Source organism: Apodemus sylvaticus, chromosome 2 (genome assembly GCF_947179515.1).
Source record: "Apodemus sylvaticus chromosome 2, mApoSyl1.1, whole genome shotgun sequence".
Taxonomy (NCBI): domain Eukaryota; kingdom Metazoa; phylum Chordata; class Mammalia; order Rodentia; family Muridae; genus Apodemus; species Apodemus sylvaticus.
This window is the reverse complement of record NC_067473.1, coordinates 53572342-53716520: the sequence shown is the minus strand read 5'-3', so window position 1 is coordinate 53716520 and position 144179 is coordinate 53572342. Positions and strand designations below refer to the sequence as shown.

The 144179-nt window shown below is 43.2% G+C and overlaps 2 protein-coding genes and 1 pseudogene across 5 annotated transcripts; 2 read left to right on the top strand and 1 right to left on the bottom strand.

Annotated features, from left to right (window-relative positions):
* Positions 1–33130: 33130 nt before the first annotated feature.
* Positions 33131–111429, top strand: Tnpo3 (transportin 3). Its single transcript, XM_052173350.1, is given in 24 exon segments — positions 33131–33590; positions 59541–59741; positions 60744–60762; positions 60765–60816; positions 63513–63669; positions 69025–69168; positions 72279–72454; positions 73414–73552; positions 76154–76300; positions 78385–78492; positions 80152–80243; positions 82142–82281; positions 85048–85239; positions 85657–85748; positions 87787–87863; positions 89211–89271; positions 90611–90751; positions 91964–92080; positions 94008–94102; positions 96040–96196; positions 96396–96563; positions 99420–99532; positions 109663–109760; positions 111332–111429. Coding segments are annotated over 23 exon segments (2769 nt in total). The 5' UTR covers positions 33131–33470; the 3' UTR covers positions 109724–109760; positions 111332–111429.
* Positions 111430–112102: 673 nt separating this feature from the next.
* Irf5 (interferon regulatory factor 5) lies at positions 112103–127752 on the bottom strand. 4 transcript variants are annotated; one of them, XM_052173351.1, is made up of 9 exons: positions 127655–127752; positions 122232–122437; positions 119368–119557; positions 118962–119020; positions 118468–118501; positions 118019–118276; positions 117413–117805; positions 117205–117344; positions 112103–116988 (listed from the first exon to the last, which is right to left on the bottom strand). In XM_052173351.1, the coding sequence occupies exons 1-9, from the start codon at positions 127710–127712 to the stop codon at positions 116743–116745; spliced, it is 1584 nt and encodes a 527-aa protein (XP_052029311.1). In that variant the 5' UTR covers positions 127713–127752; the 3' UTR covers positions 112103–116742. The 4 variants fall into 4 exon arrangements, with proteins under 4 accessions (XP_052029311.1, XP_052029312.1, XP_052029314.1 ...); XM_052173352.1 differs by having other exon boundaries at positions 117205–117323; positions 127655–127751; XM_052173354.1 differs by lacking the exon at positions 127655–127752 and adding an exon at positions 127559–127649.
* An 11124-nt stretch (positions 127753–138876) lies between these two features.
* On the top strand, positions 138877–139318 carry LOC127677374 (peptidyl-prolyl cis-trans isomerase A-like; annotated as a pseudogene).
* The last annotated feature ends 4861 nt before the right edge of the window (positions 139319–144179 follow it).

The following is a 144179-nucleotide window of genomic DNA, read 5'->3' as shown; positions in this document are numbered from 1 at the left end:
CACCACAATTTAATCCATTGATGCCAGCTTTCTTACTCTGATCCTAGCATCTTTACTAACCAAGGCAATATACTTTCCTCTACCTATGCAACCTGTCAAAGCTACTTAAGATTCCCATTCCTATTCTCTCTTTAACTATTGCTCTCCTATCTTGCACTCAATCTTGTCAGAAGTTTGTTATTAGATTTAAGACAGACAGAATTCCCAAAGGCCTGACAGCTTCTCCCAGGAGGTCTCAGAAAGATGGACACCACCACAGGATGCTGCCTGAAAGAGTGCAGTGGACAAAACTGGATACCTTGCGTCAAATGACTTAGGTAAACAAAGGTGAGCCATTTCTCATGTCATGGGTATCCATTCCACAGAGAAAAGCCCTGCATCTTCTGTGCTTGAAAGCCAGACTGACAGCCAAAGCCGCCATGGAGACCGGAGACCACAAAGAACTGCTGGCTACTGGAATCTGTCATTCTTTAATAATATAACTGCTAAGTTATTGTTTATTCCTCAGACTTCTGACTACATTGACAGCTAGACAGTTATCTCCTTACCTAAACTCTGTTTCCATTAAATGCTTCATATTTCCTCTTCTTGCTCTGTCACTGTCCTAACATCTGCGTTCCTATAGATTTCTCTAATAATAAATATTCCACTATATGATCCAACCTTCGATTCTATTCCTTCTGATTCACAAAGGCTCATCTTAAAGACTGTTCATGTGGTTAACTCATGCTGTTATCTCTTTAATAAACTTGTTAGCTACAGGAAACCTACCCAGATCTACTGCTCATGGACCAAATAGGCTCCATCCAGATAAGTACATCTGCCCAAGTTCCCACTTAACCTTTCCAAAGGGTGGGATTCCTCTGGGTTTCAATTATACATCTAAAAAAATTTCCTTTCTCCCAAACGTACTTAGTCTTATTCCCTACCTGTACTAATGTGTTCCAACATCTTGTTAAGTCCAGGCCCTTGCCATATCCAGGACAGCTCCAGAGAAGCAACCTTCAGATGCTCCAATCTCCTTTCAGCTTCTGTAGACACAGACAGCTTCTACTGGACCTGTTCTCCTGACCTATCCTCAAATGGCTCTACAAACCCTGGACAGCAAGGAAGCAACGAGTCCTCCTGAGACTGGACAATCACCCCCCATACCCCTTTCTCTAGGTTCCCCAGAGACACGCTGCCAGGTGCGTGTGGTCCCTCAGGGGCAGAGGTGCCCAGGCAAGAGCCTGCCTGGACACCTTCCCCCACGCCTCCAAACCACACTCCCCTAACCCCTTATCCTCCCCTTTTTAAGCCCCCACAGGGTTTTTTCAAGATTTATTTTTATTAAGCTGGGCATGGTGGCAATCCCAGCTTCTTGGGAGGCAGAGGCAGGAGGACTTCTGAGTTCAAGGACAGCCTGGTCTACAGAGTGAATTTCAGGACAGCCAGGGCTATACAGCGAAACCCTGTCTCAAAAAAAAAAAAAAAAAAAAAAAAAAAAAACCAAAATCCAAAAAACCAAAAAACCAAAAAACCAAAAAAAAAAAAAAAAAAAAAGACAGACAGAAAGAAAGAAAGAAAAGAAAAGAAAAGAGAAAAGAAAAGAAAAGAAAAAGAAAAAGAAAAATCTTATGGTATTAAACAAGATTTCAGCCGGGCAGTGGTGGGCATGCCTTTAATCCCAGCACTTGGAGGCAGAGGCAGGCGGATTTCTGAGTTCAAGGCCAGTCTGGTCTACAGAGTGAGTTCCAGGACAGCCAGGGCGACACAGAGTAACTCTGTCTTGAAAAAAACAACCAAAAAAAAAAAAAAAAAAAAAAAAAAACATGTCATGGACGGTCCCAGCCTGGAGCTTTCAGATCTGTGGGGGAAACTTTTGGATCTCAGGAGAGAAACAGGTTTGGCGGGATGACAGACAGAAACAACCACACACAGAGGCGGTTTGAATCTGAATGTATTTAGGAGCTCTAAAGCAAGGATTTTTATACATAAAGAGTTGGTATTACCATTTCAAAAGATGCATCTAATAAATCAGGCACAATTATCATAACCATTTGGTACAAGGAAATGCAAAATCAACCAGGTACAATGTTTCTCATGTAACAGATACAGAGGATCAATTTACAGATGCCATCAAACTTTCTAATTAGAATACAGAGTCACTTACAGACTTATAGAAGTTTACAGAAAACCTTCAAAGAGTTTGAAATTTCTTATACCCCCTGGGTCTTAACAAATTTTTGTGAGAAATCCTTATCTAACATTTAGCTTCTACCTTGTAAAAAAACTTCCTGACTTAATGCTTTCCGTACCAGAGTGCCAAAGCCACCCTCATCCACATACACACAGCCATATAAACCTGCATGTGGCTGGAAGGTTGTAATTATGTAAATGACTGTGAGGAAAAGCGTTACAATTCTTAAAAGGGAGCTTGCAGTCAGTGAGTCGACTTCAAAGAACAGATTATTGGCCAGGCCATAGGAATCCCCGTGAAGAGAGAAAAGGAGGAAATCCAGAGCAAACTGCTTCTTGAGAACTATGGGCCCATCTTAATTTGCTTGGTTTTTCTTGCTCCCATCTACTAAGAAGGAGGAGAGTTTAGGAAATTGCCAAGTGAGATTTTCAGCTTCTGAAGAGGGTGTTCCGCAAAGTCCCAGGAGACATTTCTCGCCTTAGTCTGTAAAATTTTGTTTTACAGATTTCACTGGGGCCACTGAGGCAAAACAAAACAAAACAAAAAAACCCCAAGATTTCTTAATATATTAAAATATTATCAACAAATATGATACATTTAATAAGTTGGACTTTATCAAAATTAAAAATCTTTTTGTGGGGAGTGAGATGGGGTTTCTCTGTGTAGCACTGGCTGGCCTGGAACTTGCTAATTCAACCTTAAGGACAGACTTGTAGCTGGATTTTTATTTATGTGTATTTTGAACATTTGATATGTTTCTTAATTGTTCTCCGTCTTATTTCCTGAGGCAGGATCTCTTTTTAAGCATTTCATTTCTACGTTATACATATAGGTGTTTGACTGAGTGTGCATATGTACATGCAGTGTCCAAGAAGACCAGAAGAAAGTGAAGTTATAGTTGGTCTCAAGCTGTCATGTAGATGCTGAGAATTGAACCCAGGTTCTATGGAAGGGCAGTTGGTGCTCTTAATGGCTGAGCTATATCTCCAGTTCTGAGATAAGGCCTTACCTTTATAAGGCCGGGGCTCACAGAGTCAGCTAGTCTAGACAGCATGCATGCCCAAGGGTTCTGCTCTGTCTGCCTCTGCCACTCTGGGATTACACTGGCAGGCTTTTATGTCAGTTCTGAGAATCAATGCAAATCTAGCCTTCACATTCACAAGGCAAGCACTTTATCTTAATTTTTTAAATCAATCAACTGTGTGTGTGTGTGTGTGTGTGTGTGTGTTTACACTCACACAGTGCTCAGAGGACAACTGGCAATTGGTCCTTTCTTTGTCCCATGTTGGTTCTGGAAGTGAAGTCAGGTCTGTCATGCATGGCAGCACACGCCCCTACCCACTGAAGCGTAGTTTAGTAGTCAGTTAAAGTTTGCACTGGCTTTAAACTTGTGTCACCACCAAACTTGAGCCACACTGCTAGGATTCCAGTGCCAAATTTTTCAACTGTCCATTAACTTTTTCAGGCTCAGATTTCCCCATCTGTAAAATGGGCATTATAATAATGCTTGCCTCCTAGGGTTGCTGTGATAACTAGATGAGGTTAAAAGGGCTGGAAGTATAGCTTAATGATATGGTGCTAGCCCAGATATGTGAGATGCTGAGTCCAACCAATTGTTAAGACTCTCTGGAGAGAGGATGTGAGAAGCATCTACCCTCTTTCGCTTAAAGTCCCAGTGACAAATTGAAGCATGATTCCACCAAAGTTTATTCTAAGGAATCAGTGGTTTATTGGGAATCCTTACAGGGCATAGGTTTGGGGTTACTGACTGGGGTGTAGCTGCTCCTTCCGTCCCCCAACAGGCCATACTTGAAAAGCCTTTACCTAAAGGGAGGGCTTCCCTACAGCCACATAGATGGAAACCTTGCCCCATAGTCTTTCTGGCCTACACAGTATCAGCTCCTCCCAGAGGCCATCTGCAATTAAGGCAGAGTTTCATATAATAATAGACTGTAGGCTCGGGGATGTAAATAGTCACCAAGTCCAACTGGCAAATCCTATTACAAGGGGACACAACTGAAATCCCCAAGACAGTGGTGGTTTTTGGGCCAGGAGGACAGTCAGACACACACACACACACACACACACACACACACATCAGGGGTACAGAGAAGATCAACTGATTAATTAGATCGGCTCCTGTGGCATAGGGATGTGCTGTTATTTATTCTTGGAGCAAGAATGAGAGTTTGCCAAAAATCAGGCAAGTAGCTATTTTGTGTGTAAGCTTTGGGGCTGTTCTGGAAATAGCTCCAAAGTCTCCTCTTTGTAGAAGGACCCATTGCTGCTGGCCCTTTCACCCTTCTACTGCACTGTGATTTTTTTCCTTTGCTGAATATTTCTTTCTGTGGCACCTATGGATACTAAGGACTTGACCAGGCTGTTGGTAAGAGGAGATTCAAAAGGTATGCAGGGCAAGATTAGTTACATGGAACTGAGATATGCTGAGTCTTTGAACATTTGTTAAGTGAGCCCCAGTATCTTAGTGCCTGAGTGCTCTTCCTGGCCACTGTCTGGTCACAAGTTGGTCAACTCACTTCTCCACAAATCAACAGCATGCTTGGAAGCTTAGAAATGGAGTTCAAAGCTTAACACTTCAAATAAACTACTGGACTTCAGGGATAGAAGAATTTAAAAATAAAAGGATGTCATGAATATCAGTTTGGATCAGGTTTGGCATTATTTCTTTCTCCCCCCACACCCAGACAGGGTTTCTCTGTGTAGCCCTGGCTGTCCTGGAACTTACTCTGTAGCCCAGGCTGGCCTCGAACTCAGAAATCCGCCTGCCTCTGCCTCCCAAGTGCTGGGATTAAAGGCGTGCGCCACCACCCAGCTTTTTTTTTTTTTTTAAGATTTATTTATTATATGTAAGTACACCATAGCTGTCTCCAGACACATCAGATCTCATTATGGATGGTTGTGAGCCACCATGTGGTTGCTGGGATTTGAACTCAGGACCTTCGGAAGAGCAGTTGGTGCTCTTAACCACTGAGCCATCTCTCCAGCCCCCCCCCTCCAGGTTTGGCATTAACAAGAAACTCATAAAAACCCCTATAAAAATCTGAAGTGGGACTGGAGAGATGGCTCAGCAGTTAAGAGCTCTGATTGCTCTTCTGAAGGTCCTGAGTTCAAATTCCAGCAACCACATGGTGGCTCACAACCATCTGTAATAAGATCTGATGCCTTCTTCTGGAGTGTCTGAAGAGAGCAACAGTGTACTTACATATAACAAATAAGTAAATCTTTTTAAAAAAAAGTCTGAAGTGTGTTGCTTTCTCTTATCAAATTCTCAAAGCAGGCAGTCCTGAGCTAACTGGACACCGAATGCGGAGCAGGAACACCACCTGTTTCTCCAGCAAGGCTGTGGATTCATTCCTAGTTTGTATTGGCTAAGCGAAACAGTAGTGATGAGGTTAGTCCATTCTTACTGTCACAGGCAGTGGGTGACTGCAGGGAAACAGTATTTGTTGGTCATGGCAGGGCCGCTGCGCACAGGAACTCACAGTGGCTGTGACTATATGCATGGGATCTGCACAAGATCAAGCCAGACAAAATCCCAGCATGGGTGGGGAGAGGCTCCTGAAGACCACTGCTAGAGAGGAAGTGTTGGCAATAGACTGCTACTGGGGGAGGGTGGGGGAGGGAGAATTCATTCTCTTTAGAGATATGTGGCTCACAACCATCTGTAATGGGATCCGATGCCCTCTTCTGGTCTGTCTGAAGACAGTATACAGAGAACTCAGAGCCTGCCTATCTTAGCTGACTTTCTATTGCTGTGATAGAACACCATGCCCGAAACCAAGTGGGGAGGAAAGGATTGGCTTAGCTTACATCCCCTGGATCAAAGGACATTGAGGGAAGCAGGAATTTGGAGGCAGGAACAGAACTAGAAATGTTGCTTGCTTAATGCCGTGCTCTCTATAGTTCGCCCAACTTGCTTTCCTCTACAGCCCAGGAGTGGCACCACCCACAGTGAGCCTTCCACATCAACCATTAATCAAAATGCTCCCACAGGCTTTATTGGCCAATCTGATAATGGCATCTTCTCACTTAGGTTCCTCTCGCCAGACGACTCTAACTTCTATCAAGTTGACAAAACACAAGAAACGGAACAGCAGGAGCTCCTGGGAGCCCCTGCCAGTGGTCCTGTACCCTGCGCACACAGACTGGACAAATTGGAGGTCAAGGGTTTTGTGGCTGAGTTGGTGTCCCGGTTCCCCCGTCGGAAGTCTTGCCTGGTTTCAGGACATGGCCGTTTCGGGCTCCATAGCCCCCACTGCTGGGGGTCTCAGCTAGGGCCACCCACGTCGATTCCTGGTGTTTCCACTGTCTAGGGTTTCTAGTTGTCCCAGAAATGCCCCACCCACCCAATTCCAGTTGTCTATCCCAGTACTCTCTCCCTCCATCCTCTCTGGACCTGCTCCCTCCTGCTCCCAACCCCCCTCCAGTCCCCTCCCACCTCACCCCACCACCACGATGTCTATTCGATTTCCTCTTCTCAGTGAGATTCATGCTCTGCCCCCCCCCCCCCCAGCCCTCCTTGTTACTTAGCTTCTTTGTATCTGTGGTTTGCAGCGTGGTTATCTTTTACTTTAAGACTAGTATCCATCTACAAGTGAGTATGCACTGTGTTTGTCTTTCAGGGTCTGGGATACCTCACTCAGGATGATCTTTTCAAGTTCCATCCATTTGCCTGCAAAATATCATTGTTTTTAATCGCTGAGTAATACTCCATTGTGTACACATTTTATTTATCCATTCTTCAGTTGAATTTTTCCCCCTGAGACAGAGCTTCACTGTGTAGCCCTGGATGTCCTGGAACTAACTCTGTAGACGAGGCTGGCTTCAAGCTCACAGAGATCCACCTGCTTCTGCCTTTCTTTCTTTCTTTCTTTCTTTCTTTCTTTCTTTCTTTCTTTCTTTCTTTCTTTCTTCTTTTATTTATTTATTTATTTATTTATTTATTTATTTATTTGGTTTTTTGGATTTGGCTTTTTCTTCAAGACAGGGTTTCTCTGTATAGCCCTGGCTGTCCTGGAAGTCACTCTGTAGACCAGGTTGGCCTCGAACTCAGAAATCTGCCTGCCTCTGCTTCCCAGAGTGCTGGGATTACAGGCGTGCGCCACCACCACCTGGCTGCCTCTGCCTTTCAAGTGCTGGAAATTAAAGGCATGTGCCACCACCACCTGGCTCAGTTGAATTATTTTTATTAAAACTTATTTTATGTGTATGGGTGTTTTGACTGCATCTGTCTATTTGTGTACCATATGCATTCAGTGCTCATGGAAGCCAAAAGAGGGCGTTGGTCACCCTGGACTGGTGTTTCAAGTTGTTAGTTGGTGCACTTAATCAGCAAGTTTGCTCTCTCTCTCTCTCTCTCTCTCTCTCTCTCTCTCTCTCCAGTCCCTTGATGTTTCTCTTCATTTAAGACTGAAAAGATAATAGTCTCTTTCTAGAGGTTGGGGGTCAGGTAATTGCAGGTCTTGGAGATGGCATCAAAGGTGGCCTGACCCCCGACCTCTGGAAAGAGACTGTTCACCAAGTCTCCTTATCAGGAATCCACTGATCATCTTGTGAAAATCCACACCAGAGTCTCTGTTCAGAGGATCCAGGCTCCAGCTGTGGCTACCACATAGGGGTTTTTATACAAAAAAAAAAATGAATTAAGTATGTTTTTAAAAAAAGACTGAAAATATGACTATCAGATAAAATTTGGTGGGACTCTTCCTACCCAAGTTCACACGTGTGTTTATTATAGCTGTAGATGTCGTTCTGCTATAGAAACCTCCATTCCTAGTGCGTGTGTGTGTGTGTGTGTGTGTGTGTGTGTGTGTGGTTGTTGTTGTTGTGGTTGTTTGAGACAGTAGCCCTGGCTGTCCCGGATCTCACTCTAGACTTCCTGAGTGCTGGGATTGCAGACATGCACCACCACTGCTGGGCTCAACTCAGGATCTTTCTTTACTGGTAGCTGCCATGCTTCCTTCCCAGGAGCAAAGGAGCAGGTATGCCAGTCATCTTTTTTAAATCTTTTCTTTTAAACAATTTTATTTTTTAATTTTATTTATATGAGTACACTGTAGCTGTCTTCAGACACACCAGAAGAGGGCATCCGATCCTATTACAGATGGTTGTGAGCCACCATGTGATTGCTGGGAACTCAGGACTTCTGGAAGAGCAGTTAGTGCTCTTAACTGCTGAGCCATCTCTCCTGCCAGATATCTTTTTTTTAGGATTTATTTTTATTTAGGTGTGAGAGTGCTTTTTTTGCACGAATGCATGTGCACCATACGTGCCTTGGAGGTCAGAAAAGGGCACCCATCCCTCAGAATTGCAGTTACAGATGCTTGGGAGCTGCTATTGCTGGGAACTGACGGTGGTGGTGCACGCCTGTAATCCCAGCACTCTGGGAGGCAGAGGCAGGCAGATTTCTGAGTTTGAGGCCAGCCCGGTCTACAGAGTGAGTTCCAGGACAGCCAGGGCTATACAGAGAAACCCTGTCTTGAAAAAACCAAATCCAAAAACCAACCAACCAAACAAACAAACAAAGCTCTCTTGGCTGGAGTGGTGGCTCACACCTGTATTCCCAGTACTGGGGAGACTAACACTGAAAACTCACCAAGTTCTAGGTCCTTCTGGGTGACACATGAATTTCAGGGCAGGCCCTTCTATGAGGTAAGACACTTTGTTTCAAAAAATAAGCTGAGGGGCTGTAGTGATGGCTCCGAGGTTAACAGCACTGGCTGCTTTTCTAGAGGACCCAGGGTGGTAGGCAGAGGTAAGCTCATTAGCAGGGCCACACACAAACGCTCAGCACTCTCTGGACCGGAAGACCTAGGTTCAATTCTCAGCACCCACATGGTAGCTCTATTTGTAAATCAAGTTCCAGTTAATTTGAAGCCCTCTTCTGGCATCTGTGGGTACTGCACACATGTGGTAAACAGACATACATGGAGACAAAATGCCTCTACATATAAAATAAAATAAAAATAACCTAAAAAATGAATAGAATACAGAAAGTTTCTGTACACTGTTGTAGATATTTCCACCTATATCCTAGTAGTTAGAATTTAGGCTGTTTTGTTATAAGGGATGTTGGGAAATGTAGTCTTTATGTTTAACCATATGCTAACTAGTCTATTAATGTGCTATATTAGAACATTGCAACTCCAACCACAAGATCATAGGAAATTAACACAGCAAGACCAATGTCTTTCTTTTTAGATTTATTTATTAGTATATCTAAGTACACTGTAGATGTCTTCAGACAACCAGAAGAGGGCATCAGATCTCATTATGGATGGTTGTGAGCCACCATGTGGTTGCTGGGATTTGAACTCAGGACCTTTGGAAGAGCAATCAGTGCTCTTAACCACTAAGCCATCTCTCCAGACCCAAGATCAATGTTTTAATTAGAACATAATGAAAAAGACTACTTTTAGATTATATTGATAATAAAGATATCTGAAGAAAAACAAATCTATTTGCCAAAAGGAACACTGCTTAGCCTGGATTGTTGGAAAGAGACACTTATAGGAAAGAGGCAGGCATGGTCAAGATCCATCCACATGCTATCCAAGATGAAAGGAAGTCTCCATCCTTGATCCTGGCAAAGCTGTTTGTCACATAAGGTGGGAAGTCCAGGGTCTGCAGCCAGGCCCTGTGGCTACATTGTCTCTCATTGTGTGATAGTATGGACTGCCGTAGACTCATGTGTTTGAATACCTGGGATTCCCTTGAAAAAGTGGCACTAATAGAAGGTGTGGCTTTGTTGGAGAAAGTGTATCACTGTGGGAGAGGGGGGTTTGGCTGTTGTTTCTTTTCTTTCTTTTAGATTTACTTATTGTTATATGTAAGTACATTGTAGCCGTCTTCAGACACAGCAGAAGAGGGCATCAGATCTCATTAAGGATGGTTGTGAGCCACCATGTGGTTGCTGGGATTTGAACTCAAGACCTCGGGAAGAACAGTCAGTGCTCTTAACCGCTGAGCTATCTCACTAGCCCAGGGTTGGGGGGGGGGGGGAGGTTACATGCTCAAACTATACCCAACGTGGAACACAGTCTCCTTCTGCTGCCTTCAGATCAACCTGTAGAACTCTCTGCTCTGTCTGCAGACTCTGTCTGCAGACTGTCTGCCTGCATGCTCCCATACATCTCGCCTTGACAGTAATGGACTGAACCTCTGAAACTGTAAGCTAGCCACAAGTGAAATGGTTTACTTTACAAGAAGACTTGCTGAGGTCTTGATGTCTTTTGTTTTTTGTTTTGTTTTGTTTTGAGGCAGGGTTTCTCTGTGTAGCCCTGTATGTCCTGGAACTCACTCTGTAGACCAGGCTGGCCTCAAACTCAGAAATCCATCTGCCTCTGCCTCCCATGTGCTGGGATTAAAGATGTGCACCACCACTGCCTGGCTGATGATGTCTTTTCAAAGTAGTGAAACCCTAACTAATGTACCCTGTCTGGGTAGCCTCGGCTAGACAGCCTCTTACCCAGGTTAGTCACTTCACTGGCCTCCTCTGTTGCTTTCCTGATCTCTTTGTCAGCCAGCCTTTCATTCCGGGGCGATAGACCAACAGGGAAGAAAGTATAGCTGAGGGGGATGGCTCTTCCCTGAGGCCAGTCCTATTGTCCCAGTCAGAGAGTCTGCAGCCCGAGGTTGCCCTCAGGGTCCTACTCTGGTTCAGGTGAGTATGCCCTTCCCCTGGGGATTGCAATAGATAGGCCTTTGTCCTTCAGAGCACAAGTTCTGGTCCTGGGTAGTGGCAACTGTTCCGAGGGAGTGTCTCTTATCTTCATTAGCTGGCGGTTGGCTTGGGGAACAAGCTGAGAAGACTTTAGCCTTGGCTACATTTCGCTGTATTGTAATTCTTCAAGAACATGCAGAAGACAGTGTGAGAGGCCTGAAGATAAGTTTTGCTTCTGCCAAACTAATTTTCTGAACACACACACACACACACACACAGAGGAAGTGCTGGAGATCAAACCCCGGGGCTCAGGTGTGCTAGGCAGACAGGCAAGCACTCCACAAATGGGCGGCACCCCCAGTTTCTGAAGCAGCTCACCTATAAGAGGACCTAGTAGAGCACTTCCTTTGCCTTGCAGTTTGGTGCTCTTAGAGAAGCTGCTTCCTCTGGTTGGTCATGATTTGGTGACGGCACTGAGCATGCAGAGCTGAACATAAAGCAATGCAATGGTGGCCCTCAGAGCCCTTCCTTGCCTGTAACCTCTGACCCCAAATGTTGGGTTTGGCTTAGTGTGGCTGTCTGTTTTTTGAGACATAGCATTACTCTGTAGCTCAGGCAGGGCTAGAACTCATTTAGTAGCCCATGTTGGCTTCAAGCTCACAGAAATCCCCCTGCCCCAGCCTCCCGCATGTTCAGACTGTGTGTGTGTGTGTGTGTGTGTGTGTGTCTGTGGTATATCTGTGATTGCATGTGTTTGCACATGTCTGCATGAACATGTGAAGGTAATTTCCTCAATCGTTCTTCACCTTATTTTTCAAGATAGGGTCTTTCTCTGAGCTTGGAGCCCAGTGATTTATTCAATGGGCTGGCTGTGTGCTCCATGAACCTGTCCATAGCCCACCTCTTCCCCTCCCCCCAGCCCTCACCAGAGTTACAGAATGCACCACAATGCCCAGCTTTATATGTGGGCTGGAAATCCGAACTTCAGTCCTTGTGTTTGTGTGGCAGGTACTTGCCTCTAAAATGTTTCATTCAGCAGAACACTCTGTGCCTGCCCAGTGTCTGATAAAGAGTTTGCAGTGTTTGAAGGGCATTTGAAGCACATTTTAATCCCTTGGGGGGGGGCTTTCAAGTTCTATGCAATGTACTCTTTTCCCATTGTGAAAATAACTGTTTAAAGATTATAAACAGAATTCATACTTGTAGAACTAAAATACACACATAGGAAAATAGCAAGAAGACACACCCCCACAGTCCTCCTAAATCCAATTACTCAGAGGCAATCACTATGAACACATGGGTGTGCTCTGTGTAGCTAGCAATATTTGTTAAGATGCGCAAGTTAACGAGGGGGACAGAACTGGAATTATCAGAACACAACTGGGCAAGCCCAGCACTCCTCTGTGTGTAGTAGTATCTAAATATAGTTTCTTTCTGTGGGAAAGAAAGGTAACATATATGTATGTATGTATGTGCTAAATTGTCTAAATAGTGAAGAATGTCTAAACCTCACTCTATTTATCTTAGTGTTACTGATAAATCACTAAGAAAACTTCAACGCAGGGGTACCCAGATGCAGCAGGTCCCTGGGGTGCCATGTGCTATTGACATTAAAGATGGGCGACTAGGAAAGTCGGTATGTCTCATATAATGAAGCCACCTCGCCTTAGTGGTGGTATGCCACTAAGAGGTTGTCTTTCTCTCAGTCTGAAATCATCACTCCTTAAAGGAAACCAGTACTTCTAGGGTCTGCATTTCTCTCTCTGCATTCCTCTTGAAGAACAACATACAATTCTTGTTGCACAACTGTAATATGCAGTAATATACATGAAAATACAGTAATGTTGACACTAAAAAGTGTTAACATTTCTTAGTCCTAAGGGTTTATTATTTTGTTTTTGTTCCTGTTTTTGCTTTTTGTTTTTCGAGACAGGGTTTCTTTGTGTAGCCCTGGCTGTCCTGGAACTCACTCTGTAGACCAGGCTGGCCTCAAACTCAGAAATCTGCCTGCCTCTGCCTCCCAAGTGCTGGGATTAAAGGCGTGCACCACCACTGCCTGGCAGTCCTAAGGATTTTAACACATCTACAGATTCCTGTAAGAACCTCCCCAAACAGCTGGGCAGTGGTAGCATACACTTTTAATACCAGCACTTGGGAGGCAGAGGCAGGCAGATCTCTATGTTCAAGGCCAGCCTGGTCCATAGACTGAGTTATAGGACAGACAGGGCTACATACAAAAAAACAAAAACAAAACAAAAAAACTATCTTGAGAAACAGAAAAACAATAAAAAAAGAATCTTTCCTGTCATAGTGTAAAACACCTCACCTTCATAAGCCAGAGAGTAGATAGAGGGAGCCAGTAGCTGGCAACCCTGTTTGGGTTGTGTTATACACACTTCCCCTTTCTAATAATCCTTTTACCTGTGTGTACAATGCAAGTGTGCCTCTCTGGGGACAATGTGCCTAACAATGGCGGAGCCCTGCCTGCATCGGGCTACACATATTTCCCCTCTGAACGATACTGTATGCTTCTCTACGACACATGGGAACCATTGTTAGGGAGTCTCCCTTCACATACATTCCTACTACACCCAGCTCTGAAGACTAGAAAGGCTTGTCTGGCCTGAACTGATTTGGCGTGCAAGCTCAGTAAGGCAAAGCTGTGTCTTCAACGTGAATTTTTAGGAAAGACTCCCCTACTTGCCCTTCTCCTGCCTTTGCATACTGGGAAAACGAATGCTAAAGTCAGACTATTAAGGGACCGGCGTGAATAGCAGAGACATTACTATATAATCTACTCTATCAGTCAGAACAAAGAGCCACCTTCATTGCAACCCATAGTAACCAAGGTTATCCTTTTCTTGAAACCCATAAGAGGGGGCTGGAGTGATGGCTCAGCAGTTAAGAGCACTGACTGCACTTCCAAAAAGGTCCTGAGTTCAAATCCCAGCAACCACATGGTGGCTCAAATCACCCCAGAGGAGATCTGATGCCTTTCTCTGGGGTGTCTGAAGACAGCTACAGTGTACTTACATATAATAAATAAATAAATCTTAAAAAAAAAAAAGAAACACATAAAAGGAAGACCTAAACAATAGTTAGGTCCTTGTGTCACCCACTGTTTTTTGAGACAGGGTTGTAGGCAGGCCTGGCTATCCGGGAACTCACTCTGTAGACAAGGCCGGCCTCAATCTGCCTGCCTCTGCTTCCCAAGTGCTGGGACTAAGGGAGTGTGCCACCACTGCCCGGCCTCAGAAAACACTTTCTTTTCTGTCTTACTGCTAAAGATTTCCTTCATGGCTTTCGGCTCCTTCTGTTCTGATGTCTATAGCTGACAGTCTGCAGAACTAGTTGGTGTGGCCAGAGAGTCATTAGCATACAGCTGGGCCCCTCCTTCGCCTGACCCCTGAGCAGAAGAGGTCACACAGGTGATGCAGATGGATGGCAGGACTCAGGTCCTGGGGGAAAGTGGTGGCCTTAGACCCATGCTCTTCCCCAGCTGCTGCACCCAAGGCAAAAACAGTGACAGAGGCAGGAGAGGCAGGTGCCCTGTTCAGCCACTCCCCTCCCCAGTCTACGGCTTTGCAGCTGCTTGAGATTTCCAAACCTTGCCCCCACGCCCCTGTCTCTTCCTTTCCATGTCTCCTGCTTTTTTCATTTACTCTTACAGGAACCTAAAGGAATTTTGCTAGGTCTTGCCTGTGGATTGTTTCTGAAACAGAACATAACTGCGGCTATCTGAATTTTAAATGTTTTCCTCCCGGATTGATTCTTGTTTTCTTTTACTTTCACATGTGTCTAAGTTACAGATGTCTAGCTCTGACGTCCAGACATGAAGAACACAATTTATTGCTTGTTCCGGGGCTTTGCTTGAGTGGTTTCCAAGCTTGCCTACCGATGATTAAAAGGGAGAAAAAAAAATTAAAGGTGTGAAAACCAGATGTTTATCCAGCCAGGAAATAGATTGCCTCCCCAAATGGGGATCTACTTCTGTCCTATCCTCTGTCGTCGACTGCTTCTCCTGACATTAAAACTTCTGTTGTCTGCCAATTAGTGGGCATGGGCTAGACAATTAAGTCATGAGGGCATCTTCTAATAAACAACTCTCATGACAGGATAACTAGATTGTGGAACTGAGAAAATTAGACTCTTTCCAAAGCAAGACAAATCTACGTATTATTCAGGTCAAGGCGTGGATGACGTGCTGGTTTAAACGAGAATGGCCCCAGAGGCTCCTATAGCTGCATGGTTAGTTTCCAGTTGATCGACTGTATTATTAGGAGGTGTGGCCTTGTTGGAGTTGATGTGACTTTGCTGGAGGAAGTGTGTCACTGGGGATGGGCTTTGAGGGTTCAAAAGTTCGAATCAGGCCCAACTCCTCTCCTTCTCCTTTCCATCACCTTCTCCCTCTCCCTCTCCCATCCCCTCCCACCTCTCTTTCTCTCTCTCTCTCTTTTCCAGTGTCCTGCCTGTCTGCTTCCCTCTACAGTGATAATGAACTCAGCCTCTGAAACTGTAAGCCAGCCCCAATTAAATGCTTTCTTTCTTTCTTTTTTTTTTTTTTCTCTTTTTTTGGTTTTTCTAGACAGGGTTTCTCTGTGTAGCCCTGTCTGTCCTGGAACTCACTCTGTAGACCAGGCTGGCCTCGGACTCAGAAATCCACCTGCCTCTGCCTCTGCCTCTGCCTTCCAAGTGCTGGGATCAAAGTGCCACCATGCCCAGCTAAATGCTTTCTTCTTTTTTTTTTGGATTTGGTTTTTTCGAGACAGGGTTTCTCTGTATAGCCCTGGCTGTCCTGGGGCTCACTCTGTAGACCAGAGTGGCCTCGAACTCAGAAATCCACCTGCCTCTGCCTCCCAGAGTGCTGGGATTACAGGCACCGCCCGGCTTTAAATGCTTTCTTTTATAAGAGCTGCCTTGGTCATGGTGTGTCTTCATAGCAAAAGATAAGTAACAGAGATATATAGATAATATAAATGATTTTTAATCTTCCTTTCTGTGGCTTTTAAAACATCTATTACTAAATTGGGGGGGTGCTCACATTCCCTGACTAATATAATCTCTAAGGGTTCAGGGACCCTTTCTTCTCTATAATACAAATTGACATAACTCACTGTACTGGCTGGTTTTGTGTGTCAGCTTGACACAGGCTGGAAATATCACAAAGAAAGGAGCTTCAGTTGGGGAAATGCCTCCATGAGATCCAGCTGTGGGGCATTTTCTCAATTAGTGATCAAGTGGAGACGGCCCCTTGTGGGTGGTGTCATCCCTGGGCTGGTGCTCTTGGGTTCTATAAGAGAGCAGGCTGAGCAAGCCAGGGGAAGCAAGCCAGTAAGGAACATCCCTCCATGGCCTCTGCATCAGCTCCTGCTTCCAAACCCTGCTTGAGTTCCAGTCCTGACTTCCTTTTGCGATGAACAGCAATGCAGAAGTGTAAGCTGAATAAACCCTTTCCTCCCCAACTTGCTTCTTGGTCATGATGTTTGTGCAGGAATAGAAACCCTGACTAAGACACTCACCCTGTCTAATTTGGGAAGAATTTTCTTTACTTATGAAACATAGATTTTTCCTTCTCCTGCTTCCTACCCAAACTCTACAGAAACAGGCGTCTTAGATCACGGACGGTCCTTCCTCCACTTGCCTGATGGGGAAATGGCATGCCAGGACCTCAACGTTTTCTATGTTGGGTGTATTAAGTCACCACTCCAAAGTATAGACACGGCCCCCAATTCTCCTCCAGGCAGTAACTCACTGTGTCAGCAACTTTCACAGGAGGCTTGCTGAGGTCCATTCTCTGACCAGAGGGTGGCTAGAGGCCACTGCACTCACCCAGGAATGAGAAAGAGCTGGAAAGAGAACATAGTTATGAAGGGACTCAGGCCTAAGAGTAAAGGTAGCCTTGCATGATGTCTGTCTAGCTTGAAATTGGAGATGTTCTACATCTCAAGGAAGGCTGCCCCAGGAATCTGCTTCCTCCTTCCAAGGAAGGAATCAGATCAGGAAACTTCTATTTTCTCCCCTCCTTTGTAAGTTAGCATGGGAAAGTTGCATTCAGTTCTACCAGTAACCCTCCCTCATCCCCTGCCAGCAATGATGATCAGGGTAGAAACTGACAAAAGGTTAACCCCCAACAATATTTTATTGTGACACTTTCTGGCTCTAATACAAACTGGGGGGGGGAGGGAGCAGATAAAAATAGCATCAAAATGGTAGCCTTGACTATATTACTATCTTTTAATTAGAATTTTTTCTGTAAAAGATAAAATGGTATGAAATCCCATACACACAGTGTTCATGGCCTTCTGTGAGGATACCTGCATCTATCAAGGAACCAGAGAAGCCCCAAAGCAATGGGGCTGACCCAGAGATTGTGAATGATCTATTCCTGAGAGGCCCAATTGTTTTTTTTTTTTTTTAAGATTTATTTATTATTATATGTAAGTACACTGAAGCTGTCTTCCGACACACCAGAAGAGGGCGTCAGATTCCATTATGGATGGTTGTGAGCCACCATGTGGTTGCTGGGATTTGAACTCAGGAACTTCAGAAGAGCAGTCAGTGCTCTTACCCACTGAGCCATCTCATCAGCCCCCTCAATTGGTTTTTAGGGTTAATCCCATACCACCTTCCTCTGATGGGTCATGAAACCCAAAGCTAAGAATGATAGCAGATAGTATTTGAGGGTCATAGTAGAGAAGCCCCATTTTCTGTCACCTGACTACCTAATGTTTCCACACCCGCTATGGGATCTCTCCTTAGGCTATTCAGTGCCTTCAGTCTCAGCTTAGATGGACATCACACAGTGCTTTTGGTCTCTTTCCTCTTAGGCCTGAGTTCCTCTGTAAAGTCTGTCCTGTCCTCTTTTCGGTTGTAGCATTCCTGGGTGAGTGCAGTGGCTTTTGACCACCCTGTGACTGTTGAGTGATCTCCCCTCAGTGAGCCTCTTGTGAAAGGCACTGACTTGTGTTGAGCTGCTACCTGAATGAGAAGTTGTACTTAGGAGTGAGGGCTTATTGTAGCCATCATAAGAAAAGCAGATGTCCAGTCAGGTAAGTCAAAGGTAAAAGCCTTTGGTCAGTATGATTAAGGAGTATAATGAAACTGATAAACCTGTCAAGTTGCGTGGGGAGTTGTTTATGTAATATTTTCTCATCCCGTTTATCACTTGTATAAAAGAGGGCTATTGATTTGTTTGAGTTAATTTTACTCCACTTAGCTGAAGGAGTTTATCGGCTGTAGGATTTCTCTGGTTAATTTTTCATACCAATTTCTCTTATGAACACTGATGCAAAAATACTCAGTAAAATACTCACAAACAGAATCCAGGAACACATCAAAAACATCATCCACCATAATTAAGTAGGATTCATCTCAGAGATACAGGGATGGTTCAATACACAAAAATCCATCAATGTAATCTACCATATAAACAAACCGAAAGAAGAAAAACAGCAAGACCTTCTTATTAGATTCTGTAAAAGCCTTTGACAAAAATCCAACACTCCTTCATATTAAAAGTCTCAGAGCCATCAGGGATAAAAGATGCATACTTTAACATAACAAAGGCAACATATAGCAAGCCAATAGCTAACATTAAATTAGAGAAAAACTGAAAGCAATTCCACGAAAAGCAGAGACAAGACAAGGCTGGCCACTCCCTATCTCAATATGGTACTTGAAATTCTAGCTAGAGCAATAAGACAAGAAAAGGAGATAAAGGGGATACAAATTGGAAAGAAGTCAAAGTATCGATATTTGTAGAGGATATGTTAGTATACATAAGTGACCCCAAAATTAACCAGAGAACTCCTACAGCTGATAAACTCCTTCAGCTAAGTGGCTGGATAAAAAATTAACTCAAAACAAATCAATCGCTCTCTTTTATATAAATGATAAATAGGATGAGAATATTACAGAAACAACTCACTCCCCACACAACTTGACACAAACTAGACCCATCTGGGAAGAAAGAAATTCAGTTGAGCAAACACCTCCATCAGATTAGCCATGGGCAAGTCTGTGGGGCATCTTCTTAATTAATGATTGATGTAAGAGGGCCTAGTGCATTGTGGGTAGAACCACCCCTGGGCAGGTTTTCCTGGGTTGTATAAGAAAGCAAGTTGAGCAATCAATGGCGAAAAGCCAATACAAAGCATTCCTCCATGATCTCTGCTTCAGTTCCTGGTCTGACTTCCTTCAGTGACAGACTGATTGAATTGAGATACATTAGCTGTCTTACTAAGAGTTCTATTGTGGCGAAACACCATGACCAAAAGCAAGTGGGGGTGGGGGGGGGGAAGCGAGGGGGTGGGGAGGGAGAAAATGGTTTCTTCAGCTTATACTTCCAGATCATAGCCCATCACTGGGGGAAATGAGGACAGGAACTCAAGCAGGGCAGGAACCTGGAGGCAGCAGCTGATGCAGAGGCTGTGGAGAGGAGCTGCTCACTGGCTTGCTCCTCATGACTTGCTTGCTCAGTCTGCTTTCTTATAGAACCCAGGACCACCTGCCCAGGGGTGGCATCACCCACAGTGGGCTGAGTCCTCCCCTACTGATCATTAATGGAGAAAATGCCTGGCAGCTGGATCTCACGGAGGCATTTTCTCACATGAGGCTTCTTCCTCTCTGATGACTCAAATCTGTGTCAAGTTGACATACAAAACCAGTCAGTACATACGCCAAATAAACCCTTTCCTCCACTAACTTGCTTTCAGTCGTGGTGTTTTTATCACAGCAACAGAAACCAAAGACAATGACTTTTCTCCAACAACCTTGACAACAGATAAAGCCTTTAGATGAATCTCCACTGTGATGATTGAAACGTGCTATTTTGTTGCTGTTTAAATTGGGCAAGCTTCATCTCTTTTCAGGTTGGTCACGTGCAGTTCTCTACTAGGAGGTGCTAGGGTTTCCCAGTGGTCAGGGGGCCAAGGAATGCTGCAAAGATCACACAACAGACCTCATGCAAGACATTTACTGGTGGGGGCACCTGAGCAAGGGACAAGAGAGAAAAGAAGAGAGGGGGAGGGAAAGAGAGAGGGAGAGGCGGGGGGGGGGGAGAGAGAGGGGAGGAGGGAGAGAGAGGGAGAGAGCTGTGCAGCATGGGGATTTATAAAGGTTATGCAACTCGTGGTGACAGTGGAAATGTGTGGCATTCCTGGCTGGTGATGATGTCGCCGCTGGTGCTGAGCTGCTGAGGGCAGGCTGGGGATCACCTGGCTCTAGAATCTTGGTTGTGGCTCTTTGTTTACCAACAGTGTGTTTATATCCCAGGTGAAGAACTGAACTTTAAAAAGAAGGCACAAAGCAAATACCCACAGCAGGTACCTTAGCATTGTTCTTTACACTGAGAAGACACCAAAACACAACACCAAGTATAGCATGGTACAGCTCTATGAGAACCACCTATAATCATCCCCAGAACTTCACTCCAGGTTATTTGAACCAGACAGGCAGAACTGGGCATACCCACAGTCAAAGGAGGTTACCAAGGTTGGGCACAAGTCCTCCTTCATCAGGAGCACACCTCCCTCTGCTCCAGGTGGCTCCGCGGACTGGAAAGCAGGGGCCCTCGACATTTCTGACTGAACACCTGGCAAGTTCACCACTGAACCTAAGGATCCACATCTCCCAGGAAGCAGAGATTCCAGCAACAGGTGAAGCCACCTGACTGTGACTATCTGAAGGTGATTGGCTGAGGCTGGGTAGTCATGGCGTGGGTTGGTTTCCTGCTCCTGTTTCTCATTAAATACACTGTAATCTCAGCTAATTGAGATGCTGAGTCAGGAGGATTTCAAGCACAAGATTCTGTCTCAAAAAGAAAAACAAAAGCCAGCTTCCAGACTAAACTCATGGTTAGAAGTAGTGGGAGGGCTGGTGTTCCACGTCGTCAGATCTTAGGACAGCATCTTTCCGAGAGACACAGAAAGAGGCGCGCCTCATCTGGGCTCATAAGCAAAGGCCATTTCTCACCAGCTTTGCTGGTTAGGCAACGGTTTGACTCTTATCACATCCTGAAGCAAACTGCGTGAAGTGTTTGTAGATCGAATGTAACACGAATTATACAACTTAATCTCGAGAGGAGTTAAAGCGCGCCAGACTAGCATGAGATCCTGGGCTCCGGCTCTGTACCACACAGATAAACAGTGATTCTTGTTGAGGAAAAGCCGCTTCTCCCTTTCCTCTGTCAAGCTTCCAATGGGAAAAAGCTCAATGGGAGACTGAAGCCTTGGAAGGACAAAGGAGAAGACAGGGTGCGGCCCGAACTCCCCGCGGTTTTTTCCTTTGCTATTTCCCCTGGATTCTCTAGAGTGGTTTGTTTGTTCCTATTTCCTTAAAATGAATTCCATTTTGTTCATAGTCAAAGAGAGACCAGTCTACCTTTTGCTTCTCCATTCGGCCCTTCACAGAGTTAGTTCCTCAAGGCTGAAGACTGAGCTCTGGGTTCTCAGTATCTTGTAGACATTTGCAGTTCTTTTGTTTGTTTGTTTTTTGTTTTTTGTTTTTTCGAGTCAGGGTTTCTCTGTGTCCTGGAACTCACTCTATAGACCAGGCTGGCCTCGAACTCAGAAATCCGCCTGCCTCTACATCCCAAGTGCTGGGATTAAAAGCGTGAGCCACCACTGCCCGGTGACATATATATATATATATATATATATATATATATATTTTAGGGTTCACAGACTTTATTGGTTCAACAATGAACAGAAAAAAAAAACAAAACAAAAAAACAAAAACCAAAACGTTAACTATTACTTCGGGTGCGTCAATGTATACGCGGAAGCCATCCTTGGAAAGCGACATTTATAATTCTTATTTACCGTCCCCCACTCTGGCTCCTCCATCAGCTTCAATCTGCTCTGCAAAGGAAATTCCAGGAAAAGCTGTTGACTCAGGGCGCCTCTGAGCTGGAAAGTCAAGGCAGATGTTGTCTTCAGCCTATGAGCCTCAACCAAGGATTGAGCTGAGGGGAGAAACTGCTGTGTGTACGGTATTTCCAGTTGTGCAAGCTGCAGGAATTCAGGCTAAAGCATGCGCCCTGAGGGCTGATTAGCTAGATGCTGGGCCAGGAGAAGCTGAGACTATTTGGTGACCCTTCCCCCCCCTCCTCCTTCTCTTCCTCCTGGTTTTTTGAGACAGTTTCTCTATGTAGCCCTGACTGTCCTGGAACTCTGTAGACCAGGCTGACCTCAAATTCACAGAGATCCTCCTGCCTCTGCCTCCTGAGTGCTGGGATTAAAGGTATACATCACCACACCCAGCTTCTTCTTTTTAAAAAAAAAGAATTTATTTTTCTTTTTATATATGTGAAGGTTTTACCTGCATATGTACTCCTATTATGGGAAGCCCACCAAAATGACCACTTAGATACAATTTATGGCTAATTGAAGGTCTTTATTCTGCTTGGCATGGTGGCACATGCCTTTAATCCCAGCGCTTGGGAGAGGCATGGAGGATCTCTGAGAGTTTGAGGCCAGCCTGGTCTACACAGTGAGTTCCAGGACAGCCGGGGCTACATAGGAAGACCCCAAAACAAAAACAAACCTACAAAACAAAAACAAAAAGAAAAAAAAAAGTAAGTCTTTATTCCAGCATCAAAGACCACACTCAGGAATTTGACTCCAAGTGTAGGTCTGAGCATTTAGATCAAGGGGCCTTTAAAGGCCAAAACAACGTCCTGTTTTCTCTCTCTGTTGCAGGGAAGGTTTGCACAAGCAAGACGTTTAACAGAAGGTAAGATAAGCAGTTTGCTGGAGGGGTCTGCACAAAAGGCTAGGATAAGTTAGCTAGGGCATCCCAAGTTTCTAGACTAGAGCTGGATAATTTTCTACAGGATTCTGCATTAAGGAGGTCAGACTTTGGCTAAACCTGAAACGGCCTCAGCAAGAATACAAGATGGAGGAACCTCCGCAGTCTTGTGTCACTCCACTTGTGTGCATGGCACCTTCAAGAGATCAGGAGGCGTTCAAATCTTCCAGAATCGGAGTTACCAATGTTCCTGAGCACCATATGGATTCTGGTTACTCTGCAAGAGCAGCAAGCAATCGTAACTGCTGAGCCATCTCTCCAGTCCCAGTGAAATCATGAGATCTGTAGATAAATCAATGGAACTAGAAAATACTATACTGAGTGAGATAATCCAGACCAGAAGGACAAACACCCCAACTCCAAATTTTCAGGTGTGAATGTACAATGTGGAATAACCACAAAAAAAGGAAAACAAAAAAGATACTGTGGAGGGTGGGCCTAGAGAGGGGACTAGCAGAATACAGATGATATGAAGGCGGGGTGGGAAAATGAAGGAGCGCTTCAACTGGGGAAGGGAGTGGGAGGTGAATACAAAAGGAGGGGGGGAGGAAAAATAACAATAAGGATGTTTTAAAAAGTTATGAGGAATTATGTTTTTATTTAACTAAAATTATATATAATACATATAACCATATGTGTATACATATATTGCTTAAATGAAGTTACACCACACAGTCTAACAGTGTTCCCCCTGAGTCATAGACTAAAAAAAATCCCAGTATTAGTTGTTGGTTAGGGAAGTCCAAGAGACTCCCCAAACAGTGTTAGTGATTACTGGGGTTTTTTGTTTTATTTTGCTTTTTTTTTTTTTTTTTTTTTTGGATTTGGTTTTTTCGATACAGGGTTTCTCTGTGTAGCCCTGGCTGTCCTGGAACTCACTCTGTAGATCAGGCTGGCCTCAAACTTAGAAATTCACCTGCCTCTGCTTTCCAGAGTGCTGGGATTACAGGGGTGCGCCACCACTGCCCGGTGTGTGTAGGCGATCACTATTGCCCTTGGTTGCCTCTCAAGTTGAAGGTAAGTCCCAATTACTTAATATACCATGCACTTAGGACATAGGACTCGGAATTTGACCTGTAAGCCTCCTCCCTGAGGAACAGCTTTTGTGGTACTGGAAAGCTTCCAAAGCAGGGAAGCAACCAATAGTCTGACACCACTTTGGTGCCTGAATGTGCAGCAATGTTCAACAAGCCACAGTATCCCTAAGGGCGCAATAGTGGCACTCACATTTTGGTGGTAACCAACAGCTGCCTAATTAGACGTTAGGTCTGCTAGACAGCAGGGAAATCAAAACTGGTCAACCACCCAGGGCTAGTGAGGTCATGCATTCAGAGGAGAACTTGCTACTGCCACCATCTTAGTAACCCATTTATTGCCATAAGATGGCACTGTGGCACGCCAGGTTATAAAAGACAATGTTTATTGGGGCTCATGGTTCCAGAGGGTTAGAATCCAAGATGATCATGGTGGGAAGCATGGGATTAGGCGGGCCTGGTGCTAGAGCAGCAGCTGAAAGCTTTTGTCCCGATCCAAACGCAGGAGACAGAGAGAGCTAACTGAGCATAGCATGGATTTTCGAAACATCATAGCCCTTATCCAGTGACATACCTTCTCCTACAAGGTCACACACCTTCTATTCTCTCTCAAGAAGTTCTACCAACTGAGGACCAAGTGCTCAAACATATGTGCTTCTGGGGGTCATTGTCCTTCACACCAGCACAGTGCCTTTACTGAATGAGCAATCTCTAACTATACTCTAAATCCTTATGTCTTCAGGTAAAGGGTAGCTCTTATTCCTCATCACAGAAACGTCTCTATGCAACAGGCAGCAACCATTATAGAAAAGCACAATTGGTCAAAATGCAGAGAACAGGTCTTAGTGTGTTTCTGGTGCTGTTGGAAGTATTACATGCTCAAACAACCAAACCAAACCAAACCCCAAAAAAAAAAAAAAAAAAAAAAAAAAAAAAAAAAGCAGAGAACAATGGATCATGGGTTCTCATTTCTGCACCTGTACCTCAGGCTCAGAGAATATCACAGGAGAGGAAAGACTGTAAGAGCCAAAGGACCAGGAAATTAGCTGTGAGATTTTGTCTCTTAGAAATAGCAGGGAATGGGCTGGAGAGATGGCTCAGCGGGTAAGAGCACTGACTGTTCTTTCAAAGGTCCTGAGTTCAATTCCCAGCAACCACATGGTGGCTCATAACCATCTGTAATGAGATCTGATGCCCTCTTCTGGTGTGTCTGAAGACAGCTACAGTGTACTTATATAAATAAAATAAATAAATCTTAAAAAAAAAAAGAAATAGCAGGGAAGCTGGTGGGTGGTGGCGCACGCCTGTAATCCCAGTACTCTGGGAGGCAGAGGCAGGCGGACTTCTGAGTTCGAGGCCAGCCTGGTCTACAGAGTGAGTTCCAGGACAGCCAGGGCTATACAGAGAAACCTTGTCTTGAAAAAACCAAATCCAAAAAAAAAAAAAAAACCCAAAACCAAAACCAAAAAAAAAAAAAAAAAAAAAAAGAAAGAAAGAAATAGCAGGGAACCTTCACCTATGACAGCTCAACAATATGGCTGCAAAAGTCTGAGCAAGGACGACACCAAGAAATGTACTAACATGGCTGGGGAAATCTCCCAGCGCCAGCGCCCCACCCCTAGACAAAGAACTACAGGCAACTAAGAAATACTGAGAGCAGCAGAAATCCTCTTCCCAGAGAAGAGCCGTTTAACTGGTTATCTAATAGTAATTTATCAGCCCTGAAATCACATACATACGAGTAATAAATGGAACTAGCAAATTGTATTTATAAATTTATTCATATGTACATACACACACGTGTTTGTATATGTCTATAAAACAAAGACAAAGAGGCCATGGATTTCAGAGGGAGCAAGGAAGATTCCATTTTACAGGCAGCATCAGCTCCAGTTTGAGTACAAATCAAGAGCAGAATCTCCCTGGGTCTCACTGAACACACAGGAACTACCTGTCCCCATACCAAGACTAGGGAATTAGCTTATTTGGTAAAGCGCTTGCTGTGTTTCTTAGTCAGTGTTGTACTGCTGTGGTGAGACATCATGACCACAGCAATGCTTATAAGAGAAAGCATTTGGGCCTTGTTTATAGTTTCAGAGGTTTCATCCATGGTGATCATGGCAGAAAGCAGTAGCATATAGGCAGACATAGTGCTAGAGAAATAACTGAGTGTTGCCGTATTTGTCTGAGCTGTTTTATTAGGTTTTATATCTACTACTTTTTCAACCCTATACCCTGATGATCCCCACCCCACTCCCACCCCCAATACTAGGTAGGAGAGAAGGGACAGAGGGGAAAGGGAGCATAGACCTCAACAGGCTGCTTCCTGTTGATTGGGTTCCTTGGGGCAAGTCCAATCTTCATTGTCAGAATATCCAGCACCAGCAAACACAGCAGCAGGGGTAGCAGTGGGGTGGGGCAGCAGGGGGCTGCCCCACGTCCTCTCTGGGCTCTCTCATTTACATCCTCTCCAGAGTCCCCAGAATTAAACAGTCTGCAGCCGGCAAAGAGCACGCCCCTACCAGTGCAAATCATAATCACCCGCTGTGAAGCGGCCTGTTATTCCACACCTTGGATTAAAACAAATACATATCCATATAACATACCATACCATAATAATATAGCACAGCATTACTGAGTTTTTAAGGAAACTACAACTGAGTTCTACATTTGGATCCACAAGCAGCAGGTACAGAGGTTTCATCCACGGTGAAAGAGAGCCACTGGACGTGTCTTAGCCTTCTGAAACCTCAAAGCCCACCCCCAGTGACACATGTCCCTAACAAGTCCACACCTACCCACCATTCTAAGTAGTGTCACTCTCTACTAAGAAGCCATTCTTATCTAAACCCCTACACCATTAAACACAAGAATCTGAGTTTGAGCTGGGCGGTGGTGGCACACACATTTAATCCCAGCACTTGGGAGGCAGAGGCAGGTGGATTTCTGATTTCGAGGCCAGCCTGGTCAACAGAGTGAGTTCCAGGACAGCCAGAGCTATACAGAGAAACCCTGTCTTGAAAAACCAGAGAGAGAGAGAGAGAGAGAGAGAGAGAGAGAGAGAGAGAGAGAGAGAGAGAGAGAGAGAGAGAGAGAATGAGAATGAATCTGAGTTTGATCTCCAGAACCTATGTAAAAAGCAGTGTATTGTGGTGTGTGTATAGGTCAGCACTGGGGAGCAGAAACAGGATAGGATCCTTGGGGCTTTCTGGATAGCCAGTTTATCCGAATGGTCAAAGTCCCAGGACCCCTTGAAATAAATTGTTTCAGAAAACCAAAGTGGGAGCTGGAAAGATGGTTTAGCAATTCAGAGCACTGACTGCTGTGGCAGGAGATGGGAGTCAGAAACAGGCAGACAGCATCCTCAAAGACATGCTTTCCCTTCCATTTCCAGTTAGCATACATTGTAGGGAGTCGGAACAAACAGCTGACCAGTCCGTAGTTCCAAAGTTTAGTCTTGTCCCTGTAGCCAGACGGTCAGCCTTGAATCTGAGCTTCATGGCGTGGGAGCTTCCCTCCAATGACTGTGTTCTTTCTCCCGGTTATCATCTGTGTACGGCGGCTGTCACATGCTTCCAAGCCATCTGAGTCTTGCAAACCCCGCCTCCCCGTCCAACCAGGTGCCATCTGGGTTACAGATAGATTAAAGGCATTAAAGCAAACCATTAGCAGTGTGTAACTAGTGAGCAATTTATAATTTTATGTGCTGACTCCGTTTTTAAAGTATGAGGTATTTATAAAATAAACTCTTTAAAATATAATAGAGAATATAAATGTAAAGATTATAAAAGTGCTCCTATCTGTCAACACCTCTTGTCCCCTATTATTTACATTTGTATCAACACTCTGCTTCTGACTATAAACAGGCATCTTTGAACTGCTTAAACTCTGCTGAGGCCTTTTAAATTTTTCTATAGTCATTCTGTAACTTGAATGGAGTGTGTGTGTAATTACAGTGTGATATGTAATGAGCAACCTGAGAGTTAACATCAGTAATTAAGACTGGAATAAAAGAACCAATGCTTGCAATTGTTGAGCTGTCAAGGGACATTGGGACTACTTGGCAAATCGCTACCAATGAAACGGAGGTAGCTTGTGAATTTATTGTTATTCAATTTTTTTTCATACAGAATTTCACATAGCCCCGGCTAACCTTGAGTCATGCTACACAGGATGTCTGATCCTCCTGCCTCTACCTCTCTAGGGCAGGGTTACAGGCATTCACTGCCAGGCCTGGGCTGTGTAGTTATAGGAATTCTTCATCCTAGGCAGGCACTTTACCACTGAGCTAGATCCCTGGCCCTTGCCTTCAAGTTTTATTTCTGGTTTTTTGTCGCAGTCAGTCTGGTTGTTTTGTTTTGTTTTGATTTTTGTGACTGGACTGCTCTGCATAGTCCTGGAATTCACTGTTTAGACAAGGATGATATCAAACTCATAGGGATCCCCCTGCCTCTGCCTTTAGACTGCTGAGACTAAAGGGTAAGCCACAACATCCATTATATAAAAAGGCTGGTTTATATAATTTATATAAATGAATATTATTTAAGTGAATGCAAGTACACTATCACTGTCTTTAGACACACCAGAAGAGGGCATCAGATCCCATTACAGATGGTTGTGAGTCACCATGTGGTTGCTGGGAATTGAACCTCTTGACCACTGAGCCATCTCACCAGCCCTGCTAAATATGATTTTTATTGGATATTTTCTTTATTTACATTTCAAATGTTTTCCCCTTTCCATGTCTCCCCTTTGGAAATCCCCTGTCCCATTTTTCCTTCCCTGCTGAATATGATTTTTAAAAGAAACTTCTGTAATTGCTCCACTCCTCTGAGCTCTCTGTAACCTATTTATAAATGTATGAAGCATGATGCGTGATTCAAAATTTATGTTAGTAGTTAAGATTAGACTGGAATTAAAAGAAAATCTGCTGGGCAGTGGAGGCACATGCCTGTAATCCCAGCACTCTGGGAGGCAGAGGCAGGCAGATTTCTGAGTTCGAAGCCAGCCTGGTCTACAGAGTTCCAGGACAGCCAGGGCTACACAGAGAAACCCTGTCTGGAAAAAAAACAAACAACAAATCCAAAAAACCAAAAAGAGAAAAAAGAAAAGAAAAGAAAATCTTACAATTGCCATAGCCCAACTCTAGGTGAAATGAGGGGTGGTCAGTGATGAAACAGATTTCTTCTCAAAGTCTATTGACATTTGACACAATCTGACATTGTGTAAAGGCACAGATGTGTCTATGTTAATGACACAACTCATGACAGGAGCACTCTGTGGAGCCACAGCTTAGCTTGCTACTGAACTTGAGGTTCACTGAGTCATGTCTGTCATCCCGGGACAGATCTAAATGTTGTGACAGTCCCTGTAACAGCACTCCAGGGAACTGGAGTGCATAGTTGACATTCTCCTTCTCCTGCTACTGTAACAGTAACAGTTTGTGTGGTCTGTATTTCAGGGAGCCAAGCTCTCTTCTTTCTGCGTCCTGTAGCCACAATCACCACTGCATCCAGTCCATTCTCCTGAATTTACACTTCACCACCTCCATCTCTAATCCCTGCATTAGGTCACGATGGCTCCACGATTACTGCAACAGCTTATTATTTTTGTCCTTGCCCAAGACATTCAGTGTTGCAAGCTAGAATGTTTACGAGAAGTCTCTAAGGAGCTAAAAGACAGACACTTAAAGCAGTGTCTGTTCACTTACCACATTAAGCAATCTCTTGAGGACACAAAGCTCTGTGCGATGTGTTTGCTAAGTATTGAGTCTTTCTTCCAGCTGGAGTGAACTTTTTCAGTCTATAGATTCTATAAAATACTTTCCTCTTTTTCCTATGGACTTGGACATTTGTTGACTTTGACTGAAACACTTTTTTACATTAGTTTCCTATTCATCAATCAGTCTGGTCTTAGTTTAAAATATTTTTTAGATGGTCATCCCACTCCCTTCAATCTATAGTGTTTCACCTAATTTTTTTTTTTTTTTTGGTTTTTTGGTTTTTTGGTTTTTTGAGACAGGGTTTCTCTGTGTAGCCCTGGCTGTCCTGGAACTCACTCTGTATGTAGACCAGGCTGGCCTCGAACACAGAAATCTGCCTGCCTCTGCCTCCCAAGTGCTGGGATTACAGGCGTGTGCCACCACGCCCGGCTTCACCTAATTTTTTTTTGAAACAGGGTCTCAAAAGTCCCAGATTGGTTTCAAACTTACTAAGTATCCAAAAATGGCCTTATATTTCTGTTCTTCTTTTTTATTATATTTTAAAGACTTATTTATTTATTTTTTGTATATGAGTACACTGTCGCTGTCTTCAGACACACCAGAAGTGGGCATTAGATCCCATTACAGATGGTTGTGAGCCACCATGTGGTTGCTGGGATTTGAACTCAGGACCTCTGGAAGAGCAGGCAGTGCTCCTAACCGCTGAGCAATCTCTCCAGCTCAACTTATAATCTTCTTGTATTTTACTCTAGAGTGCTGGAATTACAAGCGTGTGCCACCACACTTTATGTGGCATGGGATCAAAGCCAGGGCTTTGTGCACGCTGCAAAGCTCTCTACTAATTGAGTGATGCCCCTAGCCCAGGTTTTGATAACTCTTTTATTTATTTTTACTTTCTGTGTATTAGTGGTTTTGCCTTCATGTATGTGTGTGTACTATGTTCAGGCCTGGTGCCTGAGGAGGTCAAAAGAGAGTCCTGAACTGGAATTACTTTAGAGTAATTTTAACCCAGCAACACAGCTGCTCTGGCAAGGGACCACATCCAAAGACCTCCTAGGTCTGTGTGATCCTACTGCAATGCAGATAGGCCACACACCTTTAATCCCTCTGTCTGGAATACAGACATGCCTTTAGCACACACTTTGAATTCTAAACAGTGAAAGTAAGGTTAGTTTACAGAAGGAAGCAGCCATGCTTGAAATGCCATCTAACTGAGGGGAAGACAAGGTGACAAATCAGAGAAAGATTTGACAGAATGCGTCAGAGATAGGATACAGCAACTCACACAAGAACGGGAGAGGAAAGCATTGTGACCTGAGAGCAGCAGCAGCAGAGAGTGTGGGTTTAATGGGACAGTTTTACAGAGACAGGTTGCAGAGAGAACGGGCTAGACAGAGTGAAGAATGAGCCAGAGAATAAAGAAGGAGCCTGGGGACTGGAGAGATGGCGCAGTGGTTAAGAGTACTGACTGCTCTTCCAGAGGTCCTGAGTTCAAATCCCAGCACTCACATGGTGGCTCACAACCATCTGTAATGTCTGATGCCCTCTTCTGGAGTGTCTGAAGACAGCTACAGTGTACTTACATATAATAAACAAGTAAATATTTTTTTTAAAGTTACTCTTACAAGTTACTGATGCTTGTGCACTACCACATGAGATCTGGGAATCAAACTTAGGTCCTCTGCAAGAGCAACACATGCTTTTAACTGTAGTGACACCTCTCCAACTCCTAAAGTTTTTAGTTTTGATGAATTCCAGTGAACTTTTTCTTTTTTGATTGGTTTTGGTAGCATAGCTAAGAAGCCATTACCTGATCCAAAATCATGATTGTACACCTGTTTTTATCCAAGAGTATTATAGAATTAACTTTTTTGCTTGTCTTTGTCTTTTTTTTTTGTTCTGTGTAGCCTTGACTGTCCTGGAAGTCACTCTGTAGACCAGGCTGGTCTCATTCTGGATATAAGATCTGCCTGCCTCTGCTTCCCAAGTGCTGGGATTAAAATGCATGTTTCACCCTTCTCTCCCCAACCTCCAGAGCTCTCAGCTCAAATTCCAGTTTTCATTTAAGAATTCTTGTGATTAGCTGGGGAATGGAAGTATGTGCCTTTAATCCCAGCACCCAGAAGAGAGCTCCTGGACAAGCAGGACCACACAAAGAAACCCTTTGTTGAAAACAAACAAACACAAGAACCTTGTGATCTTGGACAAACTAAATTACCTTCATTCTTTCCTTTAATTAAATTTCTTCCTTTTTCTGAGATTTTCTGTGCCATTATGTAGCACAGGCTAGCCTGAAACTCACTATGAAGAGCAGGCTGGCCTCAAATTTGCAGCAATCCTCCTGTCTCTGGCTCCCAAGTGCTGGGATTATACATAGGATCCAGCATGAACAGCCTTAAATTCTCCTTTTTAAATGAGGTTTAGGAGCTGGAGAGTTGACACACTCGCTGGTCTTGTAGAGGACCCACATTCAATTCTCAGCATCTATATAGTAGCTCACATTCTAACTCCTCCAATACCAGGCATGCACCATGCTGCACATGTATACATATGTAGGCAAAACACTCAAACACATAAAAAGAAACCTTTTAAAACCATTCCACAGCTAGGTGGTGGTGGCGCACACCTGTAATCCCAGCACTCTGGGAGGCAGAGGCAGGCGGATTTCTGAGTTCGAGGCCAGCCTGGTCTACAGAGTGAGTTCCAGGACAGCCAGGGCTAGACAGAGAAACCCTGTCTTGAAAAAACCAAAATCCAAAAAACAAAAACAAAAACAAAAGACAAAAACCAAAAAACCCATTCCATAAAAAAGGACTTATCTTGGAAGGTTGTTGATCTGTCACTATAATGCTTTACACAGCCTTCATCATGCTTTCCGCCTTCATCAGATAGTAACAGTTATTTATAGTGAAGCAGCAATATTGGGAAACTGTTTAGTGTGTGAACTGAGGATTGCTAGACTATTGATTTTATTTTGTTTGCTTGGCATCTATCTATCTATCTATCTATTTATTATTATTATTATTTGGTTTTTTTTGTTTGTTTGTTTTGTTTTGTTTTTTCGAGACAGGGTTTCTCTGTAGAGCCCTGGCTGTCCTGGAGCTCACTCTGTAGACCAGGCTGGCCTCCCAAGTACTGGCATTAAAGGCGTGTGCCACCACCGCCCGGCTCAGGCCCAAACTCAAGATTTAGGCCTGCCTCTGCCTCCCTGAGTGCTGGGATCAAACCTGTCATCTCCACCTGTCTGTTTTTTGTAGGTGTTTTTTTGTTTTTTGTTTTTTGTTTTTTTTAAGACAGAGCTTCATTGTAGTAGAGGCTGGCCTTGAATTCCTCCTGATGGTTTCGTGGCTAACTTCCAAGAGCTGAGATTACAGGCTCCCTTGAACTGATGTTTCTTAAACACTCCTTGGAGACTGGTGAATAAGTAGGAACCCAGAGGAAAGACTTTGGACTCACTGCTGAGGAGGTAAGATTAGGTCAGGAATGCTACGTGTAGCGGGTCTTAAAGCTCAAGTAAGACTTACGAACCTAGGACACTACCTCGTACCTACTTCCCCTTGGTCCTCGTAGTCAGGCCGGGTCACTTCCGGGAGGAGGCGGGGGAAACAAGAAGAGGCGTGCCAGGAAGGAGGCAGTTTGTGGTGCACCAGGCGGAAGTGTGCCAAAGTGTACGGACGGCCGCTTCCGGTCTGGTGAAGCTCGGCTTAGGTTCTCTGCGTGGTTTGTGTCATGCGGAGGTAGGCCTCTGAGAGCAAGGCGGGAGGTGTGGAAGCGAGAATCTGCGTCCGGACTCTAGAGTCTGGGATTGGCGGGAAGACAAGACAAAAAGGAGCCAGGAACTTGAAAACGACCTATCCGCTGTTTCCGAGGGGGCAACTTCTACGAGGAACCCCCTCCTTCCCTGGTAACGGCCAGAAAGGAGGAGATGGCGCCAGTCAGGGAGAGGCTGTGGCCGAGACAGTGAGGACGCTTGAAGGCAGAGCAAGCAGAAGCCTTGGGAGGAGTATCGCACTCATCGCTGTCATCGCCGACGCTTCCACCACCATGGAAGGAGCCAAGCCAACCTTGCAGCTCGTGTACCAGGCGGTGCAGGCGCTGTACCACGACCCCGATCCCAGCGGAAAGGAGCGCGCCTCGTTTTGGCTTGGGGAGCTGCAGCGTTCGGTGAGGTTCGGGGAGAGGCTGTTCTGAGCCGCGCGGGACCAGGGCCGAGTGGGATCCACGCCTGAGCCGAGCGGCTGGCCTTGGGAGATCCGAAGGAGCTAGTGCCATGGGGTGGGGCTGAGCAGCCACAGACGCACATGCCGCCTTTCGGAAACTAGTGCCCACTGATTGGTCACGAACTGCCCCTTTCCCTGTCCTGTAGGATCCGTTTTGTAGTTCTGTACCTCTCGCTTGTGGCATGGATCTAGACCTCCTTTAAGTTCCACCATCGCTTTTGCTTTTTAGGCTATGCTTCCCTGTTTTATCCTCTTAAACCAAAGCCAGCCCCAGATGCTTCTCCACCTCTCACGTAAGGATGCTTTTGATTCACCTTCCGTATCCAAGTGTTTGTTGCATCTGGCAATACCTTCCCTTTGGTAGCCTTACCCACCCCTTGCCGATTTTCACTCATGTTATTCTCGAAACTTCTCAGGCTTCTAGATTCGTATTCGTACAAATTTCCTCCTCTCATTGGAGTGCAACATAATACGATGAAAAATTAATTATGGTTTCAGGAAATCTTTGAAGTTCTTTTGTTTTATATCACATTCCTACTTTGTTTCTTCTACTTGTACGTTTTTATTTGTAAGATGGATATCATAACCACATTAATTAGTCTATATAATTATGTGAGCATGTGGTGGTGTGTTAATATCTATCGGATTTCCTAAATTTTTGGGTTCATGTATTTCATTTTTTGACTAACGCTTTGTATTTTCACCCTTGATTTTCACACCTTTGCTATGCTTTTATTTTTATGAGGGTTTTTTGTTTGTTTTTTGTTTTTGTTTGTTTGTTTATTTGTTTTTGAGACAGGGTTTCTCTGTGTAGCCCTGGCTGTCCTAGAACTCACTCTGTAGACCAGGCTGGTCTCTAACTCAGAAATCCGCCTGCCTCTGCCTCCCAAAGTGCTGGGATTACAGGCGTGCGCCACCACCGCCCGGCTTTTATGAGTTTTGCTAGCTTGTGAGTTTGCTGACAGTGTTTAGGTTTTAGTCTTTGAACTCTGAAATTCTTCGAAAACTAAGGAGCTATTATACAGACTGACTTAGTACCTGCTTTCTTTTCCTTGTGTTTGGTGCTGGGATGCAGTCTAGCCTACATCTCTAGCGCTCGCTCGCTCTCTCTCCACCCATCATTTTTGCATTTCATACACACACACATATTTTTGTTTGCTCTCCCTTCTCTGTTTAACTCATAGATGATATTTAATGGTGCTGTATCCTCTTAAATAAACCCCTAGGTTGCAAGTACATAATTAAAAAAAAAAAACATTTGCCGCTTTAACTCTGAGAGTTATGTGTAAATGTGACACTCCTGTTCTTGTTTATATTGTGGGAAAACAAGATTTTGCTGGTTGTGGTGGAGCTCGACTTTAATCTCAGTTGAGATATCTCAGCAGAGGCCGGCTAATCTCTGAGTTCCAGAACAGCCTGGTCTACAGAGTTCCAGGACAATCAGGGCTAAAAGGAGGAGGAAAAAAAAGATTCATCGTAGGCTCCCCATGTAGGCCTCATGTAGTTTTTACAGGGAGTTACAGTTCTTCGGTCTTCATACAGTTTTCTAAAATATAACCTACTACGTGAGCTCTTCCCTGCTGTGTCTACTAATTGTGTTTTAAATCAGTACTGGGGTACCTATCATGGACAAACAGCTTCTAGATATTGGTAATTGGAAACAAAACAAACAAATCTGTGCTAACCATATAGTGTACTCATGATGATTAATTGTAATATGTTCAAGATCTTTAGGGACGTTCTTCAACATAGAACTTAATGTATGTAGTATTTATTTGAGGTAGTAGTCACCTTCCTCTCCCCAGTTCCCATTATTCTGTTGAATCTGTTCATCGTAGAATCTCAACAGGAACACATGACCAACTTGACAGAAAAATTAGTAGGGAGAGTTTTCTTTTTCTGTTTTTTGTTTTGTTTTGGTTTTGTGTTTTAATCTTTTCTTTTTTTTTTTTTTTTAAATTAGAGGTACTAGGGATTAAACCTAGGGCCTCACACATGTGCAAATTGTTAGTCTCTGAGCTATATTCCCCTCCTTTTTACTTTTTACTTTGATACAGAGACTTGTTCAGTTCTCTAGGCTGGCCTCTGACTCACTTAATGCAGCCTCTAAGTAACTGGGATCACAGCTTTGATCCCCTCTATGTGCCCCAGGACAGTTTGTTAGAAAGATACTATTTATAAAGTTGCAGGTATACTGCTATCAGAAGAAATTATATTATAACCTGTAGCTAAACTGGTTTTTTTTTCTGGAAGGAATAGAGAGAGGAGCAGTAACAGTTACTTGGCTTCTTTGAGGGAGAATGGTGCCTTTTTGGTGACAGAACTTGAGGTCATTTGCAGTGAGGGAGCTGGAAGAATTTATTTGCTAAGTCTTCTTCTGGGATTCCTTTTAGTCAACCAGCAGCCAGGGGACATTAGGAGGCAGAGGTGGAGAGGCAGAGGAGAGGCAGAGACAGGTGCAGAGGCAGGTGGATCTCTGAGTTTCAGGCTTGTGTGGTCTACATAATGAATACCAGAACAGCCAGAGCTACATAGAGAAACCCTGATCAAGGTGGGGGAGGGGAAAGGGGGAAAGACAGCCTGCTGGAGCAGAAAATATAGTAGAAAAAGGGTGAAGAATACCTAACATACTTATACATCATCATTTGGACATCTTCAGTGTTTAAATTTATTGTGTGTTTTGTGTGTGGACACACTTGTGGATCGCAGAAGACAATTGTGGAAGTCATTTCTCTCCCTCTGATGTGGATTCTAGATGTCTAACTAAGGTAGTCAGGCTTGGCAGCAAGTGCCTACATGGAGTATTAAATGAACAATTCGGTTATCACTTGGGTCTTTTCATTCCTTTATTTTCTTCAGGTCATGTATTTGTACCCTGGATCTTGTCATGACCAATCACTCAGATATCCTTCTTTGAGCACAATTCATTATTACTGTTTTCAGTAATTTCAAGTAACCCCATGTTTGAGTTTTTATTATTTTGCAGTCCTATATAACCTCAAATCTTTTTTTTTTGGTTTGGTTTTTTTCAAGACAGGGTTTCTCAGTGTAGCCCTGGCTGGCTGTTCTGGAACTCACTCTGTAGACCATACTGGCCTTGAACTCAGAAATCTGCCTACCTCTGCCTCCCAGAGTGCTGGAATTACAGGCGTGCGCCAGTACTGCCTGGCCATTTGTTTTCTATGTATATATATAAGTCACTTGTTCCCAAATGTTCATAGTGTGTGTTCATATTGATAACCTATTTTTCCTGTTGGCCTGAAATAAGCTTGTAGCCTTAAGATTTATCAGCTTCTAAAATAGCCCTCACCCCAACCACCGTAAGAGTTTATTCTTGAGCCAAATATGAATGATTGTGGTCTACAGACATGAATTCGGGGTGCCTTTATTTCTGTGTGCTATGGAATTGGCTACATGAGATTGTATTAGTTATGGAGCAGGGAAGTGGGGCTGGGGCTCAGGCTTAAGAGTCCTTACGCTAAGAGAGTCAGTGGTCGCTTCCCAGCACCTGTTAGGCAACTCACAACTGCCTGGACTCATTCCAGGGCATCTAATGCTCCCTTCTGTGCACATGCTTACACACGTACACACACACACACACACACACACACACACGAGAGAGAGAGAGAGAGAGAGAGAGAGAGAGAGAGAGAGAGAGAGAGAGAGAGACAGAGAGACAGAGAGACAGAGAGACAGAGAGAGACAGACAGACAGAGACAGAGAGACAGAGACAGAGAGACAGAGGTATTAAAAAATGAGTAAAAAACAAAGTCAAATCTAAGAATTTATGGAATTTTTGGTGGGCCTTTGGTTGAGCAGGTCATAGGAAAGAAACAGGGATACTGCTGTAGCTCTTTTGTTTTCTAGAGGTTTTGTTTTGAGACAGTTTTTCTTTGTATGTAGCCTTGGCTGGCCTGGAACTTGGCATGTATACCAGCTGGCCTTGAATTCAATGGAAATCTGCCTTCCTCTGCCTCCCAAATGCTAGGATTAAAGGCACGGTGTCACCACAATTGGCTCTAAGTAGGTTTTAGGTACTATCTGGTAACGTTTTTTTAGCCTTTGGACTGGTAGAAGTTAGTGGTTTGCTAAGAATGTACCTTAAAGTTTGAAGGACAATGAATGGCGATTGAGGGGGTTAAAAATGGTCAAGATAATTTGGCTCTGTATCTGCATCATTCTAACTTTCTATCATCAGAAGTTTTAATCAGCCATTGAGCCTTATAGAGTCTTTAACACAGGTATGGGTTTTTTGAGACAGGGTTTCTTTGTGTAGAGCTGGCTATCCTGGAACTCATTCTGTAGACAAGGCTGACCTCAAACTCAGAGATCTCTGCTTCTATCTCCCCAGTGCCAGGATGAAAGTCGTAGTCTACCACTGAGCTGCCTAGGGGTGTGTGTGTGTGTGTGTGTGTGTGTATGTGTTTGTTTGTTTTAATTAAAAATTTTTTTTATTTTTTTTTCTGAGAATTTTAGTGTGTCTGAGCCTTTCATCTGTCTTGGTTCCTTGGTTCTGTTGCCTAATTACTGTCCTGGGAATCCCTCTTAACACTGCCCTAGGGAATTTCCTTCACCTCTTTCTTGTGGATTTCATAATATTTTCTTGAATTATTATTTCATTTGGTGGATAATTAAGGTTACCTTAAACCTCTTATTGTCTTACCATTTGTCTTATATATGCATGTTTATGTGTGAGAAGGAGCATGCATGCATGCAGATGGAGGTCAGAAGACAACCTTGAGTGCCATTTTAGAAATCAATGTCCAGCTCCTTTGAGAGAAAGCTAGGCTGGTCAGCGAACTTGTCCCTGCCTCCCCCATGCTAGAATAACAAACTGGTGCTTGGCTGTTTTTTGAAACAATAGTTTCAATCAACAGAGTCATTTCAATAGTCAGAGATAACACCTATTTTGTTTCATATTTACTAATTTTTGTTAATTTGCTAAAATATTTTTATGATTATATACATGTTAGGGTATATTTTTCATAGAGAACAACTTAAAATATGATGAATTTTACTGTTTTAATAAATTTATATTTTAATAAATTTATATAAATTTAAGGGAAAGTTTCTAAAAGTCTTCTTTAAAATAAAGTGAAAATACTTATTTTACTAATAAAGTTTATTAAGAAGTTTCATAATTCATAATATGAAATGGCACATGATAAAAATAGGAAAAATTTCAATAAACATACTTTAATTACAAATAGATGTCTTTAATACTGCTGTCACTTATTATTTTTACATAAGATGTATCAGCTAACAGTACTGAGTACTAACAAGCTCTCAGTTTCAACATGAGTGGGGCCCTTTATGGCGGGTGGGTGGCCAATCACTGCGTCCCATCCCCGTGAGTCATTACTGGGTGGTGTGTCATTACTCACAATTGAGAATCAATAAATGATCGAACTAAACACTGATCTTTTTTCACTGTGACGTCATCATTGCAGCTGGGAGAGACGGCCTGGAATACATATTCAGAATCTACTGACTCCCCTTGACCAGAAAATGAACATCTTTTTTTTTTTTTTTTTTTTAAATTTACTACGCCCCACCACCTGCAGTGCTAAGTAATCAAACCCAAGGCTTTTCATCTGTTAGGAAAGGACTCAAGTACTCAGTCACATCTCTCAACAATAATGGGGTTTTTTAATTTATTATTATGTCTATTCATTTACTTTTTTTTTTTTTTTTTTTTTTTTTTTGGTTTTTCGAGACAGGGTTTCTCTGTGTAGCCCTGGCTATCCTGGAACTCACTCTGTAGACCAAGCTGGCCTCGAACACAGAAATCCGCCTGCCTCTGCCTCCCAAGTGCTGCGATTACAGGTGTGAGCCACCACACCCGGCTCCTTTTTTTTTTTTTTTTTTTTTAAATTGTGGGTTCTAGGGTTCAAATTCAGAACCTTATTCTTTTAAGGTAAATCCTTCCTTGAATGAGAAATTCTCTCCAGCTTTTTTAGGGTGGGGTGGGGGAGATGGGTCTGAGTTTCATTATGTAGCCCAGGCTGTCTTTGAATTCTGGATCCTCCTGTATCAGCCTCCTACTAGAATTATAGTGTGCTGCAATGTTTTATGCTTGTCTTAACTTTTTCCCATGTTTGTGGGGAAAATAGAAAAGGGGCGGTAGTAGTTGGAACAGGAGTTTGCCACATAGTTCAGATTGGCCTAGATCTTACTGTGTGGCTCAGGCTTGAACTTGGTTTTCCTCTGCTTCGGCTTCAGGATAGGCTGCCACCCATGTTGACTCATTCTCTTGTCTCTGTCTTCCTGTTGCTCATTCTTTTCTGGGTTACTTTTACTTGGAGCAGAGTCTCCTAGTCTCGTGCCTGGAGATTGTAAGCTAGGCTGCCTGTGTGTTAGCTGCTACAAGAGGGATGCGGGCAGGTGACAGAACCAAGGGTCTAGGTTTTCATTTCATCTTGTGTTTTTAGATGATATTCGTCCTTACCTGACCTGAGTCTTTTCTTGGGCATCCAGAGACCCTATTGAGTCTTGCCAGAGTAAACCACAGAGGAAAACCTCCTTTAGAATGGGAGGATAATACTCCGTTTGTGCTGAGTCAAGGAGAAAATCTAGGTGTCTTTAGTGCTGCTTATACAGAGTTGGGTATCTGCTTTTAGTTGTACCCGATGCTTATAATTGTGAGCTATAGGATTCAGCTTCCTCACCTAAGTCCATCCTATCCCCAGGCAGATTTCAGCCTTTTTTAGGTTTGTCTCGTAAGATAGTTTATGTGCTGGCTGATGGTGGCGCTTTGTCTTTAATCAAAGCATTTGGGAGTTTAAGGCCAGCCAGGTCTACAGATTGAGTTCCAGGACAACCAGGGCTACCCAGAAAAACCCTGTCTTCAAAAACCAAACAGCAACAACAAGTTAGTTTATGTATCTCTCTGTTTTCGAAAGTTTTGATGTTGTCTGTCTCCTTTTTCTTTGTTTTGCCTTCCTTTTTAGACAGTTTCCTGTAGCCCAGGATGGCTTTGAAACCTATGCAACTCCTTATCGTCCTGCCTCTATCTGACAAGTGCTGGTATTACAGGTGCATTCTCGCAAGCCCAGCTAAGACAGGTGTTTTCTTTTCTTTCTTTTTTTTTTAAAAAGAATTATTTATTTTATGTATATGAGTATACTGTCGCTGTCTTCAGACACACCAGAAGAGGGCATTGGATCCCATTACAGATGGTTGTGAGCCACCATGTGGTTGCTGGGAATTGAACTCAGGACCTTTGGAAGACCAGTCAGTCCTCTTAAACTCTTGAGCCCCTCTCCAGCCCAAAACAGGTGTTTTCTGATGAACCTTTATTCATTACTCAACAGAGTTTTTCACCAAAATTCTCAGAACTCTGCAGCCATGATGGTCTTCTCTGTAGTAAGGGGATGTCACTGATAACTCCAAAATGTTTTAAAAGAAACTAAGTTATTTTGAATTAGATCTAAAGGAAATCCTTATGTAACAGCAGTTTGCATGTTCTGAATACTTAGTACTTTCCTTTGGCCACTTCCAGTGTGTATACACAATTAGACAATTTAGAAGGCTATGGGGACAAAGACTGCATCTTTTTAGGGCTAGTAATTATGCTGCCTAGTTGTTTTTTGTTTTTGTTTTTTTTCTCGAGACAGGGTTTCTCTGTATAGCCGTCCTGGATGTCCTGGAATTCACTCTGTAGACCAGGCTGGCATCGAACTCAGAAATCCGCCTGCCTCTGCTTCCCAAGTGCTGGGATTACAGGCGTGAGCCACCACTGCCCAGCTTGCTTAGTTGTTTTAAGTTGTTTCTTTTACAGAACAGACAGTCTGTGGGCTAGAAGTTATCTTAAGTTATAGTTTAGAGCTGGGGTGTGGCCCAGTTGGTAGGTTGCTTGTCTAGCATGCATTAAAGATTTGATTCCCAGTTCTGCGTAAACCAGTCGTGATGCTGCTTGCCTATGGTGCTAACCACTTGGGAGGTAGAGATAGAGGTAGAGATAGAGGTAGAGATAGAGGTAGAGCTTGAGGCCAGCAGGCATGAGACCCTATCTTAAAAATGTCAGGTTCTGTAGTCCTTTCTGGAAACTGAATGATAAAAAGTATTTTTAAAAAAAAGATGAAATAAAGTCATGCTTTAATGGATTCAGTTGATATTTTGGTATGTAATTTGTCACATGTCCATGGACATTTCTTAAAGTAGCATGTCAGAAAGGTTATGGACCATGGCTATCAGTTTCTAATTTCTATTTCTTTCCTGACTGGGATTTTAAGACATTTATTTAGGAGACAAAATAGTAAGGCGCAAGCCTTTCTGCTTACATGGTGTGGCACCTGTGCTTCTCAGCTGCACATCCACACACAAACCTTTTCAGAATCTTTCCTTCCCCTCCCGGTTGGTTCATTTTCCTTTGGTGGCCTAAGGTGTCTCTTCCAGGATTCTTCTCATACTTAGCAGGTACCAGATCAAAGACAGATAATGCAGATTGTTGTCCCAGTTCCATCACTTTCTAAGTATGTGAGTCTCCAAGTTACCTAGGCCTCCTCTGCCTGAATTTCCTTGTAGAGTATGGGTGACCCCAAAGCAGCTGCCCTGGAAAGTCTTCCCCTAGCTTGGATGATGGCTTCTCCACAGGCACACAGAGGGGAGCTACCTGGCATTCCTTGATTCTTCTGCTAAGACCTTTGCTTTGTCTCTAGCAGTTGTATTTACTATATTTTCTAATTTAGTTTATATTTTATTGATTTATTTTTGTCTTCTAGTTAAATGACCTTTAAAACATAACTTGATTTTGGAAGGAAGCCTTCTTAGAAAATAAAGTTTTCTATACAATTCTGAGGGTTAGTTAGCTTAATGAATAAAGGGATGAATATACACTGGAAGAGACTGAGTTTGTAAGTAAGCAAAAGGAAGAAAGGAAAGAGGGAAGGCCACCCTGAGACTTGACTAATCTACTTACAGCATTCTGTATGGAAGTGATCAGCTAGGCATGGGTTTACCTAAAGTGAAGTGAAGTTAAATGAACCCATTGCATTAATTGGACATGGAAGACATGGCTTTAGAGTATTGGAATCTTTGTGATGGTGTTTTTGTGGGTATGGTTGTCTGTTTTCTGGTGTTATCCATTCTTGCCTGGATTCATTTATTTCTGGTCCACCTGGTCTTAAACATAAAATCATCAAAGGACTGCTATATTTTCTAACAATTGTGATTTTTTTCTTTTTCTTTTTTCTTTTTCGAGACAGGGTTTTTTTTTCCTGTGTAGCCCTGGCTGTCCTGGAACTCACTCTGTAGACCAGGTTGGCCTTGAACTCAGAAATTAAAGGCGTGCGCCACCACTGCCCAGGGTGATTTTTTTCTCAAGACTTTTTCAAATATTTATTCATCTATTATTGCATTGGTATTTATGGGGAAAATGAAAAAAATTTTTTCCTTTTTTTCTTTTTCTTTCTTTTTTTTTGTTGGTATTTATTTATTTATTGACTGTTTTTTGGGTTTTGTTTTTTTGAGATGGGGATTTTCTGTGCAGCCCTGTCTGTCTTGGAACTCACTCTGTAGATCAGGCTAGTGAAAAATATATTTTATGTATTTAAAAAATACTTATTACTGTGCATGTGTGGACACTCAAAAAAGGTCTGAGCAAATCTTCTGGGATTCTGGTTTTTTGCCTTAAATGGGATTGGGAGATAGCATTCAGCTGGTCAGGCTTGTGCAGCAAGAGCTTTTACCCATTGAGCCACCTCATCCCATTGGCCAGATTTTGTGGATTTTTAAGTATTTACGCCATATGTTTTGGTGTATGCCTTTAATACCAGCACTCAGGAGACAGAGGTATGTAGATCTCTTTCAATTTGAGGTTAGTCTGTTCTACACCGTGAGTTCTAGTATAGCCAAGGTCACATAGACCTTGTCTCAAAGATGCCTGTTTGTTTTTATTATTTGTGTGTTTCTGTGTATGAGTTGTACATGTGAATGCGGGTGCCTACAAATGCCAGAGATGGTATTAGCTGAAGCTGGAGTTACAGGTGATTGTGAGTATCAGATGTGTGGTTGCTGGGAAGTGAACCCTGGACTTCTGTTAAGAGCGGTATTTGATCTTAACCACTGAGCCATTGAGCCACCTTCCTTTTTTTTGTAGACCTAGTTTGGCCTGGAAGTTGCTATGTAGACTATACTGATCCATATTTACAGAGATCCTCTGTCTCTGCCTCCCAAGTGCTGAAATTAAAGGCGTGTGCCACTATGCCCAGAGATTGTGGATAATTTTTATTGTGAGAGAAAGAATCAGAACAAAATTTACCATTTTAGCCATGTTTGTTTTGCTTTGAGATAAAGTCCCACTGTGAAGCCATGACTGCCGTTGAATTCATGATCTTTCTTCCTCAACCTGACCATTGATAGATTACAGGCTCCGGCCTAGCTTTCAACTATTTGTGTGGGAGTATGTTACTTGTGTGGGCACCTGCAGAGGCCAGAGAGGGCATCGGCTCCCTGTGAGCTGCTGCCCAATGTGTGTGCTAGGAATTCAGTTTAGGTCCTCTGGAGAGCAGCACGTACTGCTGACTGCTAAGTACTGCTGACTGCTAAGCGGCCTCTCCAGCCCAGTAAAATACACTGACACTGTTTCTGTTACTACCATACATCTCTAGTATTTTTCCTGTAAAAGCTAATTTATACTCATTGAAACACAACCAGTCCCTGTTCTCCTTTCCCACAGCATTCTGTTGTCTTTGAATGGATTGCTCTCTGGAATCAATACTTTTGTGGTGTTACAGACTTTTCTCACTTAGCGAAGGGTTCTTAGGGCTTATATATGATGTGCTTGCTTTCATTTCTTTTTGGGATATATGTTCAGAAGTAGAATTGCTAAGTGACATGGGTTTTTTTTGTTTTGTTTTGTTTTTGAACTTCAATGACGGTTTAGAATTTAAGCTTAAAATGTGATAAAAATTTAAAATCTCATCTAATATTTGAATTGTTAGAACTTTACTTAGGTTGGCAAGAATGAAAGTAAATTTTCTGTATTTTTGGCTTTCAAGAAGCTGCCTTACCTACGCTATTGGTTTGCTCTCTAAACAAATGTTTTCTTCTACCTTGACATTGTCTGAGAGCAGCAAGTGCTCTCTTAATGGTCAAGCTATCTCTCCGGCCCCGGGTCTATTAACCTTACAACAGGAAGTTGAGATTAGACTATCTTTGCCTCTATTCCTAGCAACTTTCATTAAATAAATCTGTCATTTGTTGGTTTTCCTTAAAAATTGCAGCAGACACTTTTATATTACTTTTTTTCATGTCTCATTGAATATCTTATTTCCAGAAACTCATTTTCTGATTGTCAGAACTCTTGGGTTCTGTGAAGAATTTCAAGTAATTCGGTTTAAGTTGTTTTGGGGCAGGGTTAGTTAGCAGCCATGATTTGAGTCTAAATCTTGGCAGCTAGACTTCTTTGGCTTCCGTATGGGTGTGTGCTTGCAGTGTTGAGGCCCAGTCAGTGATTTTGGTTGATTTGTCAGTTTTAGAGCTATTGGCATAGCAGTGAGTCCTGGGGCAACTGTGCATCATTAAAGACAGAGACAGGCACTTTGCAGATGTTCTGTGAAGTATAATGAAGGACTTGGAGCTAATGAAAGATTGCTGGGCCATAGCCTGTCCATCTTCATCACAGAGTCATGGAATAAATACCCTTAGAAAGAAAGACGATGTAAAGATCTGCTCTGCTGCTGTGTGAAGAAGGTGACTGGAATTAGACCTTAAACGAACATGTTCTCTTGTTGCAGCCTCTTTGCAATGTGCTGCTAGTGGGAGCTGCAGCTTCCTCCTGCTGACTGAGCCCAGGCTTCAGTTGAGATGGCCCTTTGAGAATGTGGAGCTTAGTCCAAGCCTGGATTTCAGTGGGTAGCACCTGGCATCTGTGGCTAGAAAGTCCTTGAAGTGTAAGTGCTTTTCTCTCCTTGTAAAGAGTCCTCTCTGTTCTCCTTTACTCCCTTTCTTTCTGCAGCTTAGAAGGAGGAGGATGAGCAATGTACTCTAGCTTCCATGGGATCAATTTGGTTGGCTTGGTAACCAAAACAAGATACTTGTTACCGGTTTGGTTTTTTTTGGGGGGGGGGGTGGAATTTTTCGAGACAGGGTTTCTCTGTGTAGCTCTGGCTGTCCTGGAACTCACTGTGTAGACCAGGCTGGCCTCGAACTCAGAAATCCGCCTGCCTCTGCCTCCCAGAGTGCTGGGATTACAGGCGTGCGTGCGCCACCACAGCCCGGCTAACTTGTTACTGTTTTAAAGCAACAGGTTTTCCCTCTCCCAGTCTCTAGAATGCAGAATTTAAAAAAAAAAAAAAAAAAAGAAAGAAAGAAATGATAAATTATGACCTCTAATGTTTAATAGCATGATTGGTAATCACTTTACCACTGAGCTATGTTCCCAGATCTTTTCTGCTTTGTATTTTGAGACAGAACTTCTCAGAGTTGCCCAGGCTAGCTTCAAACCCTCTGTATAGCCCAGGAAGGCTTATTTTTTTAAACTAAGAATTTACTTAGTAGTTTTTTTGCTTTTTGAAACAAGGTCTTACAGAGGCTAGGCTGGCCTAGAACTCCTATGTTGCTCAGGATGACCTTAAGAGCTTGTTTCTCCCCACACTTCTGCCTACCAGTTCTGAAAGTACAGGTGTGTACCACCACTCTCGGCATTTAGTAGCTTTTGATTAGCATTTTCTTGGTTGTTTTACAAGTCATTCTCATAGTCTTATTCCAAAAGACAAATATTAGAAAGGAGTGGTACAGTTGAGTAATGCAAGGCAACTTTAAAGGTCTAGCTGGGCATGGTGGATCACACTGGAAATCCCAGTTGTTAGTAGACTAAGGTGGGGAGATGGTCGTGAATCTAATACTAGCCTGGGGTACACAGTGAGGCACCCTCTCTGTCTTAAAATCAAATAGGCATTTAGAGTTAGAAATACCTCTTCTTGCCTTTTGGTTCTGCTCTACATATTTTTACAGTAATTTGGGAATTTTTCTAAGGTCAGTTTCCCACAAAATTGCCCTAGGAAATGTATATATCTGCCCTCTATAGTTCAATTAAAAAACAAATGCCTGATTTTATAGTCAGTTTTATACCATCACTGTGACAAAATTTCTGAGATAAACAAAAAGAGGAAAGATTTATTTGGATTCATGATTTCAGGGTTTTCAGTCCATGGCCATATAGCTCCATGGTCCTCAGAGTGTGATGAGTCATCCAGGGAGTGCGTGTGGAACAGAGCTGCTCATGTCATGGTCACGGGAGAAAGGAAAAGGTACATTCCAGCCCTTAGAACCAAGTATACCCTTTAAGGATGCGTGCCTTCTGCTGCTCCTTCTTCAACTAGGCACTGCCTCCGGAAATCTGTCATTTCCCAATAGTCCATTATGGTTGGGTTTTCTGTTTTTAGCTATATTTTATTTTGTGTGGCATAGGGACATGTGTATGACATGGCAAATGTGTTGAGGTAAGAGGAGTCACTTTTCTGTTTCCATGTTGATCTCAGGGATCAAATTCAGGATGTCAGGCTTGGGGTAAGAACCTTTATATGCTGAGTCTTTCCAATAGCCCTCATTTATGGATTAACCTTTTGATGAAACTTAAAAGCTTCATGATCCAATTGCCAGTTATGCCACCTCTAAACATTGATGGATTGGTGATTTCAGTCAGTGAGCTTTGGGGACATTTCGTTTCTAAATTATAACCTTCTAGATTACACAATCGTTAGCATATGGCAATTTCTTTCTTTCTTTTTTCTTTTTCCCCCAGACAGAGTATTTTAGTTATTTGTCTTGTTGCTATAACAAAATACTTGAGAAGGCATTTTTAGGGATGGTTTGTTTTGACTTACGGTTTCAGGGAACTTAGTCTATTGTGGCAGAAACAGTAAGCTAGCAGAAGCAAGAGGCAGCTAATGATGTTGTGTCCACAGTCAGGAAGCAGAGAGCTATGAAAACTTTTGTTTAACTTGTTTATTTTTTTTTAGTCCAGGATCTGAGCCTGTGGAATGATAGATATCATTCACATTTAGGTTAGTTTCCTACCTCGTTTATTAACTCACTCTAGATAATTCCTCACAGGTATTCCCAGAGGTTTGTTTCCATGGTGATACTAAATCTCATCAAGTTGAGAATGAAGACTAACCGTCTCAGAGGGTCTCATGTAGCCTGGTTGACAGCAAACTTACTACATACCCAAGTATGTCCTTGAACTTCTGAAATTCCTTCTGCCAATATCCTGAGTGCTCAGATTACCCCAGGATAGGTGTTAGCAGCCCTTGGTTTTGCTGCAGTGCTGTTAACCCAGGGTCTTGGCAAGCAGTCTACCAACTGAGTGCATCATCCATAGTGCCAAAGCCATTTTCTGTTTGACTTAGTTGCCTCAATCTGAAATGCTGCTGCTTTTAGTATATTTCAGAAAATAATTTCAGTATATTTAAGAAAATACTTAGTATATTTCTGAAAATATTTTGAAGTTTGCTCCTTCTAGAAGACTTTTTTCCTAGAAATTCCTCTTTCAAGGTTTTTGTCCCTGAAAATTTTCTGAAATCCTATGTTTTGGGAACTCTGGTGATTGCCTGCCCTATCTCCCAGATGTTAAGATTACAGGTGTGCATCTCAGTATATGGTACAAAACCTCAGTTTTTAGATTTTAGTGTACACACACACACACACACACACAGATAAAGTAACAATGTTTAGATGGATGGCCCAGCAGTTAAGTGAATTTCTGTTCCAGGGCGTCTGACACCTTCTTCTGGCTTCTGAGTATCAGGCACACACACAGTGCACATACATACACACAAGAAAAACAAACATCTAAAATAAAAACAAATGCAATCTTTTTTTAAAAGAGTAAATTTTTAACAAGTCTTGGTAAACTTTATTAAAAAGACTCAAATCACAGAAGGGTTGGAGGCTCATGTCTGCACCCCAACAGTAGGAGGTGGAACAAAGGACTGGGCCACGGCCAGACACTGCTACCTAACAAAGCCTTCATCTGTTAGTGTTAAAACTAACCAAACTAACCCAAACCAAAAAGCAAGCAAACTTAAGATCAGGAGCAAAACTCTATTCAGTATGGCACTATAAATGGTAAACAGCAAGAAAAGAGAAATACAAGTCATCCAGATTGGAAAGGATGAGGGCGATCATTGCTCATGGATAACATAATCTTGGCTTCGAGAAGTCTTTAAGTCCTTCATGTGCATGCACAAAGAAGCAGACCTAGCTAAGGATGTAGATCAGTTGATGGGTGCTTGCATAGCACGTGTCAAAACCTGACTGTGGCCCTCAGTACCACATAACCATATATGGTAGAGTTTGAGGCCAGCCTGAGCTACACAAGACCCTGTCTCAAAACTCCCTGCTACCAACAAGGGAAGAAGTGGAGTAGGCAGAAGAAAATCATCTTAGAGGCAAGCAAGGCAGTTTTCCTGGTTATCAGGGAAGCTGGAATTGGAGGTCTGCTTAAGTCCAGGGTTTGATGGTCAGCTCATTAGAATAAAATAAAATAAAATAAAATAAAATAAAATAATAAAATAAAGCCAGAAATCCATGACTGACCAAACTAGAGAAGACTCTATATAGAATCTACCATTGAATTAATATTAAGTTTCTGGAGAATGATGATAGCTTTAGCTTTAAAGAATATTCTTGTTCTTGTTGTCCCCCCTACCCCCCACCCCCCAGACAGGGTTTCTCTGTGTAGCCCTGACTGTCCTGGAACTCACTCTGTAGACCAGGCTGGCCTCTTCAGAAATCTACCTGCCTCTGCCTCCCAAGTGCTGGGATTAAAGGCATTCGCCATCATTGCCCAACTAATATTCTTGTTCTTACAAGATACACATCACCATGTTTAAGAGATATAGCAATAAGGTCTGGAGTTTTCTTTACAAGAAACAAAGTGTAGAGAACAAACCAAAGGGAATTCTCTTAGGGTAGAGAAAGTATTTCCAAGTCAATTGTGGTGATACAGGAACAACTCTATAAATATACTAAACTTGATGCATTTTAACCACCAAACCTACTTTAAGAAATGGTAACAGTAGCTATAAGTCTGAATAAGACCTGTTGGAGAACCGGAGGAATTTCTGAGAAGTGTTCAGTAATCTGTTATAGATGTTATAGGCCTTGGTATTACCACTGATCACTTACAAGGTATAAAAAGTAAAACCAAAAACATTGTATTATACATTTGACTGCACAGTATATAAAAATACTCTTGTAAATTAAAACAGTTTTGAACTTTTCTCTATATGCAGAAAATGGATTAGACTGCAGGTCACAACTTTATGTTAATATACACACTATAAAAGCTTCAAAATTCTTTCAGATAGTCTATTTTAAAATGCTACTATGGGAGATGCTGGGCCACCTCAGTGGTAGAGTACATGCACACACAAAACCCTGAGTTCAGTAGTCACCCTACTCCACTCCCAAAAATTTAGCATAGGAAACTGAATAACCACATACTAAGAGGGGAAGTTAGCAAGGGCCTGGGGATATAGTACAAAGCTCTAGGCTTCATCTCAGTACCATATAAGGTGGGTGTGGTTCACACCTGTAATCCTGGTAGAGGCTGGAAGTCTTGGAATTCCTGCCTCAAAAAGAAAAGAAAAAAAGGAAGGAAGAAAAAAGAAAATGAGAATAGCAAACAAAATTATAATTACGTGTTTCTTTTCTTTTTTAAAAGACAAAGTCCCAAGTAGCTCAAACTGGCCTCTTAACTTGCTATGTGGCCAGTGATGACACTACCTCCTGTGTGTGAGCATAATAAACCAACACACCTGGTTCTGGGTACTGGGGATGTATCCAGAGTCCATGCACACTAGGTAACACTAACTGAACTACATCCCAGCACTGTAATTATTGACTCAGTTAAAAAATAAAAATTTTAAGCAAGGTAGCGATGATGCACACCTTTAATACCATCTAGTGTTTAGAAGTCAGCTGCAGGCCTGGTCTGCAATGTAAATTGGTTCCAGGATAGGTGAGGCTACACAGAAAAACCCTGTCTCAAAAACAACAATAATAATAAATTTTAGTTTGACTTATTCTGTAACAAAATAACAGAAAGGATATCTCTAGCATAGTAAACATTTGTACCCTTGACTCTCATAGCTCAACTGTAAAACTCTGTGATTACTTCTGCTTTTGTATTCTGTTTTCTAAGAGAGCATACAGTGTCTATATGGAAGTCACAGGACCGCTCCGGGTGGAGGTCTCACCTTGCATGCTGGAACAGGGTTCCTGTTATTCAGCACTCTGCAGGGTAGGCTAGCGGCCCACAGGCTTCTGGGGATTCTCTGAATTTGAATTTGGTTTTCAAATCTTAGTTTAATTTAGTTCCTCAGTCTTTTGAATTGCCTAAAATTCTTCACCTCAATTATTTTGACTGGGAAATTGGTACATTAATCTGTTATAATAAAATCGAACACTGGATAAATGGTATGGGATAATGTCAGGAAGCTGCAGGGTATCTAGGACATAAACTGTGCTAATGTCCCACTGCTTTTTGTAAACATTCTCACAACAAGGTTTTCATCACTGCTGGCGTCTTGAAATTTGCTTTCTACTTCACGCAAGGCTGTTTACAGAGTGGCTGGGAAGCTTTGTGTCTCCTGGATTTTAAGACTGGGACTCTCTTGAATTTTTTTTTAATTTAGTGTGTGTGTGTGTGTGTGTGTGTGTGTGTGTGTGTGTTTCTGTGGGATCTTCTGGATCTTTGTTCTGTCCATTTCACACACCTGGTATTCATATTCTCTGGCCTTGTGAAAGAGTTCATAAGGGGCAGGGAGGTTTGGAATGCCTTTTTATCTTATATTAGTGCCTGTGATGGGATTTTAATCTAATGCACATTTGAAGATGTTATGCTTGTTGTTGAAGGAAGTATAGATCCTACTCCAAGATGGGGAAGTGATGCCAGAGAGAGTAAGAAGGGGGGGGGGGAGGTTATGATTGGAATGACGGAGAGATTGAAATGTTGGATTGTTTTTACTCAAAACAAATGGTCAACTTGGTTAATCCTTGTTAATAAGATTTTGAAAAGGGATTCTTTATGGCTGAAGTAATGATATACAAAGGCTTTAAGAATGCAGTTTCTGAGTGTTCCTCTGGAGTTAGTCTCTAGAAGCCAGGTCTCAATGGCTCTGGAGCCTTATCTCATTATGGGTGGGGCAGACCAGGGAGTAAGCATTGTTTGCAGACCGACTGCTCATCCTTTTCTGTCTCCATGTACAGCACTGTTAGCGGAGGGCATAAGGACAAATACAAGGCAGAAGTGGAAAAGCAAAGTAAAAAATTAGTAAAGAAGGAAACAATAACAGAGTCAGCTGGCCAACAACCATAGAGAGAGAAGAGGCTCTGAAGAACGATAGAGATGCCTCAGTGGTGTGAATGACGCACACGCTCTTATTGGCTCCTGCTTTCCTGCCTTATGGGGATGTTTAATTCCGTATCTGATGGCAGAGCAGTAGCAAGGGTCTCCTTCACCCTACTTTCTTGCATCCAAGGACCGATCATCTCAGCAAAACCTGCAGGGACCCTGCCCTTTCACAAGCTTCTACCAGCCAGGCTGGTGGATTTCTTATCACTCCGTCACCTAGGGAATTCTTGAAGGAAAATAAAATTTCTGTCATACTTTTTAGATACTCACATCAGACTGGCAAGGCACCTGGCCACATTCTAGTTTTGAATTGTTTCTCAGCTTTTTGGATATGATCAGGAGGAGAAAGGTGCCTGACTGATGGGATCCTGTTTTTGGTCATGGATGACTTTATGTAATCCTAAATACCATGTTTCATTTAAGTGTATCTATGGGATGATGATGAAGCCTATTATGTGCCATGTACCATAGAAACAGACTGTCCATGAACATTAGGCAACTAGGAGAAAAACAACTTAATTGAAGTTATTTATTGTTTTTTTTAAGTCAAATATGTCACTTATGTTGAAAAAAGAGCCAACTTTTTTAGCTCTTTCATTTAGAGAGAAGTTTGGTTTTTATTGTCATTTTTGGTTTGTTTTTTGTTTTGTTTTGTTTTTGCCTCTCAGAAAACATTTTCTGTAATTTGAATATAAGGGTAAGTATTGCTCCAGAAGAGATAAAATAAATTTGTCATATATTTTTTCAAAGATTTGTTTATTTTATGTATTTGAGTACACTGTAGTTGTCTTAGACACACCAGAAGAGGGCGTCAGATCACATTGCAGATGGTTATGAGCCACTATGTGGTTGCTGAGAATTGAACTCATTACTTCTGGAAGTGCAGTCAGTGCTCTTAACCGCTGAGCCATTTCTCTAGCCTGCCATTTGTTTCTTATCATCAAAAGAAAAAAAGTTCTAAAAGTGTAGTCAAGGTTGCTGGAAAATACAGGCAAGGCAGAAATTATATTGTTGGAGATATTAACTTCTTCAAATTGAATGCATCTCAGCAACCAAAAAAGAAATAAATTTCAGTTATTGCTCAAATAAGCCTAAAACTTCCAAAATATATGTATGTGTGTATATATATACATTATATATAATGTATATGTGTGCATGTATGTGTGTGTGTGTGTGTGTATATATATATATATATATATATAAAATTTTTTTTTAGTTAAGATTTCTGAAAATGGAATGGACAGAGTTGGGAATGGGAATCTTCTACAAATTATTTTTGTTTATAAAATAACCAGGGCTACACAGAGAAATCCTGTCTCAAAAAAAAAAAAAAGGTTATAAAATACTGTGTACCTTCAATAAAATTGAGTTACTAAACACAAACAGCTTTGTTTTTTTACATGATTAAGATCCTGCTCCAAATTTTAAAGCATTTTAAGAACCATGTTAGTCTCTTGATACTTCATTAATCTCCACCATGGACACCAAATCTGACAATTTTTGTTGCATTTCTTATTGAATCTACAGATAATGCATGTTGTGCTGTACTCCAGATGTCTACACTCAGGACACATTTGACAAAGACAGGAAAATGGGAACAATAAACAAGCAAACAAATATAGTAAAAAGAAACATCTATAAGAATGTTACAGTTTAATTTTCTGACATTTTAAGCATCACATGGCATTGCACAGTTGCTTGTTTTGTTGTCATTTTGGGTACTGTGACAGACTTGGCCGTGTGCACTCCCAGCGCCCTTGTACAGACCTCTCTTCTTGTTCTTATTTCCTGATTAATACAGGATAGCAACTATTTATAAGATATTTGTGTTGAGTAATTTAGCCTCAATTTAAAGTATATGGGAACCACTCAAGAGGCTAAGCTAGGAGTGTTAGGAAATTCAGGCCAGCGTGGGCAACATGGCAAAATTCACTCTAAAAAAAAAAGCAACCAAAAAATAAAACAATTAAGATTAAGGGCTGGCAAGATGGTCTGGCAGTTAAGAGCACTGACTGCTCTTCCTGAGTTCAATTCCCAGTAAGCACATGGTGGCTCACATCCATCTGTCATGGGATCTGATGCCCTCTTCTGGTGTGTCTGAAGCGAGCGATGGTGTCCTCACATACATAAAATAAATAAATAAATTTTAAAAATTAAGATTAAATGGAAAATAGTGTATTGGAATATTTGTGTAGTTATATGTAAATACTGTGCCATTTTATAGGTGACACTTTGAGCATCTGTAGATCTTGGTTTCTGGGGTTCCTGGAGCCAATCCAAAGATACAGAGGAACAATTGTTACCTCTAGCAAATTGGCAGCTGGAACCCCAGGCTTGATTAGATAATAAAGATTTGATCTTTTTGTCATTTCAATCTTTCAGTTATTTGTCTGGAGGCACATAATATCTGGTTATCTATTATTGTGAAACATTACTCTAAAACAAAATAAAAGAAAGCTATTTACTGTATCTTACAACTTTGTAGGTTGGGACTTCTTGCAAGTTCTCAGAGACGCTAACTAGGAGGGCCTAGAAAGTTAGAATTAGTCAGGCCCCTTTGCAGTCTCAGTGCCTTTCCAAGTTTCCTTACTGGAGAGCAAGTGTTTCTTAGAGTAATGCTGAGAAATTTGGCAAAAGTTCTAAAGCTGCCCCTGACCTGACTGATTTTTGAAGTTCCAGCCGTGTTCTGTTAGTTACACAAATTACCTAAGCCCAGACCATTTTAAAGGTGAAGAAACACAGATTTGATCTTTAATCAGTCTAGAAATAAATAGCATTGAATTACACTCTCCTCCATTCCTGTTTTGGTGATGTGCTGTCAGGTGTTGTCAGGGTTGAATCTATATGCTAAATATGCATTTAAAATGTTTATTTGCTAGAATGCCTCTATGAAGGGATCCCTTTACTTCCTGCTTTCCTATGAGCCACCACACCCAGCTTTGAACTGAGTGTTGAGTATAGAACGCAGGTCTTCTTTTTTTTTTCAAGACAGGGTTTTTCTGTGTAGCCCTGGCTGTCCTGGAACTCACTCTGTAGACCACCAGGCTGGCCTCCAGAAATCCACCCGCCTCTGCCTCCCAAGTGCTAGGATTAAAGGCATGCGCCACCACTGTCTGGCCTGTGTTAATTTAATAGCTTTAGGCTAATAGCCCCAATACTAACACTTTCAATACACATATGAATAGTTATGACTAATAACTTATGTACAGGGTTGGGGAGCAAATCCAGGCCTTTGCACAGAAAATAGAAGGGTATCTCCGATATATGCTCTCAGCCCTCTTCTCCCTTAAGTTTTCTCTTAAGTTTAATTTTGTATTCTTTCTTCCTCATTCTTTGGTGGCTAGACTGTGAACTGTATGACAATGTGAACACTACCTTTGAATCTTCATTTGCTCTTTACTAACCATTAATGTTGAAGCCTCACTATAACCTCATTTGGTTATCTTAAACTTGACTTTTAAAGATTAATTAATTAACTTGTATGTTTGTGCATAGGTGTGAATGTGGGCCATACCCCCTTTGGAAGTCAGAGGATAGATAGCCTATGGGAGTGGTTCTCTCTCAGTAGGTGGATCCTGGGAACTGAATACTTGACAGTAGGAACCTTTTTAAGAAGAAACTGGCTTGCCTGCTAGAAGCCTTTTTTTTTTTTTTTTTAAGATTTGTGTATTTTATGTATATGAATACACTGTTGCTGTCTCCAGACCCACCAGAAGGCGTCAGATCCTATTTCAGGTAGTTGTGAGCCACCATGTGGTTGCTAGGAATTGAACTCAGGACCTTTGTGGAAGAACAGTCAGTGCTCTTAACCGCCGAGCCATCTTTCCACCTCCGCTAGAAGCCATTTTTAAAGAAAATGTTTCTCTGTACATGTTTGTGTATGCGAGTGAGTGATTAGTTGTGCTTGCCACAGCACAGCACTCATGCTGAAGTGAGAGAATGGCCTCTGCTGTCAGTCCTTACCTTTTCCTGTGTTTGAAGCAGGGCCTCTCTAGCTACTTGTCACAGCTCTGTGCATGGTAGGCTTTCTGGTCTTGGAACTTGCAGGGACTCTCCTGGTCCGTCTCCCAAGAGCACCAAGGTTATAGGAATATGCCCTGACCGGTCAGCTGGACTCATGTGGGCTCTGGAGTGCCAAATCTGGGCATCAGATATGTGGTATAGCTGCATTTACCAGTGAAACCTTCTTGCTTCTGAAGTTTGTTGTTGGCTTTTTAAAAATTAAATACTATTTAGAAAGAGCTCAGGGGAGTAATCTCTGAATTATATTTTTTTAAACTCTGAATTCTTATATGTAAAAGTTTGTGGCTTTTATAACAGAATTTAGTTTGACAGAATAGAAAATCTTTGTAACATTTATTTCTTAATATATTCAGAATATCATATTCCATTTTCTTCTGAAGTGTTTCAGTCAAAAAAAAAAAACCCAAAAAACAGAACTCAATTGTTTTTTTTTTTTTTTAAATGTGTAAAAAGATGAACAAGGATAGTATTTACCACTGTATTAGAGAAGAAGCCACCACTTAATCCACTAATGGAAGACATGGATATCTTAGCAGCATTAACCAGACAATCTCTTCAAAGTTCTTCTGTTTATTAAGTTTTTGCTGATAGAGTATCCTGCTTTCCTGCTTACAGTATGGAAATGAAAAATCCTTATATGTAACATGTAGTGTCAAATGTCATAGGCAATGATTTTCTGTCAAGCCATTTCATATAGAAGGAAGGTTGTGTGTGTGTGTGTGTGTGTGTGTGTGTGTGTGTAAATGTATAAATGCCTACAGATATAAATACATACAAGTAAATGTTAAAAAAATAAGTCTTAGTTGCCTGTTTGATACTTCAAGACATAGAATAACTTCAGTGGTTTTCTTTTTTTTTTCTTTTTCTTTTTTTTTTTTTTATTTATTTACATTCCAAATGTTGCCCCTTTAAGAGTTCTTACCCCCCCCCCCTTGCCTCTGAGAGGGTGCTCCCTACCCTACAATCCTCCTTTCCTTCCCGCCTCTCCTACATCCCCTTTCCTTGGGGTATCAAGTCTCCACAGGATTAGGCACATCTCCCACTGAGGACAGACAAGGAAGTCCTCTACTACATATGTGTCAGAGGCCACGGACCAGTCTGTGTATGTTCTTTGGTTGGTGGCTCAGTCTCTAGGCGCTCCCAGGGCTCCAGTTTAGTTGATACTGTTGGTCTTCCTATGGAATTCAGTTCTTCAATCTTTCCTCTTAACTCTCAAAAACTGATGAGCATTTTGATTTTGATTTTGATTTCCATGCTGAAATCAAATCAGTTAATACAAAATGGCATATAATACAAAATGGCATCTATTTAGGGCCATTCCAAAAGTTCTTAGACATTCTGTCCTAATTCCAGGCTAAAATTAAATTAATTTAATGTCTTTTAAAATGGAACTCCTCAACAAATTCAAAAAATGGCTTTTTAAAATGATTTATATATGTATTGGTGTTTTGCCTGCATGTGTTATCTATCTGTGAGGGTGTCAAGTCCCTTGGAACCTATGAAAATTTCACTTGGACCATGTCCTATAAGGTGCTAACATTGGAAAAGTATGTCCAATGAAGCCAGTGAGTTACAGTTATGAACTGCCTTGTGGTTACTGGGAATTGCACCAGAGTCCTCTGGAAGAGCAGCCAGTGCGCTTAACCGGAGCCATCTTTCCAGCCCCTCAAACAACAGTTTTTTAAATTAGACATTCTGATACAGTACTTACTGTCCAAAGTTAAACTGATTATTAGAGTATATGATGGGAATTACTTTGAAAATATTATTTTTTCCTTTAATTAAGCTAGAATATTTCTACAAGAGCAGAAAACTTTGTATGTATAGTTAAAACATAATTTCATACCAGAATAATCTGAAATCTTGAGTTGAGGTGTTTTAGGTAGCATTCATTGACATTGGATGGTGGGAAGTTGAGCTTGGTGGTGTGTGTATGCTGTGTGTTCAGAGCAGATGCTACAATGAAGTGGTGTTTAATTTATTTGTTTGTTTATTTATTTATTTATTTATTTATTTATTTATTTATGTTTTTTGGATTTGGTTTTTCGAGACAGGGTTTCTCTGTGTAGCCCTGGCTGTCCTGGAACTCACTCTGTAGACCAGGCTGGCCTCAAACTCAGAAATCCACCTGCCTCTGCCTCCCAGAGTGCTGGGATTACAGGTGTGCGCCACCACCGCCTGGTGAAGTTGTCCTTTTCAACACATTTGAATACTTCCTAAAATGTCTTGGATTTATCAAGTATTTAGTTTTGAATTAATTTCCATCATTGTGTGTCCACAAACCTTGTAATGTTGCCAATGTTGTCTTCTTGGCACCCTCATGGTTACTTAAGTGATGCACAGTTTAAGAAGCCATGGACTGGAGGACTGCCTCTGCGGTGCATGTCGTAATCCTAGCAATGAAAGAAAGAGAATGAGTTTCAGGCTGTGTAGGAGAACCTCTCATGAAGTGGGGTGAGTTAAGAGGAAAAAGGAAGAAAAAGAGAGAAGAATTGGCTCCTCCTCCTCCTTTCTTTTTCTTCTTCTTTTTTTTTTAATAGCTCTAACTGTCCTGGAACTCACTTTGTAGACCAGGCTGTACTTGAACTCAAATCTGCCTGTCTCTGCATTCCAAGTGCTGGGATTACAGGCATGTGCCACCACTGCCTGGCTCAGGACTCCCTTTTATAATTGTGACTAGATATTAGTCATCAGTTTTGTTGTGGTTTTTTTCTTTCTCTTCTTCCTCTTCCTTTTCCTTTTCTTCTGTCTTTTTTTTGTCTTCCTTTTTTTTTCCTTTTGTTTTTTTGAGCCAGGGTATTTCTGTGTAACCCTGGCTGTTGTGGAACTTTCTCTGAAGAACAGGTTGACTTGAACTTAGAAGATCTGCCTGCCCTTGCCTCCTAAATGCTAGCATTAAAGGCATGTGCCACAAGCCCTGACTTTTTTTTATTATTTCTGTAGACAAGTTTACTTATTTTTTTGTTAATAATTTTAGTAGTATTGTCAAAATCTGTTATATGTAATCATATAAGCAAACAAATGAAGTATGTGAAAATTTCATTTGGACCAAGATATGATTCCTGTTTATGAGGTGCTTATGTTGGAAAATTATGTCCAATGAGACCAATGGAATATGTTTTTCTATTTATAGGTATATTAAAAAGTTTCAAGACTTAAGTCTCAGAGTGAAATTCAACTTACAAATAGGGTTAGAAGCTTTTTAGTCATGTTTTAGTTTTAGGAATTTCTGGGATGTTTTTCTTTATCACCTTCCAATATAGTTGATTATTCTTATTTTCTAGATTCTGTGTTTTGATGCAGTTAATATGTCTTAGGCCATTAGGCCATACTAGAATATATCTCAAAGTCTTAGGGAATACTGTTGTTGAATAGGCCCTACAAACTTAACTTAATTTGTCAAATTTTTCTTTCATTTTATTTAGTCTAGCTATATATTAAAGTTATATGACTTTAAAAGTATTTATAAAAGTAATATACTTTAAGATATCTTTTATTTACTTTCAGGTTCATGCCTGGGAGATTTCTGATCAATTGTTACAGATCCGACAGGATGTGGAATCATGCTATTTTGCTGCCCAGACCATGAAAATGAAGATTCAGACCTCATTTTATGAGCTCCCCACAGACTCTCATGCTTCTTTAAGGGACTCATTGCTAACTCATATTCAGAACTTGAAAGACTTGTCACCTGTCATTGTAACACAGGTAAATCCTGTACGCACTAAGGAAATTTGTAAGGTCATTTGGATACATTACATTCACTTTGGTTAGCATTGATAGGCCATATAAGGTAATGTAATTTTATTGCTATATTTTCACAACTATAGCAGAATAAAATTTTTAATCTTTTTATTAGTCTTTGGTTCATTAGGCTTCAAACATTAAATATTGGAAGTGGGGAGATGAGTATATGTTTTCTCTAGCATGTGCTCCCCACTGTTAAAATCTATACTATTCTAGATCAGAGTCTTGTAGTAACTTTTAAAAAAAAAAAAATCTTTTTCGGAACTATTGGTTAGTAAAAGTCTTATAAATGAGAAACATCGAATGTTTTGGCTTTCCCATTTAGCCAGGGAAATACATTAAAAAGTAAAGTTTATCCGTGTGTCCTTTGCTTGACGTAGAACTACCTGCTCTCAGATGATGCTTCAGGATGAGAGGGGAAATGGCAGTCCACTGAGGACTGAGTCACAGACATAGCTTTGTCAGTGACTTTGGCTTTTTGTCAAAAGTATACTCTGTCCATGAAGTTCTGTGGTATTGCCAAATAAAGGTAAAGAGTGGCATATTCTGAGGACATCTATATTTTTAAACATATTATGTTGTTTTTAAGCTGAGCAAGTGGCTTAAACCTCCAGCACCAGATGGAGAAAGGAGAATTAGGAAGGACTTAAAGGGCAGTCTCTGCTACATAGTGGGTTCGAAGCTAGCCCGAGCTATATGAAACTGTCCTCAGAAACACCAATGGAAATATATATTTTAGCTACCACATATATTTTGTTGATCCTTTTGGATTTGCCTTTATTTTTTAAGGTTATTCTTTGAATCCATGCAATTTGTAGCTAACTAGATAAGGGTAGCTAGATTTTCAAGCAGAAAGAGGAAAAAGGATGCTAGTCTTAACTGTCACATTGTTGGGAGGAAATGGTTGTGTCTGGTATCTGTTTATCTAGTCTGTTCATTTATTTAATCTCCCTTCATGTTTAGCTGGCTTTAGCAATAGCAGACTCGCCCTACAGATGCCTTCGTGGAAGGGATGTGTACAAACATTGGTAGAAAAGTAAGTAATTTGTAATTTGTATCTTATTTTTTGGATTACCATAAATCCACCGAGAAATATGCTCCACTAACTAGACATTAGATTATTTTCTAAATTTTGAACATAAAATTACATATTTAAAAAAGGTTTTTAAGGGCTGGAGCGGTGGCTCAGAGCTTAAGAGAACTGACTGCTCTTCCAGAGGTCCTGAGTTCAATTCCCAGCAACCCCTTGGTGGCTCACAACCATCTGTAATGGGATCTGATGCCCTCTTCTGGTGTGTCTGAAGATAGCGACAGTGTACTCATATACATGAAATAAATAAATCTTAAAACATCAAAAACAAAAACAAACCACTCTATTAAAATAAAGATTTTTAAAAAGTTAATTATGTGTAAGTATGTGTTTCTGCATGTATATGTGCACATGAGGTCAAGTGCCCACAGAGGGCAGGTGCAGCCTGTCCTCTGGAGCTGGAGCTACAGGTAGTTGGGAGCTAGGTACCCGACATGGGTGCTGGCAACTGAATTGTGGTCCTCTGGAAGAGCAGCAAGTCCTCTTAACCACTGAGCCATTATATTTCTCCATGCCTAGTCGATGTACTTTTTATTTCTCTTCAAAAAATTATTTATTTGTTTGTTGTGGGTATGCATGCCACATTATTTCTGTCAAGTTCAGAAGAACAGTTTGAGGGGGAGTTGGTTCTCTTTACCACGTGGGTTCTATACATTGAGCTCGGGGTCGTCAGGCTTGATGACAAGCACATTTATAGACTTCGGTTTCTCCAGCCCCTGAGTTATATATTATTAACTTTGTTTAAAGGAAAGTAACTTTTAGGGGCTGGGCATGGTGATTGCATGTCTTTAATCCCAGAAGTCAGGAGGCAGAGGTGGGCAGATCTATGTGAGTTCAAGGTTTACCTGTACTGTATATTGAGTTCCCAGCCTATTAAGGCTACATTGTCTGCCAATAAGTGAGAGAAAGAAAGAAAAGAAAAGAAAAGAAAAGAAAAGAAAAGAAAAGAAAAGAAAAGAAAAGAAAAGAAAAAAGAAAGAAAATAAACAAGGCTACCTTGTCTGCCACTAAGCAAATAACTAAATTCAAGGCTGTGTTATCTGTCAATAAATCAATCATAAATGTACTAATCCAATCTACTTTTCTTTGGTATAAACTCATAAATCCACATATGACACAGACCTTATGAAATTGATAGCTATCTTTTAAATTGAGTCATTCTGATTGATCAGATCTGCAGAGTCGGAAAGATATTGGTGTTGAATACTGGAGGCTCTGATAATACAGAACCAAGCCAAGTTAGCAAAATATTTGACTGCATGTGTGTGCATGCATGTAATGTTATAAAACTGACTAAGACTGAGGACTGGAGAGGTGGCTCATACTGCTCTTCCTGAGAACCTAAGTTCACTTTCCAGCACCCACATATCCTGCGACTGCTTGTAACTCCATCTCCAGGGTATCTGACACTTCTGACCTCTTTGGGCATTCATGTGTGCATAGCACACCCCTCATACATCTAATTAAAGTAAAAACAAATCTTTTAAAAAAAAACTAACTAAAACGGACTTATCTTCCTTTCTACCTCCATATCTATTCTCTCTTCCCTCCCTCCCTCCCTCCCTCCCTCCCTCCCTCCCTCCCTCCCTCCCTCCCTCCCTCCCTCCCTCTTTTTCTCCCTTCTGTTTTTCCTCAGCCATGTAACAAGTTAGAAGCCAGCATGGAATGTTTGGAAATTTTGTCTCAATAAAACAAACACTTGCTGGGCATTGGTGGTGCACACCTTTAATCCCAGCACTGGGTGTCAGAGGCAGGTGGATCTCTGAGTTCAAGGCTAACCTGGTCTACAGAGTCAGTTCCAGGACAACCAGACCATGCAGAGAATCTCTGTCTTGAAAAAACCAAAAATGAAATAAAACAAAGATTATAGCTTTCTTTCTTTCTTTCTTTCTTTCTTTCTTTCTTTCTTTCTTTCTTTCTTTCTTTCTTTCTTTCTTTCTTTCTTTCTTTCCTTCCTTCCTTCCTTCCTTCCTTCCTTCCTTCCTTCCTTCCTTCTTTCTTTCTTTCTTTCCTTCCTTCCTTCCTTCCTTCCTTCTTTCTTTCTTTCTTTCTTTCTTTCTTTCTTTCTTTCTTTCTCTCTTTCTTTCTTTCTCTCCTCCTTCCTTCCTTCCTTCCTTCCTTCCTTCCTTCCTTCCTTTCCTTTCCTTTCCTTTCCTCTTTCCTTTCCTTTCCTTTCCTTTCCTTTCCTTTCCTTTCCTTCCTTTCCTTCCTTTTTTTTTTCCTTCCTTCCTTCCTTCCTTCCTTCCTTCCTTCCTTCCTTCCTTCCTTCCTTCCTTCCTTCCTTCCTTCCTTCCTTCCTTCCTTCCTTCCTTCCTTCCTTCCTTCCTTCCTTTCTTTCTTTCTTTCTTTCTTTCTTTCTTTCTTTCTTTCTTTCTTTCTTTCTTTCTTTCTTTCTTTCTTTCTTTTTCTCTTTTCTGGATTTTTGGGTCTTTTTCGAGACAGGGTTTCTCTGTGTAGCCCTGACTGTCCTGGAACTCACTCTGTAGACCAGGCTAGCCTGGAACTAGTTTTATTTCTTCTTAATGTTTGGAATACTGCTTTTGTTGTTTGGAATGCTGGGCTATTCTGCTGGGTTGTATTGTGATTGAGTATTTTCTGGCTCTCAATGACTCATGATATATCCTTCCTCTTTTGTTTTCCAGATATAGCAATGATGTAACTTCTTTGCCTTTTTTGCTGGAAATCCTTACAGTGTTACCTGAAGAAGTGCATAGTCGTTCCTTGCGGATTGGAGCCAATAGGCGCACAGAAATTATAGAAGACTTAGCCTTCTACTCTAGTACAGTCGTGTCTTTATTGGTAGGTTCAAAAGAGTTATTTGTCAGTAAAGGGTAGAAACCATGGTGTTGTTATTTTGTGATCTGATTCAACAGTATGAAGCAGCTTTCTTTGCAAATGTGGCCCTTTGGGATTTATACAACGCCTTTATTATTTTTTCCTTTTTCTTTTTTTAGTGGGTGCTGGATTGAGACAGGGTTTCTCTATGTATCCCTGACTGTCCTGGAGCTCTCTAAGTAAAACAGGCTGACTTTGAACTCACAGAGATCTGACTGCCTCTGCCTCCTGAGTGCTGGGATTAAAGGCATGCACTCCCACCACCTGGCTTATACAATACTTTTATATTACAAACTACTTTAACGCCTGTACTTCTCAAACAACTTTGTACTCCTGTGAGGGTGATACTTCTGTTTTGGGAATGGGCTTAGTATTATTCAACTATTAATTTAGAATTTGAACTCAATTTTTATGATATATAAAAGCTATTGGTTCTTGATAAAGGACTATACTTAAGGAAGTACATATAAACTTATTTTACTAGGAAAAAGATGAAGAAAATTGACATTTTGATAAAGAGATAATAGAAGAAGACTTTACTGGACTAATTATGTATTAACTAATATCAGAATTGGATTTTTTAGTAGTTTAGACTGGAAGTGGGTAGATTTGCTGTTTATAAGCTGGTAGAGAACAGATTTTACTGAGCACCACTAGACTCTTTGGGTGTTATCTCTGTGTATTAGTTTAGACTGTCTTAGTAGAACTGAGTTATTTTCATAGACAATATGGCCTGCAAAACTTCAAATGTTTTATTGTCTGGTCTGTAAGATTCTACTACCGAGTAGCCGGGCAGTGGTGGCACACCCCTGTAATCCCAGCACTCTGGGAGGCAGAGGCAGGCGGATTTCTAAGTTCGAGGCCAGCCTTGTCTACAGAGTGAGTTCCAGGACAGCCAGGGCTAACAGAGAAACCCTCTCTCGAAAAAAACCAAAAATCAAAAAAAAGAGAAAAAGAAAAGATTCTACTACCAAGCTTTATTTAGTTTATAATTTGGGTATTTTTCAAGGATTTCTTTTAGTACGACAATATCATATATTAAACAAAACTTACTTTAAAATTATATTCAGTTCAATGTTAAAACCTGTTTGGAAAATAAGTATTTTTAAATTTTTAATTGGCTATTTATTTTAAAGAAAATATAATTGTAGAAAATTAGAAAAAATAACACAAATATATTCAAATAGCCTAGAAAACATATCCTGTGTTTGTTTTATCTTGTGTTGTTGGGGCTTGAACTCAGCTCCTTGTATAATGGACATGCTCTACCACTGAACTGTAACTGAGATTCTCTTTTGTTTGTTTGTGTGATTTGTTCGAGACAGTATTTCTCTCTAGACTAGGCTGGTTTGAAACTCAGAGATCTGCCTGCCCCTGCCTTCTGAGTGAATGTTGAGGTTAAAGATGTATACCACAACATATAATTTCTAAAAATTACATGTATTTTCTGTGGGGAGGGGAGCATACATACCTGTGCACCATAGCTTGTGTGGAGAGGTCAGAGAAGAGTTTGTACAAGTTGAATTTCTCCCAGCATTTGGGTCCCAGGGATCAGACCATCAGTCTTAATAGCAGCATCTCTAAACCACCCCAGCAAGCCATTTTCTGAAAGAGTCTCACGCATCCGAAGCTGGCCTCAAACTTGCCCCATAGCAAGTTTCATAACTGAGAATGACCCTGAACTTCTGATTTCTCTTTCCTTCTCCCTCTTCCACTTGATTCTGCCTCGGATGCATTGTTATATCCTGACCCTCATTTTTTTTAATGTTTTTATTTTTCTAAATGTTTTTGTGTCAGTGGAAGTCAGAAGACAACCTATGTTCCCCTGGAGCTAGAGTTCATAGGCAGTTTGACTACTCAGTGTGGGGTCTGATATCTGAGCTCTGGTTCTCTAAAAGAGCAGCAATGCTCTTAACCTCAGTTTTAAGCAGTCCTTCAGCCTCCTGCCATTTTTTTTTTTTTTTTTTTTTGAGATATGGTTTCATAGAGCCATTGGGCTCAATTGGTCTCCTTCTTTAGCTTCCTGAGTAGTTGAGACTGTGGGGATACCAGTGTGCTGACTGCTATTAACCTTTTAACACACTCAGCCCCACTGAGTAAGGATTCCTCAAAAAAATTAAGCCTAATACCTTAGGGCATCCACTGCATGTAATGAGTTCTCTTCTGTGTTAATAGTGTTATTCTAGCATCCTGATAGAGATGGACTAAGAGACCTGATGAATTAAAAAAAAATTCTTTTTAGATAACACGTCTCATAGTTATTCCATGCTGCATCTTACCCAAATATCAGGTCTGACTGATGATTCCTTAGTAATGTTGGGATTGCCCCTGGGTTAGGGTAATGACAGGCTGATGCTTTCATGTCCAGTGTGCTTTCTCTTTTTCACAGTGTACTTTGTATGAAAATAGTATTTTATGAAAATCCAATACTTAAAAAATTTATTTTGGATCGCACTATGATATCTGGCTGGCTGCAGATCCCTGAAACTAGAGTTATAGATAGTTGTGAACTACCTTGTGGGTGTTGGGGATAGAACCAGGTCCTCTGGAAGAACAGCCTCTTATCTACTGAGCCATCTCTCCAGTCTGGTTTATGGGCCCTGAAGCAAGACTTGTAAGGCTTGAGTCCTTGCTATGTCATATTAAGCAAGATAATTAACTAACTCTTCTGCCTTAGTTTCATCATCTGCATAATGGAAGTAATAGTATCTATTTAACTTTGAAGAGACTGAGTGAATGTATATAAAGTTATTAAGATCATGTCTAGCACATAATAGAGTTCAATAAACCTTATGACTAGCCACTTATTTGTTGGTTACATGCTCCTTCTTTGGCCAAATGTAATGCCCATGAAGAAATAGAAAAATATTAGTAAGCCCATATTTATACTTATACCCCCTTCTGTCACATTTGTTATCCTAAAGGAAAAAAATTTAAATGTATGTTTTTGCCAAGTGTGGCAGTACACACCTGTCCTCCTAACACTTCGGAAGCTAAAACACACAATTGTGAGTTTGAGGCAGCGTGAGTCACAAAATCTTGTCTCAAGAAAATAAAAATAAATCTAAATCTCTCAATATTGTTTTATAGGGATGGAATGGTGTATAGAAACTAAAATTAAAGTTTCATTTCTTATCTTTCCAAGCAATCTAGTACCGCTTGGAGAACACTAATAAAAATAATCACCAGGGCTAGGGATGAATCCAGCAACATTGTTGCTAGATCAGATGCATAAGACCCTGGACTCAATCCTCACCACCAAAGGAAAACAAAACCATCCTCTAAGAGGCATGGTGCTGCACTCCTGAGGCAGATGTAGAGACAGGCAGATTTCTATTAGTCAGAGTTACCAAGTGAAGAAACTGTCAGGAAGGGAGGGAGGGAGGGAGGGAGGGAAGAGAGAAGGAGACACAGAAAAAAGCATCAGTGCAATGTATAGTTTAGATGAAGCTTTGAGTCTGGAGGATTTTCCTATATAGTTTATATTTCTGATGTAAGCATAAATGTCAGAATTTTATCCCTTAAACTATGGTTGCCATCATCTTGAAATTATTTTTTAAATAGATACCAGTTGATTATTGGCACTCAATTAAGAGGCATTATTCTGTGATAATGGAGATGGTTCTGGACTCAGATCTGGGGAAGAGTGCATTATGGGGTATTGGGAAAGGGAGCCCTTTCCTCCCTGTTTCTTGAACCTCATGGCAGTTAGGATGGCTTAAGCCCACTGCCCATCAGCTGCCTTGAAACATTCTCATCTTGAGGAAGTCGCATTATACTTCACTTTGGCTAAATATAGCACGAAGGCTCAGATGTAGGCAGTGGTGACTTTTGGTCTAACTTGTTTTGTGTCTTTTATAAAAACTTCCCTTTCATAGTCCTGGGAATTGAACCTGAGGTTTCTGCGTGTACTAAGCAAGTGTTTACCATTAAGTTATTTTCTTTATTTACAGACCTCCCCTTTAAAAAACAACTTGCTTTAAAAGGCTTTTTTTTTTTTAAAGATTTAAATTTATAAATAAGTCTTCCAGGTGTTTTGCCTGCATTTTTGTCTGCACCATGTGCGTTTCTGGTGCCCTCAGGTCCTAGAATACTCTTGGATACTGTGGAACTGTAGTTATAGATGGTTGTGAGCCACTCTGTGGGTACTGGAAATTGACCCTAGGTTCTCTGCAAGGGCAGCAAATGCTCTTTTCTTTTGTTTTTGTTTGTTTGTTTTTTTGCTTTTTAGAGACAGGGTTTCTCTCTGTGTAGCCCTGGCTGTCCTGGAACTCACTATGTAGATCAGGCTATCCTCGAACTCAGAAATCCGCCTGCCTCTGCCTCCCAAGTGCTGGGACTAAAGGCGTGCACCACCACCGGCTGGCTGCAGCAAATGCTCTTAACTCCTGAACCATCTTTCCAAAATCCTTCCCCCAACATTTATTTATTTAGTGTTTGTGTGTGTGCACCTCTACCCCAGTACACATATGGAGATGGAGGGAGACTTGAAGGACTTGGTTTTCTCCCTTTGTTGTGTGGGCTAGATGGGTTAAACTCAAATCATCACGAGAGGCAAAGCTTTACCTGCTAAACCATCCTACCACCCCTCCCTCCCTCCCTCCCTCCCTCCCTCCCTCCCTCCCTCCCTCTTCCCTTCCTTCCCTTCCCCTTCCCTCTCCCCTTTCCCCTTTCCCCTTTCCCCTTTCCCCTTTCCCCTCTCCCCTCTCCCCTTTCCCCTTCTCTCTCTCTCTCTCTCTCTCTCTCTCTCTCTCTCTCTCTCTCTCTCTCTCTCTTCTCTTGAGACAGTATATCTCATTGATTCAGTTAGACCAGCTGCAGGCAGCAAGCCAGGTGCCTCCTGCCTCCCCTTTCCCAGAGCTATGATTACAGATGCACAGCACCATGCCTGAAGAGAGGTGTGGGGATCCGAACTCAGATCCTCGTGCTTGGGCAGCAAGCTCCTGACTGACCAAGCAGCCTTCAGAACTTTAGGTACTGATTTTATATGGGGAACAAACAGTGCTATGCTTAAAAAAATTAGTTGTATTGATAGGAACACAGTGCATAAGGAGGCGCTAAGAACCTTAGTTATCTTTAATATCTGTTTTGGGATCTTTAGCCTCTCTGAACCTCAACTTCCCCATTAAAAAGAGGAGATAATGCATACTGAAGCATTTTACTGGGAATCAAGGTAGTGGTAACAGGACTTAGAACAGTGATGAAGGGCGACTTACAAAGAACTTGTGATTGCCTGTTTCTACTGCATTATAGGCATGGTGATTATAATAGTGACTTAAGTATAAAGATTTATTTTAACTATATTTCTCTTCTATTTAGATGACATGTGTAGAAAAAGCAGGAACTGACGAGAAGATGCTTATGAAGGTCTTCCGATGTTTGGGAAGTTGGTTTAACTTGGGAGTTTTGGACAGTAACTTCATGGCTAATAATAAGTTATTAGCACTCCTTTTTGAGGTCTTGGTAAGTGTGGCTGTACCTGCCATTGCCTCTTTGAATAACCAGCCTTCTGGGACATCTCAGTATTTTGTTTGAGAGAAGCACTTTGTGTGTGTCTTAAGACTATCATAAGGGCTTGATGGCACATCCAGAGGTAACTGCAGGAGATTAGAAGTTCAAGGTCATCCTTAGCTAAAATAGCAAGTTTGAAGCAAACCTGAGCTAAATAACCCTCCTCTTAGGGGAGGCAAAAAACCCACTGAAGCCGGCATGCATGTAATAGAGCATGTGCTACTATGCAAATGACTGTGAAGGTAAGGCTTTCAATTGCTGGCCGTTGAGCTTCTAACACCTCTCTTTTAAATCATTAAGTGTATTTGTCATTATTTACTTTGTGTATATATGTTTTTTATATGAAGTCTCATGCTTGCCTCGGCACCTGTAGATGTTAGAGGCCTCTGTTAGATCCTCACTTTCCATCTGCTTTCTGAGACACTTCTCCCATTGTTTCTTGTGGTGCTGCATAAGTCAGGATAGCTGGCCAGGTAGCCTGGCTGGTCTCCTGTGTTCGTCTCCCATCTTACCGTAGGAGTCCTCTTACCCAGTTCTGGGGAGTCTGAACTAATGTTCTCAGGCTGTGTGGCAGACCCTTTTACTTCTTCAGCTGTCTCCCTGCTTCCACCCTGCCTGCCTTCCTTCTTTTTTTAGATTTATTTATTAATTATATGTAAGTACACTGTAGCTGTCTTCAGACACACCAGGGGAGGGCATCAGATCTTGTTATAGATGGTTGTAAACCACCATGTGGTTGCTGGATTTGAACTCAGGACCTTTGGAAGAGCAGTCGGTGCTCTTAACTGCTAAGCCATCTCTTCAGCCCCCCTTCTTTTCCTAAAAAAAAAATGTCTCTACTGTTGCTACTTTAAAAAGCAGGGGTGATGGGTGGTGGTGGAGAGATGTAATGGGTAAGAGCACTGATTGCTCCCAGAGGACACAGGCTTGATTCCCAGCCACCTACATGGCAGCTCACAACTGTCTGCAACTCCATTGCAGAAGATGTTGGGGGATCTGACATCTGGCTTTTGTAGTTACCTGACGCATGAGTGTGCGTGCGCACATACAGGTGAAACACCCATACACATAAACAAATACTAAAAATTGGGATGATGTATATATTAACTCTCCAACTGAAGAGTCTGTTGTTGTTATTCAAGAAAGACTTAACAGTGATGGCTTCACTAAATTTATAGACACTCTCAATTCCATTGGTAAATAGGAACCCTGCAGTTTCCCTTCTTGTACTTTCCTATTGCTGTTGAGACAGTCTCTACTATCTAACAGACTGGTCCTGGTCATCTTTAAATTCAAGGTCCTTCTGCTCTCACCCGTTGAGTGCTGACGCTGGTTTCTCCTTGAACCCTATGATACAGTCTTATTCTTATAAATTGTTTTTTAGATTTGTTCCCAAGTTATGATGCTTAGATTTCCCTTTACTATACTTTTTGGGTTGATTACTTATTTTTTTGAACTTCCTTGAGTAATTTCCAAAGAAAATGTACACAGAGAATAAACAGGTTTTTGCATGTCCAAGAAATAGTTTTTTATTATTGCGTCTTTGAACTCATTTGACCTTGAATGCCTGATCTTCTACCTCCACATTCCAAGTGCTGGGATTAAAGGCACTACAATTTATAAAATTTCATTTTAAAAAATCAGTTATTATATGTATGTGCATGTCAGAAGACGTGTTGTGAAGAGTTTGTTATCTCTAGTATGTGGATTCCAAGGATCAGACTCAAATTGTTAGGCTTGCCAAGTGCCTTTATCTATAGAGCCACTTACTGGCTCTGAGACTTGTTAAAGTCAAAGCTAGCTTACTCTGTCCCATGGTGATGTTGAATTTGTAGTAATTCTCTTGCCTCATCCTCCTAAAGTGCTTGAATTATTAGTGCACTCTATGATACCCAGCCAGAAGTAGTAGTTTTCATTTTTGATTAATTCATTAGATAGGTGTAGTTTTAGGTCCATTGTTATTTTCTTCAAAATTTTAAATGTTTATGGTCTCATATGCTAGCATATGTCATTGTGAATGAGAAATGGGGAGGGGAAGCTTTGCCATTTCTGTGTTATGCCTCTTCTCCACCCAGATTTAGTTATTTATTTGTTTGTTTGTTTGTTTATGCCTTCCCTTCCTCCCTCCCTCCCTTCCTTCCTTCCAGGGTTTCTCTGTGTAACCCTGGCTGTTCTAGAATTCACTATGTAGATCAAGCTGGTCTCAAACTCACAGAGATTCGTTTGCCTCTACCTCTGGAGTGCTAGGATTAAAGGTGTATGCCACCACTGCCCAGTTGTACCCCAGAAGTTTTAAGAAGCTCTGCTTAACTTTGGTATTCTGAGATCTCCACTTTAGTATGTAATGAGCTTTTGGAGTGGTTGAGTCCTTTCATTTTAAATAGTACTTAAAAGAGAATGGATTTCAAGGTAAGACGAGGGCGGAATCATGCCATTACCTATGGAAGAAATTGTATAAGCAGAAACATGGAGATAATCTGGTAACCGCCAGGCATTGTGGCTCACACATGTGATCGCAGTACTCTGGGAGCTAAGACAGAGTGCCGTGTTTCCAAGAAAGCTTAAGCTACAAAATTCCTTTGAATCTCTGTGACTTTAAGAACAGTTTAGTCTATATAGTGAATTCCAGGCCAGCCAAGGGTACACAGTGAGACGTCATCTCCAAAGAAAAAAGCAAAAATAAATAAAAAGAAAATTTTATGAGTCTGATTGAGGGATAAAGACTTTTCATTTTCTTGGCATGTCTGGAAATAAGGAAGATGTTGTCTTGGTGAGGGAGGTCGGCCATTATGGGGCCGTTCATAGTGTGCACTCAACCAGCCAGACATGGAGTACATAGGAGTACAGGGCATGCATTTCTGTAATGCTAGCCCATGGGAGATGGAGTCAGGAAGACCAGGAGGCTAGCTGCTACTTGGTGACGTCAAGACCACTCTGCACTACAAGACATCTTGTCTCCTAAGACAACAAAAAACAAGTTTCAGAAGAAGGTTGTAAGTTTCAGAAAAAGGTTGGACTACAGTGATTTTGATTTCTGCTTTTGTATTCCTTCTATTTTCCAGCAACAAGATAAGACCTCATCTAACTTACACGAAGCTGCTTCAGACTGTGTGTGCTCAGCTCTCTATGCTATTGAAAATGTAGAGACTAACTTGCCATTGGCCATGCAGCTTTTTCAGGGAGTCTTGACATTGGAGACTGCCTATCATATGGCTGTGGCACGGGAAGATTTGGACAAGTGAGTCATTGTTGGAGTCTGGAGCTCTGGGTTACCTGCAGTCTGCAGTTTTTCAAATGTTTGTTAGTTCAGCCTTGGTGCTTTGATTCTCTGTGGCTTTATAAATGTAAAGCGCATGCTATCTGAAGTGCCATCTTGAATCCGAGAGAGGTTTATCACCAGTTCTTGATTGTATTTTCTTTACTCTTAAAATGAGAAGACTATAAGAAATAGGCATAAACTTTAAAATGTCTAATGTAGGGTCTGGGGAGATGGCTGAGTGGTGAAGAATGGTTATGCTCCTGCAGAGAACTTGGCTTTCGTTTTTAGCACCCGTGTCTGGACCCTCACAACTGCCTGTAATTCCAACATCAGAAATTCAGTGCTTTCTGTACCATGAGCACTTGCATTCATACATGCATATACCTACAGAGAGACATATAATTTAATGAGAACCAAGGTAATAATTTTTGAACTGTCTAATTTGGAATTTTAAATTTTTTTAAGATTTGGTTCTGTTCTTTTTAATTTTACGTGTGTGTGTGTGTGTGTGTGTGTGTGTGTGTGTGTGTGTGGCGCGCGCACACACACACACACACACACACAAATGCAGGTGTCTACTAAGACCAGAGGTATTGGATCCCGAGCTGGAGTTATAGAAGGTTGTGAGTCACCTGATAAGTGTGCTGGAAATCAGACTCAAGCCCTCTAGCCAACAAGTGCTCTTAGCCACTGACCCATCTCTCCAGAACCCTAATTTGGAATTTTTATTCAAAAATTTGTTGTAGAGAATATGAATTGGCTTACCATTATATATTTATCTGTATAGATGTGAACATCCTAAGCACATGCATTTGCCCCAGATTATGATACCTAGAGTGAGTTATTCACTGAATGGCCCTCAGCCAGGAGCCTTAGTTCTTTGACTGAGTATGTAAAGCCTAGAGTCTTCATCTGGTACTTTCGTTCCACCTCCACAGAGTTCTGAATTACTGCCGCATCTTCACCGAACTATGTGAAACTTTCCTGGAAAAAATTGTCTGTACTCCAGGCCAAGGTCTGGGAGATCTTCGAACTTTGGAATTGCTTCTTATCTGTGCAGGCCACCCTCAGTATGAGGTAGTGTCTCTACTGAACTAAGGCTTTTAGTCTCTGGGTGTATATAGCATATTCCATTTCCTTGTTGAGAAGCTACAGTCTTTCTTGTTTTTAATTAATGTGATCTGAAAGTTATTGGTATGTGGGGTCGGGGAGCAGCACACGTGCTGCATGCAGTAGGAGTCAAGGCAGTGTCAACAGTCCTTCTCTCCTACTGTCATGTTGCACCTGCTCCGCATGTGCCCTTACCCAGTGAGTCATCTTATCTGCCCATCATTGGGGTATTTTAAAGAGCTATGCTTTGCTTTGTTTTGTTTTCATATTTGGTTGTCATGGTTGACTCAGAGAATCTATCAGAAAGAAAACCTATTACCTTTCCACTGTTAACCCAAACTCATATTCTTTCTTTCTCTTTCTCTCTCTCTCTCTCTCTCTCTCTCTCTCTGAACACACACACACACACATACACACACACACACACACACACACACACACACACACCAGTTCCAGGACAGCCAGGGCTACACAGAGAAACCCTGTCTTGAAAAAACAAAACAGAAAAAAAAGTTTTCTTTTTTACCAGGCACATGCCTTTACTCTCAGCACTCAGCAACCATCAACCAGCACTTGAGGCAAAGACACGATCAAGAGTTGAGGCTGACATGGGCTGCATTGTCAGCACCAGGATAGCCTGGGCTACGTGGATGCTATATTTATTAAAATCATAACAAATTGATACCACCAAGCTACATCCCCAGCCAGTCCTTCTGTTTGTTTGTTGAGCACGTGTGTATCCTTGGCTGGCAGACTAATCTGATAAGGATCCTGTCTCCATCTCCCAGGTGCTCAGATAATAGGCATGTACTGCTATACTACTTATAAATTTCCAAGATTTTAGGGGCTAGAGATAATGGCTTAGTGGTTAAAAGAACTGGCTACTCTTCCTGGGGATCCAAGTTACTAGAATGTAGCTCTAGTCTCTTGGGATCCAAGATCCTGAGGTATTCACATGGTACACAGCCACACATACAGACAAACATCATACATAGAAGTAAGAAATTTAATTTTTTCCTGGATTCTTAGAAAGTTCTTTTTATTTTTTTTTTTTTTTGAGACAGGGTTTCTCCATATAGTTCTGACTGTCCTGGAACTCACTCTGTAGACCAGGCTGGCCTTGAACTCAGAAATCCGCCTGCCTCTGTCTTCCAAGTGCTGGGATTAAAGGCATGCGCCATCACTGCCCAGCCTAGAAGGTTCTTTATTCAAGAAAGTATACTTCTTTTTTATCACTTAAGAAATAATAAAGGGATCTGGAGATGTCTCAGTGTTAAGAGCACACACTGCCTTCCAGAGAACCTGAGTTCAATTTCCAGCGCCCATAACTCGTGCTTTACAACCTCCTGTTACTCCAGCACCAGTAAGATGTGATACCTCTGACATACCAGAGCACCTGCACTCACCTATACTTATTTCTCCCCAAATGGTACACAATAAAAGTAATAAAAATAAACCTTTAGATCATGATTACTTTTTTGTTGTTGTTGTTTCCAGAGCTGAGGGCCAAACCCAGTGTTTTGAACTTGCTAGGCAAGCTCTCTACCACTGAGCTAAATCTCCAACCTTGATCCTGTTTTCTTTTAAAGGAAAAAAAATTCTCTGGGCATTGGTGGCACAAACCTTTAATCCTAGCACCTGGGAAGCAGAGGCAGGTGGATCTCTGAGTTTCAGACTAGTCGCAGAGTGAGTTCCGGGACATGCAAGGGTACACAAAGAAATCTTGCCTCAAAAAAATGATGTGTGGGTGGGGGTCTTGGGTTGCATTTCATTTTGAACAGCTTTTCTTTGGAACTGCAGGTCCCTCTTCTGTGCTTGTTCTTTTAATCCCCGTGGTTTTCAGCACAAGCAGGTTCTTTTTGCTTGTCCTATAGAATCTCCCAAGGAGTTGCAGATCCGGTAAAATTTAAAACACCATAGCCCTATGTGCTAGCAGTCACTTCTGAAGTAGCCCTGTTTGGAAGCTGGCTGTCATTGAATTCCATCCATTTCTACCATCCTTCATGTTCACGATGAGGGCTGGGCGTGGTTGTGTATGCCTAGAATATACCAGCACATGAGAGGAGGAAGCAAGAGAATAGAGTTCAGAAGTCATTCTTAGCTACTTTGTGACTTTGAAGTTAACCTTTACTACATGAGACCTTGCCTCAAAAGAAAGGGGGGGAGGAGTGTGAATGTAGGATCGTAAAGGAATTACAGTTGGCTAGCCTGGGAAGAAATCTTCTGATGTGAGCATAATTAAACATTCAAGAAGTTTGGGGAAACTCTGCCTTAGAAGACACATGTTTCTGTTTTTTATAAAATTTAATACACTTTGGGAAAAGTTTTCCCCAATGTAAATAGAGAATATAAAACTAGTAATTTAATTGGATACTGAGGCTACTAGGAAGATATTTAGGAACAAATACATAACAGATCTGTAGTTGTGTAGAAAGGTGGCTTCCTAACTAATTGCATACATGTTATGGAATAGTGTATGTCCTTCCTGTATGGTAGATAGGAATGAACCTATTTTTTTCTTCTTTTCTTCTCTTTCACAAACAAACTATTTTCTTTCTTACCTAACAGGTAGTAGAAATTTCCTTTAACTTTTGGTACCGACTAGGAGAACATTTATACAAAACCAATGATGAAGTTATTCACAGCATTTTCAAAGCGTACATTCAGAGGCTACTCCATGCCTTGGCTCGACACTGCCAGTTGGAACCAGACCATGTAAGCACCCTTGTCTACCTTAAATTTCTGCCTTTTGGTTTTAATTTGAAAAACTGAAAGAAAAAAAAAGGTAATACATCTAACAATCTTCAAGATTTTTTCCACTTTAGCTTACAGTGAAGAAGTCAGTACTAGTATAATAAAAATTAGACCTATGTAGAAAGATTGTTCCTACTGAGCCAGCACTGTTTTCCTAGGAATTTGATATAAATGATGTTATAGAAAATGATTAACTGTGTTAAGAAACTTGATGAATCACTATACCACAATTAATAGTGATAACTTCTGCAGTAGTAATAGGATAAGTGGTAAAAAAAAAAATCAGTGTAAAATTCTGTACTGTTTGCTTGGTCCTTTTGTTTTTGTGTAGTGCCAGGGACAAAACCTGAACCTTGACCATACTGAGCCAGTGCTCTCCCTGAGCTGCATTCCATGTCTTGCTTGGTTTTTTGTTTCGTTTTTGTATTGAGAACAGAGTCCACTGTGTAGTGCTGGCTGGCCTAGAATTGACTTATTTATATCAGGCTAGCCTCCTGCTCTAGAGTTCCTTCTACCTCTGGCTGCCAAGCACTAGGATTAAAGGCATGTCCCATCACCCCTGGCTTTATCCTTGGGTTTTTTTTTTTTTTTTTTTTTTTTTTTTGAGACAGTGTTTTGATATGTAGTTGAGACCAGTTTTGAACTTCCAATTCTATGTCAGCCTCCTGCTTGCTGGGTTTACAGGTATGCACCACCACATTGGGCTCTACTTTGTTTTTAATAGTATAGGATGCATAATTAGGTAAAAACTAAGATTTAAAAATGAAAAAACATGTATAAAGATGTTGGGAATTATCATTTCTCTCCATGTGTGTATATATTTTCTTTGTATTATCATTTGATAATTTAAAAGAAAACATATAGACATTTGCTTAGAAGAAAACATTAGGGTGCATGACATAGTTCATGGGAAGACTCTTGCACCTTCTTTGTGTAAGACCCCTGTACATTATGTCTCGTTGTTTGACCTGTCTGCCTGCTTGTTGAGTGGCTGTGGTCTAGGCCCTGGAGTAAACTTAATTGCTTATAACATTAAATCTGACTTGCTAGTCTCTGAACTTTTCTAAACTGAGGGTCCCCAATTGTTGGAATATTCCACATGAGCTGCTCTAGTTCAGTGCTTACGCTTAGTGGATTCCTGCTCTTTGCCAGTTTTGTGACACCATTTCTCTTAAAAAAAACCAAAAACAAATAAAAACCCTTTTTTATTAGATTTCTTATTTTTTTTACATTTGAAAAATTATAATACTTTTGCATTTTATTTATGATTTCATCTGGAAAGCTGTTCTTTTTCCTCATTTTTCCATTTTAGCTTCTTCTTCCTAAAGCAAGGAGGCTGAGCTAGATGAGTAGTTCTTGATGGTACTCAGGATGGGTGCTAGATGTGGTTGGTCATGCTTTTTTTTTAGAGAAGTGCACTGGTATAGGATTTAAAATCTAGAATTATCTTTGTGAATTTATTGTGGTAAATTTTAGAGAAGAAAGCCTCAGATTTGATTGTTCAGTATTAAAGAGCTGACCTTCTAGATAGGGTTGTAAATTTTACCAGTTCTTTTTTTTCTTTTTCTTTTTTTTTTTTTTTTTTGGATTTGTTCTTTTTCTAAGACAGGGTTTCTCTGTATAGCCCTGGCTGTCCTGGAACTCACTCTGTAGACCAGGCTGGCCTCGAACTCAGAAATCTGCCTGCCTCTGCCTCCCAGAGTGCTGGGATTACAGGCGTGCGCCACCACCGCCCGCCTAATTTTACCACTTCTTTACAGTCACTTTTTACCTCTGATTTTCTTAGAAACAAACAAGGTGTACAAAATAGACATACATGGTCATACACATAAACTAAAAGATTTTTCATAGGAAAGTGGAGTGTAGACCCCACACACTTGGGGAGCACTTGACCTTCTAACATGATGGAACATAGACTTGTGGTCTCAGACTTTGTTTCACTGGCATTTGATTCCTTAATGGCTTTTTCTTCTCTATGGATTCTCTAAAAGGAATTGACGGCTTTGGTGAGTTTTGAACAGGTGTTACATGCTGTTGAATTTCAGGAGGGAGTTCCTGAAGAGACCGATGACTTTGGGGAGTTTCGAATGAGAGTGTCAGACCTGGTGAAGGATTTGATTTTCTTGATTGGATCTATGGAATGTTTTGCTCAGGTAAGTTCATTTGGAGATTCTTGGGCCAGTTTTAGTGATCACACTGATTGTGTTTATCTTGCTTTTATAGCTTCTGTAAATGTTCCATCTTTTTGTCCCCAAGCTTGGTGGCAGAATGAGATAGTAGATATGTAGGTGCCTAGCACATTGCCTGGCAGATAGTAGCAATGTTTATTTAGGGTCTGATAAAGCAGCCGTCATGGACAGATTTTTTATTCGGTTACTCCTCCTGAGAAGAGCTGTTCCAGGTGTGCAGCTGATAAGCATGGGACTCTCAGGGAACTTACGGATTTGGACCCACTGGGAACAATAGGCAGGCTTTCCTGCTTCCGTCCTGGCAACGCTCTAGTTATACGGTATTTCCTTGGTCCATAGTTATTAGTTAGATTCTTGTGCAGCTCTATTCCAGAGGTGGATATTACTAGAGTCAAAGAGTCCTAGTCCTGTTGTTTACTGGTGATGAATAAGTGACATTTGACCTCATAAGGTTGCAGTCATTGTCATCATTCCACGTCACTTAATATTAGAATAACTTCAGGTGATTTTGTATTGCTTGATCATACTTTATGAGCTCCGGTGTGACAGTTTGGATGCTGTGTTGTAGTGACACCAAACTAACATAAGAAACATTAGGAAGATGAGAGTTTGACACCCATTTTGTATATAAAACTTAAGTATAATCTTACCCAGGAGACATTCATGAAATTACAACTTTTCATTACAAAGCGTGTCTTTGGAATCCACTATGGAGACTCTTAGGAAACAGCCTTAGTGGGCAAATTACCTATACTCAGATCTCAGCTCTTTTTCTCACTGGCTCTGTGTCTTTGACTTCAATTTTGATGTTTTATGAATTTAATTATATAAGCTGTCAATACTGCCAAGTGTGTTTTGTGGAACTCCAGGTTCAGAAGATGTTCTTTGGCAAAAATGAAAGCGAACAAGCTAGCTAAATCATTAATTGAAATTGTGAGTGATATAAAAATCTACATACTACATTGAAAATTCTGTGATACCATATGAGAAAGTTTATTTTGATTTCCTTTGTAGTGTCTCTTTTTGACTACAGAAATTTGCTTTGTTTTTATGGTTATTTTTGATTGCAGACATTTTATTTTACCTGATACCTATTCATGTTCCATACATGAATATAATCTGGGAAATTAAGAACCAGAACACCACTCAGTATCTGCCTTTTTATTTCTTTTTTGTTTTTAATTGTGCTTGGATGTGCTGTTATAGAGAGCCTTCTGAGCAGTTGCTTTCAGTAATTTAACTTGCACTATTTTAATGCAGACAATAATTAAACTATACAGCAGATGCACATTCAGAATTTGTGCTCAAGAAAATCTGTTGATCAGCTATTAAAACAAGAAGAAACTCAATGTTTCATTTTTTTTCATAATATTCATTTTTCGGGAGACACATGATAATCTTGATAAACTCTTGGGGTTCTAAATACATTTGCTTAGACATTAAAACCAGTTACCTGTAGTTAGTGAGGATTCGAAATATGAAAGGACTGACTGCCCTTTGCCGCTCTGCGTGATGACTGGGCTTTAATAAAGAACCAGATTTCTCTGAACTAACATTTTTTTGTTTTGTGTTTGGAATTCTGTTTTTCTTTAATGGATCCATAATCCACCTCTTCTTCTCTAGTTGTATTCTACTCTGAAAGAAGGCAACCCACCCTGGGAGGTGACAGAAGCGGTTCTCTTTATCATGGCTGCTATAGCAAAGAGTGTTGATCCGTGAGTGTCTAATAAGTCTTTTGTTGGGAACTCTTAAATATTAAGAGAAAGGAGATTTACACCACATTTCTCTATGTTATATTATTGGAAAGTCTCACAACTTCTGTGCTGCTGTCCAGCCTTCCAACTTTACTCTAGTGCAGGGTTGCCTGCATTGATGATGCTGTATTTTAATATATTTCCTAAAGTTAAAATTTTTTTTACTCTTGATCTAGGAATAGAATACTAATTTTTTTTTCCTTCAGTGGCTTCTTTGTGACAGTGGGTGTGATCAAGGAATTAGAGTGTTAAATTGTTGGTATTTGCTTAAAAACAGTGAGATAGGCATTAAGGTAATGACCTTGAGAAAGTTATTCTTAGTCTTTTAACTATATTGTTCTCCTGTATTAGGGAATCTATGGGTTGTAGAGGCAGAGCAATGGTACCATTTCAACTAAAAGAACAGAGAGTCTAAATAACAGTTGTTACTTTTGTTACCAATGAGAAATTGTAAATTATGTAAATTTGAGTTGACATTTCTTAGAATGGGAAATTATGGCAGTGTTCTTAAATGGTTTGCTTGTGCCTGAGCTTTTACACTGATATAATAACTTTAAAGTTACATTGGATTTTGATCAGTTACTTAACACTCCACTTCTATTTAGGACCTTGTTTGGAAAGATGGTTAAGGCAGATGGTTACCTGTTAAAAGCACAGTGTTTCTTTCCTTTCAGGGCCTAGTCTGTGAACTCTTAGACATGTTTCCAATCCAAGAAATATTTAAGGAGATGATTTAGGTCTATTTTTTTTTTCTAATAGAAGTTTTGTTTCTTAATTACTTACTATAGTATTTGCTCTTAAATTAGTGTCTTTTGGAACCTCTTGGATGGTCTAAGGGTTACCAAAATCATCATTATTGTACCTAGTAGATGTTGATTTGACTCCTATTACTGGCTGAGTGCCCACAGGAAGTTTAGGCATCAATGAGAGAATACCTACTTGTCTGTCTTCATTTCAAACCAACGTGTGATTACAGGGTTTTGTTTTGTTTTTGGGTTTTGACCATTTAAAGGGCGTAATAAACCTAGTAATAGGTAGGTGTATTCATGCTATAATCCTGGATCTCTTCATTATAAACATCTTCATTTCTGGATTAAATTCTGACTGGAACATCTTTCCTGCTGTGTTTTTAACCCAGGAAAAGGATGAGTGTAATAAATTCACAAAACTGTAGAAAGGGTTTGGTTTGTTTACATTTTCCTGTCTTGTTCCAAATTAGAGCACCTTAATTGTCCCCACAGCTTGTTTAATTGCGTTCTTTCAGTTAGTGAGCCAGCATACCACAACTTTTCAAAGTTTCCATTATCCAGTTAAAGGAAATCTTTCGGAGCTAATAGAAGTGATCTGTGAGAGTTGTTGGGTTCGTTCATTCATTCATTAAAGCATTTAGCATTATTCCTTGAGTGCCCACTATGTGCCAGGTACTGTTCTAGGTGCTGCAGATAGGTGAATAAATGAAGTAGATTCTTTAAAAGATAACTTTCACCTTCAGCTAATAGCTGCCTTTCCAAATGCAAATGCCTTTTCGACAGCATATGTCTATAGATACTTTCATTTTGTTCAGAAGAAGGAGTAATGTTCTTCTGGAATATTAATATTTTTATTTTGTATGTTTTGTCCCCTTTTGAAGATTTGGAAAATATTCAGGCCTGGGGAATGTGCCTCAGTGGTAGAGCACATTCTTAGCACCTCAAGAAAACAAACTAAACTCCATGTCTGAAAAATGTTCAGTACTTTCATTTGGATAGTTATTTACTTAGAAGCCCTTTAGACAATCCAAAGTTTCACTGCAGCCTATTACTTGGCCAGAACATTGTCCCTACAGACAGTAACTGTAAGGACTTGCTTTCTTTCCTCAGGGAGAACAATCCCACACTTGTGGAGGTACTAGAGGGAGTTGTCCATCTCCCAGAGACTGTGCACACGGCTGTGCGGTACACCAGCATTGAGCTGGTTGGGGAGATGAGCGAAGTAGTGGACCGGAACCCTCAGTTCCTGGGTGAGTGAGTGCTCGCTGCCTCTGCGGCCCACAGAGCTGCTCTGCTGTCCTCTGTCCTGTGGACTTGCTCTCCTGCTTTCTTCTCATGAAGTATGTGTATTGTAAGCAGCTTAGCTGGGGACAGCTGTGGGGTCTTAAAGCACAAACGCTGGTTTAAAAGTTTAAAAAGTTTAAAAGTTTTAAAAGACTTGTTTCTGCTAGCCTTTGATACATGTATGAGTTAGACTGTCCTGAAAGCTAATAGACTAAACTGAAAGGAAAGGGTCTTCTGTTAAGTACATGTTTCATATAAAAGCTAAGAATTGCTCAAAATAAATATAAATTAAAACAAAACTGGAGAGTTGGAGTTAGAATTGAGTCATTTATCTCAACACCCCCACTTTTCAGGTAAAATCTGAAATCCAAAGAAAATTAAAAATTTAAGGGATTCATTCTGAGAATTTTATGTGTCCCAAAATATGTGAATGTTTGCAAATAATCTGCCACAAAAAGGAAACATGTTTTCTTTTTCTCAGTTTGTGCAGGAAGCCTATGACAGGTGTGCTTAGTTTATAACCACTTTGCAAGTAGAACATTGCATTTTATAATGTTTTCATGATTCCTCTGTGTGTGTGTGTCTGTGTGTGTGTGTGTGTGTGTGTGTGTGTGTGTGTGTGTGATGTCTAGGAGCTGGAGTTGAGAATTTTGTGTGCCCTCTTCTATCACTCTTTTATAATTCTTACATTTCTACAATTTTTGTATCTGTTTCAATATTAGATTTTTTTTCTGAACCATTTTCCTACCAAGAAGCAAATGTGAGGTCATTGTTTTTTTTATCATATCCAATAAGCAGCAAAGTTCAATACCTACTTGCAGATCTTATTAGGATTTGTAAATCAGCTGTAAATAAATGCTTTGTTAATATTTATTGAAAAATAATCAAAACTGCTGATGTTCCATTTCAGAGCCAAAGCCTACAATGCTGAGGGTTTGGGGCTGTTGTTTCAGATTCTTCTGAGTGTCTTTTAACTAAGCAGACTCGGGACTTTGAAGGAAGAGAAGAGACTATACCAGGCTGTGTTACAAATTAATTAATTAATTTTATATACCGAGGATCAATTCCAGGCACATGCATATGCTAGCTAAGCATCTATCCCTGAGCTACACTTCTGAGTCCAAGATAACACCCACTGTCCTTTGGACTCCTTCAGGGTTTAGGTGGGGTTTTGTTTGTTTAACATGAAAATGACCTTATACTCTTATAACATGTTTAATAGTCCTTTTGTTTGTTTGTTTGTTTATCTCTTTCTCTCTTTCTTTTCCTTTGTTTCTTCAGTTTTTGTTTGTTTGTTTTGTTTTGTTTTTGGTATTTTTGAGACAGGGTTTCTCTGTGTAGCCCTGGCTGTCCTGGAACTCACTCTGTAGACCAGGCTGGCCTCTAACTCATAAATCTGCCTGCCTCCGTGCTCCACCACCGCCCAGCTCTTCAGTTTTTTTGAGACATGTTTTCTCTGAGTAGCCCTGGCTATCCTGGAACTCATTTTATAAACCAGGTTGGCTTTGAACTAAGAGATTCCTTTGCTTGGGCCACTGGAGTACTAGGATTAAAGGCGTATAATACTACCACCTGGCTCTTTCTGTTTTGGTTTGTTTTAGTATTTGTTTTCTTAAAATGTGATTTGATTATTTATTTATTTATTTATTTACTTATTTGTTTTTTTGGATTTTGGGTTTTCCAAGACAGGGTTTCTCTGTGTGACCCTGACTGTCCTGGAACTCACTCTGTAGACCAGGCTGGCCTCGAACTCAGAAATCCACCTGCCTCTGCCTCCCAAAGTACTGGGATTACAGGCGTGCGCCACCACCGCTTGGCTTAAAATATGAGTTTATAAAGAAAGGTAATAAGAGTAGAATTAACTGGGAGCTAGAGAGATGGCTTAGCAGTTAAGAGCACTGACTGCTCTTCTGAAGGTCCTAGGTTCAAATCCCATCAACCACATCGTGGCTTACAACCATCCGTAATGAGATCTGACACCCTCTTCTGGTGTGTCTGAAGACAGCTATGGTGTACTTACACATAATAATAAATAAATCTTTTTTAAAAATCCAAAATAAAATAAATAACCTTTATTTTTAAAAAAAAAAAGAGTAGAATTAACTCTAGAAATAGACCTTTGCAGTCAACTTGTTGAAACAGTTACTTTTCATAAAATAAAGGAATAGTTCTAAATTCTTTCATTTAGAAGTAATACAGATAGCGTTTGAGAAATGGTTTAGTGAATAAATCACTTGCCCTGCAAACTTGAAGGTCTGACAGATGAGGTGGCCAACAGAAATTCCAGTATTAGGGAGGTAGAGACAGTACGTATCTCCAGGACAGGCTGGCTAGTAAAACCAATTAGCAAGCTCCGTGTTCAATTAAGAGGATCTGCCTCAATAAATAAGATGGAGCATGATAGAGGAAGACACCCAATCTCAGCTGTGGGGCTGCACATACATGTGCACACATCTGAACATGCATATGTACATACACATGCTGGCTTCATATTCAGAGATCAGCTTGCCTCTGCCTTGCAAGAGCTAGGATTAAAGGCATGTGTCACCTCCCACGTCTGGTGAATCTTATATTTTTTATACTAAAGGTGCTTTATCTATTTCATTTTATAAGTTACTTATGAAAAACAAGTAAACCTTTATTGCAACAAAGTATATTCTTTTTTGGAGTATATATACATCATGATATGTATATGCAGATATATATAATATGTATTTTGCTTTATTTCTTAGACCCTGTATTGGGATATTTGATGAAAGGCCTGTGTGAAAAGCCTCTGGCCTCTGCTGCAGCCAAAGCCATTCATAACATTTGTTCCGTTTGTCGGGATCATATGGCTCAGCACTTTAATGGACTCCTAGAAATTGCCCACTCCCTTGATTCTTTCATGTTGTCTCCCGAAGCTGCTGTGGGTTTGCTCAAAGGTTAGTAACAGTCTCCTCTATACCGTTATTTGGGGTTATCAGCTATAATATACTTAGTGATGGTGAAGGTGAATTTTCCATTGGTGGGGGGTGTGTGTTCAAGATGTGTTCATACATTGTTTATGAACTTAAGCCTATCCAGTTACATCATTGTTGCATGCCATATGTTTGTGCAACATAGTTATAGATTTGGGGTAGAAGCAACACAGTCATAGACGTTTGCTGCTAAGAAATGAATTTTGAGTTATATCAAAGTGAAAATTGGTCTGAATTCTAAATATATACAAGAAACATAGCTTTTAAAACATTGCTAATCCTTTAAAAAGAATTCTGTTAATTTGTATAATGTAGACCAACTAATTTTACGACTGCAGCCCGGCCTTTATTCTCTTGATTTGAGTCATTTTTGTTTTTCAGGAACAGCTCTTGTTCTAGCAAGACTACCTTTGGATAAGATTACTGAATGTCTTAGTGAGTTATGTTCTGTTCAGGTTATGGCGTTGAAAAAGGTGAGCCCAAATGAGTAAGGAATGAAACAAATATTTAAATGTGTAGAAAGTAAAGGTATAGTTCTTATTTACAACTTAGTTATATGTGTTTAAAAGGCAAGATGAACTGAAATGTATCAAGATTAGTAATTCTGAGTATCTGCATAGGAAATGTTTCCTTGCAGCAAGGAAGAAGCATATTAGATAATTCTGTAGGAATTCGAACTTTAAACTGTGTTGTACAGGCCAAAAGCTGTAGATAGGTCAGGCACTTGATATGACCTCTTGATGAAAGTGAAGAGGCGTAGCAAGCGCTGGCTGTGTAGAGGCTGCTGCTGTTTCTTTTTCCTGAGTATGCATACAGCTCAAAATAATAAGTAAGGGCAGACATTACCCCCTGTACTTGAGAGACTGCTTCAGTAAGATCAGCACTTAGAGACCAGCCAGGCTATATATAGAATTATAGGCAGCCAGGACTAAATAGTGACATACTCTTAAAACATAGAAACAAAACCAATGTAAGAGTAATAATAGTACAGTAAACATATCAGTCATCTCAGATACTTGACAAATAAAAGAGGAAATGTTTCATACTGATTTTTGAGTAACTATGAAGTTGCTATGTGTTAAAAGTTTTTCAAATCTGTTACAGTACTATAAAATGACTTTTTTACATGTAGTCACTTGTTGACCAAAGCTTTGTTTATGTGACAGGTGACTATTTGAAAATCAGCAGATATTCTATATTGATGATAACCATTTAGAAGGTCCAGCAGGGCCATGTAGGTTAGCACGTAAAACCATATCCTAGAATCCTAGAGTGTTGGCGCATACCTGGAATCCAAACTCTGGGTGGGGAAAGAGGATTATGAGTTCAAGGCCAGCCTCAGCTACACAGTGAGACTCTGTCTCAAGAAAAAGTTTGTAGTCTACCCATTTTGTTGAAGAACACTTTTAAGCATTCAGCTCTTCTCCAATTGCATTTCTAGTGCAGCAATAGTAGATACACTAATAGAAGCTTTAGAATTTGCCATAGTGGTAAATACTGCTAGCAGTATTTAAGGAAGTTTAGGAGAATGAGCGACAGTTTGCTTAAAACATGCTTTAAAGCAGTAATAATCTTAACACTTAATATTATATAAAGCTAAATAAAAGTTGAGTACAGTGACACATGCCTATAATTCCAGTACGAGACAGAAAGATTGCTAGGAGATAGAAGCTAGCCTAGGCTATACCTTATTTAAAAATCAAAACAAAAAGGGGCTGGGGAGGTGGTAGAAGGAGAAAACTGCTTTTCATCTGTGGTCCTGTGGTGCCACACGCACTCCGTGGCACTTACATGCCTCTCCAGACCCTAGCTAAATGAATGTTTTGGGGATTTTTGGTTGTTGTTTTTAAAGCTGCATATAGGGTCTGAAAAAATAGGTCAGAGGTTAAGAACATTGGCTATTCTTGTAGAAGACCTGAGTTAAGTCTCAGTACCCTCTTTTGGCCTCCTTGGGCACCAGATACACACACAGTATACTAAAATATACACAGGCCAACCACTTTAAGCAATATTTTTAAGCTATATATAAATGTTACTTATATTAATATAAAGTAATAATGTACAATTTCTATTATATATATATACCCACCCCCCTATTTTTGTATGTGACAGAGTTTCTCTGTATAGTCCTTGCTGTCCAAGAACTCACTCTGTAGACTAGGCTGGTCTTGAACTCAGAGACCTTTCCACCTCTGTCTTCTGAGTATTGGGGCGAAAAGAGTGTGCCACCACCGCTGTAGACATTATCACAGTCATAATTAAATGAAGAAAAAAAATCAAATAACATCATTTTATCTTCCAGTGATCAGATGGATAAAGACATTGATATACAGTCTAATCCAGGGTGCAACAAGGAGAAAAGTCGTTTTCAAATTTAAAAATTGTATAGCATTTGAATAACTTTTTGGATCCTCTTAAAGAAATAAGCAGTTGAGGCAAATGTTGTTTTATAAGGATGTCTGTTACATATACGCTAAAGATCTGTATGTGTCAATGTCTATGTCTCTTCAGCTGTTGTCTCAGGAGCCCAGCAATGGCATTTCTTCAGATCCCACTGTCTTCTTAGATCGCCTGGCAGTGATATTTAGGTAAGAAGGGAATGTCTTTTCAGAGTTACAAGCACAAATGAAACACCAAAACAAGCAAGCCAGCAGTGGTGATGCACACCTGTCGTCCTAATTCTTGGGAGATGAAGGCTCGTAGGTATTACTGCCATTTATCTCTGCTGGTACAGAGACAATCCTTTTGAAATCATTAGTCTATATTATATGCATCTAGAAATTAATGAAGTCTCTTTGGTGTTGGCTAAAATAAATCCTTTGCATTAAAGAGGAGCTGTGATTAAGAAGACATTTGAGTAATGGTGACCAAAACTTTGCTGAATTGCATAGTTTATAAATTTGTGATACTCACAGACAATTGGAATATCAGAGTGATAGTTGCATTGTTTTTGCTTATTATCTATTACCATCAAGTATCTTTCTGGGACTTGATGCAACACTTTCCTTCACAGCTAGGAGATTCTTGTGAGGGTCTGCTAACACTCACTTTTGTTGTTTGTTGTTCGTCTTTATGTTGTTCAAGACAGGGTTTTTTACTATAGCCCTAACTGTCCTTAAACCAGGCTGGCCTCAAATTCACAGAGATCCTCTTGTCTTTGCCTCCGGAGTGCTTGGCATAACAATATTTTTATGATAAATGAAAGAACATCTACAGTGATATAAACAAAGAAAATTATGATGTTACTATTAAACTTCTTAAAATTTCTCAAAGAGTAGCATGAAGTTGATTGTTAATCGTGCCATTTCCCTGGCTTTTCCTCAATGAACTCGACAGAGAAGTTGGAATTTTTTCTGTGGTTCCCTAATTTGTATCGTAGGTTCAGTCTAGAACAGTGGCAAACATCTGGTAAGGTATAAGTGCTTAGAGCCTTTCAGCTCTTCCTTTTTTGAGACAGTGTCTTACAATGTAGCTTTGATTGGATTGGAACTCAGTATGTAGACCAAGCTGACCTCAAGCAGAAATCGGCCTTTGTCTGCCTCCCAGGTGCTGGGATCAAGCTGGGATCAAAGGTGTGCACTAGCACACCTGGCTGAGCTTTCTTTAGTGCTTAGGGAAGGTTCAGACAGTTTGTATATATTGTTATTAATTTGGAAAAAATAGGTTTATAAAGAGAAATAATTGAAAAAAGTAGCAGTGCCTGCCTGCTGCCCACATAGCGGGAGTTGCATGGGATTTGCTTGTTCTAGTGAACAGTGGCAGGTTAATATTTGTGGGTGTGTGGGGGGCTTAAGTTATATTTGTATTTGCTTCAATAGGCTAGAAGAAATGGTTGATGGAAATGACTCTACCACCTGATTTTATGAGTAGAGAGCATGGTCTGGATTCTCAGTTAAATTTTTCTTTCACTATTTGGGACTTTTGTCTTTTCTCAGACACACCAATCCTATTGTAGAAAATGGACAGACTCATCCATGCCAAAAAGTCATCCAGGAAGTAAGTACTGATGGACATTCTTTTCTTTTCCTTTTAAGGCCTCAAGGAACTAAGTTGAAGAGACACTGTGTTCCTTGTTCATAAAGAGATTTAAACTATTGTTATGGCTTGAATTTTGGTTTAGACTTGATAATAAAATGGTTGGGAAATGCACTGAAAGGCCCCAAAGGTAGAAATTCTAAAGATATTTATTTATTTGTTTGTTTGTTTGTTTAATGTAAGTACACTATAGTTGTCTTCAGACACACCAGAAGAGGGCATCAAATCTCATTACAGATAGTTGTGAGCCACCATGTGGTTGGTGGGATTTGAACTCAGGACCTCCTGAATAGCAGTCAGTGCTCTTAGCCACTGAGCCATCTCTCCAGCTTGGTAGAAATTCTAAAAGTAACTAATTGCTAGGGAGTTTAATTGACCGTAGCACAATCTTTGTGACAAAGCTAATGGCATTAACATCCCCTCTATGTAGTATTTCCCTTAGACTTTATTCACTCAAGATAATATGAGGATCAAGAGGCGTGGGATTTTTGTTTGTTAGATTGCTTGCTTGTTTTATAAATTTTGTGTGTGTACAGAGGTCAGAGGACAACCTGTAGGAGTTGATTCTTACCTTGTGCTGTGTGCCCCAGGGATTTAACATAGTTTATAAGTTTTGGTGGCAAGTGCCTTTACTATTGTGCTATCTCTACAGCCAGAGTGATGGTTTTTACAAGTGCATTGCAGACTTCAGAAGTTACATAATACTAGATAGCCTTAATTTAATTGTTCACAGGAGCAGATACTGCTGTTTACAGCCCTGGCCTTTTGTTTGTCTTCCACTTCCCTGGAGCTGCCTTTAAATATCATTTTCCTCTGTAATTCATTTTTATCCTCACTAAGGAAGCCTGAAATTTAGGAAAATGTGTATTTTATTTTTATAAAGTTAGATTTGGGTGTCTTGTTCTAAGTAGTCAGGATGTTTCTCTCAAGCAATTTCATGTTAGTAATATGTAATATATTAACGTGTTTATATATTTACATCTTGCTGAATCAGGCCATGTGTACTTCTGTAAAGAAAATCTTATCCACATCAGACTGGTGCAATAATGTATGCTGTAATCCCAGTAACTCAGGAGGCTGATGCAGGAGGCTCAGCCTGGGCCACATAGCAAGCTAAAGGCCAGTCTGGGCTATGTTGTAAGACTATCTTTAATAACAACAATAATTATTATTGTTGTTGTTATTGTTAGTATTATTATTATTAATTGTTTAAGCCAAATCAGATGTTACCAATTTAGGATTGTTTTCTCAGCTATTACTTGATGTGCTTTCTTTCCCATACTCTTTAACTTTGATTTAGATCTGGCCAGTTTTGTCTGAGACTCTAAATAAGCACCGAGCTGACAATCGGATTGTGGAGCGTTGTTGTCGATGCTTGCGCTTTGCAGTTCGCTGTGTAGGCAAAGGATCTGCAGCTTTGCTACAGCCACTAGTCACACAGGTAAGTTCTCCGTGAAAGGCAAAGAGCCAAAAGCTTTGCTGGAGAAATGAAGTCTTTTTGATAGACTAGAAAGGAAAATATATTTTAAATAAATAAGTACATAAAATGGGTTATGCTATCTATAGAGAAACAGCCTGTATAGAAGTAGTCTGAATAGACTGCTAAAATCATGTGAAGAGAACAACATATATTCAGCCTCTATGCCGGTGGTAAATGTTTTCACATTAATATCTTTGGGGGAAATAAAAAAGTCAAACTTTCCTATTTCTTGGCCTAAAGGCATTTTATTCTTTCTTGACCATATTTTACTATTCACACAAGTCTCTTATTTGTCAAAAATAACTTTGATTTTCATTTTTTACCCAAGTATATAGTATACATGCTTGTTTGTAAGTGGGAGTGCTGCCCACAGTTAAAGAGTGCCTTCCTTAATTGATTTCTACTTTTATTATTGAGTTGGGGTTTCTCCTTGAACCTGAGTATCCTCGCTGGCTATCCTAGCTAGCTTGCTTCAGGGTGCCGTGTCTCTGCCTCCCCAGTGTTGGGAATGCGGTGGCTGCCATACCTACCCAACTTTTACATGGATTCTAGGGATCTAAACTCCGGTCTAATGACTGCTGTGTTCGTGAGTCATCTCTCCAGTCCCGCTTGATTGTTTTAAGATTGACAAGTAATTGTGATGGTATGATTTGCTGACCGGTATGAGACACTGAACCTTAGATCATTAAGTAGTTTGTGTTGATATTAACCCGTCGGTGTCAGAATAGCACATTAAGCTTTATGGTTGTTGGATGGGTGTTTTGTGTTATACGACTGCCAAATTAGGGTTAGACTAAGCCAGAGAGACCTACACTTTTACAAAAGAAAACAGGGCTGGGCATGGTGGCACAGATCTTTAATCCTAAATAGTAGGACTCTGTTTTGGAAATACTAACCTATGTCCTAAATTGATTGTAGTTGAAGTATTTGACACTTACTTTCAACATTGTCTTTGGAAAGAAACCAGTCAAAGGCATGAAAGAAGTCTTTAAAGAGAAAACTTGAAAGTTAAGAAACAGATCCTTGTGTTCCACATTGTGTTGCCAACGAAATGTACTACTTTGCCTTTAAAAGAAAAGCTACATCAGAATTTCTTCTTACAGATAGATTCTTGTTCTTCAGAAACTTTGTGAGGAGTGAGCCTGAAGTTGATGGGGTCATTTCTTGTTGCAGATGGTGAATGTGTACCATGTACATCAGCATTCCTGCTTCCTGTACCTCGGCAGTATCCTTGTGGATGAGTACGGCATGGAAGAAGGCTGTCGGCAGGGGTTATTAGACATGCTCCAGGTGTGTTGTCCTTGAAGAGAACAGGCCAGGCCTTGAGGACATGGACGCCTTTGTTGTGTCTTCTTTATTCCTGTCACAACCACAGCATGTTGATTTTCTAATATTAGGGAGATAGACACTTGGTAATGTTTCTCTGTTTTCTATTTATTTATTTTAGACAGGTCTCACTGTATGCCCTGCAACTCACTCTGTAGACCAGACTGGCCTCAATTTCAGAGATCTGCTTGCCTCTACCTTCTAAGTACTAGCATTACAAGCTTATACCACTGTGTCTGGCCTTTTAATTTCTTCCTACATTTGTTGGGGTGTGCACACATACCACCTCAGAGTGTGGAAGTCAGAAGACAACTTGCGGGAGTTGGTTCTCTCCATCATGTAGGTTAGATCAAACTCAGATACCATGTTTGGTGACTAGACTACATCTGGTGCATATGTAAAATGTCTTTACTAATGCTGGGGCTACAGAGATAGCTCAGAGGGTAAGAGCACTTGCTGTTCTTTCAGAGGACCTGAGTTTGGTTGCCAACATCTGTATGGCTTACAGCCATCTGTAGATCTGACTCCCAAAGACACCAGGCATGTAGATGGTGCACGTAATAACATGCAGACACAGCACTCGATACACATAAATGCTTTGGAAAAAAAATTAATTTCTCATTTCTGTGCCAAGTATGGTGTCTCGTGATTGCGGGCATTTTGTGAGTTGGCAGCCAGTCTGAGCTACATAACACAATCTTTTCTCAAAGGCATAAGGACTTGAATTTGAATCCGCGGGTCCCAAGTAATAAAAGCAGTAGCATACATCTGTATTTCCTGCTAGATGCAGTAGTGTGGGCATCTGTGATCTCATTCAGTGGTCCTGTGGGAATTGAAGATTTCAGACCAAGATGGTTTATGCAAGCAGAAAAAGAGACTCTATCTCAAACAAGGTGGAGTGCGAGGGTCCACACTTAGGCTGCCATCTGACCACACAGTCATGTATAACATACTCAGATACAATAGCTCATGGCTGTAAGCTCACCAAGAAGCTGAACCAAGACGATTACTGTGATTTTTGAGACCAGCCTGGGGTATACCGTGACCTCAGTTCTGTGACAACCATATTCTAAAGTAAATAGATTTTTTTTTAAGATTTATTTATTTATTATATGTAAGTATACAGTAGCTGTCTTCAGACACCAGAAGAGGGTGTCAGATATCTTTGCGGATGGTTGTGAGCCACCATGTGAGTGCTGGGATTTGAACTCATGACCACTGGAAGAGCAGTCAGTGCTCTTACTGGCTAAGCCATCTCTCCAGCTCCAAGTAAATAGATCTTAAAGGGGGAGACTGGACACAATCATTGGTCAATCAGTGACTCAGTCTGTTTGCTATGATCAACTGAAATCTGTACTTCATCTCTTTCTGAAGTGTGTTCTGTGTGTATAATGTGTGTTGTGTGTGTGGTATAGGTATGTGCACGCTTGCCTGTGGGGGGTGCACTTGCACACACATTTGGAGACCAAGGTAGAACTCTGCCTGTTGCCTTGAGACAGGGCCTCTCACTGAAACAGAAGCTCACTTTTCCACAAGGCTGGCTGACTAGGAAGCTCTTAGGATCTGCTTGTCTGTGCCGTCAATGCAGGTAATAGAGACCCAAACTCAGTTCCTCATGTTTGCATAGCAAATGTTCTTCCCCACCAAGTTGTCTCCTTCTTCAGGCCCTGGTTCGTGAACCGTTTTTGTTTTTGTTTTTATTTTTGTTTTTTAAATCACAAGAACTTGTTTTATGAACTAGTCAAGGGTTCTCTTTTCCTAGTCTATTCATTACAGTTTTGTCATTTCCTGCGTGCTTCTTCTACTCTTTGTACTTGTATAATGTTTAGCAAGTCTGCATACTGTGACATATGTCTCTAAGCGTTTGTTTCTAAATTACTGTTCCACCTAGGCGCTGTGCATTCCCACCTTTCAGCTCCTGGAGCAGCAGAACGGCCTCCAAAACCACCCCGACACTGTAGATGACCTGTTCAGGTTAGCCACCCGGTAAGTCCTCTGAGAGCAAGACTTCTGTGTTCATTCCTCGTCCCTCATCGCTCCTTCAGTTTGACATCTGGCATTTTACTTTTCCATAAAATGAGGTCATTGGGAAAGTGGATTAATGATTCATAACCTCTTTGTGACCTGGTCTATCAGCAGAGTGTGAAGGTATCAGGTGGGAGCAGAGGAGAAGGAAAATGCAGAAGATAAAATATATTTAGGTGGACTAGAAATGTCTCATTGGAGACTCTGGGCTCAAAGCTCACCTTCAAATGAAATAAAAAGTAGTGCTTAATGTCTTAGGGGTACTGTTGCTGTGATGAAACACCATGACCAAAAGCAACTCGGAGAGCAAAGGATTTATGTCACTCACAGTTCCACATGACAGTTCATTATCAAAATCTGCGAGGGAAGCCCTAATGTAGAGGAATGCTTGGTGGCTTGCCTCCCATTGTGTGCTCAGCTTGCTTGCTTGCTTATGGAACCCAGGACTATTAGGCAAGGGATGGGCCCTCCAGCATCAGTCACTAATTAAGAAAATGCTCTGCAGGCTTCCCTACAGCCCGATCTTATGGAGGCTTTTCCTGAGCTGAGATTCCCTCCTCTGGTTGACATAAACTAGCCAGTACACCCAGGTCATTCCCAGTAGTGCTACTGTCTCATGATGCTCTCTCATGATTTCATTTCATTCTGACTACTTCTTGGAGAAGCTGATCATCCTTCATATAAAATCTTAGAACCAATAAGTGCTGGGTTTGTTGTTGGTTTGTTTGTTTGTCTGTTTAAAGGCAGGGTCTCCCTGTGTGCCTCTGACTGTCCTAAAACCACCATGTAGACCAGGCTAGCTGAAATATGCTAGCTAGAATTAAAGATGTGCACCACTGTGCCCAGGTTGCTCTGACTGTCTTTGCTTTCTCCCTGGCAAGCAGATTAGGGAAGAAAGGGTGTATCTGGCTTACGGTTTGTTATAGTCTGTCATAGTGGGGAAGTTAGAGCAGTAGGAACTTGAGGCAGCTGGTCTCATTGCATCCACATCAAATAGCAGAGAGCAGTGAATGCGCCCTTAGATGACTTTCTCCTTTATATGCAGCCTAAGATCCCAACCCAAAGAGTGGTGCCACCCACAGTGTGTGTGTGTGGGTCTTCCCTCAGTTAACCTAAGCAAGATAATCCCCCACAGGAATGCCCAGAATACTGTCTCCCAGGTGATTATAGATCGTATTGAGTTGAAATTGAGATTTTCACTGCCCCCCACACCTTTTTATTAATAAGAGTTCACAGCACAATTAAGTGAAAAGTATGGTTTATCCGTTTGTTGTCCTGGTATGTGCACAACCCCCTACACATACACACACACACACACACACACTCATTCTCTCTCTCTCTCTCTCTCTCTCTCTCTCCCTCTCCCTCTCCCTCTCCCTCTCCCTCTCCCTCTCCCTCTCCCTCTCCCTCTCCCTCTCCCTCTCCCCCTCTCTCTCTCTCTCTCTCTCCTCCTCCTCCAGAGTTGCCCATTTATTAAAATTCATTCTCCCATGTTTATGTATTTATTGTTAAAATCAAAGTCTAGGGTGGCCGGGCGGTGGTGGCGCTCGCCTGTAATCCTAGCTCTTTGGAGGCAGAGGCAGGCGGGTTTCTGAGTTCATGGCCAGCTTGGACTACAGAGTTGAGTTTCCAGGACAGCCAGGGCTACACAGAGAAACCCTGTCTCAGAAAAACAAAACAAAACAAAAACTCCAAAGCCTAGGGTAGACAACTTTTGATGTTGTACTTTCTGGGTTTTCAGAAGGGTCCAATGGCTAGTTACCATTATAATATTAAAAGTATTCTGTGCTCTATTTTAACCCTCCCTATAATTCCTATCATCCAGTGGTTTTTGTCCTGTTTCTTGTCTGCTTTTGTAGTCTAATCCTGTTAATACCTAATATCTTCTCATATACTAGATTTATTCAGCGAAGCCCTGTCACCTTGCTGAGGAGCCAGGTTGTCATCCCAATCTTACAGTGGGCCATTGCATCTACCACCTTGGACCACCGAGACGCCAATTCCAGTGTCATGAGATTCCTACGAGACCTCATCCACACAGGAGTAGCAAATGATGTGAGTATAAACATACCTTTTCTACTTCATGGCTTTTTCTCTTGTTTGTGTTGATGATGTTTTAGTTGACCTATAAGGAATCAGTCACTGATCATAAGTGACTAACTTCTAGATCTCATGTATCTGTTAAGTGCTGTAGGCTGTACAAGAGCGTTAAGTCATCTCTGCTCCTAGTTATTTGTGTTTTGTTTTCTTACAGCATGAAGAAGATTTTGAATTGCGGAAGGAACTAATTGGACAGGTGATGAACCAGCTTGGCCAGCAGCTTGTGAGCCAGTTACTCCACACATGCTGCTTCTGTCTTCCCCCTTACACCCTACCAGATGTAGCTGAAGTGCTCTGGGAGATCATGCAGGTTGACAGACCGGTAAGGTTCTTTCATAAGGGTTCTATTCCGTAGGTCCCAAGCCTGATAAGCTTTGCTTCCTTGAAATTGGCCCCTAAGTTTGAACCAGCTGTACCGTGTATGTTCTTGGAACCAAATTTAGGCCCATAGAAAGCCAGTAGACAATTCATCATGGGGTTCTTGAAAGTCTTTTTTGTTACTGCCATGAGGTTTACAATGCATTTCACCAGAAGTAAGCACCAAGCTTTGGGCTCACTGTCTAGACTAGGCAATATTAAAAGTAAACAACAGGCCGGGCGGTGGTGGCACATGCCTTTAATCCCAGCACTTGGGAGGCAGCGGCAGGCCAATTTCTGAGTTCGAGGCCACCCTGGTCTGCAAAATGAATTCCAGGACAGCCAGGGCTACACGGAGAAACCCTGTCTCAAAAAAACCCAAAAAAATAAAAAAAGGAAAGCACAGTATATACACCTGGATTGATAAACTACAGTATATACACCTGGATTGATTTCCCCTTTGGGTCTGTTCGACCAGGTCATTTTTCCAGTTGGATATTTAAAAAGTGGAGGAGCTGCTCATACATGCTTGTCTATACCCTTGGCCTCGGAAATTTTGTAATGCTGTCTAATAATACCCAGGCTATCTCAGCCTCATGCTCAGTGGGTAACAGATAATACAGACAGACAACCTTCACTTCCTTCAAGTAATTTCAGTACTAGCTACATAGTCATAAATGTTATTATGTATAAAAATTTAAATTTATGGGGATGGAGAGATGGCTCAGCGGTTAAGAGCACTGACTGCTCTTCCGAAGGTCCTGAGTTCAAATCCCAGCAACAGCATGGTGGCTCACAACCATTTGAAATGAGATCTGATGCCCTCTTCTGGTGTGTCTGAAGATAGCTACAGTGTACTTACATATAATAATAAATAAATAAATCTTTAAAAAAAATTAAATTTATTTTTATGTTATGGGTATATGTGAATGTCTGCATGAATGCAAACAACACATGTGCCTAGAACCTGCAGAAGTCTGAAGAGGACATCGATTCCCTTGGAACTGGGCTGCCATGTGAGTGCTGGAAATTAAACCATAGTCTTCTGCAAGAGGAATAAGTGCTTTTAACCAGAGTCTTCTCTCCAGCTACTGTGTCAGAACTTTAAGCATAGTGACACAGTATAATAACCTATGAATTCTTGAAAAATATGATTTATAATTTTTAATATTAATATGTAAGCCATAAATTAAAAAATACATAATGGTACCTATAGTTGCCATTGTTATTTGCTCAGTGCATACGTTCAGAAGCAGATATTACAAGGAAACAGAAGTCTAAAGTCGTATGTATATTCTTATTATATATATACATTCTGTATCATCTGACCGGGAAATCACACATCTGTAACTCTTTTCCCAAGAAATAACAGAATAAGTATAAAGGGTGTGTGTGTGTGTGTGTGTGTGTGTTGATGACAAAGTGTTTTCTGTGTGATCATTACCAATGTAACCATGGTTTAAAGGAACTTTTAAAATTCGTGGTTTAAGCAAGTCAAATTTAGTTAACTATGTAGTTTTAGCATGTTCCTAATTATCACAGTTCACACTAGTAGCAAAAGTTATGTATATAGATACCCTGAGTAGGAGGAGGCCCATTTAGGCCATGGTACCATTATGAAGACTGTAAAGGGAAAAAAAAAACATTGAATTCCAAATTCTTTCTTTTTCTATGGTGACAAATGCCTTTAATCCCAGCGCTCAGGAAGCAGAGGCAAGCCTGTTTCTGAGTTTCAGGACAGCTAGGGCCACACACAGTGAAGCCCTGTCTCGAAAAACCAAAAAATAAAATAAATAATACAGGTGCATAGTTGTACACACCTGTAATCCCAACTAATTCCAGCTAATCTCAGCACTTAGGAACCAGAGGCAGGAAGATGGCTACAGATTTGAGGCAAGCCTAGTTATATAGTGAGTTTCAAGACAGCCAAAGGTTTATGTTTAGGCCATGTTATAGAAACAGAGCCAGTGTGAGTAAGTGTAGAGAGAGCAGAGAATGTGTGTTTTGTTGTTTAATTTGTATATTTTTCTTAGGTCAGGATCTGACTGAATAGTCTAGGCTAATCTGGAATTCCCTATGTAACCCAAGCTTGCCAGAAAATCTTAGTTCTCCTGCATCTATCTTCCAGTTGCTGGGATTAATGATATGGGTCTCTGTGCCTGGCTTGGCCTCACTATTTAAAATGTGGGCTGGAGAGATGGCTCAGCAGTTAAGAACCCTGGCTGTTCTTCCAGGGGCCTGGGTTTAATTCCCAACATCCACATGGTAGCTCATCTGTAATTCTAGTTCCAGGGGATTTGACACCCTTTTCTGGCCCCCTTAGAGCACTACTCTCCTGTGTTACACAGACATGTATGTAGACAAAATACCTACCCATACATACAATAAAATAAATTAAGCTGTACTCTGTGGGACGCTCATCAATATTTCCAATTATACCTGGCTTGTCTAGAACATGCTAGCAGCACCTTTCTTGCTGCATCTTTTGTCCTTGGTTTCTCTGGTGTCCAGATGTTTATTTTGAATTGCTTTTGGTCTTTAAGCTCAAGAGTTTTCTGGCACACAGCAATTTTTTTAGGACTAGACCAAGTGTTGCATCTAGAAGAGACTTCACTTGCAAGATATGGCTGACTTCTGTCTCTCTGGAGAGAAGAAGCTAGGCCTGCATCTACAGAGTTCATCAACTCAGTGTTTGAAGGCCTAAGATAGTATTTTGTTAATTTTATTTAGTCCAACTGTAGGGAACTCTTGTGGAGTTCATTGGTATCTTTAGGGTGTCAGGTAAGTAATCTTAAAACTCTCATTCAATTTCTCTATGCAGACTTTCTGTCGGTGGCTAGAGAATTCCTTGAAAGGTTTGCCAAAAGAGACAACAGTGGGAGCTGTCACAGTGACACATAAACAACTTACAGATTTCCACAAGCAAGTCACTAGGTAAGTGATACTGGGGCCTTATGACTAGAAGATAGTGGCTGTGTTATGTAGAAAATGCATCTGCTTAGATTTGAATTCCATCAGTTAACATAGGATATCAATGGATGGCAACTTCACCATGCTCTCTCTCTCTCTCTCTCTTTCTCTCTCTCTCTCTCTCTCTCTCTCTGTGTGTGTATGTGTGTGTGTGTGTGTATTCATGGCAATAACTTTTTTTAGTATAAAATGAAGTTTATTTGGGGGCTTGAGAAGGGAGTAGAAGCAGAGAGGGAGGGAGAGAGAGAGAGAGAGAGAGAGAGAGAGAGAGAGAGAGAGAGAGAATATCATGGCAGTAACTTCCTTTGTATTTTATAACTGTTAACCTTTCTCTGATAGGTAGAACCTTTAGAATTTTGGCTAAATGTTAAGCACAGACTTCTATTCTTATACTTGTACAATGATGTGTAGCAAGGTTGATAATGTCAGGGGGAAACCTAGAAATATAGTAATGATCTATCAATGGAGAACTTTAAGTAATTCATTAAATGTCTATACTAATTAATAGTCACTAAAAAAGAAATGCATGTGCTAGATGAGGAATTGTACAAGCCAGGCAAGGTGACACATGCCTTTATTTTACTTTACTTTTGTCCACAATGAGGAAGGAACATCATGTTGGAAGAACATAGAAGAACAGTTGCTTACCTCATGGTGGCCAGGAAGCAGAGACAGACAGGAAGGGACAGGCTAAGAGTACACTGTACTTCAAAAGGCTGGGGAGGCTACTCAGTATCAAGAAGAGCGTTTGCTGCTCTTCTAGAGCAGGTTAAAACCCTAGCTCCATCATAGGCAGCTCACAAACTACTTACACTCTGAAAGATCAGAAAGTTACAGTACAGGAACCTGAGGAGGCTGGGTATATTTCGCTTGCAGTCAGGAAGCAGAAAGCGTCTAATGCAGGTATTTAGCTGGTTTTCTTTTATATTCAGCCACATTTATGGTGGGTTTTTCCACTTTAGTTAACCCAGTTTAGAAACTTTACACACATGCCCAGAGAGTTCTCAGGTGATTCTAGAGCTTGTCAACTTGACAATTAACATCAGCCATCATGAATATATATGCCTGTTTTATTTATTTTTCGGGAAGTACACATTGCTTCTCTTCTTGTCTATACCATGCTGGTATAAAAAACATTGCTATAATCATGGATGCTGTTCTTACACACCTCCTAAAACATGAAGGTATGAGCCCAGTGTTGTGACAAAGACCTTTAATCCCAGCACTCATAAGTCAGAAACAGGATCTCTGTGAGTTTGAGACCAGCTAGTTCTACAAGGTAAGTCCAGGCCAGCTAGGGCTACATAATGAGAGCTCATTATGTAGAAAAACAAATACAAATGACTTCACAACCTGACTTTAATACCCACGAGGACCTACGAGATAGAAAGGGAGAACTCTAAGCAAGTTGTCCTCTGATCACCACAAATCTGCTGTGGTACACATACAACACACACCTATAAATAAACACGCAACACACAAATAATAAATAAATAAATGAATAAATAAATAAATGGCTGGAGGGAGACAGACAGAAAGACAGATAAATTGATTCATTTATTTAAAATGAGTTTAGGGGCTAGGGAGAATGCTCCTCAGTTGAGAGTGTTTGTTGCTCTTGCAGAAGTCCCAAGTTCAGTTTTCCAGTACTAATATTGGGCAGCTTAAAACTGCCTATAACCATAGCCCCAAAGGGATTCAGCACCCTCTTCTGGCCTCTGGACACACACACAACACCACCACCACCACCACCACCAACAACAACAACAATAATAATAATGTTATTAAAAATAAAAGCTTTTCCCACCAAGACAGGATTTCTCTGTGCAGCTTTGGCAGTACCTGAACTCTGTAGACCAGGCTAGTCTGGAACTCAGAGATGTAGCTGCCTCAGCCTCCCAAGTACTGGGATTAAAAGCATGTGCCACCACCCAGCAAAATGTTTTATTGTGGACCCTTTGTTTTTGTTTGATTGTTTTGAGTCAAGCTTTCTCTATGTCTCCCAGCTCTTGATAGCAGCCACTTAAAGCAGTACAAACCTAGTATGAGCTAGTTATTTCGTTTGCTTATTGGATATCTGTATCTTTAAAAACTGTAAGTCCCATAACTTTTTTTGTGGATTTTTTTTTTTTACTTTTTTGAGACAAGATCCTCCCGTGTATCACTGTCTAGCTACAACTTAGTGCCATGGTGACCCTCCCACCGTGTCCTCTCTAGTGCTGGGATTATTAAGGCATCATGCCCAGCTGTTTGTTGCTGGGTTGGTGGAATTGCTTCTGTACTTGGCCTATTAACTCCCTACTAGATACATCATGTGTAGCTAGATCTCTTCCCTCACTCCTTTGAACTCTGTTGATTGTGTCCTGTGATGCTCAGTGAAGGCATGCATGTTCAGTTTTAATTTTTGCAGTGCTGGGATAGAACCTAGGATCCTACATGTGTCTGGCAAGTATTCTGTCACTGACCTCTTTTGCCATGTTCTTTAAAGTTTTAATTTTAACATAGTTTAATTTATGTATTTTATGCTTGTTTATCCTAACCAAGATATTTGTTTTTATCCTATCCAAGAATTGCCAGACTCAGAATCATAAAAATGTCCCCTTAGGTTTTGTGTGAAGTTATATTATTACATTAGATATATAATATAATATAATATAATATAATATAATATAATATAATATAATATAATATAATATAATATATATATATATTATCTTCCTTCCCTTCTTCCTTCAGCTTATTTATTTTATATCATTTTAGGAAATGGTTTTTGTTGTTTGATGTTTGGTTTTTTTGGGGGTTTTTTTTGTTTTTTTGTTTTTTTTCCAAGACAGAGTTTCTTGGTGTAGCCCTGGCTATCCTGTAACTTGCTCTGCAGACCAGGCTATCCTCAAACTCACAGAGATCTATCCCCCAAGTGCTGGGGTTAAGGCATATACCACCACTGCCTGGCAACTTCAGTTTTCTTTACAATGTTTATTCAAATGCCTAGTCCTTTTCTTTTTCTGGTCTTAGCACCTTTGTTAGGAAATAGTTGACCACGTACATGAGGACTTGCTTCTAGGCTCTCTACTTCACTGATTCATGTCTGACTTGATGTCAGTGTCATGCTATTTTCATTACTGTGGCAATATCAAGTTTTGAAATCTAGAATTTTGAGACCTCCAATTTTGTTGTCCTTTTTAAAGACTGTTTTGAGGACTTGGAGTATCTTGAGATTACATATAAATTATAGAAGTCTTGTTTTTCTGTAATAATGTTGCAGGTTTGATAGTTATACTTAATCAGTAGGCTTCTTTGAGTGTTATTGATAAGGTAACCTTAACAATATTGAGTCTTCTGAGCTGGGCATGGTGGCTTAATGTCTGTAATTCTAGCTCTGGGAAGATGGAAATACAAAGGTGACAAATTTCAGGTAACCTTACCCACATAGGAAGTTCAGGGCCAACTTAAGCTACACGAGACTTGGGCCTAAAAGGGAGTAGTGGGATTGCCGAGGCAGGAGGATCATTTAAGTTCAAGGCCAACCTGGCCTATATAGATAGTTTCAGCTCAGCCTATTCTATAATTTGAGAATTTGTCTTTAACTAAAAATTGAAAAAAAAAGGAGAGGAGTGCTGTTATTTTGTAGCTTACTAATGGCTAAATGTCATGCCCTAGAACTGATATCTTGACTTTGTATCGATAGACATGGATGACTGAAAATTAGCATGGTAACTGTTTTTTGTGGTACATTTATCCAAAGTTGGGGTTCCCTATTCCCAGTAAGAATCTATGGACTGGGGTAACCTTATAAAATGATTTCCTTTCGTGGTGACTTTCCTGTGGGGGTGGGGGTGTTGAAAATTGGTTCTCACTGCTTCTGTTTCCCTTTGCTGGATTTTACTGGTCAACAGAAACCATGAACTGTTGACTCTGACTTCCTTGAAGCAAATGGAAGCCTAGGGAAAATCTTGCAGAAGCTGTCAGTTTGAATCTTGCCCTTATGCTGTTACTTTTAATTTCCGTTAATTCATTTGCAAATAGGGTTAGTACTCCCTTATAAGGCTATTAACAGATGCCAAATAGTATTCCAAAGCTCCTGCACATAATAGATGATCCGTGAAGTTTAACTCTTGTTTGGAAAAGAAGCTGCCAGAATGTCATTGCCTATTTGCAAAACTAGCTTGGGCATGTCTCTTGCTGACTTCACAGAAGCCACCCACACATTTTGGAATATGTCTCCACAGGCCCAAATGCTCTTGATGGGGCTTGTATATAATGAATAGAGTAATGAATATGTCTGAAATCAAGGTCACAAGCAAAATTCAAGAAAAGGGCAAAGGACAGGTCCTCATAAAGCAACATTGAGAATAAGCAGATTCTTGTCCCTGACCTGAGAAAGGGATTGAACCAAGTAGCCCTGAGTTCATTGCCTAACAAATTCTGTAGCTCCCAGAGCAGGCTATGGTAGATTTTGTGTGTGTGTGTGTGTGTGTGTGTGTGTGTGTGTGTGTGTGTGTGTAAATATTAAGAAACAGTATGGAGCTAAAAAGAGGTCTAGGATTGTCCACCTCTTAGTAATTCTCTAGTGTGTGTACCCTTGAACCTGTGCATGACTCAGTCTCCCTTTTGGTTTTGAGGTCCTCTCACTCTTGCCCCAACATGCTCTTTTGTTTGCCGCCTTAGCAGGGAGGGTGAACTGGTTCAGCTTCATTGTTGCAAGTTCCAGCCTGCTTTTCAGATGGTGTTAGTAATTAATTCCCCAGCTCTTTTAGTTGGTCAAACTGAAGAAAGCTGAGCCTTATCAACCTAGAATATAGTTTCCCCCTAAAAACACAGTAATTTACCACTAGCTCAGACTAATGAAGACTAGAAGAAATCCTGCCATTATTTCCAACTTTGCTATCTTAGTGTAACTGCCTACCTTGACATTTTAAAGCTAAAAAATGGTGCTGAACATGGAGAGTGCTGGCAGTGGAGCAAGAAACTAGACGGAGTGCCTCCACCGCTCAGGTTGTCGCTACTTACCATGACACCAGATAAAAGGGTCACATCTCAGCATGTGCCCAGGACTAAGTCTTGAGGAAGAGTCAGCATAAACTTATTTGGGAGAAAAATTTGAATTATAGGACTAGAATATAAAAAATGGAACCTAGAAAAGTAATAGTAAAATCAGAGACCAGAGACTAGTCAGTGCTGTAAGAACAGAGATAAGAAAATAGTACTGACTTTTAAGGAGCTTTTAACTTTTTTCCTTTTCATTTTATTTGGGTTTTGTTTTTGTTTTATCTTTTCATTTAGCTTTTTGATCTTTTTTGTGGGCCTACCCACCAAGGACATTTAAATTCAAAATTAGCTGGAGTTCTTGCCACGTAGGTCAGCCACTGGTAGGATTGGGGACAAAAGTAGAGCTAATTAGAGACCTAGGCCACTCTTACTGTCTTAGTCACTGTTCTAATTCAATGAATTCAATGAATTCATATAAAGAAAAGCATTTCATTTTGGGCTTGCTTACAGTCTCAGAGGACCCATTAGCATGTGGGACCCTGTTGCGGGAAATAGTAAAAAAGCGTGCCAACACCAAGGGCCACAGGGCTCCAGCCAGCCAGGCGATCTCAGCTCAGCGGTCTCTCTGCCTGCCAACTCTCCAGTCAGTGCTGTAAGAACAGAGATAAGAAAATAGTACTGACTTTTAAGGGCCCCACTGAGTTCCTCTCACTACCACACAAAGCCCCACACACCCTGCAGTCAGTCATCACAACACCCAATTACCTAGTAGAATTAAAACTTTTAAAGCTTGTAGTTAACCAGTCGGATTTATGTATCGGTAAAATCACAAATTTACAAGATGCCAATACAATACTTTCAGAGCCAATTGAGAATGATAAAAGCTTTATCCCAGTTAGAAAATTCCAACCTTATGCTATGATGACTACCTGGTTCACATCTGCCTCCATTCTCCTTTTTTTTTTTTTTTACTCTCCTATACTCTGTCTCCGCAACACTTTGCTCCGCTTCCCTTTTCCCTGTCCCTGCAACAGGCCCCCATGGGCCTATGACCATATCATAATGCAAAAATGCATTCTGTTCAACTTCAGAAGTCCCCATAGTCTTTCACAGACTCTTGGCAAGTCTTCACAGACTGCTTACAAGTCCAACATTTCTTCTGAGACACATGGCAGTCTCTTAGCTGTAACCCCTCATAAAATCAAAATGAAAAGGTAGATCACATGCTTCCAGTATTCAATGGTACAGAATATACATTGCAGTTCCAAAAGGGAGGAAAAGGAGCACTGGACCAAAGCAAAACCAGAAAAGCAGCTGGGCAAACTCCAAATTAGTCATCTGCACGTCCGATGTCAAAGCACCCTTCAGATCTCCAATTCGTTTCAACTTTGTTGACTGCCAACCAAACCACCAATCCTCCCTCCCTCCCCCTCTCTCTCCCTCTCTCCCCCCCCTCTCTGTCTTTCACATTACTCCCTTCCTCTCTCTTTCTCTCCTTTCTCCTCTCTCTCTCCCCCCTCTCTGTCTCTCACATTATTCCCTTCCTCTCTCTCCCCCCTCTGTCTCTCACATTACTCCCTTCCTCTCGCTCCTCTCTCTCACACACATTCCTCTCTCTTTGTCTCTCTTCCTCTCTCCTTTCCCCTCTCTGTCTCTGTCTGTCTGTCTGTCTCTCTCTCTCTCTCTCTCTCACACACACACACACACACAAACACACACATTCCTCTTTCTTTGTCTCTCTTCCTCTCTCTTTTCCTCTCTCTCTCTCTCTCTCTTTCCTCACCCTATTAGCAGTTTTCCTCTGCAGGTATCACCTGACTCTGACATCTGACATCTCCAATAACTTGGGGTCTCCAACACAATCCACACTTCACCGTCACAGCTTCATGCAATAGCCTCTCTGGGCCTCCATGCAGGGACACCCCTCACAAATGCCTGGCCTCAGTGGCTTTTCTTAACTGAGGAGGAAGATTCCACAACTCAGTCTTCTATCCTTGAGTCTAAAGCAAGATCTAAGTGGCCAAGTTCTGCTGCTAACTGAGGCTGGAAACTGATTCCCTAATTCAAATACATTTGTATCAGCTTTCTATTGATGGTTTCTTTCAATGCTAAAGCTTTTCTTTAATTTCTTTTTCCAGGTTGGAAGCTTAGCTAGGTGGGCTCTTGTCCTGAGGTCACCACTCCCTTTATTCTGTTTAGCGTCAGGTTTTTCTTTAAACTTTCTGTCTCTTGAGCACTGGACTTAGCTCCTTTACACTTCCTAGTGCTTCTTTCCTCTGCGTAAGGATGACCACTAATCACCACATGAGAGCGTCAGTTTTTAGCTGTCTTGAAATCCCTTCTGCCAATGCCAATAATCCAAAACTCCCCAATTTAAACTCAGGCAGACTTTTTTAGATGAGGTTAAAAAATAGACCTATTCTTAACCAACATATCACAAGAACAGTCTCTAGGCCACTTACTAATACTCTCCTCCTCTGACACCTCTTGAGCCCAAGCTGTCATAGTCTACATTGCTACAGCTGTCTTCCACGTTCTTGCTATGATGGCCCAATAAGCCCTGCTTAAAGTGTCCAGCCAATTTTCTTGTTCCAAATCCCAGAATCTTCCATATTCTTCCAACTAAAGTCACACCTATCACAGCAATGCTCCACTCCTGGTGCTATTCTGTTGCTGTGAAAAGACATCGTGACCAAGACAGTTCTTATTTTAAAAAAGCATTTAATTGCTGGCTTGCTTACAGTTTCAGAGGTTAGTTCATTATCATCATGGTGGAGAGAATGGCAACATGTAAGCAGATACGGTGCTGGAGAATCGGCTGAGAGTTCTACATCTTGATTCATAAGTAGAGACAGGCAGACATGCAGGGCTTGGCATGGACTTTTGAAACCTCAAAGCCCATCCACACTGACACACTTCCTCTAACAAGGAATCCTTCTAATCTTTTCAAATAGTGCTACTCGCTGGTAAATAAGCATTCAAGAATATGAGTCTATAGGGGACATTCTTGTTCAAATCACCACAGGGAGCATAGTAGCATGTATACAAGCATGGCTCTGGAGCTGAGACCTTTACATCCTGATTGATAGGCAGCAGGGAGAGAGAGCCTGGGCCTAGAATGGGATTTTGAAACCTCAAAATTGCTTGCTCCCACCCTCACCCCATAACACACTTCCTCCAACAAGGACATGCCTCCTAATCCTTCTAATCCTTTCAAACAGCTTCACTCACTGAATAGACATTGAACTATATGAGCCTCTAGGGGCCAGTCTTCCTCAAACCATAACACTTAGCTTTGCTATTCACCACAGTTCTCTTGTATTTGAACTCTATTTACTTACTTAATTAATTCATTAATTATTTGGGGGTTTGGTTGGTTGGTTTTGGTTTTTTGAGTCAGGGTCTCCCTATGTAGCCATGACTGACCTAGGACTCACTCTGTAGGTAAGATTGCCTGGAACTCACAGAGATCCTCCTGTCTGCCTCACAAGCCCTGGGACTAAGGGCATGTACCACCATGCTCAGCAATTTAATTTCAGTGCTTTTTTTTTTTCTTACTCTCAAAAGAGAGGTTAGAGACAGAGGTATTTGTTCATCTGGGTTTAATTTTTCAGATCTTAATTAAAAGGGGTACACTTTCAAATGTGTGGGATATTAGGATAATAAATGAATGGTGAGTCTCCAGTATCTTCTCTTAGTCCTTTGTAATATCACATCACACACCAGCCTGTGTGGAATTTTCTGACAGTGGGAACATGAATGGCATGAGCTTGCACACATACTTGGCTGCTTCCTTAACATGTGGTTTACTTCGAAATAGACTAAAAAATGTAACATTGTTAGTAAAGCTTGTTAAGTACTAGGAGATATAGCTCAGTGGTAGAGTTAATGTGTATCATGCACAAGGCCCTGGGTTCAGTTCCCCAGTATGCCAGATGGAGGGCATAGTTGATCCATTACATGTTTGTGGTAGAGAAAACCTAAAAGAAAATACTTTTTTGTCAACTCCTGGAATCTGAGTCAGTTTTTAATCATTATTTTGGACTTTTATATTTGTTGAGGGGATTTGTAGATAGGCATTTTGACACTTTCTGTTGGATAGCTCTTTTTTTTTGTTTGTTTGTTTGTTTGTTTGTTTGATTTGGTATTTTCGAGACAGGGTTTCTCTGTGTAGCCCTGGCTGTCCTGGAACTCAGAAATCCTCCTGCCTCTGCCTCCCAGAGTGCTGGGATTATAGGCGTGTGCCACCACCGCCCAGCTTGGATAACTCATTTGCCTTTGCTTAGCCTGGAGTGCAGTTAGCTAACCTGTTAGGAAGGTACCCAGAAGAATAAAGTTTCTCGATTGGTTTCTAAGTGGGTTTCAGACAAAGGGAACTTTGAAAAAATGAAGTCAGATGAATATTATTTCTGTAACACCTGGGCATTTCGGCATTTGCCTAGAATCAGGTTCTGCTTATTCATTCTCCATTTCCGTTTCTATCTCATCCTCCCCCCAAGAGGAAATCCTGGGCAGCCTGTTCAGCTAGAAAATCAATGGCTGACAGACTAGTTACCGAACAAGGCTTGTAAGCAGAATCTGTCACAAAAGGAAAACAGGGAAAGCTCAGGCCCTAAGTGAGCGTGCTCATGGAGCTGATGGACCTGCTGGCCGTCTTCCTTTGAGGGCATCTAGGCTTCTTGTTCTTGTGTCAGGAATGTGGAGTATTGCTATGGAAACTTACACTTACTGAGTCACCTTTGCTCACTGCTCCTTTGTCCTAAGTGTTTATATGAGTGGGTTTGATCCTGAGTAACATGAAGTAGATAATAGATAGGAGACTAAGGCAGACACTGCTGTCTTGCCCAAAAACACAGAGCTAGACATCAGCCCTAAACAGTTTGTCTCTGAGCCCATTCCTTGAAAACCACTAAGCTTATAATTATCTTCATTTATACGACTTAAATTTTGCCCTAAGTTCTGGGAAGATCTCACACAGAGCCATGAGTGGATGAAAATCATTTCCGGCAGAGTTGTAACCCTCCCTCCCTCTTCAGTGTGCCTCCTTGGCACGTTAGCTCTCCTGTCTTCAGTCAAGAACCCCCCTTCTACCTTTTCTCTTCTAGTGCTGAGGAATGTAAGCAAGTTTGCTGGGCCTTGAGAGACTTCACCAGGTTGTTTCGATAGCTCAAGCTCACACTCCTGCACTGTACCTGTCATCCAGGTGAGTTGTGTGTACTTATAGTTCTTTCTGGGCTCTTGGGGAGGTTTGAGACTGGGAATATGTTTAAGGCCTATAGCTCAAATCAAGGAAGAACTTAGTTAGTGTTCAGCTATCTCAGGGCTAAAATGTTGAGGGCCTTGATTGTTTTGGGCCAGGGCAAGCAGATCATCAGTGTATCTGGTGCCAGTTCCCACCCCATAGACGGTAAGTATTGCAGGATGCATCAGGAAATGTCTTCACTCAAATGCTTTGATGTTGCTTGTGATAATCAAGTCAGTACTTTTAGCCGCTGCTACTTTGCTGAGAACAGACAGACATACCAAAATTAATATGCAAGCAGATTATTCTTTCCCTTTTTTTTTTTTTTTTTTTTTTTTTGGTTTGGTTTTTTTGAAACAGGGTTTCTCTGTGTAGCCCTGACTATCCTGGAACTCACTTTGTAGACCAGGTTGGCCTCGAACTCAAAAGTCCACCTGCCTGCCTCTGCCTCCAAAGTGCTGGGATTAAAGGCGTGCGCCACCACCGCCTAGCAAGCAGATTATTCTTAATGCTTTTATGATTGAAATGCCAGGGAGATGTAAGAAGTTCCTTTGGCTGTCTTACGGCCAACTTTCTCCATGGCTGTCCCTTCTGATCTGAAGCCAAGGAAGGCGCTCAGCTAAGGAGAGAGTGACAGCTAGGTCATTGATGACTAAGTAAAGTCAGTTCTCTATGCCTTCCCTCTAACAGCTTGAGAATTTATTATTGTCCTAATAGGAAATAATTCAGAATCTATGGCACTTACTGGTGGTTTCTGTAATAAATATATTAATAAGTCAAGGTGATGTTCAGTAGTGCCTTTCTTACCACACCCAGAAGTGTACTAAGTGTTGGCTCTTTAGTGAGGAGTATCATCCAAGGTTATCCGGGTTTGCATGCAGGCAGCTGTAGATGTTTACAGCCAATGTTCATCAAGCCCATAACCAAGCATTAGGTACCATCCCTTGTGTGCTGAGTGTATTAACCAGAGACTCTCCTGCAGCTTTCTGTTAACTGTACTCATTTTATAAAGAGGAAAATTGAAGGTCATGATGTTTAACAATTTGTTGCCGTTAGAAACTAGGGGAATTCAGATGTTCTGGTTCCAGAATCCTCACTTTTAATCATTGTAATAAATGACACATCTATATAGCACTCTCTCCATAGAGTCTAGATCAGTGGTTGTTAAGCCATTGTTAGTAAACAAAAGTGTTCTCTCAACATTAAATCTTACTGAAAGCTCAGTATTTACTAACAGACTGAAGTAGAGCTTTTTCTGATGGTTTTTCTTAGAAGATTGCACTGTTTTGGCTTGCTTCCAACTTTTACATCCTCCTTACGTCTGCAGCACAGGAGACATGCTGCAGGCAGTGTGTCAGCGTAATGAATGTTACTTTGGAATTGCAAGTTGAAAAAAGGCAGACTTTGGTTTTGCCTGTTTGCTGAGCAGCATTCTGTAGGAGCGCACGGTGGGTGCTGCCTCCAGGCTGGCTCTGACCCTCTCGGCCTGCACACGCCAAGGAGGCTCATAAGGCTCTCTCTTCTCTTGTCAGGAATGTCTTTTTTATTAGAAGACAGAAAGAAAACAACCCAGACTGTGTCCCACAATCAGAAACCTCCGTTGTGGCAGAGGGGCCTTCACTGCCACCAGACCGTCCCCCACACAGGGAGAGGCTTCACCTCCAAGACATCCTGAGGATCCCTGTTTGGGATTGGGAGGAAGAAACAGCGCGGTTTTTTAAGGATGGCTGCAGCCTGTCCGGCGTGGTGGGAGGTGAATTAGTTTCCTGGTGAACTTCTTTCTAAAAGGAAAAATAATTTAAGGAAAGTTTTAAAAAAAAAAAAAAAGGAAGAAAAGAAAATTAAAAAAAAAAAAAAAAGGAAAGCTGAGATGAAAGCAGAACTGATAAGCACCTGGAGCAGAGGATGCACACACGATAGACACACACCAGCATGCAGTGCGCACCGAGACACCGAGACAGTGACAGCGACACATTACCTTAGGGAACGTGGGAATGCCGGAGAGTGACACGGCCACAGTTGGAATCTCTCCTCTGCTCCCCCTCCTTTCTGCGCAGGTGAATAGAGGATTCCCCCCCCCCCCCAAGCTGTTCCACCTTTAGAGAGGGCCAGACAAGGAGCCTGTTCTGCGGATATCATGGTTAGGGACTATAGTCAGGACTAGCCAGGTCAGAGTTGCTGTTCATGTAGAGCCCAACCCTGATCTTACTGAGTTGCTAACTCCACTCTGGTTCACATGCCTTTGTCTTCAGCCTTGGGGAGAAAAGCCAAAACTGGGGTGGGGTGGGTGGAGAGGACAGATGTGTATTAAACCCCCCCTCTCTCTTTCTTTCTTTTTTTTTTTTTTAGTGAATTATTCATCCACAAACATGGGGTGGGAGGGGATAAAAAAGAGGGTGAGAATATGGAGGGGATGTATTTACAGGGCTACCTGTATTTTGCTAAAAAATGTGTGAAAATTAATTGCCTTCAAGGGCACTGTTCTGTCCTGTGGTGTAGCCATCTTATGAATAAATCAACAGCACCAAAAAAAAAAAAAAAAACAGAAAAAAGAAAAAATAAAAACCAATTTTTAAAATGTTACCAGTGTTTTATTTCCATTCACTGCTCACTGCCCAGAATTGATCGGCTAACCCGCCTGTGAAACCAGCTTTCGTGGAACCGAAGAGGCATCTGAGCAGTTTATAAAGACGTGTCTGGTGGGGATACGCTCTTGCTTGCCATGTAAAAGCATCAATAAAGAGCTCAGTGCCCAGGGCAGGGCAGGGCAGGGAGGCGGGATACCTGGCAGAGAGACAGGAGCTCGGAAAGAGTCAGGCCTGAGAGACTAGTCACTGAGATGTACAGCAAGGTGGACGTGTGAAGCTGAGAGGTAACCAGCTCCGTGGCAGACATGGAGTAGTACAACTGGGTTAGTAGAGTTATAACTTGTTAGGGAACAAGCCTAGCGCATGGCCCGGGGATTGGCTCATAAATAAATAAGCCTCCACGTCACTATTCGGGAACTGGGTCAGACAGAAAAACCAAAAGCTTACAGGGAGCTGCTGGCTCTGCATCCTGCTGGAAGCTGCTGCTGCTGCTGCTGCTGCTGCTGCTGCTGCTGCTGCTGCTGCTGCTGCTGCTGCTGCTGCTCACCTCCTGCAGCCTCAGTGGGAATGACTGCGCTCGTACATCCACAAGGGCACAGCAGCTGAGGACCTGTGTGTTTTATGCACACGGTGGAGGCCAAAGGAAGGACATTTCTGTGGCCTTCTGTACTTAAAACCCCATTATCAAAACCCCACAGGCCAGGAGGTAAAGACTTAACCAAATACAGTGTCTTGGATGGGATCCTGAGCCTCAGAGTGGGAGAGTTAAGAAATGCTGAAATCCCAGCTGGGTGGGGTGGCTTGCACGCTCAGTCCCACTTGAGAGGCCAGCCTGGTCATTTATAGAGTGAGTTCTAGGACACCCAGGGTCACCCAGAAACCTGTCTTGAAAAATAAAAAATTCCAAAAAAAACCAGGAGATATTATTTAGTTAGAAATAGTGTGAAGTGTGCAAGAATGTTCTTATTTTAGAAGCTTTTCCTCAAATTTTAAAACTGAAGTGTTTACTGGAAAGTGACAGTTTCTGCTTTGAGCTAGGAATGACTTTGACCCAAGTAACATTTTCATCCTCCCAAAGGGCTGGGAATCTGTTCAATCTGTGTGTGCTCCACCTCTGTTGCTGTTTTTATTGACTGTGGACTGCTAGGGATGCCACTCAAGGCTTCCCACAGAAGCACACATCCAACAGCTGAGCTTACATCCCCAGCCCTGGTTTTTACTCTTTAAGCTATTTATTGTGTACGTGTGATATAGGGGGCACACCCATCTGTGGTCTCCAGAGATCAATCTAGGTGGTGCTTGCATGGCGAGCCTTACGTAGCTGGCTCACCAGTTCCATGTAACTTTTTAAAAGTCTGCATAGACCATGTAACCATGCGAAAAGCTCCTCCTCCTTGCTCAAGGTAGGAAATAGGAATGAGGTAGTATTTTTCACCTGTCTGGTTAACAAAATGGCATTTGAGAGTATGCTCAATTCCTAAATATCCATGGCATTTTTATCAGTGCCTAATAAACATAAATAGAGAAATGTGCGCAACACTAGCTTTTCATTGCATTATTTGTTACATGTATGTATTATGATATGAGGAGGGGAGTGTGTATCACAGTGCACACATGGAGGTCAGAAGACAACTTTGGAGACTCAAGTTCTCCAATGTAGGTCCCTGGGATTGAACCATCAGGCTTGATGGCATCTTCACGGCTGAGCCCTTCTCTGGCCCTCATTGTGTTATTTTAAGAACCAATGTTGGAAACTCAAATCTCATTCATCAGACATCAAAATTGCAACCTGAATCCAATCAAGCGTTCTCCGGCAACATACAAAATGTGTCACCGAACAGTCAGGAACAGTGCATTTTCACCACTAATGGAGAATAGATGTTCTCTGGCTGCCTTAAATTTCTGAGCACTAGGTTGTGTGGCTGCTGGGTACATGTTCCTGTGAATGTGTGTGTACACATGTGGAGGCCAGTGGTGGCCAGTCTCCTTAATTCTTTGAGACAAGATATAGAACCTGGACCAGTGAGATTAAGGGATTCCCTTGTTTTGCCTCCTAATGACAACATATGCCTTAGTGCCTGATGTTAGCATTTTGTCTAAGCTCTGCCCCAGTTACCAGGCAGCAGTCAGGCATGTCTGACTCATTATAAAAGGGGCTGCTTGCCCCTTTCTGGTTCTCACTCTGTCCTCTCGTCCTCTCCCCTCTCCCCGTTCTGCTCTCCCCCTTTCCACATGCTCATGGCCAGCCTCTACTTCTCTCCTCTCTCTGCCTTTCTCTGTCTGTACTACCCTCTCAACTCCCCTCCCCCCGCCCTGAATAAACTCTATGCTATACTACTCCGTGTGGCTGGTCCCTCAGGGCACGGATGCCTTGGCATGGGCCGGCAGAAGCATGCCATTCGCTGTACCTGGCTACACACCCACCAGACATATTCCTTCTCTCCTTATCTTTTTATAAAATGCAACACCTGACCCTTCTTTTCTTTCTTTTTGTCTTTTTTCTGTAGCATGGGCTTGGAATCCTTGTCGGATCCTTGTGAGCTCTTTACTGACAGCCATCTCTCTAAGAGCCTCATAAACTGGATACTTGATAAGAAAATCTTTTTTCTTCAAAGGAAAAATAATTTTTTCTTTAATAGCTGGGGATTTTAGCTCAGTGGCAGATCATAACGGTAGAGCATCCCCCAGAGCAGGGGGAGGGGAATGGTTTTAGGAAAATATACATGAAATGTTATTTCTACTATTTACTTCAAAATAATCTCTGTAGGGAGCCTGGGAGGGAGGTGCAATGAGAAAGATTACATTCAATTGATAATCTTTAAAACTGGTACAGAGGTTTTCATACCATTATTTTTCTATTTTCACAAATGTATAAAGTCTTCCATAATGAAAAGATAAAATGTCCCAGGCATGTTGGCGCACATCTTTAACCCCTGGACATCACTGGAAGCAGAGGCAGATGTACCTCTTGAGTTCAAAGCCAGTCTGGTCTACAGAGCAAGGAGCAAGACAGTCTGGGCTGCATAATAGATTTTGCCACTGCTATCACCGCCCCCAAGAGAGAAACTATTGTTTGCACTAGAATATTATTCCTGAACCAGAGTCGAGCGATGAGCCACCAATTTGCATGTACTATCCTAATATTAGCAGCAAATTCTAGAAGACCACATGTTTTTTTTTTAACATGTTCAGCTCTTACTGTAGCTGCGTTCTAGGCTGGTTTTTAACCTGCTGAGCTTCCTGTTTTAGCCTCCCTGGTGCTGGGATTATAGGCATGAGCCACCACACCCAGCTAATCCTTTCCTTGTTTTGAATGTATGTTACAGGGAATCAAACCTATAGCTTTGTGCATTGCTAAGCAAGCATTCTACTCAGCACTTAAGGAGACAGCAAGAACAGAGGATCAGGAGTTAGTTCAAAGACAGCTTTGGTTAATACCAAAAGTTTAAGGCCAGTCTGGTCTCAAAAAAAAATTAAAATTTTTAAAACCCCAGGTTTTGACAGCCTGAAGTGTGGCTGTTTCTTCATTCTCGCCTTTCCTATTATTTCTTCATTCTCTTCTGGGACGGTTTGGACAGTTTTTAGACAGAACTCATTCAGGATTCCAAACATTTGTCCCAGTGTGCTTCCTCCTGGAAAGCAAAGCCAGCCAGGTGAGTGTGAAGGCACAGCTGACTCACTGACAGGAAGGCGGGGCCTCCCCAACTCCTGCCAAGCACCACGCCAGACTATGCCGGGACCAGGCCAACTGGCAACTGAACAGTCCGGTACAACAGAAGCCGCTGGCACTGGAATCAGTCAATAAATGGGCAAACCTGCTTTAAACATTTATTAATCCAAAAATATATTAAATTCTACTTTCTGCCCCAGCTTCTTAGATGCTGAGAGAGGAGAGCTGCCGGCCCCAGATGCCTGACAAATCCTGGTCCTAAGGATGATGAGAAAGGCTCAAGCTAGGGAACTCCAAATCAGGCCCGTTCTCTGCAGAAGCCCCACAACACTCCTTGGCAGGTTTTGCTAGAGGAATTGGGGCAACCTTAAAAGTTGGCTACCCTGGGGTAATTGGACCTGTGTATTGAAGGCCTCAGGCTAGTGATGTTCCCTCCCTCCCACTGGGGCTGCTGGCTTCATTAGGAGCCAGGCATATTAGAGAAATCACCAGAAGGTGGTGCTCAAATAGAAAATGTTTAGGGAAAATGTGACCTCAGGCCTCTCTTCTATGTCCTTGTTACCCTGACTCTGCTTCCAGGAGACTCAGAGCCCTGCAGCCAGCCAGGCCCGCTGGGGCTACTACATTGCTCCATCAGTCTATACAGCTGCCAGAGGAGGTCCAAGTCAACCCGTCTGTAGCCTCACTATTGCATGCCAACTGGGTGCATGGGCCAGGGCGCCTGGCCAGCATCGAGGCCTGCCACCGGAGGGGCCTGGACCACGGGCTGCATCCGCTGCTGGGACTGCCAGATGTGATGGAGCTCTTTGAACTGCTCCACCATGTGGTCTTTGAGATCCGGGTTCGAGATCTGCAGCCGAATGCTGTCTGCTGACCAAGAAAGCTCCCCTGAGAACATCTCCAGCAGCAACCGGGCTGCAACGGGTACCACCTGGGAGGCAAAGGGGAGACGGGACGAGGAGAATTGTGGCAGGGCTGTGTAACCCAGCTGGGCATGAAGACATCCAGAGGCAGATGGCAGACAGTCTCCTGCAGCCCCAGCAACCAAGTCGTCATGGCCCAGAGGGCCCCACCTCTACCATGGGCCAAGGGCCCAGCCCCATGTCTCCTAACAGTCAAGCTACATCAGAGTCAGCTAGGAACACACCTGTACAGTAATGAGCTTCTTCTCTCGGGGTTTGACGTCAGGCCATTCTTCTCCAAAGCAAAAGAAGATCTCAAAAGGTGGTGGGGTATTGGTTTGGCCCTTCTGGAATAGGATGAGTTCTGCATCAAGATAAGTAAGGCCTTTAGTTAGAGGTTAGAACCCTCTCCTGAGTTAGGGGCAGCCAGGAGGAGCACAGAATGGACCTCACCATTGAGAAACTGCTCTAGGCTAAAGAGCTTTGTCTTGACTTCCCGCTGGATGGGGTTGGGGCAGGAGCCATGGGCCAAGGCGCAGGGCCCACTCCAGAACACCTTGCACTGGCACAGACGGATGGCGTACAGGTCCTGGCCTTGCAGCTGCAGGATGAGCCCTCGGTCCAGGACATCTAACAGCTGGTTCGTATAGAAACGCTGCTTGTCACTGGGGATGTCCTCTGGGCTAGGAAAGCGCACTTGCTCCAGGGTCACAGGGCCAAAGAGTTCCACTTGCTCCTGGGTAGCCTCTAGCTGGCTATAGAAGAGCCTACAGCCTTGTGGGTTGCTGATGGTGAGGGCCCGGGGTGGGCGCCCCCGGTACTGGAACTTAATCTCTAGGTCAGTCACTGTGGAGCAGAGAGTCAGGTTGCCCTGGCTGTGAGCCTCACAGCTGTTCAGCATCCAGATGGAAGGCCCAACGTCCCCAGCCTCCCCAGTTCATCCTTGACCCAGGAAGACTGGCCTAAAAGCTTATTTTCTTCACCAGTCTCCTTCCATGCAACCCTGCCCCACCCCCACTACCCTGCCCTGCCAGCCCGCCGGCCCGCCAAGGTCCTTACAAGGCAACATGTGGGGGCTGATCAGCAGGTCAGGCAAGAGTTGTTCTGTAGGGGGCTGACTGGAAGCCAGGGGTCCAGGCTCCAGGACCTCAGGGAGAAGCTGCCTGAAGCCAGCTGGATTTCCAGAGGGAGGGGCCAGGAGATTTGGGTCTGGAGCAGGGGGACCCAGTCCTATAGGTGGCTGGAGAGCTGGTGGCCACTTGGTGTCTTCTTTGGGTAAGGAATAGGGTGCTATGGGAGGCCCAGGTAGCACAGGTTCTGCAGAGGATGGGGTGGATACAGCTGTTAATGCCACCCCTAAGAACTATCTCCCAGTCCTGACTCCCAGATTTGCTTCCCACAGCCTCTCTCTCTCAGAGCCCTCTCAAGTACTTAGAATACCTAACGCTTCTTGCTTCTTATGCCACAACGCCCCGCCCCCAACCACACCACCGCCTGCCCAGCCCCACCTGTGATGCTCAGGCCTGGTAGCATTCTCTGGAGCTGAAGGGAAGACACAGGCAGAGGAGGAGGGAAGGGAGGACGGGTTATTAATTTGGTCCAATGCTGAGGAAACAGTGTTCAACAAAAGGCAATCCCTCAGCAGCCTCTGCTGCTGGTCCCAGATCTGCCATCCTCAACAGGTCATAAAAGCTGTCGATGTCCCCATTTCCAGATGTGCGTCCTGCAGGCAGGACCACCCACCAAGCCCAGCTGTTGTGGAGGTCCAGCAGACATGTGACACGCTATGCAACAGTAAAGCCCTAGAAGGGACAAGATGGCCACTCCGTTCTTTTCCTTCAGAGCCATCAAAGGATGACCCAAGAAAGAGCTGTAGAGGAAGTGGGTGCTCAATCCTAAAGCAAGGGCAGGGCAGCAGAGCCGCCATGACAGCCTCATCAGTGCTCACTGAGCACAGAAGCTTGGCGAGTGCGGCCCCTTCCCGCCACACATCCCCACACACCTCTTCCTCATCTTCCTCCTCCTCTTCTCCCAGAACATAATCATCAGTGGGCTGTGTCTCTGCGCATCGAGGGAGAGAGAGCAAGGCAGGAAGTTAGTGATAAGACGGGAGCCAGGCAGGCTGTGGCTTTGAACAGCCAGAGGCTGCCCAAACTCCTGGGGCTCCACGCCAGCCATGAAGCTGCACACATATCGGTGGGTCAAAGAACTGGCATCAAGAAGCAGCAGGCAAAGGCCTCCCCTGAAGCCAAGAGCCCAGAGCAAGGAGGAACAATCACCCGGAGACCTGGCCCCACTCCCAGATACCCTGCGGCGTACCCTGGAGCCCTTGGCTGCAAGGTCCTCGGGTTTTCCTGTACCCAGAGTTCATAGCTTTCCAGATGGTCACACTGGGCCAGGCATTATACCTGTAGGAGCAGGGCCGTTGGAGCAGACCTCATAGATCTTGTAGGGCTGAGGTGGCATATCTCGAGGGCCATCATAGAACAGCTGGAAGTCACGGCTTTTGTTAAGGGCACAGCGCAGGTTGGCTTTCCACTTGGCAGGGTCAGCCTCATCCACCCCCTCTGTGTATTTCCCAGTCTCTTTAGCCCAGGCCTGTGGGAGGCAAAGAGGACTGCAGATTACAGGGGACCTGAACTGGCACTGAGGCCCTAGCAACTCCCTTGGCCTATAGGAGTCAGGGCGAAGAATTTTGGCCACCAGGCTAAGCCTTGCCAGACAGGCTTGCTAAGTGGATAAGACCAGACCTTGTCCAACCCTCAAAGTTCAGACAAACGCAATGAATTCTACTCACTGCTGCTAGGAGGGCAAACAGGTACATTCTCAAAGGAACATGAGAAAACAACGTAGAGAAGAGAGCTTGGGACTTGGAGTCAGGCTGGGTTTGACGCCAGGCAGACCAATTCAAGCTGCCTCTGTATTGGAGCCTCCTCGATTGTACCAGAGAAGACTTGGGAGTCAACACCTTTAAGGTACTCCTATCTCTCCCCACATGTAGGCATGAGTCAATGATCAGTGTTAGTCTTTGTTGTCGTCATCATTGCCTCCTCCTTCTCCTCCTCTTCCTCTTTTGTTCTTCTGAGACAGTGCCTAACGTAGCTCAGGCTGGTTGCAAACTTGCTAAATGGCTGAGGGTGGCCTTGAACTCTTCATCAATCCTCTTGTCTCCATCTCCCAAGTGCCTGCACCTCCAGTCCAGCTATCGTCAACATCATTGATATTATTATTGTTGTTGTTGCTGTTGTGTTAAGGATGGAACAGAGCCTCAGACTTGCTAAGCATAGCCTCCTAGCCGTTGACCCTCACTGTGCCCAATCAATCTTATTATTTTTGCATGGCCGTTTGGAGATGTCAGGATTATAAGTGTTTCTTCTCTTTAAACTAGCAACTTAATTTTGATAGAACTATATAGAACATAGAAATAGTAAATAAATAAATAAATAAATAAATAAATAAATAAATAAATAAAAGGGGGTGGATCAAGCAGGGGGCCCCAGAGTGAGGGGGGAAGAGGGGGAGGGAGAGGGCCTGGAGTGGGGGGGTGTTGGGGGGGAGCGAGTGGGCTGGAGCAAAAGGGAGAAGGGAAGGGAAAAAAAAAGAAATATCCACACACATTATGGTAAGGATTAAGTTCAAAGGCTAAAATGTAAGATTCCAAAGCTTTTAAAATCAGCATCTCTTTGGTTTAACAATTTTATTAAACTCTGAATGCTAGACCTAATCCAACCATTAAAACAAAAGGTAGAATTTAGGAGAAATTATGTACAGAGCACAATCTAAAATGGTCTGAGGTGTACAGAACCCGGGACTGGGCGACTGAGTTATACCGAATCCTTCTAGTGGGTCATCCAATGGTCACAGAAAGCGAAGCGGATGTTTCTTGGAAAGAAAAGCTAATCCTGATATTGGGTGAAAAGATGCGAGTTACAAATCAGTATGTGTGGGCCAGCAAAATGGCTCTACACAGAAAGGCACTTGCCACCACGCCTGATAGCTTGAGTTTGATTCCTAGAACTCACACTGTGGAAGAGAGAATCATCTCTTCCTTGGCCTGTGACTTTCACACACACTTTGGTGCCTGCACACTCCTTATAAGTAAATTAAAAAAATAAGGAAAAATTAAAACATGTGTGAATCTGGGCAGTGGTGGTGCACGCCTGTAATCCCAGCACTTGGGAGGCAGAGGCAGGTGGATTTCTGAGTTCGAGGCCAGCCTGGTCTACAGAGTGAGTTCCAGAACAACCAGGGCTACACAGAGAAACCCTGTCTCAAAAAAACAAAAACGAAACAAACAAAAAAAACCCGTATGTGTGGGTTGAGCGTCTTGGTGACTGACTATCTGTAATCCATCCAAGCACTTCAGAGATGGAGGCAGGCAGGCAGGCAGAATATCAGAAGTTCAAGGCCAGAAGCAGCTGCAGCGACATGACAAGTCTGAGGGCAGCCCAGGCTATGCAAGGATGCTTCAAGAAATATAATAAATAAATAAGGTGTGGGGTGGGGCTGTCCCTTAGTGACAGTATGTGTCATAGCATTAGCAAGGTAAGCCTTGATCCCTCCCGAGCACAAAGATGTCTTTGAAAAGTTAGCTCAGCATGGTGGCACATGCTTGTAATCCCACCACTCTGGAGGGACAGGAAGGGGGACTGCCACAAGTTTAAGCCATTCTAATTTACATAGTGAATTCCAGGCCAACCAGGAATATATAGGGAAATCCGATCTCAAAACATATTTAAACATTCTTAAGTATGACTAGACTCCAATTTTGCCTATCATATATCTGTACGGAAACCTTAAACATTATATATTCAGCTGCAAAACTATCATAGTAGGACCTGCCCAGGGCCAGGGCTTGTTGGCATTGGGGGTGTCTATAATCTCAGCATTTCGGAGGCTGAGGCAAGAGGAGGACAAGTCAGGGCAGCCTTGACTCCCCAAATGAGTCTGGTCAGCTGGGCATTATATTGTGAGACCCTGACACAAAACCCAGACCAAACCCAAAAGATGAGTTGGTAACTTCATTTAGTGTATGTGGTATAGTGTGTGTGCTACCTGGAGTTACAGGATGGCCTCCCAGAGACCTTCCGTCCCCACCTTGCTCTAGGCTACAGGTTAGAAAAGGTGGTCCTGTGTCCCTGGGTCTAGGTGTGGGATCCCCCTGAGCCGCTGTAGCTGGCAGGAGATGACCATGCCTCTTCTACTCAGGAGGGCTCTTTCCTGGGGGAGGGGCTGCCCCAGATGTCCAGGCAGCACCTTACCCAAGGCTTACCTTGAAGATGGTGTTGTCTCCATCCTGGCTGGGACCATGCCTTGTGGCGTGGCGCCAGGGGATATAGAAGAGTTTCTTTTCCCCGTTGACCCACTGAAGTCCTGGGTACTGGCAGCTGTTCACCTGGGCCACCAGCCAGGGCTTCAGCCTCACACGGCGGGGTGCTGGGGGGATCCCTGGAGCTGACTGGTTCATGGCAAAGGGCTCTGCGGGAGAAAGCAATGCGTAGCTCTGCAAATTGATAGCAAGATGCTCCACGCCCTGGGTGGAGAGGTCTTGCAGATGAGTTCCCCAGTCCATCCAGGGTCTGCAGTCCAGGCTGCTTTCCCCCAGTCTCTTGTCACAGCTCGCTCAGCCTGTGAGTTCTGTTAGGGGAGAAGGAAACTTCCGTGCTAATGGATGCTGTGGGCACTTTCGTTCAATGGACCCATTGTTGAGGGCAATCAGTACCCAGCTGCTGCTGTACTAGAGAATTGTCCCGGGTACCTTATTCCCCAGGTCAGGCCACCCATCTCTGAAGTCACAGCACAGTCAAAGCCGGCTCCCTTGCATGGAGGTAGGCCAGCGAGATCCACGGGTAGCTCTCTGGGGTTGGCTATTCCACCGTGCCTTGTCTGTCCTGTCTCTGCTCTGGTTTCCCCTCTGTGACTTACTCAACTTCTCTCCCCTGAAACCGCCCTTCGCCATCTCTAACACATCCTCTAAACCAGATTTCCAAGCTGGCCTTAGACAGGAGCAGACTGTGAGAGAGGGATTAGGGAGGAATAGGTTCATTCTCAGGGGTTTTGGGCCTTTTGGTTAAGATCACTGTAGCTCTGGCGTTTCTCCTCAGTTCTCAAAGAGATGAAGTTTTCTTCCCCTTTGAGCTCTTATAGAAATCCCACTAATCCACTCCAGTGACACCGGGTACCCAGATAAGATGTCTCCACCCTGAAGCCATCAATGGCCTTGTGTCTGTTCCTTTCCCGACATCCATTCAGTGTGCCTGTTTACCGACCTGTGCAGCAGCACACATGGTGGCAGGAAGTGCAGACCAAGACCTAACAGCCCGTTGAGGTTCCCTCTGCTGCTATGTATTGTATGCCATGTAATTGTAATGTATTGTAATGTATTGGCCTGGCAGCCCTCGGGAGGAAAAGATTCTCATGCAGACCCAAGTGATGCCGTGTAACCTTGCCCCCCAAGTTATCCCTCCTTGGTGAATTAAGATGCCTACAGACTGAAACTGGACAGAAGAGAGATAGGCAGAGTTTTGGTTCCCAGGCTTGGGGTCTGAGGAGGACAACAAGGGAGAAGAGAGAGAAGGTGGAGCGAGGAGAAGATGCCAGGAGGTAGGTGAGTCGTGAAAACATGGCCACGAGGCTAGCCGATTGGAGCTAAAAGCAGCCAGGTTGGAACATGGTGGGGTTCTTGATGGGGAAGTAGACATAACAGCGTAAAGGGTAGCCATCTGTCCAGCTCTGGTTCACTAAAGGATCGTTAGAAATACAGAAGTGGAGTGTCTTTTATCTGGGAACTGAATGGTCAAAGGCAAGGTGGAAACCCCGATTGAGATTAAATATTACTACAGCAGCTTCCTGTAGAATCTTTGAGCGCTTTGGCAGGCCACAGTCTCTGTCTCACTGGAGTTAGGTCCACAGGACCTGTGTAACCCTGGTATCCTTCCCTCTTCCTGCTGCCTCTCCTCCTGGTGGGACCTGAAACTTACAGCTCCCGCCTCTCACTCATCTTCCCTCCTGAAGCTCTTCCCTTCCCTTGCCCATATTCTTTTTTTTCTTTTCTTTTCTTTTCTTTTGGTTTGGTTTGATTGTTTTTTGTTGTTGTTGTTGTTTTGTTTGTTTGTTTGTTTTTTTCAAGACAGGGTTTCTCTGTGTAGCCCTGGCTGTCCTGGAACTTACTCTGTAGACCAGGCTGGCCTCAAACTCAGAAATCCACCTGCCTCTGCCTCCCAAATGCTGGGATTACAGGCATGCACCACCACTGCCCAGCCTGTGCCCATATTCTTGATCTTGAACTCTTGGACTGGGGGTGGGGAGGAGGTTCAGAGACAGAGAAGAGAGAGGCCACTGTGCCAGCAGCTCCTCGGAAGACGATCTCTCATTCAGCAGGTTAAAGAACAAAACTGAGCAGGCTTACTTATGTTTTGCAGCATGGAGCCTCAGTTTCCCCTGCAACTCCTCACCTAGTGTCTTTTGGATTGTATCTGCTCCATGCCACATTCAGGCTATCGCAGTGTCGCTCTACAGACGTCAGAGCACTTCAGAGCAGTGCCTACTTCAGCTGCCTGAGACCCATGAACAGCAATACCAGTCTTGCACAGAGACGGTGGAAAGGCTCCCGGCCCTGCCCCCAAGCTTAAGAAGAGGTGCATTAGTTCCTCTTTCCACACCAGCCTCCACCCTGACCCAAGGGAAATGAAAGTGGCCCAATGGGACAAGTCAGAAATCTGACTCACTGGGCTGACTTGTGGGCTGGTGGAGGGAGGGGACATAGAGAAAGTCTGTAAGAGTGTCTGCAAACCCACCCCCACCCCATCCTCTAAATGTCTCCTGGGCCTACCGACAACACATATCTTCATAGCTCCCAAGTAGATTTGATCTTAGGATGGAGGGTGATGTTCTGGCCATGGGAAGGTGGGCACAGGGATGGGCAAGTTACCCTGAACACACACACACACACACAGAGAGAGAGAGAGAGAGAGAGAGAGAGGCCAAGAACAGCATGAACAGGAAGAGCAGAACACTCACTGCCCTGCTTCAGGGACCAAGAAGGAGCCAGGGACCACTGCAGCTTTCTGACTCAGCCTGATAATGATGAATTAAATTCAGAGAAGGAGAGAAAAGTTTTGAAATTGCTGCTCTGGCCTCAGTGTTAGGAAGGGACAGTCCCTTCAGATGGAATAGTGACACAGAGAAGGGACCCTACAGCAAACCAGGCCTCCAAGAGTGCCAGAAGGCTCCACCTGCAACTAGGTCCACAGGAGCCGCCCCTGAGCAGGACCGAGTTCCCCATCCACCCCATGGAAGCTCCCGCCTGCCCAGAGAAAGGCTTGGATCTGTGTGAGATCCTAAGCCTGCCAGTTCTCAATTGCAGTGTCTAAACATGGCTGCCCTCTTCTGGGTCTGGAGGTTTAGAGTACGATCAACACCCAGACTGAGATGTCTGGCCATGAGCCCTTGAGAAGGAGAAACGAACAGAGCCCACATCATCTTCCATGTCAAAATGAGTGTGGCCTGCTTAAGACCTCAAGAAACATCCCACACGTGAAGAGGCACGGGAGCAGCCCTTGAATCCAGGCTGGGATGGAGAGCACCCACAGTTCACCCCAGGGTCAGGAGGTCCCAGGGGAGGGTGCCTGCCTGGGCAGTCAGATCACTGAGAACTCCGGAAGGCTGCTGTGGAGATACTGCCGTAATGGAATAGAGGCAGAGCTTCAATCCCCTCCTGCCGCTCGAATTGTCTCGTTCTGAACCCTACACCCAGTTCAAGGCAAGTCAAGGTGTTACCTGCACTAGGTATGAGCCTAAATCCCGCCCTCTCCAGGTGAGCGACACACCCGGGGCCCTGCCCCTTCAGAGCGCACACTGGCTGAGATTCTGGGGCAGCAGGTGCGGCAGGAAGAACCCTCTCGGCTTCCTCCCAGGGGCAGGCTGGGGGAAGGCCAGCGTGCAAGGGAAAGCCCCAAAAGACTTTAGTTAATAGGAGTGGTCTCCTACCTACCTCGTTACTAGCCTTTAGCCAGGAGCTTAGGGAGGAGGGACGGAGAGTGTGTGCGAGGGCCTTTAACCTCTCCAGCCTCCGTCGGCCCGGCCCACATCCCTTCTGGTCCTGTTAGCCTCACTTTGGCATTCAGGCCAGGCTGTTCCCTAGTGGTCATCCTAGCAGACTCCACCTGGGGCATAACTCCGGGAGGTGGGGGTGGGGGGCTGGGTGAGCCCCCGAAGTCACCGCGGGGAACTGGTTTAGTATCCGTTCCTGGAGTCCCTGGACCGCTCCTCTGGCCGGGGACGCGTCTTCCTTGCCCTTCTATGCCAGGCGGCCAGGAAAGCCCCCACTTCCACCCCTGCTACTAGGTACCCGCTCTGGGACCTCTGGGGGTTCGAGACACCTGGGTCTGGGAAACACCGGCACCAAGGTCGGATGTTGGCCCGGGACATCTATCTACGTTTCGGCCAAACTACTAACACTTTCCCTTCACGTTCCGATTCTTAGTTGTTTCCTTCCTAAGTTCAGGTGCAGACCGTCAAGAAACTAGACCAAGCATTACACACTCTCCTCCCCCGCCCCACCCCCGCACCGATTCTTCTCGACTGCTAAGAAAATTGGCGTCCCCTTTTGAGCCACTAGTCAAGGAGCGGCGCCTCTATTTGACACCGTCTCCCCTCAAACTCTACTCCCCCAGATTCCTGTCCTTGGCTTTAAGATCCTTGGAAGGGATAGCTACTTGAAACCTCAACCTCTTTAGTGAGGTGTGGCCAGGGTGGAGGGACGGGCTGTGTACCGAGAGGGTCCGGGTCGGAACCTCGCTCCTCCGTGGTCCCCGCCAGACCGCGACAGGGCGCTTCGCATCCTTGACCCTGGCGAGGCGCAGGGAGGATGTCCACTGGGCCCTCGGGACTTTCCCCACGCACGCGGAGCGATGGCGGCCGGAGCCCAGCCCGCGAGCTGGCCCGGGGCATGGAGCGCCTCGGAGACGTTCGCGCCGGCCCAGCGCTGCCTGCCGTCATCGCCCGCCGCGGAGGAGCGGGACCCCGACCCCGCCGGGCCCGCTGGCAGGTGCCCGGGACGCGCAGCTCGCCGAGGGTCGGAGCCGGGGCTCCGCAGGAGTCCGGGACGGATCCCACAGCCCTCGGAGCGCGGGGCCCAGCACAGCCCCAGCCCCGGGACCTACCTGTCTGCCGTGCGCCCGCGGGGAGCCTGGAGCCCCGGCCTGGCGCTGCGGCCGAGCTGAGCTCTCGCCGAGCTGCGCCGCCCGCGGGTCGCCCAACCAGCCCCGCACTTCCGCATCGCGCCGCCCCCGCCCCGGGCTGCGCCCCGCCCCGTCTTCACCACCACCCTGCGCCCCAAACCCGCGCCCCCCGCACCGACCCGTCCACCGCCCACCGCGGGGAGGCCCGGGACCTCGGCGACACCGCAGACAGTGGCGGCGCCCCTCGCCGGGTCTCCTTCGGGAATCCGGGGAGACAGAGTCACCCATCACCCAGTCCCGGTAGCCTGTCCCCTCCTAGTCCGCGCCCGGCAGGAGCTGGAAATCCGGGGCGCACGGGCGTCAAGGGAGCCACACTCCAGGGCATTTTGAGGTGACTGAGAGCTCCCTTTCAACAAACCTGGGGCCACTCTGTCTCCTCAGCCTTAACACTGGCCCTCCCGACGGCTCCAACTCAGCAAGTGACAGCCAAGTCCACCTCTTCTTTAGCCCCTACCTTCGCCATGGCTTCCGTTTGCCCTTTGAGCGGGTTCCCACCACCACCCCGGTTCCATAAACCGGCCTCAACCTTCACACATCCTGTTCATGTAGGAACATTATTCGCTGATTCTCATTCTTCAACTTTTGTGTCAGCATCATATTATTTGATAGTCTAATTGGTTTTTTGTTTGTTTGTTTTTCAGGAAGGTCTACTCCTTGAGTCAGCATCTGGCTTGTTGTGTTTTGGTGTTGTTTATTGGTTGGGTTGGAGGGAAATGGATATCAAGAGCCGACTTCCAGAGTTTTTGATTTTTTCCATGTGATTTTTAACGTCTAATTTCCACCGAAATTCAGCTTAGTTAATAGTTCTATAGTAGAACCATGCAAAGATCTATACTAAAGATCTATAGTAAAGATCTATAGTAACTTTTATTTTTATATTTATTTGTTACTACTGATGATGGAACCCAGTACCTCGCACATGCTAGGCAAGTGCTCAGCTACTAAGTGTCTGCATGCTCTGCCCTATCATAATTCTAAAGGGTTACTGTGTGTGTTTGTTGGATTTTAACTTTTTGAGGGGAAAAAATGTTGTGTTGCCGGTGCTGGTCTTCAACTCCTGGAATCAGACAATTCAGATACCTTGAGTAGCTGAGATTTGGTGTAGCATCACAGACAACTTAACTAAAGATATAAGTATATATATTTTAAATGTTTAGACATCTTAATTCTTTTTAGTGATTAATTTGTTATGTATGTGAGTATTTTGTTTGCATGTATTCGCGTCATGAACATGCAGTTCCTGCAGAGACCAGAAGAGGGCGTAGGAGCCTCTGGAATTGGAGTTAGAGACTGTTGTGAGCGGAGGGGTTTGGGGGGGTGTGGGTGCTGAGAACTGAACCCAGGTCTGCTGCAAGAACAGCAGGTGCTCTTAACTACCGAGCCATCTCTCCAGTCCTAGAGATACTTTTAATAAATATTCTGAGTGAATTGTTAAATTAAAATTTTATTACATTTATTTTGTGTGTTTATCTGTGAGTGCACATAAGTGTGTGTAGGTCAGAGGACAACTTGTAGGAGTCGGTTTTCTCTTTCATATGCCTGGCCCAGGGATTGAACTAAGGTTGTCGGGCCTGTCAGCCATCTTGCTACATCATATCATACCCCCCCCTCCTCCCCTGACACTGTTCACTTTAGCTAGTCAGTAAAATATATACATTGTAGACATACTGTTTACCCTCTACATTTTGTAGCCTTGGATTGCTGACAGATACAGTGGTATTAATTAGAATTTTGGCTTCTTCCTCCACCTCTGCTGCCCTCTCAGGGATGTCTGGATTAGACTTTAGTGAGCAAAGAGAATTGAGCGAGTTTGTTTTGTTTTTCCTTTTCTCTGCATATCCCCTCCTCTCATTGTAACTGAATATAAAATGGAAATAGATTCTTTGTATCTGTTAAATACATCACCCTCTCATATGTGCTAAGGCACTATACCACTTAGCCACATGTCCTTCTGTTTCATATTTTTAAAATGTAAACCAGTCACGGTGGTGTGTGTCTGTGCTGGGGCAGCAGAGCATAGGATAAACAGGGCTCCATTCCGATCCTGTCTTCCCTGCCGAGGAGCCCTTTAGCCAAAAACTGCCCTGAGCCAGAGACATGCTTCTGGAGGAAGGGGAAAGGGTAGTGCTCATTCTGTGGCAGAACTCCAGCTGATCCAAGAACCAAGGGTCCTCTAGGCTCCTGTGCACTGTCACGAGCAAAGGGGAAGTGAGGCCCCACTCTGATGCTTAAAGTTAATCTCAGTTCCCCCTGGCTCGTTCAGGGGCCCAGCAGGGTGCACAAAGACTCCATAGTCCTAGGAGGTCATGAAGAGGCCCTGTGACTCCCCTACCAGTGACATGACCCTGTCACAGATGAGCTTGTGATAAGAAGTACCTTTGTCAGCTTTGGGCAAAGCCACGGTATGAGTAAAGGCACAGAGAGACTTAGAGGAAGCCGTGCCGCCAGAGGGAACTGAAAGAGACCAGCATGAATGGCAGTGACTTAAGGAGAAGCTAGCATGCTCTAGTCATCTCCAGGCCAGCCCACTGTAGACAGGGCCCGAGATGTGCCGGCCGGCCGGCTGCCTTCGCTGCCAACCCCATTTTCTCTGGCCTGGGCTTTGCAGGTTCTCTGGAAACAAGTTCCTGAATGTCTGGGAACTTGTCAGTGAGACATCAGGCTGTGAGTCCAATCGGGCATCAAATCCCAGGAATTGTGAGACACGGCACGCCTCCTCCTGTGCTGGAGTCAGCTTTCCATCCGTGAGGTGACATAGTCCCATCCCTGTCACCTATGGAGGATGATGTCAGAGACTCATCAAAGCACCTGCCAGGACACAGGGATAAACACATCTAGTCATCCCAGACTTGCTGTGCTGGGGCTTCCGGCCTGTGGGGTGAGACAAGGAGGCTCAACCCCATCGGGGAGCAGGACTGGGTGAGCTCTGAGGGGCACGACACAGGCAGCTTTGCTGGAATTCAGTGACGAGCGGAGGTAGATGTGACTCTCTGCCTTGGAATGTTCCAGTAGTTTTATAACGTGTGCTGTGGACACTGCAGTCAGCTTCCTCTCTGTTTCCTGCTAACTGCGGCCTCCTCGGCCTTCTGAGGTATGATTCAGAAGTCCCCCTACTCAGCTAGAACTGTCACATGGGCCCCTTGGACCTCGGGTCCTCACCTTTGCCAACCCACACTCAGTCCCGCTTCCCACAACCTGGGTCCGCGAAAGCTGAGCAGACAACCATTGCCGCCCCCGGCACCGGCTCTCTGCTTCTCGGTCTGAGTAAAAAAAGAAAAGCTACTTCCCTTTCTCTTGCTGGTCACCTCTCCTCTCCGTGACGTCCTGAGTGGACCCCATTTTGACTTGATGCCTTTGCTCAAGCTGGCCTTCAACCTTCAGGAACGCCCCCACTACTCCAACCCAAACTCCAGCACTTCCTGACATCTTGTATCTCCCTATTTAAACCCCAGACCTAGGGGTTTCCACTAGGGCTCGCCTTTCTCATTATTTCCTTGAAACAGCTGAGGTGCAGATGTCTCACTTTCCCGTGGGATTCATCTCCTGTTGCCCCTTCCTTGGCGCTGCCTTCCTATTAGCACCCTCTCCACCTTTGGCCTGGTTAGAAGGGCGCTCAGACTCCGCTGGTTTAGACGGTCACTGCCTCCCACAGTCCCTGAATTAGGGTTTAGAATCTGCTAAACTCAGCATAAACATTGCCCCAAACAACTTCCCCTCCCCGTGGAAGGGGCAGGGCCTCCCCGTTGCCGCCAGTCCTGTGCTGTGGCTCACAAAGCAGGCATTTGGCATGGAGGAAAAGGAAAAAGAAGTCTGGCTGTAAACTTTGGACTTTTGGGATTCCGGCAGTGTTCGTGGGTTGTTCCCACAGGAGCTATCTCCTCAGAGTGAAAAAAGCAGAGAATCCAGGAGCCCCTGGGGAGGCTCACGGGCCAGGGCCCTCTCCTTTCTTCCTTATAGGGAAGAGGAGGGTGCCAGGTCTCACTGGAATGGACCCAGAGTCAGGTCTGTGAAGGCCAGTGTCCCGTGTCCTCAGAGATCTATCTCTAGAGTTCTCCAAGCTAAGACCCCAATACCCTGCCAGTCTGTGGTGTAGGACACACTGGAGCCGTGAAGGAGCTGAAGGGCCCAGAGACCATGGAGACCATCTGCCCATACAAGCCAGTCCATCTGACACAGCCTTCCCTGTTTCCCAGCCTTCTCTTCCTCACTGGCACCGCCAAAGCCACAGAGATGCTGACATGTCTTGATGCTTGACCAGGAAGTTTCCTTGTGATGGAGGTACAGAAAGGATGGAAAGAAGAGGCGCGTGCTCCAGCCCCTTCCAGGGGCTTCTCTATCAGCTCACAACTCTACAGAGCTTTGCTGTGTAGTAGCAGATTCCAGGAGTGCCCAGGACTAGGCACAGGGACTTGGGCAAGCATCCTGAATCCACGTGGGGCTTGGCAAGCTTACGCCATCCTGGGTAACTGATGCAATTCTGAGGTTCGGGGTGAGCCGAGCAACAGCATAGAAGGGAGGATCCTTGCACACAACAGCCTATCCTAAACCCCAAAGCGGGCACGGTACTGCCACCTCCCCCCACGCCCTCACCAGGGACAGAGGCGAGGAGGATAGCTGATTAAATCAGATGCTAGGGTTTGGAAGTCAAACGGAACCTCCAGTGACATTCGATCACTTTGGAGTCAGACAGATACAAGATGACGCTGAGATCTCAATAGATGCTGGTCACATTGAGTACCTCGGACAGCTTTCTGTGTTTGATTGCAGTGAGTCACTAGGCTGGAGAGGTTATTTGTGCCCCCACTTACCAAAGAACCAAGCTGGGTTTTTTGCTAATTACCTCCAGGCATGTCGGCACCCTCCCCAGCTTACATCTCTATGCATAGGGGGTTACGTTTTATTTATTTATTTAAAACTAACTTGATGATTTTTTGACAGTAACAGTAGGTTTTATTTTATTTATTTGGGAGGAGGCATGGGGGGGGAAGTCATATGTGGGTAACTGTGAGTGTGAGTGCATGAGTGTACGTGGGAGTGTGTATGTGGGTAAGCGTGTGTGTATATGAGTGTGTGTGAATGAGGGTGTAAGTGTGTATGAGTGTGTGTGTGTGTGTGTGTGTGTGTGTGTGTGTAATGTGTACACAGGGAACTGCAGGTGTGCTGCGATGCTCTCGTACTCAGAGGACATCTTTCAGGAACTAGTTCTCTTCTTGCAGCTCAGATCCCAGGCATCGTACTCAGGTCCTGACGCTCGCTCCACAAGTGTATGCTGGGATTTCTAGCTCAGGTCCTCATGCTTGGGAAGTAAGTGTTTCTACCCACTGATGTCCTTCTATATACCCAGCCCTGCTTCTTACCGTGTTAGGAACAAAAACCCAGGGCTTGGCACTTGCTCGCTACCCCTGAGCTAAATCTCCCACCCGTCCCTGTGCATTCTCATTACTGTCTTAGATGACCCACTGTCAGTAGAAATGTTATCCAGACATCTGCCTTTATCTTCAAAAGTCAAGATGTCTCCTCTGAGAACATGCCTCTGCACCTAAGTGTCCCCCTCTTTTGCAGTACCTGGGATCAAACCCAGGGCCTTGTGTATGAGAGGTAAGCACTATACCACTGAGCTACACCTTCGGGCTGCAAAATGTTCCCTTCTATAGTTGTATAGTTGTATCTAAGTAAGGACCCTCTAATGACTTCAACTTAACTAATTACATATGCAGTGACCCTCTCTCCAAAGATGGTCGCATTCTGAAGCACTGGAGGGTAGAACTTCGATAGCTGAATTTGGGGAATTGAGGCACAAATCAACCTATGACAGCATTTTACAATCCTGCTCTCACTAAACCTGAGGCCACGTTTCATTCTCACGCACAGAGCGGGTGTCTGCTTGCTCTTCGGCTGAAGATGCCGAGACTCTGAAAGAGGAGGTGGTTTGACAGGCGCACAGTGACCGGGAAATGAAACACTGGGATCTAAAGCCACTGCACAAAGGCCACTGCACGTCAGTGTCCCCTGTCACTGCAGTCAGGTGATGGCAGTCGCTCAGTCTTTGCTTTTGTTCAATCTCTCTGATCTCAGAGATCTCATGTGTAAAGTGGATTTGACACACTCACTGCCAGGTACAACGTGCCCTGTTTGGGATGAAGACAGCAGGCCCAGCGCCTTGCACACAGGGCATGTGACAGGAATAACCACAACAGCAGTCACCCCATAGGGCAGGCCCCACAAGCTGTTGGTTCTCAGCAGCTTGTGATGGGTGGTCTCATAGTGACCACCCATCCTGGATGTCTTTATCAGTGTTCTGATGCTTGCTGTAAAGAGACACCATGACCACGGCAACTCATAGAAAGGAAACCTGTGCACTGGGGCTGGCTCACAGTTAAGAGGTTTAGTCTTTTGTTATCACAGCGGAAGAAATGGCAGCAGGCAGGCAGACATGGTGGGCTCGAGGCAGTTGAGAGTTTGACATTGTGATCAGTAGCACCAGGAAGGGAGACACTGGGTCTGGCCTGAGCATCTAAGACCTCAAAGCCCCCCCCCCCCAATGACACAGTTCCTCCAAAAGGCCACACCTCCTAGTAGTGACACTCCCTGTAGGCCTATGGGGCCTATTCAAGCCATTATGCTGGCTCTATCCCCAGAGCAGGTGGAACCCAGGGGGCATGAAGACCCCTATACTCTGACAGTCTTGCACCTCCTGATCCCCAGAATGTATATGGAGAGAGAGAGAGAGAGAGAGAGAGAGAGAGAGAGAGAGCGCAGAGCAAGCCAGCTGCTGCAGCTTCCTTTCCCACAGTTGGGCTGTGCATCAGAGGTGGTTTTGTGCCCTTGAGATGCTTGGGGCGAGCAAGAAAGCGAGATGCCTTAGCTAGACGGAGGCCCTAGAGAAAGCAGGGAAGTAAAAAGTGTGTCAGGGAACATGGGCTTGGCTGCTCTCAAAGGAATGGTCAGAAGTCATGGGAGCAGTGTCTTCACAGAGCTGTGCCTTTTAAACACACACACACATACACACACACATACACACACTCACACACACACACACTCACACACACATACACTCACACATACTCACACACACATACACTCACACACACACACACACACTCACACTCAGGACTGTAGTTTCCGGGTGCTGAGACTGTAGACAGGCACCGCCGTACCTGACTCTGGGGGGGCCAATCCAGGTCTGCCAGCAGGCTGGGCGAGCATGCCAACAGAGCTGCTACAGCCGCGTCCCTAAAAATAAAATCTGACCAAAGTTAATCCAGGCAGTATGGTACGCACGTGTACTCCCAGAATTTGGGAGATAGAGGGTAAATAATCAAAGCTAAGGTTTGGCTGCAGAAGACCCCGTCTCCACAAGGAAAGAAGGAGGAGGGGGAGAACAGGGAGGAAGAGGAGGAAAGGTTTAAAAAATTAAAAACGCTTCTCCCTGGCTTCTCTGGGTTACACCCCAACTTGACTCCCCGTGACCCGCTCCCCGAGGATTCCCAGGACTCCTGAATGCTCAGCCTTAGCTGTGCTGAGGTCGCAGAAGGACATGGGTGTCACTGAGCAGAGGTTAGCTTTGTGAAGGGAACATCCACAAAGGCACGACCTGGGAAACAAAAAGCATTTTGGAGGTGCCACCAGTGGTGAGCCAACCCTCCCTCAGAAAGGCTGCCCTCAGGAGCTGGGGTATGACAGGTGTGGGCAGTACTTGCTCTCTTCTTTTGAGTTCCTAACTATAGCACATGTCTCTTGCCAGACCTCGAACCCACAGAGTGTCTGGTCATGTAGGCCAAGTGACTACCTGTTTTGAGTAAGATTAAGGCAGGAAAGGTCACAGAATAGCACAGGGAAACGTAGTAGACAGACACTGAAGGCACTCGGGGAGAAGCCTTTAGGACCCATGGTTACCCAAGGGTCACCCTACGAACAGCCAAAATGCCAGCCTTTTACAGGCTAGAAGTTCCTGGTTGGATCATAAGGTTGTAAGCAGGTGAAAAGCTGATTCTCAGAGGCTCTAAGAACCAGGTGAGTGGTTTCCCAGGATTCCCAGCCTTTCAGGTCATCAGGGACACTTTTCTAAGGACCCACTTCTGGGCCTCATATATATTATATCGTGGACATGAGAAGGGATCAGGGTGGAATGGGGGCCAGGGTACCTGTATTAGTTGTTTTTTGGTTGCTGTGACCAAATATGTGATGGTTCAGGGCAGAGTCTGTCATGGTGGGGAAGGTGTAGAGGCAAGAGTTTCAAGCGACTGAGATCTCACTGCACCTGCAGGCAGGAGACAGAGAGAAATGAACGAACTCTCACTGCCCCTTTTATTTAGTCTGAGAACCCAGGCCATGGGGTGATGCCCCCACAGCTGGGACAGATCTTCCCTCCTTAGCTAAGCCTTTCTGGAAACAACGCTGTACATACACTGGAGGTATGCCTCATGGTGATTCTAAATCCAGTTAAGTTAACAAGAAAGATGGGCCACCACAGTACCCCTGCCAGGCACTCAGGAAGTTGCAAGCCCTTCCCGGACACCTCCCCTAAGGGATGGGTCCCTGAGAGCTGCCTTCTCCATCTGGGCTACTCGGGGACACAGGCTGAGTTTCTGGGACACTGCTGCGTGTCAGTTCCTTAGGAGATGGGAGGGACAGCTGTGTGCAGAACTATTGGCCTGTGGTTAGTGTAGCTTGCAAGGCAGCTGCTGAATCCCTCCGTGCGTGCACGCCCTCTGCTGGGAGGAGCAGAGACTGGCCATAAGTATTCTCAGGCTGCCGCGGAGACAGCTGGTGGGCTGCTGGTCAGACTGACGCTTCCTTGTCTCCTGCTCCTGGCAGGACAGAGATGGGTGTCACACAGCGATAGGCACCTGCACGGGGCTACAGGTGTGTTCTCTCTCCATCACACCACACAAGCCCTGGTCTGCTTCTAAGTCACATCTCTAGTCCCACCTTCAAGGGTCAGAAACTGAAGTCTGAGGGACAGCCCTATGACTGGGAGGTAGACTGAGGGACAGAATGGGAGACAGAAGGCCTACGTCTGGTCCTTGGGAGTCTCTGAGACTTATACCTCTTCCTCTACTCTGAACCAGACTTGGCCGGTAGCAACTTTGGTTACAAGGTTTGAGATTCCAAGAAACCAAGCATCGCTGAACTGAGGGGTGGGGGCCCAGGCGAAGGTTAAAGGACAGCGTTCTGATGAGTGAAGAATTCGGGAGCCTCCAACAGCCCCTTAATCTCAGTGCTCCTTACATCCAGACCCGGTTCTCTGCCCTTCATCCGTGGCCCGCCCTCTAGGGGGCCCCAGCTCAGATCCTGTATTTTATGATCCCCAGTTCCTTGTTGGTGCAAGGTTCTTCCTTGATGGACAGCTCAGGGTCCTTTCTGGCAGATGTTCCAGGGCAGGATAGCAAGCGGTCACTAGGGGACCCTGACAGCAACCGTGCCAGACGTCAACACACGTTTCTAAGGGCATTGGTGCTGTCCTGACTCCTACAGTCTGGGGTGATCCCTTCAGTGTGAGGCCCTACCCATCTCATCAAAGCTCCCGAATTACTAATGTGAGCATCTCCGTGTCTCAGATCTATTTCCTGGGGACCTTTGGCCTAAGGCTGTCCTCGGACATATCCTGTAGACAGCTAGCCTAGTGGGGACAAGAAGGCAGTACAGTACACTATCCTAGGGACGTCACTGAGAGAAGAGCTGATATGCCTGGGTCTTAAAGGTGACCATCGCAGGTGTGTTTAAGGCTTAGTCTCCAGGAAATGGTGTGAAGAGGTGCCAGGAACTTCAAGGGCAAGGCCTGAGTTGGAGGAAGTATTAATCGATGGTCTCCTCTAATGAGTGTATCGAGACCACACACCCTTTCACTCGCCAGCACAGTGGTGCATGGCTATAATCCCGCACTGGGGGGGGGGGGGGGAAGAGGCAGAGGCAGCAGGCTCGAGGCAAGTCAGAGCCTAGCCCCATCTCCACAGTGAGGTGAGCTCACCAAGAAAGTTAAAACATCCCGTTTAGATGAGGAAAGGACGGGGTTTTCACCGCTTCCTGTCAGCACTGGACTAGAAGTCTCAGTCAATACAGTAAGACGAGGAAAAGGCAGAAAACATTCACAAAGTAGGAAGGAAAGATAAAACAGTCTTTGTCCTCTGATAATGCAATTGTCTATGTATAAAATATGAAACTTTTTTTAAAAAATAGAATTATAACTGTTTATGAGGCAGGATAGAAAGGCCAGGAAAATCATGTGGAAATGAGAAGGAGCAAGAAGATTCCCACCCCGGGTCCGGCTGAAGCCTTTGCAGTAGCAGGGGAAAATCCCAACACAATTCGCAACCACCTGAGACTGTCTCCCTTCCCAGCCATGAGCCTACTGTTTCCTAGGAATCTTACCCAAACCTCCCATTCCCATTCGCAAGGAAAGGATGTGTCCAAAACCCCTTAAATAACCCCGGTGGCTTCTGGCTTTACCTTATCAGGTCACAATTCTAGCAAGCCACCTCACGTGTCTTTAATTCCATGAGAGAGAGAAGGGGAAGGTGGTGTAGCCACCTCTTGAGATGCAGCTTGAGAGTCAGTTAATAACATATATGGCCAGTGCTAAGACAACTAACCACTTACGTGTATTTGGAGAAGCCTGTTAAACCCCACTGAATATGTCTCTGCTCGGGTCTGACTTCTGGGTCCCTAATTAGTCATCCAGGGTTAGGGACCAGAGGAACCACTGAATTTCAAGATTCCCCACCTCGTCCTTGGGCTTAGGGGCAATAGGAGGAGAGGCCCCTAAGCCTGTCCATCCAGGGAGGGGCAGAGATAGCAAAGACCTTTAGGAGCTCACCCAGCCCAGTGCCGGAGGGTTAGCCAGAGTCCCCAGCAGAGGGGAATTAAGCTGTGTTGGGAAACTGGGGAGAGTCACAGAGACAAAACTGTCGACGTGAACTGTTTTGAGAATTTTAGTAATGCATTCAAGTTGCCTTATGGTTAAGATATGAACTGCTAAATGAATATGGCTTTTTATTTTGTCATAATTTAATTACAGTGAAAAACACAGATTCTAGATGTGTTAGCCTACTACAGGCACTCCATAGCACCACACAGTCACACCGTGGCATAGCCCAGATACAGAACATATCCACCAACACCAGAAGTTCCATTGAGTCACCCAAGAGGCCGAGGATAAGAAAGCCGCATTCCACCCCTCCAGCCCTGTCCTGTAACCACTTAGTTGCTAAGAGATTTCAATTCCAGTGAGTCTCCAGTGCCCAGTCCCTGGGAAAAGAAGGTCAAAAGAGACAGGGAAAATAGTGAGATGAACCAAGTCTGACACCTGAATTTAATCCCAGGACCCATGTGATGGAAGGAGAGAACTGATTTCTTAAAGTTCTCTGACCTCCACATGTATGACATGGTGCATACATGTTTCTGACCTCCACATGTATGACCCCACCAATAAATGAATAACTATTTAAGAAGAGGAGCAAGAGGACTGGAGAATAGGACCTCATAGGACCTCTTCCAGAGGTCCTGAGTTCAATTCTCAGCAACCATGGTGGCTCACAATCATCTGTAATGGGATCTGATGCCCTCTTCTGGTGTGTCTGAAGACAGCTACAGTGTACTCACATACATAAAAAAATAAGCAACTAAACCTTACAAAAAAAATGAGGCTTTCGTAGCCGCTGCTGTTGCTTTTCGCCACTTGCTGCAGCCATGGTCAACCCCACCACCGTGTATTTTGACATCACAGCCGTTGGCCAGCCCATGGGCCGCGTCTCCCTCGAGCTGTCTGCAGACAAAGTCCCAAAGGCAGTAGAAAATTTTCGTGCTCTGAGCACTGGAGAGAAAGGATTTGGCTATAGGGTTTCCTCCTTCACAGAATTATTCCAGGATTCATGTGCCAGGGTGGTGACATCACACGCCACAATGGCACTGGCGGCGGGTCCAGGGCAAACGCTGGACCAAACACAAATGGTTCCCAGTTTTTATCTGCACCGCCAAGACTGAATGGCTAGATGGCAAGTGTGTGGTCTTTGGGAAGGCGAGAGAAAGCATGAGCACTGTGGAAGCCGTGGAGCGTTTGGGGCCCAGGAACGGCAAGCCCAGCAAGAAGACCACCATTTCCGACTGCGGACAGCTCTAATTTCTTTCGACTTGCCGGCATTTTACCCATCAAACCATTCCTTCTGTAGCGTAGAGCGTCCCTACCCCAACAGCTCGCCATACCCTGGAACCTCTGCTCTCACTGACGTTCCCTGGGTTCCATGTTTTCCTCATTCCCCTTCAAGTCTAGCTGGATTGCAAAGTTAAGTTTATGATTATGAATAAAAACTAAACAAGAAAAAGAGAGGGAGCAGGGCAGTGGTGGTGCCCCCAGGCAGATTTCTTAGTTCAAGGCCAGCCTGGTCTACAGAGTGAGTTCCAGGACAGCCAGGACTACACAGAGAAACCCTGTCTCGAAAAACAAAAAACAAACAACCAAAAAAAAAAAAAAGAGGGGGGTGGGGAAGAGAGAAGACAGACAGACAGACAGGACATGAGGGGTCTCCTGGGCAGGTGAAGCTCTTTCCTTTGGTTTTAGAACAGAAGGCTTAGAGATCAGCTTGTCTCCATAGTGAGGTTATTAACTGACTCTCAAGAGGTGGCTACACCATCTTCCCCTTCTCTTTCTCATAGAATAAAAGACATGTGAGGTGGCTTGCTGGAATTGTGAACCAATAAGGTAAAGCCAGAAGCCCTGGGGGTTATTTAAGGGGTCTTGGACACATCCTTTCCTTGCAAATGGGAGGTTTGGGTAAGATTCCTAGGAAACAGTTGGCTCATGGCTGGGATGGGAGACAGTGGGGCCTGTCTTGAAGGCCAGCTCCACAGTATGCTTACCCACCAGGGCTGGCTATAATGTGAATTTCAGCAAAACTACATTGTTCTCTCACAAGAGCAAGCAAAACAAAACAAAACAAACAAAAAACCCCAAAACAAACAAAAAGTAACTCAGGCACATTCCTGCTGGATTACAGATCCCAGCAGGTTGGAGGTGATAAAGAAGTGAGGTCCTAACTGTATTGTCCCGTGACGTGAGCAGTGACCGTCAGGAGCTCAGACTTTCCCGCTTCAGCAGACATCCTGACGCTTGACACTGCTCCTAGAGTCCAAGACCGTGGACCCGAAGCCTGAACGGGTTAAGAGAAGCCGGAAGCTCAGCCACCGGAAGCCCAGCCACCCACCGGATGCTCAGCCATAAAGACAGCTCTCTGATGAACTCCAGCTGACTGTCTTGAGTTCCCCAGCCGCTTCTGCTGGATGTGTCTGGGTTGATGAATCGCCCTTTCTGCTCTCATTTGTTCTTCGAAAGCCTCACCCAAGGGGACACTCTGCTCTGACCCGTCTTATCTGTCCTATCTCCTATCGGGAACTCCTATCGGGATAGCCTCAATAGGACTTACCCTGTTGATCTCTGCTGGGTGTACTTAAAGTTACTTGTTTAGAATGAAAAAAAAAAAAGGCTATTCTAGACCGTTTTCTGGACAGCACAACACATAATTGGCATAGTTGGTAGGCTCTCGAGATGCCATTTCTTATAAAAAAAAAATGAAAGAGAACCTACAGGACGTTGGTAAGGCTGGTGGTATAGGGTGTGATGGTGCCCATGACACCCAGCGTCCTGCGCATCAACTGCTGGGATAACAAGGGACCCGTGTCTTGTGCTCCTGCAATCCTGCAGTGACTGAGTCAACATTAGAGACTTTGGCATCTCTGTGTACTTTCTTTTCTGCTTTTTCTTGTTTACAAAGACTGTACATTGATCAAGGTCACTGCCATCTCCTCAGGCATTGGCTAGAGTATAAAGCTTCCTCTGTATGTGAGACCACAGGAGCAGACAAGGAAACATGCAAAAAATCCAGGCAATGAAGAGTGTTACCTGAGACCTGCATAAGGGGAAAAAATAAAATACACCTAGAAAACAAGGTACAAATAAACTTTTTTAAAAAGACGAGAGTTCTAAAAGGTAATAAAGTCTTCATAATTAGCTAACTTTTGGTTGCATTTGTCCCCAGAGGGATTAAATCAATAGATCAGAAGTGCCTTATAAGGGCACATGAGTAATTTAAGGTCTGAATGTCATGCTTGCTATGTTGGTGAGCTGTAATGTGTTGTTGGGGCTTCTGGGATGCTGGCTGTGGGAGCGGGATCATGTCGATTGCCTGGTTCCTGGTTTGCAACCCAAGCACTTTTATGTCAAGTGTCATTCAAGGGTCCTGTCTGAGGACAGGCTGCCTCACCTGTAACTTGACAGGGAAGAAAGAGAAAACAAAACACGCTAGAGTTAAAACACTGTGCCTGTGTTAAAACACTCATTTCCAACAGAGCTTCCTTACCACGGTTCGTCCCACGGCATAAAGGCGCCTGCTCTGGAGAAGAGAGGGTAACCGTGCAGCTGGGTGAAGTCCATCCATCAAGGCGGGCTTGATCAGGAGCTCCAGATGACTGTCTGACCCTCCCGGCGGTTTGGTTTTCTGCCGGGTTTTTGCAAGCCTCTGATTGGATGGTGGTTCTGCTTGTCCTTGGTTCTTATGCTTGGAAGCCTCATGTGTGGGGACACTCTGCCTGCTTGGGACTCTCAGGAACCCAGCTGCCTCAGCAGGGTTTGCCTGGTACATTTCTGCTGGATGATTTGAGTACCTGATTTGATATTTTGCTCTTTCTTGCTATATCATGTCTTAATATACTTAATACATTTACTTACTCAAAAACCAAAAGATGTTATTGTAGATCATTCTCAGGACATCACAGACAGCTTACCTTTCACAGATGAGGCATTGATACCAACCAGGGGGTGTGTGCTTATGCGCTCTGCCCTGCTGCCGTGCAGAGATGCTCTGTGACTGGATGATGAGAGGTCTCTGCTGCAAACTGTCTGGCTCACCGTCCTTCCCTCTTTCACTCTTTGTATTAGAGATCCTATTCTCTGTGATCATATTCCAAAATAAAGTTGCTTGTAGGACATTGTCTTAGCCTCTGCCTTCAGAGGACTCAGAGTAAAACAATCCTTGCAACCACACTGAAAATGGTTCTTTTATTTAGTTAAAAACAGACACAAAGCATAGCCTTGGTTGGCTTAGAAATTGCTGTGGGGACCAGGCTGCCTGGAACTCAGAGATGCACCTACCTCTGCCTTCCAAGTCCTGGGATTAAAGATGCACATCACCAGTCTGGTTAAACAGACGAGTTTGATATTCCCATTTCACAGAGGAGGAATCTGAGATGAGAAGTTTCAGTATCTACCAAGTTCACTTGGAAGGTAAGGAGCAGGACCTCCGGGCACAGGGGTTCTTCTGTGAGGAAGGGGGCAGGGATGGAGTGCTAGGGACCCAACATCAGTTCTGGCTCTGTGGCTTATACGCAATATTTTGAACAACTTACCCAGGATATCTCAGGTGGTGACAGAGGGACAGAGGCACCCCACCCTGCATGGTTGAAGTACAGATTAGAGACCATGAGAAAAGTGGCATAGGCCAGGACTCATAAGATGAGTAAGTATGTGTGTGTACTGGCTGGTTTTGTGTGTCAACCTGACACAGGCTGGAGTTATCACAGAGAAAGGAGCTTTGGTTGAGGAAATGCTTCCAGGAGATCCAGCTGTGGGGCATTTTCTTAATTAGTGATCAAGGGGGGGGGCCATTGTGGGTGGTGCCATCCCTGGGTTGGTGTTCTTGGGTTCTATAGGAAAGCAAGCTGAGCAAGCCAGGGGAAGCAAGCCAGTAAGGAACATCCCTCCATGGCCTCTGCATCAGCTCTGCTTCCTGACCTGCTTGAGTTCCAGTCCTGACTTCCTTTGGTGATGAACAGCAATGTGGAAGTGTAAGCTCAATAAACCCTTTCCTCCTCCACTTGCTTCTTGGTCATGATGTTTGTGCAGTAATAGAAACCCTAAGACTGTATGTATGTATGTATGTATATATGTATGTATGTATGTATGTATAAGCTCAGTTTGTAGTCCCAGCTGACCTCAAGCTCACAGAGATTTGTCACCCTCAGCCACCGGAGTGCTGGAATTAGAGGTATGTACCACCATGGCCTGGTTAGGATGAATATTTTCAATCCACAAAAATGGTTTCTGAGGAAGGCCATTAGAGATTAGGGGCAAAGATGAGAAATTGGCTACTGTGTGCTGGTGGATGGCTCAGCAGGGTAAAGCACTTACAGTGTAAAGGCTGATGATTTAAGTTTGGTCCGCAGTCCACATCCATGCTGTGATGCTGTGCATGAGTGTGCCCAAACACCCTCAACCTCTCCCCCACCCCAAGCACTAAAGTGACGTCTCTTGTCTGAGATCACACAGTATTAAGCAACAGGCCAGACCCAGTCTGAGGCCTGGCATCCTGACGGGTCTGCAATCCTAACCCCAACACTCTCAGAACCAGAAGCACCCAGGAGACAGAAACAATTTCCCTGCTGGAGAGGCGGCTCAGTTGGAAGAGTGCTTCCTTCACGCATGAAGCCCTGGGGTCCATCTGGAACACTAAATGTAATCTTCATGGTTGTAAGTTCCTATAACCTTAGCACTCAGGAGGCAGGAGAATCAGAAGTTCATGGTTGCCCTTGACTACATGGAGGTTGAGGTCAGCCTGGACTAGAGGCTTCTGTCTAGGATTTTGAGGATCTCTCTCTCTCTCTCTCTCTCTCTCTCTCTCTCTCTCCTTCCTTTCTTCTTCCTTCCTCCCTCTCTCTTTCCTTCTATCTCCGTCTCTGTCTCTGTCTCTCTCTCTCCCTCCCTCTTTTATTACTTCCAGGGTTGGACAAGAGCTGCTGGTTCCTAGTTCCGTTTGGCTTTCATTGGCCCTGGCTTTTCCTTTGCTGCGTGACGCTAGCTCTAAGTGGCAGAGGCAAGGTTTAGTCACAATCTCCCCTCCCCCTGCTGCGAGCTGCTTAGCCGCAGGAGGGGCCTTCGCATCTGCGAAGAGACCCTCCCTCTTTCACTCAAGCCTTGACTCCCGAGGGAGACC

What these genes read in the sequence shown, in the direction of transcription:
- Irf5 (XM_052173351.1), bottom strand. Translation starts at nt 127,712, where the DNA reads ATGGAACCGGGGTGGTGGTGGGAACCCGCTCAAAGGGCAAACGGAAGC. An exon ending in CAACGGCCCTGCTCCTACAG is followed by an intron (nt 119,021 to 119,367) that starts GTATAATGCCTG and finishes CTCGATGCGCAG; the next exon opens with AGACACAGCCCACTGATGAT. An exon ending in ACCAGGCCTGAGCATCACAG is followed by an intron (nt 118,277 to 118,467) that starts GTGGGGCTGGGC and finishes CATCCTCTGCAG; the next exon opens with AACCTGTGCTACCTGGGCCT.